Consider the following 144,179-nt stretch of genomic DNA (forward strand, 5'->3'; position numbering starts at 1 on the left):
AAGAGCCAGATAGTAAATATTTTGTTTTACTTTGTGTACAAAACATACAGTTTTGTCCCAACTACTCAACTCTACTGTTGTTCTAGAAAACAGCCATAGATGGGCTTCCCTGGTGGCGCAGTGGTTGAGAGTCCGCCTGCCGATGCAGGGAACACGGGTTCGTGCCCCGGTCTGGGAAGATCCCACATGCCGTGGAGTGGCTGGGCCCGTGAGCCATGGCCGTTGAGCCTGTGTGTCCGGAGCCTGTGCTCCGCAACGGGAGAGGCCAAAGCAGTGAGAGGCCTGCGTACCGCAAAAAAAAAAAAAAAAAAGAAAAGAAAACAGCCATAGACATGTAAATTATAGTGTGGCTGGCTTCCAATAAATATTTATTTACAAAAATAAGCTGGGGGTTGGATTTGATCCAAAGGCCATAGTTTGCCCACTCATGACATAAGGCCACATTGCTAGAGGGTGGTAGGTGAGAGTTATGGCTCTGAGGTAAGAGTCTATGACTTTTAACCACTATACTTCCTCTCTGTAACTTTGTAAGTGGAAATACTTCCAATTTAATTTATTTGGGAAACTTTATTATGTAATTATAAAAGTTTTCAAAGAGAAAAATGACTGCTTAACTGTGCTTAAAATTTTTTCTTTATATTTTCATAGTTTTCTCCCTAATGCTTTTTATATGAAGCATCTATGAATTCTTCTGAATAATAACTTAAATATGAAATTTATTATTGAAAATAAAAGGAGTCTTTTCCTATGGGTAAAAAATAAACTTTCAAATTTATCTGACCTATATTTTCTTTTCTTTATGTAAAAATGTTATGGAATAAATTGTTTTTACAGCTTCCCTGGTGGTTCAGTGGTTGAGAGTCCGCCTGCCGATGCAGGGGACACGGTTTCGTGCCCTGGTCGGGGAGGATCCCACATGCCATGCAGTGGCTAGGCCCGTGAGCCATGGCCGCTGAGCCTGCACGTCCGGAGCCTGTGCTCCGCAATGGGAGAGGCCACAACAGTGAGAAGCCCGTGTACAGCAAAAAAAAAAAAAAAAAAAAAAAAAAAATTGTTTTTAAAAATCCATCACTTTGTCACCCTCAGATTGCTGCATTATTAACTTTACCAAATAGGGTGATTGACGGATGTGTATAAGTTGGTTGAAATGATTAAAAACTCTTGCGACTTGTAACCTGTCAGTGTTTCCTGGGAAACAAAGCCCTATCCACCTGTTAGGGGACTCTCTAAATGACTGTAATGAGTCACCTTTAAAATGGCAGCTGTCACCCTAGGATTTGAACCTTGAAGCCCCCAAAGAAAATGCATGTATATAATGATTCATGTGCTTCAATGAAAAAGGAAAGTATATTGCCAAGTTTCATGCTCTTGATCACAGAAGGAGGTCAGAAAGCAGTGCTTAGTTACATTAGGTTGTGATCTACAATTAGCACCCCCATCTGTCTGAAGCCAATATCAGTCAGATAAGCAGGAGTGATGTTGAAGGTTGATAAGGCATTCTATGTCTCACTTGTCTTTTACATTTCCCAAAATGAATATACCCTCACGATGAACTTTGTAGGACTCAGTATCACCTGTGGAAATTACCTTTATTGAACTGCAAGCACTGTAAGGACAAAGGAAGAGAGAAGATTGAAACAGAAAGTCAGTGCACTAGTCACGAGGGTCGAAAGCGCCGGGGTCTTTCATGCTCTCCAGACTGCTGCGTTCGGTATTGCTAAGTGAGGATGGGTGGGTGAGAAGTTTCTTATATACATTCTTTTCTTTAACTGTTTCTATTTCTCTCTTGTTTTGGTGTTTCATCTAAAATAGGGCAGGTGGAGTCATAACATTTGCTGTGAAATAAAATGCAAATTCCACTATGCAAATAAACCATTAGAAAGTAAACTAACTTGAACAGTAGTAGTATTTCAGTGATTATATTGTTTTTTTTTTTTAATATAGAAAGATCCCAGCATAAATAAAACCCAGCAAGTTTCTGTATGTGCTGGGGTGGGGGTGACTGAGTCTCACTAGAAATAACACCTCAGAGGCTGAGGTTATGGTTTTCTCTCACCCGTCGAGTGCTTTCCAACATGTTCCTGGCCTGTTAGTAACACCAGCATTCACTACAGTGTATACTAACTTTCGTTTTAACACACTTAGTGCATATTTAGCCAAGTTGTACCAAATAAAATCTCAGGTATGGATTGGCTATGGTAAGTACTGTTTACATTAATTATCCTGTCAATGTGCAGACTTTCAACTTTGCCACTGGAGTTCCTGTCACCCTTTTAACACATTACCATTATTATTTTTAAACCAGAGTCATTTCAAGTTCAAATTCATAAAATGTGCATTGGAACCGCCCACCCTGCCTTACAGATGGTAAAACAGAATATGTGTCAAGAGAAATAAAACTTTTAAGAAACCATTTGCACTCACCTTCCCCTCACCTCATTTCAAAAGTCAATCTGAAATTTTTGGCATTCCACATATTACTTTGAAAGATTCAGGTAGGAAGATGCCTAAGAAATCAATAGAGGCATTCATTCTACAGCATCCAGACATATTTATGGTCACCTAGCTTCTGTTTAAACATTGCCATTCCTTGATCTGACACCTCCTACCACCATCACATTTTTTAATACCTCGCCCCACAAAGTCCCAATGTCACGGGAGAGACAGATTTCACATACACGTTAAGGACAGGTGACTTGAGGTTGAAAGATAAATTGATCACATCATTTGATCTCTAAGGCAACAGTAGACCAGACCTTTGAGATAGTCCCAGAGGCAGACTCTTCCCTCCCTTTACAGCTGAGGAATTTTGTTTTACCTTTCCTGCTTAGGAAATCAGCTTTCAACTACTTCAGGAGGAGTAAACAGCCATCCCAAGCAACACCTTTCCATTCCATGGAGATTCTTCCAATATATGTGTTACTGGTACTGATTACAGTATGAGATAATACTCCCAGCTGCAAGACATACTGGCCTGCCAATCTCCAGAGCAGAATATATGCACAAGAAATTGGAAATAAGTCCTTATGCTAAGTAAGTTAGGAGAATTTCCAGAACTCTTCTCAAAACTCAGGAAGAAAACATGTCAATCCATTTAATAGTCAATGTCCATTACCCAAAACCTAAGGTTGTTCACTGTTCTTTTCCTAAACACCTCCTTTCTAAGGCAGAATTTCTCAACCTGGACATTAGTGATATTTTTGACAGAATAAATCTTTGTTAGTTGAGGGGAGCACTGTATTGTGTACTGCAGGATGTTTAGTTGCTACAGATGCCAGTAGCAACCCAACTCCCCCACCTCTTAGCAACCCAAATTACCTCTATATACTGCCAAATATCCCTGCGGGGCACAACAGCCCCCAGTTGGGAACCACTAATCTAAGGCAATTACTCCTTATTTCAGTGCCTAAATAATCAATAATTTAAAGCTCCTCTCTGATAGGAATGGAACATTATAGAAGCATTAAGATAGTACACCTATATCAGCCTGGAGGGCCCTGGATGAGTGGACTCAGACAAAAATATTTAGAAATAGAATTATTCTGCCTAACAGAATTCACACAGATACCAGACTGGAAAATCTGGGAATGTTAAAAAGCCACTCTTCTATAGGATGAAAATCACCCATGCACTTGGTCTTCCCCTTTCTCTTTTGTCTCTCTTTGCTTCCGAAAGCTTCAAACATGATTACAGATTTCAAAGGAAGAATTATTTCTGGGAAGTTGGAGACATACACATAAATACTCTGCTGAGGGCCTGAAGCTGAGAATTGCAAGATTCAGCAAAGTTGGCATTGCCCCTAGATGGTTGGACCCGACCCAAGAACAAGGTGCTATTAGGCAGCATCTTATAAAGAATGGATCACCAGGCAGCAGCAAGCTGTCCTAGTGTTATTTTCCTGAATTCATATTCAGCTTGGCAAGTCTTTCACAGAGCTCTCCTAGCTGGTGAGACTAATTCAGGTATCCTCAAGTTTCTTTTTCCTTGGAATAGAAATTCACATGACACGTCATAAACTCAGCATTCAGTGCAATCCCCATCTTGACCTAACCCACCTTCCCAATCCTTTCTAGCTTTCTAATCAGAACATACTTTGACTTTATTTAAATGTTTTTGCACACACTTCCTCTCTCTCCTTCCAGAATGCATTTCCTGTACATCTCCGCTGCCAAAATCCTGTCCCACCTTAAATGCTCAATTCAAATGCTGCCTTCTCCAAGAAGCTGTTACTGATTCCCTCCCCACCTCTCATTTCCTCTGCTGAGAGTACTTGCTCTCTCTCTCTGTCACTCTCAATTTTTACCCACTGCAACTTGTACTTCTTTCACAGTACCAACTACAAACTGTGTTTGTGTAAATAACTTCATTTTCCAGTATACTTTAAATTCTATAGAGACAGAGACTGCATTTTGTGAATATCTGTATGCTCCATTGTATTCAAAAACACTATACATGCTCCATAAATTAATGTTGAATTGAAATGAAATGTAACATTCTCAGGAAGGAACATCACCAGAGAGGCCACTTTTGACCCATTCATTTATTTCCTTTTCTCCTTTGCATTATGAACACAGATTAAATTTTAGTAGTTATCCAAAATGAAAGAAATGATGAAATACATACAATATTTGAATTTTTGAGGTGTTTGGGGAAAAAAGGCAGATTGAAAAACCATAAGCACATCTCAGAAGTAATGGTCTTTTCTTATCTTCAGTCAAAGCCAAACATTTCACATGATGAGCTTTTAAAATGAGAATTTCTTAACATATAGGAATTACTAATAATAGAGTAAGATAATTCACTTTCTCTCACTTTTTTAACTTTTCAATGAAGTAGCTAGGCACTCTTGCATAAAGATTTTAACTAAGACCCTGCATCCTAACTTATTTACCATTGTTTATACTGTTATATTCTATTATGCATTTTGTCAATTTTAACACTCCATGTAGGTTACATCAAAAAATAGCTAATTTTTCTATAGGTTAATAAAAGCAGTTTGAACATTTTGATGAGACTATTGGGTGAAATATCACTACCTCCATAACTGATCCATAAATATGAAGACATATGGAAAATACTTATATCTATATGAACATATCTAATGGAAAAACAAATAGATGAGAAAGACTATATAATAGTTAATGTTGAGATAAAATTATGAAATTAAGATGAGAATAAGAGACTAGTCACATGCAAGTCAGTAGATAATATTATAAAAATCAATGCTATAAAGAAATATATATATATATAAATCTGATTTATAATGGAAATAATAAAATAAAAATTCAAAAATCTTACATCAAAGCAAATTATTATATTGAAGACATTGTCTTTCAACTGCAAAAGTAAGGAGGAATAATATCAAAATATGATTTAATATTGCTAAAGAGATAGTGTTGAGATATTCAGCCGATCAATAAAATGAATGAATGAATATCTCATATCATCTATTTGAATTAAAATTTTCAAAACATAAAATAGTGCTAAAGGTACATTAAAATTTATTTCTGGACCTCTTGAAAGTCAAGTTGGTTTTCTGTATATTGGAAAGAGAGATATTTAAAAATGTATGAGTAAGCAAAATTCAGGAAGAATCAGAACATTTCACTTTTGATTAACCAGCCTGAAAATGATAGCAATTTCTATCTCTCTTTTTCATCAGATCATTGAAGATGGCAGTGGTATAATATTTCATCAAATGAGGATGAGGTAAGTCATAAATAAAACAACATGTTTTTTATCCCTTAGCCACATTGTTTTTTTTTTTTTTTTTTTTGCGGTACGCGGACCTCTCACTGTTGTGGCCACTCCCGTTGCAGAGCACAGGCTCCAGACGCGCAGGCCCAGCGGCCATGGCTCACGGGCCTAGCCGCTCCGCGGCATGTGGGATCTTCCCAGACCGGGGCACGAACCCGTGGTTCCTGCATCGGCAGGCAGACTCTCAACCACTGCGCCACCAGGGAAGCCCAGCCACAATGTTACTACTCAAATTCTGTCTTTTATTTTGTGATACTGGCTTTTGAAATGATTTGACTCTCACACCTCTATATGTGCATATGAATCCATATATATATATGAATGTAATATTTAAATGTCCTTTCAATATTATTAGAGTTTATGTAATTATTTGTAAGAAGCCAATGAATAATCTTATTAATTTAATATATGCAAAATTTCATAATATAAAGGAATTAAATAAAGTCTATGGATTTCTTCCAGGTGAGAATATACCAAGTTCATGGAAAAACAAATCTTCCATAATATCGTTTCAGAATATTTTGGAGATCATACCATCAATGCTGTGAAACATTTTTATAAATGACAGTAAAAAATTGAGGACTATCTTAGAGGCTCTATTCTTGTGATGTCTTTTCATTTTCTTGGAGACTACAATCCCTATTCTCTATTTTCAAATTATTTAATGTTGTTATGAACTATTAACATAGAGGGGATCTAAATTATACAATGTGAGAGTCAGTTTTTAAACTTCCCCTTTAGGGGAAGGCACATTGCTGGCATAATTTAATGTTTTAGGGTTGAAAAATTTAAGATATTAGAAAGATAAGATATTAGATAGGGCAAGATTGCAGAATTCATAAAATCTGGAACAAATAGAAGAACTGGTCATTAAGTTCAAGTGTGGGCTTAAGGCTTCCAAGCTCATTGCCCTTGGATAAAAGTCCATTGACCTCCTTGAGCTTTAGAATCCTTAATTCTGTAATGCCTTGTAAATTTGTGAAAGTTCTCTGGGAATTGGAAAATTCTCTATAAACAGAATTTATCAGTATTAATTTAGGCTTGTGTAATTATTCTTGTATTTGGCCTGCCTGATGCTATAAACCCTTAGGGAAATAAGAACAATTTTTATATAAGCAGTGTTGAACACCAATATTTTATACAAAATATCATGATAATCTGTGTAACTTGAACAAAAAGAGGGTTCCAGACTTGATTCTGTTTCTTCACAATTGACAATCTTTGAAAAGTATTATGAAGTAACTTGACTGAGTATTGTAACTTCAGGAAACTAGATTTTGAAATATATATCACAATCCAAATATAGTTCATTAGAATGCTATAGATCACTTATAAGTTGTTCCTCTCAAAGTGAAATGTTTCATTTGTAAGATCAAAAATAGAACACTTATTCCATCTAATGGTGGAGGTAAGCCTGCGTGATACAGAATTTGTAAAATCTCACTAAATTTTCCCTCCTTTAATCAATCTTTGTACATAAGATACTCATTAACATCTAAAATAGTTTGAAAAAAACTGTTACTTTTTGATAACTTTCTGGAATATTAAAAAGGGGGAACAATGAAAGAAGTTGCACCCTCTTTTATAAATATTGAGAATTTAATCCCTAGTGTATAGTGGATTATCCAGCATTATTAATGTCTAACATGAACAGAAAATGATATATTTCCTTGGTGAACCATGTGCAACCATCTCCAAAAGGATCTAATAAAGAGTTTGAAGATGGTCCATCAACTTAATGATCTATTTCTCTGTGTGTATTGATGCTATAGTGATGTTCAAGAATTTGTTCTCTTCATATTCTACAAATGATTGTTCTCTGTGATTGTCAAATAATTGTATTTTTGAGCATATCTATTTTTAAAAATACCATAATTTGAGGGGATTTAATAGTTCACTGACATGGAGTAAGCCTGTGATACATGTTCCACTCATGACTTCGTCCTCATTGCAGCCTGGCCAGGTAGGGTTGTTCATTTGCATGACTCCCTAGTCTCTCAGCCCTGGTCAGATGGTTCAGGTGAGTCAATTAACAGCTTGTTTGACTCTCACACTTGAAAGCAATGAATGTCATGGTAGGCATATGGTTTTTCTCTTCTTAAAAGTTAAATTATTTTTGTTATAAAAAGATAACAGTATCCAGGCAATATAAAGTCAATTTCTATGTTAGCATATATCACTTAGGCAGAAGCTATAAATTCTCTGAGGATAAAATGTAATTGGCTTAGTTCTTTTTCCCTGGAGATCCTTGAACACAACCTGATTCCTCAGTGGTGCTCAATGAAAAAGAAAGACATGGTAACAAATAAATGAGCAAAATAAAGAATAGATAAGCCATTTAGTATATCCCAATAAGTGTAAACCATAAAGATCTTCTTAAATATGGAAAAACAATGCGCTCTTCTTGATTTAATTTATATTGTCAGAAGAAAAGTAAAATTAAAAGAAAAATGATCAGATTGACAGGGGCAGAATATTATGTTGGTTTGTAATTTAGGAGGTGCTGCTCACTGAGTGTGAGATGGCAGACATATGGGATGTGTGGAGTAGCTGAAGGAAAATGCAAACAAGCAAGAGTAATGTGTATTAGAACTTACCTCTTTGTTTCTCCCTCCAGACTGTGACCCAGGCACCATTCCTTGTTTACTGTTTACTCCTGAGCGTAATAGCCCAGGGAAAATAAACAGAAGGAATTCAATAAACGTTTGTTGAATGGGGAGAAAGAGAGGCTTATTATTTTAAGATGCCACAATAAACACGTACTTACTTTAAAATGCCATTTATAAATATGCCGTTTCATTAGTCATGTAAGCTTATGAGAGGTAAAAATTATTTTTCTGAAATCCTTTAGGGTCTTGTACAAAATTATCTTCAAACCAATCATAAATATCAAAAGCCACTACTATCATTAGGCTATGACTCCATGGTAATTATCTGACTAACCAACTTATCTAAGCTATCTGAAAGCCAGGTAACCCATTCCCACTGAGGACCTAGTGACAGTATTGTTAAATAAATTTTTCCAAAAGTTTATTTTACTGGCAAATAAAGAACTAGAGCACAAACAGTTGTGATGCCACAGTTGCTTTCCAAAATAATTATGATCAGGTATGCAGTGTATTAATGAATTCAAGGGAAGGCAACACCACTATTAGTAATAGCTTTTTATTCAGAGTCCTCATTTTCCAGATGGGTCACATTAAACACAGCCATTAAACAATAGCATTGAGATAAATCCATACAATGTATGCTGCTTTGTTGTTGTTATTCTTGTTCACCAATCACTTGGTGCAGCTAAGAACCTTATGGAGTGATGGGACTGATAAATGGGAATAGCCAACCTGCAAAACACTGGGGCCAGGAAAGTCAGACTTTATTCAGGTCTCATTCAATTATGTTTCGAATCAACACATCTTGATAGCCAAAACTCTCATTTGAATTAGTGCTCCGATAAATGCTGCGTGTTGTCAAAAGAATATAATTAGGCAGTAATGAGTGGGCATATATTATGCCAAACCTCAGTCTACTTGTTGACCTCAGCAACTTCTAGTCCATTAGGCAACAAACAGCTTTTAACCTGGTGGTAATAAAGCATACTGCTCTATTACTACATGACTTTTTTTATGGTGTCATTTTTTAAATTGAGCAGTACCTAGATCCGTTAAAGCGAAGTCATGTTTTACAAGATCTCAACTAATTTAGAAAAACAAAACAAGTCAATTTTCCAAACCGGAATTCAATTAATTTACAGAGTAGTGAGCCAATATTTGCATATTGCCTGCAGTAAGGATAAGTATGTCAGGTTAAGAAATAATATGAAAGCATTCTTTGAAATTGCATGATATGTTTCTTTAATGTTTATTTTCCTATAGGTATAACTAACTTATTCTCACTACTTTTAATTTTGATGAAAAGATCTTTCATCATTAACATTTAATGAAAAAACTGTTGTTACTGATATATTTTTTAGTTCATCAGTAAACAATTTTTAGAACTTTAACTTTCTTATGAAAATTTCTATAAATTCTTTTTCTGTGCTTGACTTCAGTTATTTAGGGACCTAAAAGACAAATCATTCAATATTATTATTCAATTTGAATGTGTGGGATTTTTTTGAGGGGTTAGTAATTGGCGGATGTGAATTAAGATAATTTTTTCACATTCTGAATTGTGATAAAAACACCTTGAAATATCACTGTTTGATCATGCATCACCTCTTAGAGAAAGTTGCTCCCCAAAGGAGTAATTTTGGTATCTCGTAGACTTCCATGGAAGCTGAGCACCAGAGGTCTGTGGTAAAGGCAGTTGACAGCCAAATTAATAAAAGCAAGATTCCCTCAACTCAACTATAAAAGCTTAGAGTCCTGACTGCTGAATTACCACCAACTTGTAAATAAATAATCACTACTAAATACAGATAATGTGTTAAACAGCTAACACTAGTAAATCACTGGTGACAGAGAGCCTAAAGGTAATCCCTCACACATTGGCACAAACAATTCTTAAAATCTGAGAGTGTTTTAATGTCTTCAGACACATATAATAAATTGAACAACTGGTTACTAAGCATTAAGAATGTTTTAAAAATAAATCCTACTCTCTTTGTTGATTTCATTTACATACTGCCTTAGATTTTATTACTTGGCTATCTGTCTAGTAAGAGAGAGGCAACACTTGGTAAGACTAAATGGAAATCAGTTTTCCATCAAATTTCAGCTATCAAGCTAAATCAACCTGTAGTCTCCTGGCAAAAAAATAACATCATATAATAGAGACAACACATTTAATATACATAAATTGTCCAAAATATAGAGAGTCAATTAGGTTTCACATGTACAAGATCCCTTCTTTTCTGACTTAAACATTTACAGATAATAAAAACCAAGAGTAGAGCTTTGGAAAGGCTGTTACTGGGAACCAAATACAGTTCTCAAGAGAATAAGGCTGATGGGAGTTGTCCATTCTTCCCTTTCAAAACAGTTTTGCAAACGAGGTGCAGTCTAAAATCTTGACAACATTTGATGGAAATATTTTCATTTGGATTTTTTGAGGTTTAAAATTACAAACTGAACTCACTTCAGTGTTTGTTTTTGCTTTTGTTTTTATTTTTAATATAAGGATTTTATGACATTTATGTTGTTTCTACACTGGCTTGGTGGCCAGGAAAGAAGGCACAGAATTCTCCACCAGTTTGCAAATAATGCATTTTTCTGCTCCCGTGCACAAACAGCCTTTATTTAACTCAGCACCACATTTTCTAAGGTATGGGCTGGAAACTGTTTGTCATGAAGCTGTAAAATGCAAAAAAATTTAAACGCTGAAGGAAAATGTCAATCAAGGCATTTTCCCATCTACTGCTACTTCTGCAAGCGCTAATTTTATTTTTCCCAATTCCTGAAATTCGAGGTTTCCTAGCCTCATATGGAAGTAAGTTTGAAACATGTTAAATGTCACAAGGAAAGGTGCAACAAAATGAAGGAATAGACGGTGTACTGTTTTCAAGGGACACCAATAAAAAGAGACAGAAGAGTGTGGGAAAAAAAGGCAAACTTTTTGTTAAGACCCAGACCTCTTGTAAAACACTATACAATGCAAGTAACCAGTGGTGGTACCACACATGCATTAAAGCATTTTGCATGGTTTTGAAATATAATGGGAACACACATCTTGAACCACTTAAGATACTTTTGAGAACCAATCAACAATATGATATCTACATAGGCAGCAGCTCTATGCTATTGAAAAAACATGAAGAAGTTTCAGGTATTGGTACAAATGTAATTCTTGTAATTTAGCATGACTTTAATAAAAGCTCCCACGAAGGACTTGCACATAGTCATGACTGACAGATGTATTTTTTGACCTTTCATTTATCTCCATCAGCTCACTCAAACACATTTTGAACAGATTATGTACTGTAGTACTTGGTAGACTCTACATTAAACAAGAGACTTTGCTCTGAGGCACTGCTTCCAACACTCCATGGGGAAATGGAAGCAGGAAAAAACAAAACTCATAGAGTTCGACAGCTACCAAGGCAACACTTGCCATTTACAATATAAGCCCAAATATTTTTGCAACACAACTATATATTAATTTAATAAAATACACAATATAGCTCTTATACACTCAACAATTTGGCTCATATGCACTGAATCTGCAATAAATCAATAAAAATATGTCATTTGATGTAAACACATTGAATCTTCTTACATTTGCACATTTAAATGGTCATGTGATTTGTGTATGTCTAAGACGTTTTTGCTTTCCTGAGCTATTTTAGTGTCCACAAATGAATAAAACATATCATTCATGTTAATTGTCTCTGAATATCATTACTCAATGGTAACTATTTTTCAGAACTTTTATAGGTCAAATTTAAAACATATCCATCATTATTTATACGTTTGTTGGACACTAAAATGCTAAAGAGGCATTTTAAACCTTTAAATTTTCTTCTCCTTTCATGAAGTGAATTAGTCTACGTGTGTGCAGGACAAAATGGACTATACCTTTTTACATTGAACTTTTATACGATATGAGTGGTTTTACAAATGAGTCAGTTTTTAATTTTTTTTTTGACTAATGATATGGAATGTTTTCTGTGTTTCTATGTGTGGCAGGTAACTTTATACAGAAATGTTTACCACAAATATGTGTTAATGTTTGGTGTAGCTTGGACTACTGCAAGGTCTTTTCAGGACTTTCAGTAGAAGCCTGTGGTGACTGCTAGAAATTCTACCACAGATCACAAATTATGACCCTGCTTTGTATGGGGTTTATAGGTAAACAGTTACGTCAGAATAAATCACGGAGGACAGTCTTAGGGCAATGAGAAAAAAACTTCCATTCTCACACTGCATACCTTCCTAACAGATTGTCACAAGGTAACTCGCCTCCTCGTCCTCCTTTTTCTTCTCTCCTTTTTCTTCTCTGTTTTTCTTTTCTCTTTGAACATCGTTAATTCTGTCCTAATATAAGTTTGGTCAAAACAAAGCCATTGTTATTTCTGAAAAAGAAACAGCAGTGAAAAGAACATACTTGTGGGCACTTCAGATGTTCACTAAAAGCCTTAAAGCAGCATCGGTCTTTCTTTATCCCTGTAAAATGGGGTTTTCACCAGGAGGGGTCATTTTTAAATCAACAGAAGAGACAAGAAAATGCCAATGCTTTTTTTTTTTTTTCACTTTCTCACAGCCACAGGGTCATTTCCCCGGCAGTCCTGCAGAAGCTTGTCGATTTCTCTCACGACTTCCTCTGCATCCACCGGCTCTCTGGCCAGATCCCTGTTGGAGTGGTCAAGCTGCTCCAGGACAGCACCCATCTCACTGGAATCCCGGCTGGCTCTTGAATGCACATCGGCAAAGACCCTTGCCATCTGGTCAGAAGCCAGGAAGGGAGGGTCTCTCGGTTGCTTGCTAGGGGACAGATACTGACTGTCCGTGGGCAAGTACTGGCTACTCGCCTCGGCCAGAGCTCCTGGCTTTGCTTCACAACCATCCAGGGAGCCTTTCGTTGAGGTGCAAGGCTCGATGCATGCCTTGGTTGGGCTGCTTGATGCTGAGGGGACCTCTTGGAGGAGAGGACTCAGGGCACGTTTGGCTTTTAAATAAGGTTTCACATTGGCAATGAGAATCGTGTGCTCTCGCTTGTCTTTTCCAAATGTACAAAAAGTCTTTTTCCCAGTGGGATTCACAGTTTCGTAAGTCTCAGTCTCAACATTAGCTTCAACTGTGGGTACAAAGAGATTTGTGCGGTAATCTGCGTTTTCAGCCTGATTGGTTGCAGGGAACTGTGGCATCCAACACCTGTCAGAATGACCAAGCACTCGGCATTCATCTGTGCAATTAACACACTCTTCTGGTTCTGCAAAACAAAAGAGAGGACAGCAAATCCAATCATTAGGGTTGCCTTTACAGTTCTACAAAGGCTGCGATCAGCTCTCCCTGGGTTTGCTTGACCACTGGTCTCTAAATTAAAAAGGAAAAGAAAACAATAATTAAAACATTTCAGGATGGTTGCATAAACCTGCTGGTTGAGACAACGGTTTTATTTAAGTCTATTCTCTAGGTATTAACGAATTCCCATAGCCTGGGAAGAAGTAAAAAGTGGCCACTGGAGAATCATTCTAAGTAGAGTAGAATATCACTGTGAACTAATCTGGGGATATCAGTTAGTCTTTGTTCTGTATAACCCATCCTGGAAACAGGGAACTTCAAAAAGGATTACCAGGTTTAATTTTTGAAATCAAATAACCGTGCAAAAACTGAATCACAAACTTCCATAACTAGTCCTAAGCTGCTATTTTTTTAAACTGTTTTATCCCTATTTTGCTTGTAATTGTTATTTTGGCGACAGTCATGAAATAAAGTTTTCCTTTAAAAGCCTGCTTTTCCTACTGAAGAGTAGCAAATGGAATTTTCTATCTGAACGTGTTATGAATAAGCTTGTCAAAAAGTGCACATTGTTATTGTAGTAGATTTGCTTGTGGATCATGTAATCAGTTTTCTTCACTTCAGCTTTTTGTTTTTGGTGTAAGTAGGTGAAAATGTATTTTTTCAACAGATATAGTTCAGAATGAATGGCAAATCATGATTTCAATTCTAAATGATAATGATTTCTGTGAGAATGTTTGCTTCTCTCTTTTGTGATAAGCATGTAGATAATCTAAATAAAGTACTGTTTAACGATCACTATTTCAAAGATGCTGAACAAGAAAATATGAAAGAAAATTCCTTCATTATGACAAAACTGCATATGTCCATGAACTCAGTATTTTAAAAGATAACTTTGAACTACATCTTCCTAGTTGACCCTTTCATCTACAAATCATTGTCTTCCTTATGTTTAATGATCCTTTATAAATCAGGGACATTTTTTTCAGGAGAGGATATTTACAGTTTAACTCTATGTGATGGGAATAGAATTCCCTACTCATTTGGGAACCCTTGGGATTGGCATTTAATTGGTGCGAGAGGATCTCCATAATGTATAGTGTCCTGTGTGCAAGGGAAAAAGCAGCAAATTTAATAGTGCTGATAAATTAATACAGTTACTTTTCAAGGTCATATACAAAATCTGATTTTGTACTTGAAGCACACAAAAAATTCCTTATCCAAAAAGAAAAAAAAATAAACCACACCTTAATTATCTCAAAAGGTTTTAGGATAAAATAATTTCCTATGAAACTAAACTCTTTTAGAAAAGAATCAAAATGGTGTTTTGACAGAACAAAAATTCTGTGGTATTTCATAGCATGTATCATTATTCACACTTGAAATGTTAAAAAGAAGTATCTAGGTGGCTTGTCTCTATTTTAATTTTGTCTTGCTTTTAAACATATATTTACCTAGGAGTGAATAAAATATGTTAGGTTTATTATGTAATGCAGGCAAGAATGCTGAAATGTAGTCTCAAACTGAACTATCTACTCACAGACTCAAATACTGTCTATGATTTGAAAGGTTGTCAGACAGATGGAAACAAACAGAAGCAGAAGAATCTAGGCATTTAAAATTTTCTTGAAGCCTCCCTGTGCAGATTTAAAGTAGAGCAGAATTTAACCAATAGGATATCAGGAAAGTTTAATATCAGGTATCTGTTTTCATTACCTATTCTGAAAGTTAATCTTCAATATTATGCCTGTGTCAGTAAGTGTTAGAAAAAAATAATACATATCATTTCATTCAACTAATCTTATCCTTCAAAAATACAGTAGAAAACTTTACTATCCATTTCACTTGGTAATATTTTTGTATCTTTTAGATTTGTGATTTTTAAAAACTTCATTTACAACTCATACACTCTCTTTGAAAGACACTAACATAATTTTATTTTTCAATATTGACTGGCCTCAATTTCAGCAATTTTGATAGCCCAGCTTTGAATGAATTCAATATGAATTTAAGAATAGAGTGAACAGGACAGAATAATGCAGATTTATGAAAGTGTAAATTGACCTTGAATTTGAAACCATCAACATAAAATTATTGTTTGCACTTCACTACTGAAACTCTGCAGCTTTTTTTACTTGACTTCATGTCACATCCTAGGGAGCAAATTTTGAGTATTGATTATGACACAGTATATGCTGTTCACCTTGTGATTACACTGTAATTTTGACAGCAGCAGTTCACAGACAGTGAAGAAAATCAAATGGACCCTTCAGTACAAGCTGCAGAAACTCAGAACATAAAATGAACTATAACTGCCAAGGGTCAAATAAGAATTTTTGAGAGAGTAGAATTATTTCTGAAGTGACATAAATAAATAGATGACTAGGTAGACACATAAAAGAGACATAGGTAGTACATAATGAATTACTAGCTAGACCAAAAACGTAGACAAAATTGAAAACATGAAAGAAAAAGAGAGGGAAGAAGAAAAGCAAAGTGAGGGGAGAGAGGGAAGGAGGGAAGGAGGAGGGGCTTAAAGGAAGGGAAGTCGTATTGGGAGGATTTCTGCTATGTGCACCTTCTATTATATTTTTAATAATCCACTCCATAAACTAAGTGTGTATAATAAAGGATAATAGTGTGGAGGATTTTCTCAATCCCTAGGACTATAAAGGTAAATACTAGCTTCTTTCTGTACCTTAGGGAAAACGAATCCCAGAACAGATATGTTGAATTATGAACTATAAAAATGAAAAAGAAGAAAATTACCCAGACAGCCACTATTTGCATAGATTAGATATTTGTATCTAAAAACAAATTTAGGGATCCTGGACAGAAAACAAATTTAGAGATGCTTGACCCAAGATTCATTTTTTCTTCTGGACCAATCTGGGATTACAAAGAAATTATTTACCTTATTTTTGCCCTTTCCTTAGTATAACATGGTAACCTTTTCACAGACTGCACCCCTTGCCAAGAAAGATGGGCTAATCCAAATGGTATATAGATGAGAGAAACTGAGAGATAAGCATATTTATATTGCAAAGTGAAAACAACTCTGAAGTCTTACAGCTAGAAATCTGAGCAATTCTGTCTATAGAGAAAGTTTACAGTGTCTAATATTTTAAGTGTAAAATTCCCTGAAGGATCATGTGACAATCAGAAATTTAAATACTTGTTTAACATTAAGAATCATTTTCTATACTACTATAGTCACATCTGCTATTATAAAAGCTCCCAAGGGGAGGGATCTAAACACAGTCATCTTAATTAGTTCAATTTTACTTCTTAATTTATATGATACTTTTCAAAAGATATAGCCACTCAAATTACTGTAAGTACTTGCAGTTCAGCTGCCACCATAAATTATACATGCACACACACACACACACACACACACATAGATCTTTATTTGCATGTGTGTAATAAAATTGAGCTTTCTCCAGGAAATAGTCCAAACAAAATTTAAAAACTCAAATGCATGTCCAATTCATTCCTGAAAATTAAAAATCAGTAACTACCATAAGAGAAATACAGATGAATGAATAAAACACACAGGAAAGTTATATATTTGTAATATAAAGGATAGCAGATATATATAAAGCATATATATATAAATATATTTATAAATATAAAACCTTGTATATAATTTACATGTATGTATAAATCTTTTTATTTAAAATCACCAATAAACAACATTTTAATATTTCCCTATGCCCTTCAACTATGAGTGTGAAACCTCTGACTGGATAAACAACTTGACTACTGATTTTAGAATTTTATATAATTCAAGTTGATTTAGTCATAAAGATGTATGAAATCTGCAAATTCATATTAGCCAAGAAATCTGAAAGCTCTCTCTCTTTTTTGTAACCTAGATTATACTGTTTAATAACTTAAAGATATTAAGCAAGCAAACATTTTTTTGCCAAAATATGCCTTCAAAGGAACAGGCATTGTGAAAGTTACATATATATGAGGAAAAACAATATTTAGGTAAAACATCAAATTATCTGTTCCCAAATTATTGGATTTTAGTGATCTTCCACAAAGGTTACCAGAACTTAATGTCCACAATGTGATTTTAACCTTGTAATGTCACTACATCACGAAGAGTACACAGCCTTTTCAAGATGGGTAAGAGGTGCCAATAATTACAATGTAAAAGATTAAAATTTGAAGTCAAAACACTATTTAAACCATCAAAACACTATTTAAGCCATCAAACCACTATTTAAACCCTTAACAAAGATTAAGGGGCCTCTATTGAACATAGCTATTTTGGGAAAAGTCAGGGGAAAACATTTGCGTGTTGTGACTCGGAACTGTTCACTGCAGAGGAAACACAGTTCGAGGAGCCAGGTCATGAAATTTCTTTAGAGTAAATCTATGTCTTTACTACAGTCTGTCTCACTCTCAGGAAGTAATTTATCACAAATCAAAAGATAAGCTTATTTTCCCTGTCTTCAAAGCACTATACTACATAACCCAAAGAGAGATACTTAGCAACTAATTTGTTAACACTTAGGGAAATATTAGAAAACATAAAAGGATTTCCTCCCCTTAGTTTCATTGCCTGTTTCCTCCAGAGCCCACATATCTGTAAATCTGAAAACATGCATATTATTTCTAGAATAAGAGTTTCAAATATGCATCTGATTTAATTTTTATAATGAAGAAATAGATGTCTATGTCGTAGAAATCTGAAAACAAAACTCCATTAATCAGAACATCAGTGAGGAAGTTCTAAATTGCTGTGGCTGAGGGGAAGGCTATTTGAGAGAGTTTTCTGTGCTTTACGACTGTCAACAAAATGGTTTTATTTCAGCTCTGTAAATAGCTTTAAATAGGAATAGTGCTCTTCTGTTAGTGTCGTGGTTGCTCCTGTTTCTAACAGCACCTTAAAATTGGAGTTGTTTCCAAGTAGACAGCTCTATAAATGAAGTTCATTTTTTATTTGTTCTCACTTTTCTTTCGTATTTCTACTTTACCTTCTTTCACCAATGTAAGCTTTCATAACACCTAATTAACTGTCTGGGAAAGCAGAGAGCTGGCACCCATCTATATTTATGGCTGGCCCAAATGTTCTGGAGATTAATTCTACAGAACTTAAAGTTGACGCCCATCACAGATTATCTACCAGTAAACAATGACAAGCCAGGACCTTAGACTGACAGTTTGTGTATGCCAGTTTTCTACTGAAAGGTTTTAATGATGTAACCACAGCCTGCTTCACTGCCTTTTTCTTTCTTCAGTGCACACAAAAACACACACACAATTTTACACATGTACACACACTTCTCTATAAGCACAGCAAATTACAATTAATCCAAATATATTCTAACATATCAGAGAAAAAAACACCAATACTAAAATAGAAATCTCATCAGAATACAGTCCAACAAACCTCTAATAAAATGTTTCTTCAGTAAATTGACATAATTCATAACATCCTGCAAACTGACAGTTTTCTACCACATACAGTTCTCTCCTTTTTTGGCAATGTTGATGATTATTCACTTACTTCCCTTTACCATCCTATAAACCCCTTACACTTGTTATGATGATAGGGTGAGTCATTCCATATAAATGGCACTTTGACAATCTATATTCATTCAAATTATTTCCATTTTTGATTTCTATGTCTCATTTACTAGCATATTAGTTAAAAATAAACCTTCTGATTTCACTCTGACTATGAGGGGGTAAAAATTTCACTTTCAATATTACTTCTAGAGACAGCATTGGAAAGTTGTCTCAAATGTCTTTCTCTGTGTCAGGGAAAAAAAAAGAAACAAGTATCCTAATGTTATAATTTTATCACATGCTTTTTCTTCTACTAGTATTCACATGACTGTCAGGCTTAATTTTAGCACAATTTTTAATAACTTTGGTGTATCCCTTATTCAGGAAAGAAAAGAGAAGGGTAAGGGAAAATGTGGCATCAGAGTACAATCACTTTATTTAGCCAAGTGATCTTTCATCTATTGCCTTGTATTTCCCATGTTTCTCACTTGTGCACAGTGATCTAGGCTGTTCTACTAATCAAATAACTGATATACAAATACACAGATGTGGGATATGTTTTTGCTTCTTTTATTTTTTAATGTAAGATCACATATCTTGTTACAATATGCTCATTTCATGAGTATGCTTGTTCACGTGTTGGCAGTGATATAATGATAAAACACTTGGTACTGGACTCCAGGAACTTAAAATATTTCCTAATAATTGGTCATAAGAAATCATAATTTAGAAACATAGTTCATGGAATAAAAATACTATTAGAGAAATGTATATATTTTTAGGTGTATGTACTTCTGATCTGGCTTCCAGAATTTACCTCAGTTGTGAAATGCCATTCTATCTGCTTTTGATAGGCAGAGAGCACATTTTGAAGAGGAGGTTATTATAATGCTATCAAATAGTCAAATCGTGGAAGCTTTGAAGTACCAATCCTCTGGCGTGCAATTACATCACACAACGCTTCTGAATGTATCGCCACAACTTCATTCAGATACCAGAAACAACTGGCTTATATCACATTCAACTGAATCTAATTGCAGCTGGGTATTTGGAATGCTGGGAGCATTTACACTTACTATTCAATGCACCTGCACACCTTCGGGGATGGTTTCAAGTGTTTGTGACCCTTTGGACATAATAATAGGTCTACCAGAATGAATTTTCTGGCATAAATACTGACAACCACAGATAATGCTCTGAGATGAAGAAAAATGAAATTAAATGGAAACATATATTAAGGAATGAAAGCAAAAGGATATAAGGAAATCTGAATCGGAAGCACCAGAAAAAAAATAAAAAATGAGAATCTAAACCATGCATTGAGAACCTATGGCACAAATATAATTGTGTCCTGTGGTACAATTTTCTGAAATTAACATTCAAAATTTAGCTGCCACCCTTCTCCAATCCCATACTGTAGGTGCAGCCATCACCTGGGGCAGTAGCAGATGCTTAGAAGTGAAGGCACAGATAAATAGGGCCATCTCTTTCTTAACAGGTACCCTCAGAAGAACTGGTTCTGCAACTCAATTCTATAGTAAATGGAACAAGTTTTTGTTTTTGTTTTTTTGAGAAAAGAACTCTGACATAACCTCTCATGGGAAAACAATATAACTCGAATGCCCCACCAGAGTAAAGACAGTTCAAATTCATTGGGAGTAGTAAATGTGTGTAATTCAGCAGTTAAAGGAATTATACTCAATCATTCATAAGGTAAGAATGAACTAAACATCAACTTTATGAATTGGAAGTTTTCAAGCAAAGGCATCTTTGAAAGAATGTGTCAAGTAAATGTTTGTGGTAAATGAACCCACGTTTAACCAGCTCTAAAATTCTCCAGTCTAGAAGGCTGTATCTCTTTACCAAGGAGTTTACAGTTTCATTAGAAACTAGAAACTTGATTTGAAACCACCATAAGAGAAATAATTCATGATTAGTTACATTTTGAACTATGTTATATGAATGTCAAACAACAGAAATACAGAGAAAAGTGTAGATTGTAATATTGTGAAAGGCTTTTTAGAAGAAGTGGTGCTCGATTTGCAATTCAAGAGATGATAAGGGTTTCAACAGACAGTGGATAGCAGGGGTAGGGTGATCTAGGTAAAGAGATTAGAAAGTGAAATGATTACCACAGAGAAATGTGTGTTTCACAGGGTGATAAGAGAGCAGATTTGTAGGTCAAAGACGTATATTGCAATGCCTAAAAATAAAGTAACATGGGAAAAACTGGCTAAAATGTAAAAGAAAATGGAAAAGCTCTGAATAAAAGACTGAATTTAGTTTAACGGGTAATGGAACACAATATAGGTATTTGATCAATGTATTGTACATCTCAGAAGATTCTTGAAATACTTAGGAGCTTGACTGAGCGGTACTGAATAACATTTATGAGCTTAAAAAAATGCTTGGCCACAGAGCAAATAGTATTCAAATCAGCATTACTTCTGGTACAGGTATCTAGCATTTTGGCTCCAACCAGGATTATCTCCAACAGAGCACAAAAGACCTGTCATACCTCTGGCACCATTGTTCCAACTCCAGTCCTACCCCATTCTGCTTGTGTCTCACCCCACTTCTCCTAAACTAAAGAAAGACTTAATGTATGTTGATTCAACTGATATTGAATATTAACAATATAAATTCTGAATTTTATAGTTCTGCATTAGAAAACTATTTTTTTCTTCCTACATCTACTTTATCTCCCATCCTGCTTTCTCAAATTTGCTATTATTATTAACCAACCATAATATTGCATATGATCACGTATCAGAAATATTAAAGGATTCTAGAAGGCCAGAAGAGGGAAGGTCTTGAAGAAAGAAGATCATTATATGTATCTAGAAGAGAAGTAATAAGCACTCCTACAGGCAAGGAACATGGCCACAAGTAAGATAGGTAGATGTTGGATCTCAGAAACCTTTCAAAATTTATTCTGGATCTCAAGAAGAATAAATAATTAATGAAAATATTCTCGAAAATACTCATTTCTATTTTGGACAAAGATTATGCCACAATTTTCCAATTGCATTATATACTCTAGCGTTGTTCCCTGACTCTTATTTTTTTAATCTGTTTGCCTCATCAATTTCCTTATGCCCCTGGAGGATCAAGACTTTGAGGTCCTGGTATATTCTTACATGCTCTATTCCTTAAGAATACACTCAATAGCCACACTTATGAATTTGAACAGAATGCTGCCATTGATATAAAGGAAGATGAAATTTAAAAGGTATCAAATACTATTGGTAAGCTATAATAAGAATGACCACCCCTACAAATTACTCAATTCATTTATGAGAGTGTAGCGTCAGTTTTCAGAATGATCCCACGACCTAAACAAATTTATACATAATAGCTCTCTTTTGCTATGAGATACACAGTATTTAAAGTAACATCAGATCTGTCTGTTAAATACCATATTTATATAAAATTCTGAAGTTCTCTATTTATTATTGGCGGTACCATTTTCAATAAAATAAATAAATCCTACTTGACATATATCCACAGAAACATGGAGGTCAGAATATTTTCTGCTTAAGGGGATTTTTTAAACCAGGGACAGTGTTATTGAAATTAAAATCTATGTTTAAATAATCATCTCTTTATAATTTTAAATTATGAAAACAGTGAGTATTCTAAAAAACCTACACCTCAGCATCTATTAAATTTCTTTCATCTCTCCTAGGTTTCTCCTTTTGGCATTTTTTTTTTTTTTGATTCTACTGCATTGTTGGGTCAAATGTGCCAGTTTCTCTCTTTTGTTTTAAGGTACTTGCCTCTGTATTTTATGCTTTATCTGACAACTACCATCAACATATGAATTAATTAATAAGTCCTTGTAATTTTAGATTCTTGAAAGGGTTAATGCAGCTTCCAAAAAAGCCTGATTTATATGCAGTGAGAAACCTATGCTCTGGCATGCAGTAGTTAGTAAAAACTGTTTGGTTTACAAGGACAAATTTAAAATTCTAGCAATTTAAATAATACTGTGAGTTTCAGACCCAAAACTATTTAAATATACTACTATGGAGGAGATGTTTTCCTTATGTTTTTATCACCTGTGTAAGCTAACCCCATCTCTGATAATGACACCAGTTTTGATGACATGGATGAATACATCTAAAATTCAAGTCATTCTCCTAGCAAAGTGGTAATTATTAAGGAAGGTCAATGAAAATATGCCTATTAAGCTGAACTATTTGTAAGAAGGAAGGAAGATCGTCTTATTAATTTTCTCTCCTGCCAGTTATCTGATTTCTGTCGGGATGTATTTCTATTTACTAGTTTAAATCTTATTGTTCACCTTGTTTCTAGCACTTGTTTGTTTTCAATTGCTAGAGACAAGTAAACGGAATCAGTATCATTTTTAGCATTCTCAGAAAACAGAGTTAATTCAGATGCAACTAATCTTCTCTTACTTATTATTTAGTAATCAATGTTTACCAGTAGGATTTGGGAGTCCCAGAAGATGGATTTTTTTAAAAGATTTTAATATTATAATATTTTAATGATATTCTGGTCTCCAAAGTCTATTCATTAAATTCATAGAACTCTACTCTAGAGATAGATCTAAAGTTTCAATTAAGTTACCTTAAATTAGATGGACATGGTTCCAAAAGAACAGATGGGTGCCTTGCTCAGATGAGTATTTTTAAAAATGTAATTTTTTTAAAGAAATAAGTAAAACAAAAGATGCTTTCTTCAAGATTTAAAGCTGTGGGAAAAATATATGAAACTATACTTTTCCATAAATAATTCTAACAAAAATTACTTATATTACAATAATTTAAAAATAAACTGAGGAGAGACCTTCAAGATGGTGGAGGAGTAAGACATGGGGATCAACCTCCTCCCCACAAATACATCAGAAATACATCTACATGTGCAACAACTCCTGGAGAATATACCATTATGAGAGAAAAAAATAAGATACTTTTATTTAGAACAATAATAGGCAAATTACCACCTATTTTATTAAATGAAATTTTATTAGAATACGGGGCCACAGTCAGTCATTTTTTAACATATTGTCTATGTCTATGTTTATGATACAAGGGCAGAAGTGAATAGCTGTAAAAGAGATTGTATGGCCTACAAAGCCTAAAATGTTTACCATCTGGACCTTTAAGAAAAAGTTTGTAGACCTCTGACTTGGAATAGATATTTTGAGTCTCAAGCTGGATCTTAATACTTTTACATTCCCTCTTTTAGCAAGATAATATCTGTGAAAGCCAGGTGTTGAGGATTTTTTAAGAATTATCTTTAAGAATTTCCTTAAACTTCATATACAAACCAAGATCTAAATCTGCTGGTCTATTATATAGTAGAGTTTGTTCTAATTAGAGCTAAACTATGAACCTTCTTGCTCTATGGTAGTAAGATGGTGTGATTTTCTAAACCATGGTAGAGACTCATCAATAGATCTTGAAATCAATTTTCTGGTTGTAACTAAAATTTTTTAAGTGAAATAGACAAAGACAGAAAAAGAGAGAGTAAAGGAAAGATCGCTTATAAAAGCTTTGTTTCAATTTGATAACACACATGCACACACACACACACGTTCTGGTTTACCAAATATCGACATCAATTAGAAAATGTTTGAAAGTCATTGCTTAATGAAATATGAAGCTTGTAGCCCAAGTGTTGTGGAGCATTAAGGGTTATGGAGTTAAGTGTGACTATACTGTTCCCATCTCATCCTTAGGGACCAAAGATTGGGAGGAGAAGAGTAGAGGATATTTAATGGAGGACTTTGGCACCCCTTCTGATCTAGTATTCTAGAAGGAGATCTCTTTGAAGATTTCTCTGGGCAAAAAAAACAAGAGCATGCCAAGGAGAGTTAGAAAGGCTGTGGGTATATTCTGCAATTATTCACTTCTAAAATGACCTGGATTATTGTACTAGAGTATAGATGAGTTTGGGAGCTGAGTCTGAAGCAGTATTCCTGTTTCCCCAAGGTCTGCTTTGTGTTTTACAAATTTATCCACATGATTCATGGAGGGGAGGTAGAAGTATAGAAGGGCCAATATACTGTTAAGCAAATAGTCCACCATGTTCAGTTACTTTGAGACTGAAAATAAATGGTAGATATATAGTTCTGACACTCCCTTTCCCCCCTCCCAAAGACAGATGAAAACAGTGATCCCCAAAATGACCAGTGTAGGGGGGAGATCTTCAAGATGGTGGAGGAGTAAGACGTGGAGATCACCTTCCTCCCCACAAATACATCAGAAATACATCTACATGTGGAACAACTCCTATAGAACAACTACTGAATGCTGACAGAAGACCTAAGACTTCCCAAAAGGCACCTCCCCATGTACCTGGGTAAGGCAAAAGAAAAAAGGAAAAACAGAGACAAAACAATAGGGATGCACCTTTGGGAGGGAGCTGTGAAGGAGGAAATGTTTCCACACACTAGGAAGCCCCTTCGCCGGCGGAGACTGCGGGCGGCAGAGGGGAAGCTTCGGAGCCATGGAGGAGAGCACAGCAACCGGGGTGCAAAGGGCAAAGTGGAGAGACTCCTGCACAGAGGATCAGTGCCGACCAGCACTCACCAGCCTGAGAGCCTTGTCTACCCACCCTCCAGGCCGGGTGGGGTCTGGGAGCTGAGGCTCAGGCTTCAGAGGTCAGATCCCAAGGAGAGGACTGAGGTTGGTTGCATGAACACAGCCTGAAGCGGGCTAGTGCACCACAGCTAGCCGGGAGGGAGTCCGAGAAAAAGTCTGGAACTGCCTAAGAGGCAAGAGACCATTGTTTCGGGGTGTCCAAGTAGAGGGGATTCAGAGCACCACACAAATGAGCTCCAGAGACTGTCACAAGCTGCGACTATCATCGTGGACACCAGAGACGGGCATGAAATGCTAAGGCTACTACTGCAGCCACCAAGAAGCCTGTGTGCAAGCATAGGACACTATCCACAACTCCCCTCCGGGGAGCATGTGCATCCCACCACTGCCAGGGTACCGTGATACAGGGACAACTTCCCCAGGAGAACACACGGAGTGCCTTAGGCGGTTGCAACATCATGCCTGCCTCTGCTTCGCAGGCTCGACCCGCATTACATACCCCTCCCTCCCTCCAGCCTCAGTGAGCCAGAGCCCCTTAATCAGCTGATCCTTTAACCCCATTGTGTCTGAGCGAAGAACAGATGCTCTCAAGTGACATGCCTGCAGAGGAGGGACTAAATACAAAGCTGAACACCAGGAGCTGTGTGACCAAAGAAAAGAAAGGGAAATTTCTCCTAGCAGCCTCAGGAGCAGTGGATTAAATCTGCACAATCAATTTGATGTACCCATCATCTCTGGAATACCTGAATAGACAACAAATCATCCCAAAATTGAGGTTGTGGACTGTGGGAGCAACTGTAGACTTGGGGTTTGCTTTCTATATCTAATTTGTTTCTGGTCTTATGTTTATCTTAGTTTAGTATTTAGAGTTTATTATGATTGGTAGATTTGTTTATTGATTTGGTTGCTCTCTTCCTTTTTTAATGTATATATATATATATATATTTCCTTTTTCTCTTTTTCTGAGTGTGCATGTGTTTGCTTCTTTGTCTGATTTTGTCTTTATAGCTTTGCTTTCACCATTTGTCTTAGGGTTCTGTCTGTCCATTTTATTTTATTTTATTTTATTTTTCTTACTATAGTTTTTAGTGGATGTTATCATTGGTGGATTTGTTTTTTTTTGTTTGTTTGTTTGTTTTTGGTTTGGCCGCTCACTTCATTCTTTTTTCCTTTATTAATTTTTAATATTTTTATATTTAATATATTTTTTAATTCTTATTTTAAAAAAATTATTTTATATTATATTATGATTTCTTTCTTTAGTTTTTCCTCCACTTTCTTCAGAGCTGTGTGACTGACAGGGTCTTGGTGTCAGGTCTGTGCCTCTGATGGGAGAGAGCTGAGTTCATGATGTTGATCCACCAGAGACCTCCTGGCTCCATGTAATATCAAATGATGAAAGCTCTCTCAGAGATCTCAATCTAAATGCTAAGACCCAGCTCCACTTAATGATCAGCAAGCTACAGTGCTGGACACCTTATGGGAAACAACTAGCAAGACAGGAGCACAACCCCATCCATTAGCAGAGAGGCCACCTGATATCATAATAAGGTCACAGATGCCCCAAAACACACCACCAGTTGCAGTCCTGGCCACCAGAAAGACAAGATCCAGCCTCATCCACAAGAAAACAGGCACAGTCCTCTCCACAAGGAAGCCTACACAAGCCACTGAACCAACCTCAGCCACTGGGTGCAAACACCAAAAACAACGGGAAATATGAACCTGCAGTCTGTGAAAAGGAGACCTCAAACACAGTAAGTTAAGCAAAATGAGAAGACAGAGAAACACAAAACAGACGAGGGAGAAAGGGAAAAACCCACCAGACCACACAAATGAAGAGGAAATAGGCAGTTTACCTGAAAAAGAATTCAAAGTAATGATAGTAAAGATGATTCAAAACCATGGAACTAGAATGCAGAAAATACATGAAACATTTCACAAGGACCTAGAAGAACTAAAGAGCAAACAATGATGCACAACACAATAAATGAAACTAAAAATACTCTAGAAGGAATCAAGAGCAGAATAACTGAGGCAGAAGAATGGATGAGTTCCTGGAAGCTAAAATAGTGGAAATAACTACCACAGATAAGAATAAAGAAAAAAGAATGAAAAGAATTGAGGACAGCCTTAGAGACCTCTGGGAAATATTAAACACACCAACAGATGGTAAACCATTAGCCAGACTCATCAAGAAAAAAAGGCAGAATACGCAAATCAATAGAATTAGAAATTAAAAAGAAGTAACAACTGACACTGCAGAAATAAAAAGGATTGTGAAAGACTACTACAAGCAACTATATGTCAACAAAATGGACAACCTGGAAGAAATGGACAAATTCTTAGAAAAGCACAAGTGTCAGACTCAACCAGGAAGAAACAGAAAATATAAGCAGACCAATTACCAGCACTTTAATTTAGATTGTGATAAAAATCTTCCAACGAATAAAAGGCACAGGACCAGATGGCTTCACAGGCGAATTCTATCAAGATTTAGAGAAGAGCTAACACCTATACTTCTCAAACTCTACTAAAATATAGCAGAGAGAGGAACATTCCCAAACTCATTCTACGAGGACAACACTGCCCTGATACGAAAACCAGACAAAGATGTTAAAAAGAAAGAAAACTACAGGCCAATATCACTGATCAACATAGATGCAAAAATCCTCAACAAAATACTAGCAAACAGAATCCAACAGCATTTTAAAAGGATCATACACCATGATCAAGTGGGATTTATCCCAGGAATGCAAAAATTCTTCAATATATGCAAATCAAACAATGTGATAAACCATACTAACAAATTGAAGGAGAAAAACCATATGATCATCTCAATAGATGAAGAAAAAGGTTTCAACAAAGTTCAACACCAATTTATGATAGAAAACCTCCAGAAAGAAGACATAGAGGGAACTTACCTCAACATAATAAAGATCATATGTGACAAAACCACAGCCAACATCATTCTCAATGGTGAAAAACTGAAACCATTTCTCTAAGATCAGGTACAAGACAAGGTTGTCCACTCTCACCACTATTTTTCAACATAGATTTGGAAGTTTTTGTCACAGCAATCAGAAAAGAACAAGAAATAAAAGGAATCCAAATTGGAAAAGAAGAAGTAAAACTGTCACTGTTTGTAGATGACATGATATTATACATAGAGAATCCTAAAGATGCTACCAGAAAACTACTAGAGCTAATAAATGAGCTAATCAATGAATTTGGTAAAGTAGCAGAATACAAAATTAATGCACATAAACCTCTTGCATTCCTATACACTAATGATGAAAAATCTGAAAGAGAAATTAAAGAAACACTCCCATTTACCATTGCATTAAAAAGAATAAAATACCTAGGAATAAACCTACCTAAGGAGACAAAAGACCAGTATGAAGAAAGCTACAAGACACTGATAAAATTAAAGATGATAAAAACAGATGGAAAGATATACCATGTTCTTAGATTGGAAGAATAAACTTTGTGAAAATGACAATACTACCCAAAGCAATCTACAGATTCAATGCAATCCCTATCAAACTACTAATGGCATTTTTCAAAAAACTAGAATAAAAAAGTTCACAATTTGTATGGAAACACAAAAGACTCCCAAAAGACAAAGCAATCTTGAGAAAGAATAACGGGACTGGAGAAATCGGGATCCTGGATTTCAGATTATACTACAAAGCTACAGTAATCAAGACAGTATGGTACTGGCCCAAAAACAGAAATATAGGTCACTGGAACAGGATGGAAAAACCCATGCACATATGGTCAACTTATCTTTGATAAAGGAAGCAAGAATATACAATGGTGAAAAGACAGCCTCTTCAATAAGCGGTTCTGGGAAAACTGGACAGCTACAGGTAGAATGAAATTAGAACACTCCCTAACACCATACACAAAACTAAACTCAAAATGGATTAAAGATCTAAATGTAAGGCCAGACAGTACAAAACTCTTAGAGGAAAACATAGGCAGAACACTCTATGACATACATCACAGCAAGATCCTTTTTGACCCACCTCCTAGAGAAATGGAAAGAAAAACAAAAATAAACAAATAAGACCTGATAAACTTAAAATCTTTTGCACAACAAAGGAAAACCTAAACAAGAGGAAAAGGCAACCCTCAGAATGGGAGAAAATATTTGCAAATGAAGCAACTGACAAAGGATTAAACTCCAAAATTTACAAGCAGCTCAATATTAAAAAAAAATCAAACAACCCAATCCAAAAATGGGCAGAAGACTTAAACAGACATTTCTCCGAAGAAGGTATACAGATTTTCAGTAGTAAACACGTGAAAGAATGCTCAACATCACTAATCATTAGGGAAATGCAAATTGAAACTACAATGAGGTATCATCTCACACCATTCAGAATGGCCATAATCAAAAAATCTACAAACAATAAGTGCTGGAGTGGGTGTGGAGAAAAGGGAACCCTCTTGCACTGTTGGTGGGAATGTAAATTGATACAGCCACTATGGAGAAGAGTATGGAGGTTCCTTAAAAAACTAAAAATAGAACTACCATATGACCCAACCATCCCACTACTGGTCATATTCCCTGAGAAAACCATAATTCAAAAATAGTCATGTACCACAATGTTTATTTCATCTCTATTTACAATAGCCAGGAAGCAACCTTAGTGTCCATCAACAGATAAATGGTTAAAGAAGATGTGGCACATGTATTCAATGGAATATTACTCAGCCATAAAAGGAAATGAAATTGAGTTATTTGTAGTGAGGTGGATGGACATAGAGCCTGTCATACGGAGTGAAGTAAGTCAGAAAGAGAAAAACAAATACCATATGCTAACACATATATATGGAATCTAAAAAATTGGTTCTGAAGAACCTAGCAGAAAGACAGGAATAAAGACTCAGATGTAGAGAATGGACTTGAGGACACGGGGAGGGGGAAGGGTAAGCTAGGGCAAAGTGAAAGAGTGGCAAGAGAGTTTACATTTGGTATACCAAATATAAAACAGACAGGTAGTGGGAAGCAGCTGCATAGCACAGGGACATCAGCTTGGTGCTTTGTGACCACCTAGAGGGATGGTAGAGGGAGGGTGGGAGAGAGACGCAAGGAGGGAGGAGATATGGGGATATATGTGTATGTATAGCTGATTCACTTTGCTATAAAGCAGAAACTAACACACCATTGTAAAGCAATTATACTCCAATAAAGATGTTAAAAAATTAAAAAAAATAAACTGAATCTAAATATCCTCAGTGTGCATCTACGCACATACATAAATGATAATAAATATGTATTTTCACCAATAATGCCTCCTGTGAAATGAAACCTTTCTGAGAAAATTATTAAAATTGATAGTGTCCCAAAGTTTACTTTAGAATAAAATATAGGCTGTTTGAAAACAAACAATTTGGTCTTCATCTTACTAAAACAAACCCTACCATAGCATATTGTTGCTACTATTATTACAGTTCAAAAGTATATAAATAGTAGGAAACGAGAGAGTGACATTTTAATTGACATTTTAAATAAACTTGTTTTCAAAATTACTTCTCGAAAACTCTTCAGCCCTTATTACTTTTACTGTGTTGTAAGTTTATCGGAAGCTGGTGTTTTTTCACCCTGTAAGAGTGGGTCATCTCAAGAATGAAAATTTAAGCAAAATCAATATACTCAATATCCATGCTCTAGAGTAAATACACAGAAATGTAAGTTGTAATGTGTTTTACTGGCAATGACAAGCCATTTTTCTACTAACAGCTTTAACATTTTGTAATCATTAAAACACACTGAAGTATAGAAGAAATTGGGGAAAAAAGGCCATGAAACTCATATATAGAAGGAGAGGATGTGAGGCCTTCTGGATCACCCTGCTATATAATGTAACTGAGGGTCAAAACACTATTGGAGAAGGCTATCCTTGAATCAGAGCAAAGATAAAAAGGTGTTTTAAAAAATTTTGAAGTTGGGCTTCCCTGGTGGCGCAGTGATTGAGAGTCCGCCTGATGATGCAGGGGACACGGGTTCATGCCACAGTCCGGGAGAATCCCACATGCTCCGGAGCGGCTAGGCCTGTGAGCCTGCGCGTCCGGAGCCTGTGCTCCACAATGGGAGAGGCCACAACAGTGAGAGGCTCGCGTACCGCAAAAAAAAAAAAAAAAAAAAAAAAAAAAAAAAAAAAAAAAAGAATGTGAAGTCTATCCATACATAATGCAGTATAAACATAAAAAAGTGTCTATAATGGTGTTTTAAATACTTTCTTATCTTGGAGAGCACTTTCTGAGCTCTGATAACCATACCCAAAGCAAAGAACAGGTGATAAAAGTAAAGTGCATCTCCCTTGAGTAATAACAACAGGGAAATAAACATAAGTGTATGAGAATTTATTTTATTTTCAGACTTGTAATCTAAACTAATCTAAAAGAAAATCCATATTGACATCACAGGGAGAATTCATTGAGATGGTCTTTTCTAATTCAGGCATGTTCTGTTTGAGTTTTTCCCTTTAAAAATATGTATGCTCAGTCGCAGAAAGAAGTGATCCTTTGTACTGTGAAAGTCATTTTTGAGTAGCTGCTTAACATTTCCGTGATCATAATGAAAATAGTCATAATCTGGACTACTTTGGGCCTTTTTAATCTGGCCCAAAGATATTTGCTAGACAATACTATCATTAATAATAATAATAATAATAACAAGTCAAATTTGTACACATTCTTTCACAGCAAATTTCTTTGTAATCTTTAGGAAAATGGCAGCAATCTTGTAATTGAAGTCTAAAATTTGTTTAGAGCACTGTAGGATTTAAGTTAGTTGGAGAATGCAGAACCTGTTACTGGACACATAGTTGGGATTATAACTTGTCTGCCTGAAGGACAAAAAATTTGAATTAGAGAAAGTATAACTCTAACCTTAAATTTTTAGGTGACTTTTTTTTGCTGTACACGGGCCTCCCACTGCTGTGGCCTCTCCTGTTGCAGAGCACAGGCTCTGGACACGCAGGCTCAGCGGCCATGGCTCAAGAGCACAGCCTCTCCGCTGCATGTGGGATCTTCCTGGACCGGGGCACGAACCCCTGTCCCCTGCATCAGCAGGCGGACTCTCAACCACTGCGCCACCAGGGAAGCTCAACGTGACTTAATTTTTGAGGTTCAGATGAGTGTGTTCCTGGATCTAAGACTATCTAGTATTAAAATCCAAGTTCCATGCTAAATTAAAATTAAATTTAACTACTTGATTGGGCAGATTTCTAATAAAATATTTATTTTAATGTTTATTCATTGAATTGGTAAAAATATACATGATCACAAAAGAAAATTACCTAGCTAATTATTGTAAATATGGTCACTGTGGTAAGTACTACTGCATACTGGAAAAACTACTAAGTTAGAAGTACTTGGAAAATAGAACCTTCCTATCTGTTGGGTGGTTCTTTTATTATTAAAAACATATATGTATGTACATAATTATACATAAAATTCCAAATATAAATGATGTGTTGTGAGATTAAGCACTTATTTTAAAAGTACACAGTCTAACATTAACTCACTGAACCATAAACGTAAGAACTGTAGCTATAGAAACCACATATTTTGGACATAGTGATTAAAACAGAAAGATATAGTTATTCTGATTATTTTATAACATACATATACAATGATTATGTTATATATAATAATTCTATTATAATAATAATCAAAGAAATATATATGTATATAAATAGAAAAATATTGCATTCAGTAAGGTCCAATAACTGAGTTCTAAATTGAAGAATTCTATGACAACATATATGTTAATGGAAAATATTCGCTAGGTTCACTAGCTTGATACTTTAAAAAACTATACAAGTTTGAAATAGTAAGGCAACTCCGATATGCCAGATAACTATCAACAAAGAAATACAGCTAAAAAGCAAGCATGCATACACTTAAGCATGCACCCTTTGTACACATGATGAAAAAACACATCATTCTTTTCTTTCTTTCTTTCTTTCTTTTTTTTTTCGGTATGTGGGCCTCTCACTGTTGTGGCCTCTCCCGTTGCGGAGCACAGGCTCTGGACGTGTAGGCTCAACGGCCATGGCTCACGGGTCCAGCCTCTCCGCGGCATGTGGGATCTTCCCTGACCGGGGCACGAACCCGTGTCTCCTGCATTGGCAGGCGGACTCTCAACCACTGCGCCACCAGCGAAGCCCAAAAAACACATAATTCTTGTCCCAGACAGAAATGAATAGAAGGAGCCTAGCCTAAGGGCAAAAATCTTCAGGAACTATTTAGTGGATATTAAACAAAAAAGGCTTAATCCACCTCACAGTACCTACTGGTTTTCCTGGTGTTCAGTCACAGCACCCAGATGACTTTGTGTTTCAAGTTGCAAGCTGGCCATAATAAAGCACACGTTTGTACGTATATATATACACACACAGGGAACACACACGTGCACATGAACAGAAAATGGATCTCAGATTGAGAGAAAGTTTTAAGACTACACAAAATAATGGATAGAAATTTACATTATAAAAGCTAAAATGCTCTATGGGGATAAATGTTGATTTGATTTTTATAGAATTGAAAAATAAAACTTTTCCCCAAATGATTATAATTTAATGAACGTGAAATCACAACTATTTAAGGGTAATAAGAAAGATTGTATACAGCTGTGTGTGTGTATGTATATGTGTGTGTGTGTATGTGTGTGTGTATGCCTACATTGTCAAACTTCCCAGCTTAGCCTCCAAAATCAGGAACAAATAAAACATTTTTGATTCTATGTATCTAAGGTCTTTGCTTTTATTTTCTCTCCAATCTCCATTCATTTCCATACAAACATAATGCTACCTCTTCTTTTTCTGGCATGAGTAAAGCTACATAAATAAATATAACAGTGAATGCTAGATTGCTATAACATACCTGTATATTTTTCAAGCACAGCAATATATATGTGTGTGTATATATATATATATATATATATATATATATATATATATATGTATGTATATATGTGAATCTATATTAGGGTGATGTGCAAAGATTTTACAAAGTAATGTGTAAAGCAGCCTTTAAAATATTTCTGCAAAATAACACTTATCTAATACAAAGTATAATTGCCTGTCCAAAAGGAAAAAATAATTTGGGGACCCAGTTTCTCAGGTGAAACACAGTTCTTTAGGCTGTTGAACAGTGAAGCAGTTTGCTCTATACCCACAACATCCAAGAAAAAAAATCAATTCTGCTTTCCTGTCCCAGCCCACTTTTCATTCCATCTATTTCTTCCTTAGCATTTCCTACACAATCTCCTAAGTGAAATTAATACAAGTGGTAGATATTTTATATTAAATCATTAAGAATTGAGCAACTTAAACTCAATAATAAATATGAAAAAAAACAATATAAACAAATATTTAGATTCTCTTTTGAACCCTTAATATTTCACAGCTTTTTCTGATATACTAACAGTACCAAAGCAGATATAATAGAATAAATTATCAATACTTATTTACTATGCTACTTTCCTTTAAAAGTAAAATTTACAAGTTCTACATGGATATATATGTGCACATATATATATATGTTTATATATGTATATGTATATACATATATATATACATATATATATATGTATATATATATATATATATATATAATGTATGTGTGTATAGTCCTCTGAGTGCCATCATCTAACAAGTAAGCTACAGATCAAAGAGAAGAAAGCTAGCAGTTGAAGAAATTGCTCACCTGGAGGAAGCAGATCAGCAGACTGAAGTCTACTTGTGATGGTGTGTAGGGTGAGGATAGCAAAGGAAAGCAAAGTCAGGAATGCTTGAAAAATAAAATATTTTTAGTTAACAAATAGAAAAACCAAGTGAATGATGAATCCTTCTCTATTGATTTCAAATTTTATATTAAAATTCTTTAGATTGATCAGTCCCTAAACATATGGTTTTTGGCATTTCTCCAGATAAAAAGACATAGTCTTATTAGAAGAAGATTACTTGTTTAGAGTATTTCAGTTTAGATGAGATAGAAACAATGCAAATTAACTATATGAATGCCTAGGTCAATGAGGAAAATAATCTCATGATGATGATGGATTCATTTTTCCTAAATAAAGTACTTTTCTTCAATAGTGAGTAGACGATGTAAACAAGCAGGACCAAAATTAAACTTGCAAGAGAGCAAGGCTTTAATAATTTTTTTACTGCATTTTTTTCTTCATGTTAGTTACACAATGTATATTGTCTGAAAACAACATACTATTTGTAATTTATTTAACGCTTTACTCAGTTGCCTATAATCATTCAATTTTTAAAACTGCACTGACAGTATTAATGATAATTATATATATTTCTGTAACAATTTCTGCTCCTTTTCCACACAGCATAAAAGAAGTTATTTAATATGACATTAAGGACATGCGACATTTTTTTGGTTTTGTTTTCTCTGAAACTTTAGCTAACTTAGGTATATTATGGAAGTGTATAGTTGATCAATTTCTTACACTAAAAAAAGAACATTTTGCTGGCATTAATGTTATTGAAATATGCAGTGAATATTGGAAACCGATTGCTTTCTAAAAGTTCTGCCAAAAAAAAGTCTGTTGGTGAGCAAACGTTGCTTTACTTTCAAAGTAGTCTCATTTTCTTAGTTTTAGCCTTTATTCAACCTCTGTCATTTGCCCCTCCCTGGAATGTAATTATGCAGAATTCCAATGTAAAACAGGTTGAGTTCTTAATAACAGGCAGCTCAAACATTTTTGTCACACTGTTGCCCTGCCGATGTTTCATTTTTTTTTTTTTTTAATTTTTTCCCCTGGCTTCGTGTTTAATTTGTGTATGTTTCTCTCCTTTTTTTTTTTTTTTTTTTTTGAAGTACGCGGGCCTCTCACTCTTGTGGCCTCTCCAGTTGCAGAGCACAGGCTCCGGACGCGCAGGCTCAGCGGCCATGGCTCAGAGACGTGGGATCTTCCTGAACCAGGGCACGAACCCGTTTCCTCTGCATCTGCAGGCAGACTCTCAACCACTGCATCACCAGGGAAGCCCTCTCTCCTATTTATAAAGTATATTCCCACAACAGATGGAAACACCTGAAAATAAGTCTGCCTCTTGCACATGTTTAAATAATGCCTATTGTGACATTTAACACAGTAAAGAAAACACAGAACGCACAGAATATTTGTTTAGGGGAAAGAAAATAATTAATCTGTAAGTCATCTTGTTACTATATTCAATTTAAAATTCTGAAGAGACAATCTGGTTCTTGCCAAAGACATATGAGAAAAAGTTAGTCTACAGCCTTCATTTATTCTTATTTTGTTACCAGATTCATTTGTCTTTTATGCATTTGACATGATTCTCTTAAATTTTCAGTCCTACAAGAAACTGAACTTTTTTCTATCCACTGACCAATTTACTATGTAAAAGGCACTTTACATTCACTTGATAATAATCTAAACTCAGAAATCAATATCTAACATTTTTGTGGTATATTCAAAATATATCTTATATTATTGAAATAGTATAACCAAAGTCATATAACCTACATATAAGGTGTAGGATTTTTTATTCATAAAAATACATTTCATCCAAATTGGAGAAAAAAACAGCTATAGGTTGTGCACTAGGTTGGAAATTGTCCCTCAAATATTCATGTTTACCCAGAACATATGACCTTGGAAATATGGTCCTTGCAGATGTAATTACATAAGATGAGGCCATACTGGATTAGAGTGGGCCCTACTCCAAAATCTGGTGTCCATGTAAGAGAAAAAAGAGATACAGAGACAGTCACACAAAGGGAACAGCATGGGAAAGTAGAAATTAAGGTTAAAGTACTGTGTCTAAGATAGCTGGCGACCACAAAAACTAGTTAAAGACAAGGAAAAGTCCTCCCCTAGAGCCATCAGAGGGCATGGCCCTGTTGACACCTTGATTTTAGAATTCTGGCCTCCAGAAATGGGAGATAATAAATTTCTATTATTTTAAGCCACTTTGTTTATTAGTTTTGTTATGGCAGCTTTAGGAAGCCACTTCTGATTATGGTACCAGAAGTAAGGTGTTACTGTAACAAATACTTAAAAATGTGAAAGTGACTTTGAAATTGGGTGATGGATAGAAGATAGAAGAGTTTTGAGATGTGTGTATTTTAAAAAGCCTAGATTACCTTAAGGAAACTACTGGAAGAAATATGGACATTAAAGGTGATTTTGCTGAGAGCTCAGAAAGAAGCCAGGAGATCTCTAGAGAAAGTATCTATCATCTTCGAGGATACCTATATGGTTATCACGAACAGAATGTAGATAGGAATATAAATAGTACAGTTGCTTCTTGTAAGAGCTCAGACGGAAATGTTATTGGACTCTGAAAGGCAATCCTTGTTATAAGTGGCAGAAAACCTGGCCAAATTATTGTGTGCAAAGTAGAATCAATGAACTTGTATATTTAGCTGAAGAGATATCCAAGCAAAGTATAGCAGGTGTGGCCTGGTTTCTCCTTGCTGGTTATAGTAAAATGTGAAAGGAAAAAGATTAACTGAGGAATGATATTTTAAGCAAAAAGGAATTACCACATGATTTAGAAAATTCTCTGCCTATCCAATAGCATGCTCTGGAAATAAGGACAAATGTGGACAGTCATTTGCTACAGAGATTTGGTATATGGTTTATGGATCCAATCAACCATCTCAAGAGAAGTCAGGATTAAAGATGGGATGGGATTATCAAGGAAGAACCTGTAGATGCTTATCAAATGACATGGATCTCCTCAACATCCACAGGAGATGAACAAAATTTTTGAGAATTTCATTCTAATAGAAACATTGCCAAATTGAACTGAAAAGGACAGATATGGGATGAAATGAAAGGGCAATGACTCCAAGAACACAGTCACAGATGCAGGGACCAGGAAGGGTGAGCTACTGTGAGGAGGGTCAGAAAGGCTTAAAGAACAGAGCATCGAGACACAATTCAGGCCTTGAAACCTAATGGAAATTGCTCTGCTGTGCCCCCAACTTCCTTTAGACTAGTAACTCCTTATACCTTCTATTTTCTCCTTCAGAAGGAGAATGTCTAGGTTGTGCCTCTTCCACCACTGTATTTTAGAAGCAGATAACTTGTTTTCTAGTTTGATAGGTCTATGGAAAGAGAGGAATACTGCTCCGGGATGGACCATGCCATGCCTGATTTAGATGCTGATATTTGGGACTACTTGAGTTGATATCTATAAGAGATTTGGGAATTAGAGTTCATGCTGGAAAGGGTTAAGACATTGGGATGATGTTGAAAGGGGTTGAATGGATTTTGTAAATGTGATGGACGTGAACTGGGAGCCAGAGGGTAGACTGGGTTAAATTATCATCCCCTCAAAATTCATGTCCACCTAGAAACTCAGAATGTAATTTTATTTAAAAATAGAATCTTTGTAGATATAATTACTCAAGATGACCCTTATCCAATGATAGTGTCCTTATAGGAAGAAAAAAAGAGACACAGAGACAGTCATACAAGGAGAACACCATGTCACCATGGAGGCAGACATGGGAGTGATGTGTCTTGGATTGCCAGCAACCACCAAAAGCTAGGAAGAGTCAAGAAAGGTCCCTGCTCTAGAGCTGTAAGAGTGCACGGCCCTGCTGACAGCTTGATTTTGGACTCTGCTCTCCAGAACTGTAAAAGAATTAATTTCTGCTGTTGTAAGTCACCCAGTTAGTATATTTTGTTACAAGAACCCTAGGGAACTAATACATACCATCAAAAAAATAAACAAAAATATAAAGTATCCAGATAGCTGTCGAGAATGACAATGGGGCAAATTAAAATGTAGATTCCAGAAAAGTAAAGCAAGATTGATATTAATAAATTAAAATGTCTTCAATATTATGGCTCATAAATAAACTAAATTTAGCATAAGAGATAAGTACATAAGTCAATAAAATTGATGCCAGGAGTAAAAGACTAAATTGAAATCACCCAGGAAAAATGTGTGTGTGTGTGTGTGTGTGTGTGTATGTGTGTGTGTGGGTGTGTATGTAAGATTGTTCCAAATCTTACCAAAACTTTGAAACAGAATATTTTTTAAATGCTTGCAAAATAGTAGCTTTTTGTGCTTATTTCCTAAGATTGCTAAAATTTCTCATCTCAATTTGCATTACTTTTAATTTGTATGTATAATAATCACATTTTAATACCATCTGCATGGCAACTTTGCTTAAAATTTCTATGTATACTAGAGGACTATTAAACAAAATGTGTGACTGTATGTAGGTGCACATATGTGCATGAGTATTTGGATTAACAATGAAAAAAGAAATAGTCTCTTACAAGAAAATATATCTCCATATTTGTAAATGAAGCTTCAAAGCCATGCATATTTTTAGTGAGAAACTTACTATGGATAGCATGAATAGGTGATTCAAATCCACAGATACTCAGCATTCTCTCAAGTCATATATTAATATATTTTTCTACTTCTTTGGGAAATGAATATGTAAACATTAAAATATTCAATTTTTATACATTTGTCAAAAGGCATTTGACTGCACTTTTCATCTAGATAGAAAAAAGAAGGAAGAAATATATTTCCTTTAAGAAATATGATATTGAATTTCACTAAACTATACTGTACATTAGCAATAGGCATATGGATTATTAGCAAAGGCATTTCATTTTAATTCAGTACACACATGCATACTGTGTTTCTTTAGGGCTTTATGTTCCAATATATTAATATTAAATCATTTTTTTAGGGAATTCCCAGGTGGTCCAGTGGTTAGGACTTGGCGCTTTCACTGTCATGGGCCCAGGTTCCATCCCTGGTCAGGAAACTAAGGTCCCACAAGCTGCATGGAGCAGCCAAAAAAAATTTTTTTTAAAGAAGGAGAATTTTAAAATTTAAATAAATATATCATTTTTATAAGGCGTTTGTCTTAGGCTGTTTGGCTGCTACAACAAACTGCTATAAACTGGGAGCTTATATAAAACAGAAATTTATTTATGACAGTTCTGGAAGCTTAGAAAAGGTCCAATATTAAGGTACCTGCAGATTCAGAGTCTGGAGAGGACCCACATTCTGGTTCATGGAAGGCTGTTTTCCCCTGTGTCTTCACATGGAGGAAGGGGGCCTCCATTATAAGAGCACTAATCTCATTCACGAGGGCTCTATTCTCAAGACTTAACACCTCCTAAATGTCCCACCTCCAAATACCATCACATTGGGGATTTCAACACAGGAAGTTTTTTGGGGGGATACAAACATTCAGTCCATAGCAGCATTCTACTTCATGAAATAAAATAAATGTTTTGGAAGGGGTGAAGTCTAAAAGTCATACCTCTAAAAAGAAACTGAGTAAATTTTTCAACTGGTCTGTTGTGGAACTAACAAAGAATTAAAAAAAAATGACACATTATATATATATATATTATATATATACACATATAAATATGTATATACATATACACAAGCATGTATATGTTAGTTATTGGGTATTTATCTGCCCTTTGCAAGTGCAAAGACTAAGTATCAATCCATCCAAGTTATGTAATATCTCTCAAAGTGACTGAATCTAAGGATGTGTATAAAGTGACATCAGTATCTTACACACAATGCAAGAAAATATCTCATCAGTTTGTGATATTTTTCACAGTAGAATCTTTCTGCCATGTTATTTCAGTTCCTTTCAATGAAAAATCAATGCCGGTTTTTTTGTAGCATAGCAAATTACCCACTGTCACTTTGTTTCAAATAATGTCTTCCAAATACCATGACTACATCTTAGGTTTCAGTGGGCTGTTAGTAGGAATTTGAGTCACCGAACCAGGCTTTACAATAGGAAACAGCTATTAAATTATTTTTTTTCCTGATATTTGGCTCCCAATCTTTATACTGACATGGAAATATAATACAAAATTAGTTTTTAAAAACAGACTTATATTATCAGAACTATAATGAAAGGGGAAAAATGCTCAGTATACTTTGGGTTTCCTACAAAATTTCTGCTGACTACTGGACTGCTTTAGTGAGTAGATTTTGTAATCTGTAATGCCTACCAAAAAGTCAGGAAGGCATAATGGCCAGATAACCATCATTATCCTTGACGATGGCTAAAGGGAAAAGGGAAATCATTTAATTCATATTACTTTGATGATAAAACAAAATGGCACACTGACAAGTACAGGTTTGGTTGTGATTAAATCTCAGAGATCACAAACTTACATGGCTGAATTCTCATTAATTTAGCCTTGAAATCAGAGGACAGGTATCTAAGAGTATTAAAATATCTAAATAAAGCAGAATAAATCTTATCTGAAAATTTCTCTGTGAATTTCCCTAACTCAAAAACAATAACAATGACATTAAAAAGAAAAAGATAAGTCAGCATTCTTATGACAGAAAGCAAACATCACTACTGAATATCCATGTAATAGAAAATACTGAGCTTATATATATATTCCACGATTGCAAATGAGTTATGTTCTGAAAGCTTATTCATTATTCTCACTTTGGGAATTCAAAATGTATTTTACTATGTTAAAAAGTCATAATAAAATAGATTTTAGTTTAGTTTACAAAAACCTACTAAAGTCACAGGGTGGCTGAACTATAGTACTATGAATGTTAACTCTGGCTTTAATTTGAAGTTCTAGCAATAGGGAACAATAAAATATAATAGGAAGTGGAGGAAGAACAGCTATTTCCCTCCTTCCTATACACAGAAGTGATTCCATGAAGATGTATGAAACGATTTGGTTTTATTCCAATCTCCTTTACTCTCCCTGCTTATCTTTCCTCTACTGAACACTCTTTCTCTCATCCCTAAATTTATTAAACTTCCTTTATTTCCCCAATTGGGAAATATCACCTTGGCCAATTTACTCTCCCCATAATTCACTATGCCCGCAAATTACCTATAGACTTTTCCTTCCTCAAGAGAATTCCTTTCATGTCAAGCAGTTTATACCTCATGTATGTTATACCTAAAAGCAATACAATTAAATTATATCCAAATTCATGTGACTTAATAAACTTCTAATTCTCTCAAAATTTAGGAAAAAATAAGACACTTTTATTTAACTGTTTAACAGCTTCCTGGCCAAAGAGATTACATCTTACAAAAATGAGAACACTTATAAAACTAGTTTAAATGTCTCAATTGTGAAATTTTAATAAAAGTAAACTGGTGATATAAAAACAAAATCAATACAGAACACACAAATACATATGTGCACCTGCACACACATGCATACATAGTTCTGCAGAGACACAGAAAAGCAATGTCACATGAGAGTCGTCCAGCAGCCCTAGTTGTGTCTGTTTCCTTTCCCCACTTTCTGAATGCAGTCAGCAGCAGAGGTTCAGAGTGTGGCAGAGACAGTGAGGAAGAGAGAGTGTTCTTACGTGTGTTTGGGTCATTTTTTTTAAAACATCTTTATTGGAGTATAATTGCTTTACAATAGTGTGTTAGTTTCTGTTTTATAACAAAGTGAATCAGATATATCTATACATATGTCCCCATATCTCTTCCCTCTTGCATCTCCCTCCCTCCCACCCTCCCTACCCCACTCCTCTAGGTGGTCACAAAGCACCAAGCTGATCTCCCTGTACTATGCGGCTGCTTCCCACTAGCCATCTATTTTACGTTTTGTAGTGTATACATGCCCATGCCAATCTCTCACTTTGTCCCAGGTCATTTATAAGTCAGAGACAGCCTGTCTTGCTACACGCAGCTGCATATATACCGCTGAGCACGTTCAGTACTCAGAGAGCATAACGGAGGCTAAGAGAGAACAGTCATACAATCCCTAGGGGACTTGAAGATTTCAATCTCTAAAGCTGGATTCTTACAAGTATAAGTCGTGTTTGGCAGCTGTACCATTAAGGAAGGGCAGAACTTGAATTTGGCAAAGACTAGAGCTGGATCTGAGGACTTACTACATGTGTTCCAGGTCAGATCTCTTAACTTCTATATTCTTTCACTCCCTCATCTGTAAAATGGAAATATCTGCATAGGGTTATTGTGGGGATTAAATGAGCAGATGCATGCAAAGCACTTAGTTCACGAAAACCACTCAATGAATGCTACGAGTAGGTTATAACGCTACGGCAGGATTGGCAAGTCAAAGAAAGTACAGTACAATTTGTACACCTCAGTTTGAATGCAGAACCTCTTTCAAGTAAAAGCTACTCATTTTGGGACTCTGTTTTAGCATCACAAAGCAAAACATATAGTTGTTGTTGCTTTTGTCTTTAATACGCTCAATATAACCCTTACCCCAAATTTAAGCATACAATAAGTAAAACACATAATTTTGTGAGGGTGATATTAATTTACAATTGAGGTGAAAAGGTCATAAAGGCACACTATGCTTTCCTTCTAGATGATTTTTGTAATGATGGAATCAGAATTCCAGAGCTGTTGATCACCTATCTCTATGCTTCTCTATCAGAAAAGTGTGTTCAAGATACGGAAAACAAAAATAGGCAAGATACATGTTCCTGAAGATAAATATTAATAGATGCAAAATAATTTAAATCATTACTTCTCTGTAAAGCAAATATTATCATAAAACAGAGGGCAAAATTACAGGTATTTTAAAATTAGAACATGAGAATTAAACACCCCTAGCAGTCATTCGATGACTCATAATTATACATTTACTGTCCTCTGCCTTTACTGTCTTCTGCCTTTAGAGATCCTTTAATGGAAACATCTGAGAAATACCAGAAAGGTGAAGGATTTGACATGAGCCACAAGCAAATTAGAAGCAGACCTTCTGGAAGTTAGAATGAATGTCCCATGTCTACAATACAGGGTATTTTCCCCCCACCCTCCACTTTTACAATTTACATGAAAAAAATCAGGGAGTCAAAATAGATAAAGCAATCCTGTGGCAAGGTAATTTAATAAACTAAAGAAAAAGTGATGCTAGCTTTTACTTTCTTTGATTTTTTTTAGTAAACTGAATTCCATTTTAACAATTCTTTTCCACTAGATCTTTAATACTGGAATTAAATAATGAGGGAGGTTTATTTTTAGTTTGGCCTCTATTCATTGTTTACTTATGGTTTATTGACATTCAAAGAAATGGTGACACAAGAAAATTACATCTCATTAACTCTTTTTTTTTTTTTTTTTTTTTTTTGCTTGGCCTCAACTTTTCCTTGGATCTAGTTCAGGTTTCCATGTGTATGACTGACTGCTCACATACAGAATGATAGTTACATTAATAAATTTATTTTATATTTTCCAAAGGTACTTGGACAATATCAACATAACTCTAAGCAAAAGAAAGCAAATATTCACTCCTACAATTAGGCCATCTCTTAAATCAAATATATTCATCTTAGCTTCTTTCATTGCACCTATTTTTTATATGTATACACAATCTTTGCACAGTTTAAATCTCAAAGGGGATGTAATTATGTGTGTTAATTTATATTTTAGGAATGAGATGAATTCTAGACATCATTCAAAAAAAGTCTTCATTTTCCAGGCAAGAAAACTGAGGTCCAGAATAGGTAGTGGCAAAACAAAAATTATTCTCCTGATCCCAAGTACAGTTCTTTTCCCACATTAGGGTATCTCTGAAAGTGACAGAGTCCACTATTAATAATTATGCCTGAACAACAAGTATAGACAGAGATTTTTTTGAGTAAACCATGACATATGATAACCTACCCAGAAAGTAAAGAAAGGACAAGTTTAGAATCCTTTGATTTGTTCCAAGAAGGTTATTTAAAAATATGACAAAAATGTTATTTGAGATCTGTAATCAACATTTCGTCTAGATAATTATATGAATCTTTATCCTTTAAAATTGGAAGATATTTGTACATTTCTGACTGCATTAAAATATGTTTCATACATGTACACAGAAAAACGCAGTAGAAAAATCTTTATTGCTTTTGTGAGGAACAATAGGCACCAACATGAACAAAAACAGGGGAATGTTTGAAAAAATCCGTATAAAATATTAAACTAATCATAAATATTTAAATCAAATTAAAAGTTATAAAAAGTAGTAATAAAAACATGTCTTGTAAAAAATCTAATGGAGAAGGCAGCTAGTAAAGAACAACATATAAAAATAAAAGAAGGATATAAAGGCATCAGATCCAGAATAAAAATGCAAGTATGCAAAGAGACGGTGTCAATTAATCATACAAAACAAAGGGAGAAATATAATGTGCAAATTTGATGAAGGAATTCTGATGGTGCTCACTTGAGTAATCAAAGAATAACAGATCAATAATTAAAATTAGAAAGATAGCTAAGAGAATAATTTCTTAAAAATTTAGAAAATTAATAGGAAGAAACTTTCACCATTTTTTATTAATTTGAGGAAGAAACAAACCAGAGATATGAATTATTACACACACACACACACACACACACACACATACACGCATGCAGACACAAACCTTAAAAATACAAATCAATGAAACATAACTAAATATAGACCTCTAATATCTCTTTTGACATAGCATCAATGCCTGCAAGGGAATGCACACATTACAATTATACAAGCTGAAACCATTCAGCTGTACCATGGTCAGTAATCATCTAGGACACTAAAAGATTTGGCAAAAGTTAATCTAATAAATCTGCCATTATGTCTAATACTTCAAATCTGTGCCTTGAGCTAAACAATTGTCAAAATGGAACTCTGTTTACATAGAAATGAATCAGAGTGGGGGAAAAAAGATGTCAAGGCTTTTCTAATTATTCTTTTTGCCTTTCGATTGTTGGCATAAAATGGTCAGCTGGCATATTTCATTCTGATTTTCTACAAGGTGTCAAAGATCACTGTTTTTCCTCAGAAATATATGCTCTACAACAAGAAGGTGACCACTCATTTGAGTTCTTTAGATCTGAAAGCCGGCTTTGGCAGTATTCAAGGCATTTCTGCAAGGCAACAACTCTGATAATTTTATCTCTACGACCTAAAAGAATCAGCTTCAGAATGAAAGAGAATATGTAGTATTTTTCAAGAGGGTCACGTTATTCAATGATTTCTGTAAAGCAGATAAATTCAATTCACTACATAGTGATCAAAATTACTAATTGAAATTGTGGAAAACATAATATGCTGTTGGTATTTTCAATAACATGGGCAGGAATAATTACCAGAACCCTGTAATCAGCATCAATTTATCAGGAAGATTAAAGCAGTATGATATTTATAATCCACTAAAGACCAATATTTGAACCTTGATTTTACTTCAAAAATGTGACTCTATACATCTATATGCTCTGTAGCCTCAATTTGTCTAATGGGTCAATAAGAAAACTTTGTTCCCACAAGTATCTATCTCCCAGTAATGGTACTGAAAATAAGCATATGAACAAAGGATCTTCTGTTATTTAAAAATAAATAAAATAACAAAAAAAAAAAAAACCGCTCCTCTTTTTATATGTATCCCTCTATAAAGTCTCTCCAATTTTTATATAAGAAATGCAATAATTCGTGGGAGCCGGAGGAAGATGGCGGAAGAGTAAGATGCGGAGATGACCTTCCTCCCCACAGATACATCAGAAATTCATCTACACGTGGAACAACTCCAACAGAACACCTACTGAACGCTGACAGAAGACCTCAGACCCCCCAAAAGGCAAGAAACTCCCCACATACCTGGGTAGGTCAAAAGAAAAAAAGAATAAACAGAGACAATAGGATATGGACGGGACCTGCACCAGTGGGAGGGAGCCGTGAAGGAGGGAAGGTTTCTACACACTACAAGCCCCTTCGAGGGCGGAGACTGCAGGTGGCGGAGGGGGAAAGCTTCGGAGTAGCGGAGGAGAGCACAGCAACAGGGGTGTGGAGGGCAAAGCAGAAAGATTTTGGCACAGAGGATCGGTGCCCTCAGGCACACACCAGCCCGAGAGACTTGTCTGCTCGGCCGCCAGGGCGGGCGGGGCTGGGAGCTGAGGCTCGGGTATCGGCTTTCAGTCGGAGCGCAGGGAGAGGACTGGGGCTGGCGGCAGGAAGATACACTGAAGGGGTTAGTGCTAGCCCGGAGGGAGTCCGGGGAAAGGGTCTGGAGCTACCGGAGAGGCAAGAGACTTTTTTCCCTTTTGTTGCCTGGTGCGCGAGGAGAGGGCATTCCCCTCCCTCCCCTCTGCCTGAGTGAGCCAGAGCCCCCGAATCAGCGGCTCCTTTAAACCCGTCCTGTCTGAGCGAGGAACGGACGCCCTCCGGCGACCTACGCGCAGAGGCGGGGCCAGGTCCAAGGCTGAGACCCGGGAGCTGTGAGAGCAGAGACAGGGAAATCTCTCTGTGCAGCCTCCGAGGCAGCGGATTAAAGCTCCACGGTCCATTTGATGTGCCCTGCGTCTGTGGAGTGCATGAATGGACAGCGAATCATCCCAAATTGAAGAAGTGGACCTTGAGGACAAGATTTAAGACTTTCCCCCCCTTTTTTTTCCTCTTTTTACAACGAATTATCCCAAATTAAGGAGGTGGACTTAGCAAGATTTCAGACTTTTCGCCCTTTTCCTCTTTTTACAACGAATTATCCCAAATCGAGGAGGTGGACTTGGAGAGCAAGATTTTTGATTTTTCCCCCTGCTCTCTTTTTGTGAATGTGTATGTGTAATCTTCTGTGTAAGATTCTCTCTGTATAGCTTTGCTTCCACCATATGTCCCAGGGTTCTTTCGGTCCGTGTTTTTTTTCAATAATTACTTTTTAATTTTAATAACGCTACTATATTTCATACTTTACTCTATTTTACTTTACCTGCTCTTTCTTTTTTTCCTCCCTTCCCTTCCTCCCTCCCTCCCTCCACTCCTCCTTTCCTTCTTTCTTTTTCTTTCCTCCATCCCTCCCTCCCTCCCACCCTTCTTCTTTCCACTTTCTTTTTCTTTCTTTCCTCCCTCCCTCCCTCCCTCCTGTCTTTCTTTCTTTCTTTCCTTCCTCCCTCCCTCCCTCTCTTCTTCCATTCACTCTTCCTTTTGCTTTCATTCCTCCCTCCCTCCCTCCTTTCTTTCCTTTCTTTCCATCCTTCCTCCCTCCCTCCTTTCTTTCTTTCTTCCTTCCTTCCTTCCTTACTTCCCTTCTTCCTTTCTTTCAATCTCTCTTTCTTTCTTCTACTAATTATTTCTTTCTACTTTTTCTCACTGTTATTCTGAGCCGGGTGGATGAAAGGCTCTTGGTGCTGCAGCCAGGAGTTAGTGCTGTGCCTCTGAAGTGGGAGAGCCAACTTCAGGACACGGGTCCACAAGAGACCTCCCAGCTCCACATAATATCAAGCAGCGAAAATCTCCCAGGGATCTCCATCTCAACACCAGCACTCAGCTTCAGTCAACGACCAGCAAGCTACAGTGCTGGTCACCCTATGCCAAGCAACTAGCAAGGCAGGAACACAACCCCACCCATTAGCAGAGAGGATACCTAAAAACATAATAAGGCCACAGGCACCCCAAAACACACCACCAGATGTGGACCTGTCCACCAGAAAGACAAGATCGAGCTTCAACCACCAGAACACAGGCATTAGTCCCCCCCACCAGGAAGCCTACACAACCTACTGAAACAACCTTAGCCACGGGGGACAGACACCAAAAACAACGGGAACTACGAATCTGCAGCCTGCAAAAAGGAGACCCCAAACACAGTAACATAAGCAAAATGAGAAAGCAGAAAAACACACAGCAGGTGAAGGAGCAAGATAAAAACCTACCAGACCTAACAAATGAAGAGGTAATAGGCAGTCTACCTGAAAAAGAATTCAGAATAATGATAGTAAAGCTGATCCAAGATTCTATTTCCCAGATCCAAAATCTTGGAAATAGAATAGACAATATGCAAGAAACAGTTAACAAGGACCTAGAAGAACTAAAGATGAATCAAGCATCGATTAAAAACACAATAAATGAAATGAAAAATACTCTAGATGGGATCAATAGCAGAATAACTGAGGCAGAAGAACGGATAAGTGAGGTGGAAGATAAAATAGTGGAAATAAGTGATGCAGAGAAAAATAAAGAAAAAAAGAATGAAAAGAACAGAGGACAGTCTCAGAGACCTCTGGGACAACATTAAACGCACCAACATTCGAATTATAGGGGTTCCAGAAGAAGAAGAGAAAAAGAAAGGGACTGAGAAAATATTTGAAGAGATTATAGTTGAAAACTTCCCTAATATGGGAAAGGAAATAGTTAATCAAGTCCAGGAGGCACAGAGAGTCCCATACAGAATAAATCCAAGAAGAAATACGCCAAGACACATATTAATCAAACTGTCAAAAATTAAACACAAAGAAATCATATTAAAAGCAGCAAGGGAAAAACAACAAATAACACACAAGGGAATCCCCATCAGGTTAACAGCTGATCTCTCAGCAGAAACTCTACAAGCCAGAAGGGAGTGGCAGGACATAATGAAAGTGATGAAGGAGAGAAACCTGCAACCAAGATTACTCTACCCAGCAAGGATCTCATTCAGATTTGATGGAGAAATTAAAACGTTTACAGACAAGCAAAAGCTGAGAGAGTTCAGCACCACCAAACCAGCTTTACAACAAATGCTAAAGGAACTTCTCTAGGCAAGAAACACAACAGAAGGACTATACCTACAATAACGAACCCAAAGCCATTAAGGAAATGGGAATAGGAACATACATATCAATAATTACCTTAAATGTAAATGGACTAAATGCTCCCACCAAAAGACACAGAGTGGCTGAATGGATACAAAAACAAGACCCATATATATGCTGTCTACAAGAGACCCACTTCAGACCTAGAGACACATACAGATTGAAAGTAAGGGGATGGAAAAAGATATTCCATGCAAATGGAAATCAAAAGAAAGCTGGAGTAGCAATTCTTATATCAGACAAAATAGACTTTAAAATAAAGACTATTAGAAGAGACAAAGAAGGACACTACATAACGATAAAGGGATCGATCCAAGAAGAAGATATAACAATTGTAAATATTTATGCACCCAACATAGGAGCACCTCAATACATAAGGCAAATACTAACAGCCATAAAAGGGGAAATTGACAGTAACACAATCATAGTAGGGGACTTTAACACCCCACTTTCACCAATGGACAGATCATCCAAAATGAAAATAAATAAGGAAACACAAGCTTTAAATGATACATTAAACAAGATGGACTTAATTGATATTTATAGGACATTCCACCCAAAAACAACAGAATACACATTTTTCTCAAGTGCTCATGGAACATTCTCCAGGATAGATCATATCTTGGGTCACAAATCAAGCCTTGGTAAATTTAAGAAAATTGAAATTGTATCAAGTATCTTTTCCGACCACAATGCTATGAGACTAGACATCAATTACAGGAAAAGATCTGTAAAAAATACAAACACATGGAGGCTAAACAATACACTACTCAATAATGAAGTGATCACTGAAGAAATCAAAGAGGAAATTAAGAAATACTTAGAAACAAATGACAATGGAGACACGACGACCCAAAACCTATGGGACGCAGCAAAAGCAGTTCTAAGGGGGAAGTTTATAGCAATATAATCCCACCTTAAGAAACAGGAAACATTTCGAGTAAACAACCTGACCCTGCACCTAAAGCAATTAGAGAAAGAAGAACAAAAAACCCCCAAAGTTAGCAGAAGGAAAGAAATCATAAAGATCAGATCAGAAAAAAATGAAAAAGAAATGAAGGAAACGATAGCAAAGATCAATAAATCTAAAAGCTGGTTCTTTGAGAAGATAAACAAAATTGACAAACCATTAGCCAGACTCATCAAGAAAAGAAGGGAGAAGACTCAAATCAGTAGAATTAGAAATGAAAAAGGAGAAGTAACAACTGACACTGCAGAAATACAAAAGATCATGAGAGATTACTATAAGCAACTCTATGCCAATAAAATGGACAACCTGGAAGAAATGGACAAATTCTTAGAAATGCACAACCTACCAAGACTGACTCAGGAAGAAATAGAAAATATGAATAGACCAATCACAAGCACTGAAATTGAAACTGTGATTAAAAATCTTCCATCAAACAAAAGCCCAGGACCAGATGGCTTCACAGGCGAATTCTATCAAACATTTAGAGAAGAGCTAACACCCATCCTTCTCAAACTCTTCCAAACAATATCAGAGGAAGGAACACTCCCAAACTCATTCTACGAGGCCACCATCACCTTGATACCAAAACCAGGCAAGGATGTCACAAAGAAAGAAAACTACAGGCCAATATCACTGATGAACATAGATGCAAAAATCCTCAACAAAATACTAGCAAACAGAATCCAACAGCACATTAAAAGGATCATACACCATGATCAAGTGGGGTTTATTCCAGGAATGCAAGGATTCTTCAATATACACAAATCAATCAATGTGATACACCATATTAACAAGTTGAAGGAGAAAAACCATATGATCATCTCAATAGATGCAGAGAAAGCTTTCGACAAAATTCAACACCCATTTATGATAAAAACCCTGCAGAAAGTAGGCATAGAGGGAACTTTCCTCAACATAATAAAGGCCATATATGACAAACCCACAGCCAACATTGTCTTCAATGGTGAAAAACTGAAACCATTTCCACTAAGATCAGGAACAAGACAAGGCTGCCCACTCTCACCACTCTTATTCAACCTAGTTTTGGAAGTTTTAGCCACAGCAATCAGAGAAGAAAAGGAAATAAAAGGAATCCAAATTGGAAAAGAAGAAGTAAAGCTGTCACTGTTTGCAGATGACATGATACTATACATAGAGAATCCTAAAGATGCTACCGAAAAACTACTAGAGCTAATCAATGAATTTGGTAAAGTAGCAGGATACAAAATTAATGCACAGAAATCTCTGGCATTCCTGTACACTAATGATGAAAAATCTGAAAATGAAATCAAGAAAACACTCCCATTTACCATTGCAACAAAAAGAATAAAATATCTAGGAATAAACCTACCTAAGGAGACAAAAGACCTGTATGCAGAAAATTATAAGACACTGATGAAAGAAATTAAAGATGATTTAAATAGATGGAGAGATATACCATGCTCCTGGATTGGAAGAATCAATATTGTGAAAATGACTCTACTACCCAAAGCAATCTACAGATTCAATGCAATCCCTATCAAACTACCACTGGCATTTTTCACAGAAGTAGAACAAAAAATTTCAAAATTTGTTTGGAAAAACAAAAGACCCCGAATAGCCAAAGCTATCTTGAGAACGAAAAACGGAGCTGGAGGAATCAGGCTGCCTGACTTCAGACTATACTACAAAGCTACAGTAATTAAGACAGTGTGGTACTGGCATAAAAACAGAAAGATAGATCAGTGGATCAGGATAGAAAGCCCAGAGATAAACCCACGCACATATGGCCAACTTATCTTTGATAAAGGAGGCAGGAATGTACAGTGGAGAAAGGACAGCCTCTTCAATAAGTGGTGCTGGGAAAACTGGACAGGGACATGTAAAAGTATGAGATTAGATCATTCCCTAACACCATACACAAAAATAAGCTCAAAATGGATTAAAGACCTAAATGTAAGGCCAGAAACTATCAAACTCTTAGAGGAAAACATAGGTAGAACACTCTATGACATAAATCACAGCAAGATCCTTTTGGACCCACCTCCTAGAGAAATGGAAATAAAAACAAAGATAAACAAATGGGACCTAATGAAACTTCAAAGCTTTTGCACAGCAAAGGAAACCATAAACAAGACCAAAAGAGAACCCTCAGAATGGGAGAAAATATTTGCAAATGAAGCAACTGACAAAGGATTAATCTCCAAAATTTATAAACAGCTCATGCAGCTCAATAGCAAAAAAACAAACAACCCAATCCAAAAATGGGCAGAAGACTTAAATAGGCATTTCTCCAAAGAAGATATACAGACTGCCAACAAACACATGAAAGAATGCTCAACATCATTAATCATTAGAGAAATGCAAATCAAAACTACAATGAGATATCATCTCACACCAGTCAGAATGGCCATCATCAAGAAATCTAGAAACAATAAATGCTGGAGAGGGTGTGGAGAAAAGGGAACACTCTTGCACTGCTGGTGGGAATGTGAATTGGTACAGCCACTATGGAGAACAGTATGGAGGTTCCTTAAAAAACTAAAAATAGAACTACCATATGACCCAGCAATCCCACTACTAGGCATATACCCTGAGAAAACCATAATTCAAAAAGAGACATGTACCAAAATGTTCATTGCAGCTCTATTCACAATAGCCCGGAGCTGGAAACAACCTAAGTGTCCATCATCGGATGAATGGATAAAGAAGATGTGGCACATATATACAATGGAATATTACTCAGCCATAAAAAGGAACGAAACTGAGCTATTTGTAATGAGGTGGATAGACCTAGAGTCTGTCATACAGAGTGAAGTAGGTCAGAAAGAGAAAGACAAATACCGTATGCTAACACATATATATGGAATTTAAAAAAAAAAAAAATGTCATGAAGAACGTAGGGGTAAAACGGGAATAAAGACACAGACCTACTTGAGAATGGACTTGAGGATATGGGGAAGGGGAAGGGTAAGCTGTGACAAAGGGAAAGAGAGGCATGGACATATATACACTACCAAACGTAAGGTAGATAGATAGTGGGAAGCAGCCGCAGAGCACAGGGAGATCAGCTCGGTGCTTTGTGACCGCCTGGAGGGGTGGGATGGGGAGGGTGGGAGGGAGGGAGATGCATGAGGGAGGGGATGTGGGAACAGATGTATATGTATGACTGATTCACTTTGTTATAAAGCAGAAACTAATTAAAAAAAATGCAATAATTCAATCAATTCAGAACATTTTATTGGTCTAAGATGTCACAAAATACATCAGGTCAAGGTAAAAATCCACTTGATGAAATCTTTGTGTACACTGTTACCCCGAAATATACATTTTATGGCTTTACCAAGATTACGCGTGTTTAGTGTAATTAAATTTAGATTCTCCATTGCTATGACTCATTTATCCATGGAAGAAACTGAAGAATATATGGAATACTAAACTGTATTTTAATATATTTAAAAGAATGATGAAAATCCAAAGTAGAATTATTATCTATTTGATTTCATATAACAAAAGATATTTTAAATTCATTTAATCTGAAGTACCCCAGACAACTCTCCTTGTAGACTTTAAAAAAAATCATTTTTGTTTTGAGCTATAGGATGAGGATGCTAAACATGTAGACTCTGTGTTTCATTTCATTATTAGTATTATATGACTTAAAAAAAAACATTCTAGAGTATTTGACTTTTGATTCTATGTAAGAGAATATAAAGGCAATCATTCTTATCACCTTGTAATTTGGTAACAACTTTTTCATAGTTCACTTTTGGTAGAAACATGTTCTAATAAACCTAAATATATAGCATAGAAGATAACAGAGCTATTCATGTTAGATATACGAGACAACTAGCTTTTTAACATGATTTTCCCTATTTTGCTTGTTTGGCAAGATCTTTGCATTTTTTTCTAAATAAGTTGTATATATTAGATGTTAAACATGTTAACTAACATAAATCTAAAAATATAGGTTAAAAAACTAGCATCTCTTCAGGAATAAAAAAGGTATCTTTGATTTCTAGCACAAAACACTCATGCAAAATTTTGCTAAATTGCAGTTTTGCAATATGGCTAATATGCATAAAAACCATTTCATTTCATGAATAAACAAGAACTACTCTGTATAGCCATTACATTCTAGAAAGAGTGGAAAACCAGCCTGTATTCATGGGGTTTTCACTTAATAAAAATAAGTACATACAGTTCAATGGGGAGAGAACCATCTGAAAATGTAAGCAGGTGCCTAAAAAAATGGAAGACTGTCTCCTTAAGAGATGGATTCTCCCACCCTAAAAAAAAAAAAAAGTCAAATTATTGCTCTAAAAAAGTAGAATTTTAATAATAAATAGATAAATAAATAAATGATAAAATATCACACACAAATGATTACACTTGATGCAAGTATTTCCTAATGATTTCTTCAAGTCTACTTTAAAATCCAAAAAAATTAAGAATTATTTAAACAAATAAAGTGGGCAATTATCAGTTTGTTGAGAGTGTCAATCAACTGTGAATGTGGGAGGAATTTAAGTAGGTAAAAGCACTGCCAGCCTTCATATCTGATTCCTCTCTCATACCAACAACATAGAAAAACCTTAGCAGTTTTACTGCCGTTTAGAAGGAAATATTTTTTTCCTCATCATGAGTTTCAATTTATAATTCCTATCTAATCTTCATTGTTAATACTCAAAATGTGTAACACCTTACACTTTGCTTGGAATAGAGAACTGCTAGCTTCCATTACCCAGTGTAAATGAGCAAAATAAATTTAAATGTCACTATTAATGTTTTGAAATATGTAGTGTATTTTGGTGGATACAGTTTAAGATAGAGTGCAAATAATTAATTCTAAGGCAATTAAAAACAGTCCAATTATTTTTGTGTTTTGTTTACAAAATTATATATGTGTATTTTCCTTTGTTAAAATAATCTATTTATAGTAACATTGACATTTTCTATTGATATTCTATTTTCATATGTTTCTCTATTCAGTTTTTATGGTTTATTTATTAAAATTTTAGGACTAAATACAATTAGTTTATATAAAATTGCAAACTTACTGTTTTGAAGACGTATAAAGTAAGGAGAACCTGGCCCTCTAAAACTGAAGATTTAAATAGTTTTTTACAATCTGTGGTCTTCTTTTTGTATTCTAGAATCAAGATAGTATTTTCATAAAATGCTAACAAGTCTGGAAAACCAAAATAATAATTAAAAATAAAATATAAAGATCAACCATCTATTCCTATTTCTTGCTAAGAAAAGTTGTTATAATAACATCATATATGTATAGAGTTTAAACTGTGTTTACATACATCAATACATTAAACTTCATCTTTAAAGAAGTTGGGGAATTTGTTATTAGTTCTAAATTTCAAAAGACAGTCCTGAAATCTAGAGTTAAAGGGACAAGTGGCAAAAATAAGCCAGAACCCAGGCTTTCTGCTTCATGTCTATTTCTTCATAAAACAAAACAGCTATCTTGAGCAGACTTAAGTACAAGAATAATTGTTGAGCCATAATCTCTTCTTTGGTAACCTGAGATTTACATTTAAACTACAGAGTTTTTTTTTTTTTTTTTTAATCTGTGAGGACAGTGTTGATATATGTAAAGGGTTGGATACAAAGTAGAGAAGGTGGTAAATGGCAGATATGTATTCCAATGCACTGAGGTTAAATTTAACGTCATTTTTCTATCCAAAATTAACCATAATGCAGAGAAGATTACTTTGATGGGAAAAATAATAATCAGCAGACTATAACTTAAAAATGGGTTATTTTCCTCAAAATAATTGTAGTAAATACAATTTCTCCTGAAGACATAATTTACTTTTAGAAACCAATATTTCCCCTTCCTTTCCCTCCCTCCATCCTTTCTTTCTTTCTTTCTTTCTTTCTTTCTTTCTTTCTTTCTTTCTTTCTTTCTTTCTTTCTTTCTTTCTTTCTTTCTTACTTTTCTTCTATTTGTAATCTCAACCGTATCTTGTATGTTTTTACATAAAAGCCCTGCTTCTGGCAGCGAGTCAGATTCTAGGAATTAGGCTAGAATTGCTAAATAAGAGGCAATGATTTACAAACAAACTAAACCCCATCGTGTTCCTCTTTGTTATGAGTTAGTTAATTTTTTAAGATGTAAATTATCAACATACTTGGAGCCATTGTTTTATACCAGATATTCTATAATAGATAAAAGGGAACTCAACTTTCCCTTCCTTTCCATACACTTGATTTTAATGTATTTGGAAAGGAAAAACATAGTTTATTTAACTTTTTTGCAGCCAGTGGGAAACTTTTCTAAAAATTATATTCAACTGTACAATAAGACTTTCACTTACTGGAAAAAAAAATGTGTGTCCTACTTAGCAGGTACACTTAGCAGTAATCAAGCAGTTAATAAAATAGAAAACACTAAAATCTATATAGCACAAAAGGCCAATATCTTTCTATTCCACATCAGGGAATTACAGAAACATGCTGACCCAGCTCTTTCAACACACAGGAGTTGCCATCCTGATTCAGATCCTTGATTAATATACTTTAGAATGATACATCTGGCAATGGCCTACATAGGAGCTCTCTGAGGACTGGGGAAAAAAATAGACTCTATTAAAATGGAGCAATTATACTACTATATATTGTTACTGTTTTTCAGTTTGACGCAAATTTTTTTTTAAAAAGGTTAAAAATTTTTAGATAATCAAATGCTGATCTCAAGAGGAGAGATTTCATTTCAGGACATGTAAAAATATAAATTTACCATTATAGATTTTATTTTAGGGACAGAAATTAGTATTGTGTGTTTATTCAACAATAAATGAATTTGCACATATTTCATTTTGGAAGGTTAAAAATTTGCTTCTAAATTCTGAGTTAGCTAATGCTTCATAACACTTTTTCTAATACTGGACATACACTTTTCATAGGATCAATCCCGGCATGTAAGAGCATGATTGAACAGGAAGAAAGTTCTTCATTGTCACTGAAACATTTTCATATTCATTATTTATTGGATTCTAACAATTGCTCTCTATGGTAAGGATGCAAGGTATTGCTGACATAATTCTACAGATAAGAAGGTAGCTATTATAATGTAGCAATTAGATTGTGCCCTAAAATCTACTGCAGAGATAAACGTTCTCCCTCAGGCATTTTTAACAAGAAACATCTTTTGCTGAGAAAACCTAGCATATGAATTATATACTTGAACTTGTTTACCTATTTCTAGCATCCCCATCTTAATAATTGAGTCAACTTTTGCCACATCAAGGTAGGATTGATTTCATTTTGCATCTACCTTGATCTGGAAAAAAAACCCTTAAAACTTGTCTATGAAATATCCAGGGCTTCCCTGGTGGCGCAGTGGTTGAGAATCTGCCTGCTAATGCAGTGGACACGGGTTCGAGCCCTGGTCTGGGAGGATCCCACATGCCGCGGAGCAACTAGGCCTGTGAGCCACAACTACTGAGCCTGCACGTCTGGAGCCTGTGCTCCGCAACAAGAGAGGCCGCGATAGTGAGAGGCCTGAGCACTGCGATGAAGAGTGGCCCCCGCTTGCCGCAACTAGAAAAAGCCCTCGCACAGAAACGAAGACCCAACACAGCAAAAATAAATTAATTAATTAATAAACTCCTAAAAAAAGAAAAAAAAGAAAAAAGAAATATCCAAGACCTGTTGCCATCAATTATCTGGACCTCCCTGATATGCCATTCTTTATGTAGATTGCCTAAAAAAAAAAAAAAAAAAAAATCACTGAATGTTGCAATATGATCTCTAAAATTTATGTATCTACAGTTTATAAATTGGAAGTATTCTTACAGACTATTTTGGCTTTAATTGGTCTCTGAAGACATGGCTTGAATTGATATAAAAGAATATTGGATATAAAACTGCAAAAACAATAGTTTTTTTAGGTTTTCTTCTTAAATCAGGGATATATAAAACTGCGTTAGTTTTTCTCTGACATGTACACTTTCCAAAGACAATAAGAGATCACAAAATGTGAGAAAAGCAGCATAAAATACCTTATATAATTAAGAAAAGTACTATTTGACTGGAATAAAGTGCCGTATAATAGTTTAACTCTTCTTAAAATATTTTTCTGTGTAGCTGCAAATTTTAAAATAAAGCAATTACCAATGTTGAATTATTGTGTTCCTCACTGTAATATTTAAAGTAATAAATCCAAGTGCTTTTGAGCAATTTGATTTCATTCACTATTGCTGAATATAATACACAGAATACACTCTGATCTATCTGCAATTCCTCTAGTAATATGCTGAAACTTTAGAAAATAAAATATGAAAAAGCAATGCAAAATTTTTAGTAGGTCTGAATCTTGAAATTTGAATATTATTTGAGAAAATATGAAAGTGAATGTATGTTTCCTTTTTTTAAAAAAATACTTTAAATATTATTTCAGTTAGCAACGAGTTATATTAAAATAGAAAAAAATGTTGATCTGTATTCCAGTGTTCACCTTTACTACTTTAAGAGCACTAGCTTTCTTGGTACCTGAAAATTGTGGAAATATCTTAAAGTGGAAGTGCTGACAACAGACACATCCCTTGAGATGAAGAGTCAGGAACTGTAACCTCAATCCAAGCTGCATCATGGATTTCTTTTTGGCTATGGGAAAGCTAATAAATTTGAATGACATCACTATTTCTTCAACTGAAGAAATCCTTAAAGTTCTTAAAAGTATATCTGTTTATTTATGAGAGAAATGAACATAAAATAATTTGACTGTAAAATAAGTTCATATAAATTCAGACTGCATCATATAGATCACCTTACTGCCAAATATATGTTTATATATATACATATATATGTATATATATTTTTTAATTTGAAATAGTCAGTTTGAAAGTGAGATTTAATTTTATAATCTGAGTTGGAAAAATTAAAGGTTTTTTTTTTCTCCTCTTTAAAAAGGGGTCTAAAAAGAAAACAAAATAGAAAAGTAATAATCTAGAATAAGTGAATGTTAAAATAAAATTTAACCTGTGTTCTTCCCCTCCATTCTAGATTATTTCATCTAATACTGCTATTTTTAGAGATGTTCCAAACAGATATGAAATACATACATCATTTTAGAATTGCCAGTAATTCTTTTATATTAAATAAAATATTATATTTAAGTTACTCTAGAAGTAGCTGAACCAGTTCATGGTTTATTTTAACTCATTTTAATAAAAGGCTTTGAACGTCTTCTTTCAATGTAAATAAGATTACCAAATATCAATCTAGTTAACCTCAAATGATATTACAATACTAAAATAGTAAAAAGTAAAAGTAAACTAATACAAATAAATTTAATTGCTGATAAACCAAGAGAGCAGCTAGTTAAAGAAACATTCAATTGATGTATGGAAATGAAAACTGCCAGCATGCTTCCTGGGCATGGCAGAGAAAGGGAGGATCTATCATTTATTTATCCATAAAATTTCAGACAATTTAGCAATAAGCATAAAACTGTTATTCAAAACATAAAAATGCTAAATATCAATGTCTGGATACAATAAAATAGAGGATGAAGCAAAACGATAAGATAAAATTTTATCAGTCTTCATCATGAAATATTATCAAGTTGAAATTATCTTCCTGAATTTTATAAGCCTTTTAACTTCCTGTTCTCACTGGCATTTATTAAACCATAAGTCACCTTAAATTGGTTTATTTTTATTAAAATTTAATAAGCTCTAGTATATATTCAAAGAAAGTCTCATGCATTCAAATAAAGGTTTGCCTTTAATTCAAAAATAAATTACCCTTATTAGTTGGCATAATATTAATATGTGTATTGATTTAGGCAAAGGCAAAATATGTAAGGACAATATACTTTCACTTTGATAGCAGCTAAAATTACACTAGACATGCCATTTTATCTATGAATTAAATTCGAAATATTTTTTTTCTCACAGGTTCCCTTTTAAACCACGCATTTTCACTTCTAAATACATAGGGAATGTGTAAAGCTTTTTGTAAAGCTATTAAACTTTTAATTGATGTGTACACATTCTACATCTATGAGTAACGAAAAAGCTAGTATTCTTATTAAAACTTAAAATGCAAATGTTGAAAACATCAACATTTTTAAAATAATCATAGAGGAGCCAAATACAACAATTTTTACTTCTCAATTTTTTATCTCTCTATTCTACTTATATTTTGATTTTCCTACACAATCACTTTTTATCCCATTATTTTTAAAAATCCCTGTATATTAGGCTGACCATAAATTCGTATTTGTCCTGAAAAATCTTGTCAGTAAAGTAATAAAAGTGTCCCTTTCATCCTAAAAATTATGAGCCATATTGGATAGTTAATAGTATGGTCATGCCATTAAATTCTGTCACTATGCTCTATTAAAATGGTTATGAATCAATGAGTGAATGAAGTTCATTTCAAAAGAAGAAAATATTTTTTTCATTTTCTATTTTATTCATTTAACAGAATTTTGCTGTAACATTTAAATATTTGCCCATAATTTCTCAGTATTCAATTTGAGAAACATTTTTGATTAATGATTTGGCAAATATCACCAAAGAATAATTAATTTATTATAACTCCAATAAGAAAGAGAAGATGAAAATTAAAAGTGTATTGCAGACATTTTTTCAGAAGATGTAATTTTTAACTCAAATGCATTGAACTTAACTGACTACAAAATGATTCTCCCAAAATACTGATACTGAATTTAAAAATCACAAGGAACACCATTTTCAAAGATTATATAGTTATACTATGCGTGTAATGAAGGACATACAATATAGCTAGTTAGAGTAATGAAATTAGTGAACATGCTCTGGTTAGATTATTTTGAAGACTGTATCTGGTAAGAGGTAAAGACTTCACAATTTACACATCACACATCATCACGCATAAATCATGCTATTTGGATATGTATTATAAGGATTTGTGTTATGGCTCATGCATTGAATCACTTTTTAGTCTACCAATGAGTATTTTCAGTTTTACTCGGAAGTCAAATTCTCTGATCGTAGATACATCATACTAAATATATTTCTCACCTACTAAAAATTAATGATTTTAGTCATCTTCACTTTTTTCATTCAGTTTCAGTTGCATAATTTGATAAAACAAGGTATATTCCTTCATGAACATTACGGTAACAATTTTACGTTTCCTAAACTGCCGTATCTAAAAACTAAAGTCTCTTTTTTCATTCAATGATCTCTTTACATTCTATTTGGATAAAGAACCTTTGAACACAATCCCCTAAACTCTATTACACTAAGCTGATATTATAATAATTCTTAAAACTAATTTATGAAAACATTTTTGCCCAAATAATACAAACAATATAATAAAAACCCAGCAGAAATATGGTTAAGATGCTGGTCTAAAAATTAAAATAATTATTTTTTCATACATGATTCCTAAAACCTAGTTAAACATGAAATATGAAAAACTAGTTATATTTCCTTCAGAATATTTCCTTCATGAATATCATGGAAAATGGGCAGGTTTTGCACATGAAAAATTTGAGAAATCTATAGCTTATTAATTTTATTTTAAATCCTATAAAGTTTTATTTTTTTATCAAGAACTTTAAGAAACATTTATATTCTCTGAAACAACAATTTACTCCTAGGATCACTTCTTAGGAAAATAATAAATGATATTATTGTAAAAGATATCTCCAATAGTATGTTGCCCGTGAGATCACTGGAATAGCCCATTATTTATCAGAATATTTATAAAATATGTGTGTATGTGTATTACATACAATTTTCCCAAAATAGAATTATGATTCAATAAAGAATTGTTCAACCAGAGTTTTGAATTTTGAGTTTAAATGCTGAGATGAATCAGACTACTTCTTTTGAAGAAATTAAGTGATCAGGGATTTGTTCAATATATATTGCTAGGTGTTAAGGGATATAGGTATAGATACAGATATAGACAGAAATAGAGATAGACAGATACATTCAAAGACACCTAATGAGAAACTATGCAAATATGTTTACAAAGTTTATCTCCAAGCAAGTTTGATTATAATCTATAATTCCCACAAAAGTTTTGTATTTTACTATAAGAGAACTCTATTTTGATGATTCTTTTAATAAACAGATCATAAGCATCATCAGTAAGATAAATAAGAAGGAATTGTGTCCTCTCCATTATGGTCCTAATATTGCCCATCTACCACGTTCTCTCCTCCTTATCCGACACCTCCTTTGCCTCAAACTCACCTCCTCTGCCCCAGCTGTGTTGGAATTTGTGCTTTTTATTCAATATGCCAGACTAGCAGGAACTGCACTGGTCATTCTCTCTGCTTGGAATTCTTCTCCAGAGAGCTACCTGGTTGTACATCCTCATTTCCTTCATGGCTATACTGTCCCATTTTTTTCGTATGGTAGCTAGAAAGCCATATTCTCCATGAGGACTCCTGTCTACTCTTTCTACAACGTATCTGGCTTATTATAGATACTCAGTAAAAACGTGTTACGTAAGTGAACCTTATTGCTCAGAAATATTTATTAATATGTCATCATCCTTATCATTTAGCAACAACAGGGTTGCTGAGAATTTGGGATGGTACAAATAAATTATCTCTCTAATGAATCCTTATTGCTATTACCTATGTAAAATTAATCATATTTCTATACTGAGAAAATAATCATCAGAATTCAAGTAGAGGCTGCAAAATCAGTCTTACAGTGGCAAAACATTTCAGTTTCTTTATGTCTGTGTATAATAGAATATTATAGGGTGGTAAGGTATATTAGAGATAATCTGGTTTGGTCCTTCCATTTATAGATAAGGCATTTAAGAACCAGCAAGTTAAGGTCAGAGTCAAAGACACAGATGTGCAACTGGTATTACTACTGAACCAAGACTAGAAGTGAGTATACTGATTCCTGACCTAACATCCATTATGAAGTTGTAGAAAGTTTCAAGTCTTCTGTGTGTTTGATGATATATTAAAGCAACTTTATATAATATACAGCATTTCTACAAATATTTAAGCAACTGTAACTGATAATTAAATGTCAGTAGTATTTGCAAAAAACAAAAACAAATTTTGAATTAAAGAGAAAGATCAGCCTCAGATATAATAGTCACTAACCTTGCTTTTTCCCTGACCAAAAAAATAGATTGGTTGTGTTATTATGTGTTGATTAGTACAAAAATGGAAAATTTTATTATACTTGCTGTATAAAAACACTTTTCCCAAAGAACTTTTAAATGCATTAGTTACTTAATATATATAAAATAGATAACTAATAAGAACCTGCTGTATAAAAAATAAAATTAAATTAAAAAAAGAATAGTTAACTAATATAAAATTCTGAACTGGGTAAGTGAAAAAGCAGTATCAACCATATTCAATATGAACCACATTGAAGCCTGACGCAAAAGGAAAGGAAAACTTGTGCACCCCAATATACACGATTTTATGTATTTTTAAATGGTGAATTTTCCCAGAACATTTAAAGTAGTTGAAAAAATAATGAAAAATTGAAAAGTTGGTATGTTAAAATTCACAGTATTCTTTTTAATTTAAATGTTTTATTTAAACCCAAACCTAATTTATTATAATTTTACATCAGCTTAAGCTAATTCAGAATTATTCAAAATTAACCCTTGGACAGGAGAAATGCTCAAATATGGTAATTCTCTCAATAAAAATTGAAATAAGCAAAAAGGTATATTTTGAATATACTACTGATGAGTTTGTGTCTATTAAAAGGAGCACATGTTTTTCCTTAGCCTCAGGCTCTAAGATGCCTCAGCATGGCATTGACCTCTAAAATTTTGATATTTTGTTCATCATGGTTTGTGCATTGAATTTTGATTTTTGAAAAGTATTCCATTCGAATATAGTTTACCTGGATTCCTGAGAATTTTGATGCCCCCTTGAATTCTATGCCTCAGGCAACTGACTCACTGACCTCACCCTGGGCCCTGTCCTATGAAAATGTAGAAGAGAACTCTAATCCCCATATGATCCTGCAATCCCACTCATGGGCATATATCCAGACAAAACTATAATTCAAAAAGATACATGCACCCCTATGTTCATAGCAGTACTATTTACAATAGCCAAGACATGGAAGCAACCTAAATGTCCACTGAGAGATAAATGGATAAAGATGATGTGGTACATATATACAATGGAATACTACTCAGCCATAAAAAAGAATGAAATAATGCCATTTGCAGCAACATGGATGGAACTAGAGATTATCATACTAAGTGAAATAAGTCAGACAAAGGCAAACACCATATGATATTACTTATATGTGGAATCTAAAATATGACACAAATGAACTTATTTATGAAAGAGAAACAGACTCACAGACATAGAGCAAAGACTTGGTTGTCAAGAAGGAGGGGGAGTTGGGGAGGGGTGGATTGGAAGTTTGGGAATAGCAGATTCAAACTAATATATATAGAACGGATAAACAACAGGTCCTACTGTATAACACAGGGAACTATATTTAATATTCTATAATAAAACATAATGGAAAAGAATATGAAATACATATATATGTATAACTGAATCACTTTGCTGTACAGCAGAAATTAAACACAACATTGTAAATCAACTACACTTCAATAAAAAATAAATTTTAAAAAAAGAGAATAAATAAATGCACTAATTACCTAATTGTGCAAAAAGAGAAGCCCATAACCTCTAAAGATTTCAGAGAAAATGGAAAGTGGTTCGGGGAGTGAATGGACTAAGCTTTTTCAGCAGAGGAAGAATTTCCAAAGCTGTCTGTACCCCACTGCACTATAAGTGATCTAAATGAACAATCTCTCCCTACACAGCTTATCCTGACCAAATACTCTCATGGGATTCTAAACATCCTGATTATATTTAACCTGATTAGGGAAAATAATGTATCATCCTCCAGGATTCCCTCCCCTGAGGGAGTTCCCTCCACAGATTCAGCCTTAGACATACTAATGGTGGTATATAAGGGAAAAGTGCACCACAAGAGAATCTGTAACCCATCCTTTTGTGTGGACAAAAATCCCATTATTCTTTTCAGGTATTCATGGTCAAATTAGCATTCAAATGTATACATCTTTTATCCATTTTTTTTTTTTTTTGCGGTACGTGGGCCTCTCACTGTTGTGGCCTCTCCCGTTGCGGAGCACAGGCTCCGGACGCACAGGCTCAGTGGCCATGGCTCACGGGCCTAGCCGCTCCGCGGCATGTGGGATCTTCCCAGACCGGGGCACGAACCCATGTCCCCTGCATCAGAAGGCGGATTCTCAACCACTGCGCCACCAGGGAAGCCCCTATCCATTTTAATCATAAAATTTTGTCATACTTTGCTGAATCCAAATGAAAAGCACAATACACGTCGACAATGAATGCGAGCCCCCTCCCCCACCCAGAGAACTACTGCATAGCTATTCTTTCGATGAAACAATTTTAGAATTTTTGTTAATTAAGAGTTGGTTTCTTTCAATAAGAATGACCCGAAAGAGTCAGTCAAGTCTATAAAATGCAAATTTAAATCCAATTGAGATTGTGTTTAATCAAACAGTTATTTCTAATTTGAAGACTTCAAAAGGCCTACAGAAACGTTCTAGGAACCTTCGTGGACATCAAGGGGACCGTTCCACACAATGGGAATATGTTTCAGTGCTCTCTGTCAAGTCATTACTGGTGTTTTGTGGATCACTTTCAAATTTGATAATTCCAACCATTTACCCTTCCTTAAAAGTTTCAGAAGTAATTTATTTTCCACTTATGAAATACAGAACATAAAATTACCTTTAATATTCAAGGGTAGAAATGTAAATGAGAATAAAATAAAAGTTTACCAGCGAAAATTTCATTCTGTCAAATGAATTCAGAATTGGAGCAATGTGCCATGCTTAGACTTCTATTATAACCATTAATTAATATTCTGAATACCTATTAGAGATTACTGATTAAGAGATATCTGGCAGCTGGAAATTTTCCTATTTTACTCTTAATTCTTAGTTTATCCATTAAGAGGTTACTGTTCACTATGTGCTTCTGAGAAAATGTTAACATTTCAAATAAAAGCACAATCATTATCATGACAAAAAGAGGTTGTGAGGGCTTCCCTGTGGCGCAGTGGTTGAGAGTCCACCTGCTGATGCAGGGGACACGGGTTCGTGCCCCAGTACAGGAAGATCCCACATGCTGTGGAGCAGCTAGGCCCGTGAGCCATGGCCACTGAGCCTGCTCATCCGGAGCCTGTGCTCCGCAACGGGAGAGGCCACAACAGTGAGAGGCCCATGTACCGCCAAAAAAAAAAAAAAAAAAAACCAAAAAAACAAACAAAAAAAGAGGTTGTGAAACAGACCACAGTGACATTCTGGGCTCAAAAACTCCAGACATTCCTTGTTCATTGCTCAAAAGATTTCAGATTATTTAAACATAAGACATTCCTGAAGGAAATGATTAAACTTTCTTTTAACCTTGGGAACTCAAACATATCTTCTTTTACCCTATCTAATACAACACCAGCAACTGTAGTTTCTAAGTCTAAACTACATATTAATTTCTTATTCTATATTCAGTTTATTATGTTATACATCACTCCTCTAAATCACCCAGACTTTGTTTCTCTGATAGGTTTCATATCCAATAAACTGCCAAATACTGTTAATTACTTATTTGTACTGTGTCAAGTGTTTATCTTTCCATTTACACTGACCACCACATGAATTCTGCCTTTATCACTTTATAGGGAAATTACTGAATCAGATTGGTCTCCTGGAAGCCACCGCTCCCTTCCTACAATTTGTGCAGTCCTAGAAAAAGGTGTCCCTAAATGGCTACATTAATTATGTTAGGCTCCTGCCGATATACATGGCTTCCTACTGATCATTAAAAATGCTCAAATACTTGAATTAACATCTAAAGTTCTGCACAATTTGGTATCCTCAATTTTTTTCTTCCAAAGTTATTAATTTTTAAAATAAACTTCAAAATTTTAGATGTTTTAGATTTACAGAAAAATTGAGAAGATACTACAGAGCGTTCCCTATATCTCATACCCAGCTGTCCTATTTTTAACATCTTACATTCATATAGTACATTTGTCACAATTAATGAACCAATATTGATACAATAAAGCCCATACTTTATTCGCATTTCCTTAGTTTTTAGCTCATGTCGTTTTTCTGTTCAAGGATTCCATGCATGATATCATTCCTCAATATTTTTATCTGTATGAAGGGAATAAAAAATCCACCCTACAACTTCCACAGCTGTAGATAAGGTACATTTTTATCTCACCTAATTTTTAAAGTTTACTTTCACATATTCATTGATTTTCATATGGTATATCTAAGGTGTGTTTTCAGACTAACAAAACACTTTTATTTGTATGCTTCATTAACAAAAAGTCGAATTAGATGTTCCAAGAGCTTTGAATGACACAAACATATACTGAGGTAAACAACAAAAGATCAGGACTAGGGTTTCCCTGGTGGCGCAGTGGTTGAGAGTCCGCCTGCTGATGCAGGGAACACGGGTTCCTTCCCCGGTCCAGGAAGATCCCACATGCCGCGGAGCGGCTGGGCCCGTGAGCCATGGCCGCTGGGCCTGTGCGTCCGGAGCCTGTGCTCCGCAACGGGAGAGGCCACAACAGTGAGAGGCCCGCGTAACGCAAAAAAAAAAAAAGAGATCAGGACTTAGGTCTGTTTCGTGAAATAATTTCTTTCCCGAGTGCCATGTACAATGTCTGGCACAAATAAATATTGAATCCTTTCATGTAAACTATATTTAAGAGGATAGAAAACATATACACCACTTTGAATCATCAGTAATGCTTTATATATCAGTATAATTATTACTAGGTAGATTTTTCTACCTTGTCAAATATTTTTTAATAGATATTGCACATTAAGAGCATAAACACAATTATAAAGGGGTACTTAACAGTTCTAAGGGAACAAACTACTTTTCCTCTCCCTTAAATAAATTAGAAGCAAATTATAGATAACATACTAATTACTATCTATCATATCTATTTATCCTTGAAGATGTTAATAAGGATTTATATGGCAACATACTATTGACTCATTTGCATTTCAGTATGTCTTTGAATCAAAATAGAAATCTGAATTCTTTGTAAAGTAATTTGTGAGGCACATAGGTTCTCCCCCAGACAGAGTTAATGACTGTGCTGTATTATTAAAGAAAAATTGAGTAGTTTAACATTATTGAATTGATATTGGAGAAAAATTGGTTACATCTGAAGAAAATGATAGCAAATCACTCAAACATTGATGGTATTAACAAATGTATCAAGTGTTCAAATGAACTGATGATATGTAAGTAATAAATATACTGAAATGAATGTACATATTTATATTCATAACACAATTCCAAAAACAAATTAGGCAAAATAGGTAACCTCTATTCATAAAAACATATTACCCATAACCTAAAAACAAATAACTTGGATTATGGCTTTTTAAAAAGTTGCTTCTTTTATTCTCTTCAACATTCAAAAGTTTTTAAATGATGGTTAATAAAATATTGTCATGTGAACACAGAAATAATTAGGTTGTTAATGGGTTTTGAATACTCTTGTGCTAATAAATCTATGTGAAAATGCATTATTATATATTGTTGATACATTTTGTAATTTCAAGGACAAGTCTCTAGTAACCTGGTACAATTTCCAGGCACAATTATAATACATTGGAGAAGTTAATGATATTCTAGTGGATATAGGCTAAGTGTAATGAGGGGGAAGGGTAAGCTGTGACAAAGTGAAAGAAAGGCATGGACATATATACACTACCAAACGTAAGGTAGATAGATAGTGGGAAGCAGCCGCATAGCACAGGGAGATCAGCTCGGTGCTTTGTGACCGCCTGGACGGGTGGGATAGGGAGGGTGGGAGGGAGGGAGACGCAAGAGGGAAGGGATGTGGGAACAGATGTATATGTATGACTGATTCACTTTGTTATAAAGCAGAAACTAATTTAAAAAAAATTCAAAAAATATTAAGCTTTTGTCATTCAAGTTTTGAAAATATATATACAAATATATAAACTCATGTATGTTTTCATATAAATATGTGTGGGTATAAAACAGAAAATAAATTTAATGATCAAAATATAGAAAGTCAGAGTTATGTCTCACAAAAACAAATCTTGTAGGAGATGTATTTCCTAACCTCTGGAGTTTTATGTAGCCTAGTTTTTTTTTTTTTTTTTTAATCTCAATATGTTATAGAAGAAAAGAGGGAGCAAAAACATAGCACTGGTGTTCTCAGTAAAATTCAAGGAAGAAATCTGGAAAGCTTTGGCTTCTGGAGTGTTCGTTCTTTAATCTTTATTATTTTAAATATATGTTCTTCTTAAAGTATAAACTCAAGGGGATCTCACATCATGCCCTGAAGTAGTACACTTATCCTTCTTTTTAGTAGCTATTCAATGTATGAGTACTTTCAGTTATTCCTTTACTTAGTATTGTCTATTATCACTTTTGACAAAGCTTTCATTTTCATTATTATTTTTATCACACCTCTATTACTTTAGATGGACTTATATAAATTGACAATTTAAAAAATCAGTACATGTATGTGGCCAACAGTATCAGTATTTCACAAATAAATGAACACTATTTGCTGGGATTCAAGTCTAATTATTTTATTGCAAATGTAGCTCTGGGCCCAGTAATATGAAGGACACTTCTGAGCCCTCTGGAATTTTTACCTGCCTCATCTAAGTTTCTGTTTTTGAATTTACTCACAAGATAAGCTTTCATTTTACTGATTTCTCTCCTGTGTTTCAAAGTAGCAATTTGCTTTACTATCTTCCTTAACATGTCAGTTTATCTACTTGCTCTAATTTTTCTATATATAGTACAGTATTAATAATGGATATTCAAAAGCTAACCCAAATTTACCCGTCTTTCCCTCAATATTACAATATGTTTTGAGTGCCTGCAGTCACATATTTCAAATACAGCAATCATATGTTTCAAATAGATTGTACTCACGTTTTTCATTTCTCTTTTCACCCATTCCCATTGCACCATGTACTTTGCCTGCTGCTTTAGCCAGCCAATACTACTAAATAGCCCAACCATATTGTTAAGACATGATGGAAGTTTTTAACATTGAAAAATTTGTTGACTGTCTCTTACTCCCTACCCAGATGTTAGGAACTTTATTCTCCAAATATTTTCATCCCAATGACTCCCTCTTATTTTCACTATCACTTAGACCGGTTACAAACTTGTTCCTTCTCATGTGGCCATTGCTACTGTGAAAAAATGAAAAGACCAATGAAATTAGAAGCAGATCTCTAGGCTAAAATTTTGGCTCAGCCACATAAAAGTTCGATGACCTTAGATTGGTCATTTCTTCTATTCAAAGTGGAAATGGCAATGCCTATCTTATAAAATTATTTAAAATTGTGCATGGTAAATGAGATGATTCAATTTAAATGTGCATAATTCAATTACTGGAAGTCATTAACTGTTTATTGGATTTGTTTCTAACTATAGAAGAACTGGCTTCTCTAAAGATTAATTCAATATCATATTATTTATCAGATCAAGATCCTTTAACATTTATCCAATGACTTCGAGTTCCCTAAAATCTTCTTCTTAATCTGTACTTTTAATCCTTGATAAACCTTTTTTTTAAAAACCAAACATTGGGAATACATTGGAGAATAAAAGTATCTCCATCGCACACGGAGCATGCAGATTCTTGAGGGAGACAAGTTAATGCAAAGAAAGCTTTCCACACTAGAAGCCTCTTTCTTGAGTAAGAAAAGAAGACTTCCATGGCTGGTGTATAGTGAGCAGTGAAACAAAGAAGTAGACTTGGCTCGTGGTAACAATAGGACTTAATGGCACATGTTGGGATGAGGAAGAGAAGGGAAATAAGAGGAGTTCCTTTGTTTCTGACTGGAGTGACTAGGTAGATGGTGGTACCAATAACTGGAATTAGAAGGGTTCGTTGGGAGGGCTTGAGAAAGTAGGAAAAAAAATGTGTTGGCAGTTTTGCGGTGGAAAAAAATGATGTAAATGGAATTTATTGAAGTTTTTTTTGCTCCATTTTAATTGAACAAAAACTTTGATCAAATACTTGGAGAACTGTGACATTTCTTAAGAATACATACGGACTACAGTGTATTACAAAATGTAGATTATGAATAAAGTGGAATTAAATCTGTGTATATAACATAACTCTAAGTAGTCTATCATAGGTTTAAAAGTAAACTAATGTTAGAGCTTAATACAGACAGCATTTAAAAAACAAAATGTCTTTTATTTATTGCTCAAAAATAGCAAAAGTACCTTTTTATCAAACTTAATGGAAATGAATGGTGAGATAGAACATATATCTAGAATTATTTTGTTATATTCTGTGTTTAACAGTGATTACACATTAATAAAATGACCCTCACATATGAAGGTGACTTTTATAAGTATATAGAAATTAAAGTATTTTCCAATTGGTATCAACATGTTAGCATGGCAAGTTTTGTGCCTAGGTTAACTGCACAATATGTAGCAATGAAATAAAGGTTACTTGGGGTAAAGGCAAATCATCTATATACGGATCAAAAAACAATAGTCTCAGTATTAGATACTGCTGCAGAGGAAGTCACAAAGATAATAATAATAAAATAATGGCAATGAGATGACTATATATGGTACTGAAGAACTGTTCATAACTCTATTCACTTAGGCATAAATAATCACATTCAACTCTAATTTCAACCCTATTTTCAATTTAGAAATATTAGTATAACTTCCCTGTGAACTCTCCTTTGCACATTGTTATTGAAGACTGTAAATAAGGAAATGGAACTAGAATGAAGAGAGCACAGTCATGGCATCAGGCAGACAACTGCTACACCACTGAGGGCCTAGACTATGGGCAAGTTACATCAGTTCTTTATGCTCAGGTTTTTCAATTATTAAAGATAACAGCCATCTCCTCAGCTTCCTATGAGGACAAACTTGCTTAAAGATGCTCGGTGTGGTACTTGACATAAAGTGGCTGTTCAATTTTTTTTTCTTTTTAATTGCCTGTAACTATTAGCTGTTCTTTTGTTATCTGATTGAATAAGTCCATACAGTTTGTTATATATTTATAATATTTTAAGGGTTTCATTAGGATTCATGTTTAAGGTAGGGTTTTCAGCTCTGTTGTAAATAAAAATGAAAGAGAAAAATCAACTTTGATCATACTTGACAAATACAAATAGATGGTACTTTGAACTAAGTAATCTTTCTTTTGGGTTACATTTATTGCTCAGAATGATTTCAATAAAAACTCTTGGGCTCAGCAATTAAATTACATTATAATATACAAAAAATAGAAAATATTAAACATGCCACTGTCCTTTTGAAATTTGATGAATGATCAGTCTTGGCCATTGGGCTCCTTTGATTTCCAGTGCTCCTATGGTATATTATTAATTGAATCTTCTAAAACAAAATTCTGATCAGTTAGCTGTACTCAAAATAAAGTTTTTAATGGCCTATATAATCAGATTCAAACTTCTTAGTATGGAATTTAAGGTATTTCATAATCTGACCCTAGTCCATTTATTTCGTCCAATTTCTCTCCATTATAACTCTACACGTCATACTCCAATAAAAATATCCATACTTATTTGTTACTCCTGGATCATGCTATGACTTGTCATATCTCTAGCATGATCTTGGATCATGCTATTATCCCAGCTTCAAATACTCAATTAATCTGTGTCCTGTAAGTCCTACTCTACTTTCAAGACCCTATTAAAGGCACATCTAATTCATGAAGTAATTCTTTATTCATTTCTCTAGCAGAATTTTATTTGTTACATATATTACAGTATTTAACAAATGGAACTATAGCTAGATGGATAGAGGAATGACAGTTTCAAAAACCAAACACCTTGAAGGCAGAGTCATATACGTGGGTACTGAAATAATATGCATTGAATTAATTTATTCATATTTTAATGGTAATGAGAGTCACTCCTGAGCAAGAGTCACAGTACACTCCATGAGTAAAAAAAAAAAAAAAGTCACATATATTTACTTAAGATTCAAACTATTTTCTATTGTTTTCCAACAGTGTGGAGTAATACCTATGTAAATCATGAAGTCATTCTGCATGCATTAAAATTTTCTGAAGTTTTCTTGCCATCCTTCTTTTAAATATCTTAAAAAATGTTAGCCTGGAGGGGAAAAAGTTCAGATGTCTATATAAAGGATATTATGTAATAAATGTAGTAATTAAAATTGGAAGGAAATGGCCCAGGACAAAAGCAAAACAAAATTTCATCCCTCAGTATGAATATTCAAAACCTCAAAGAAAATAAAATCCAGGGCAGATGAATCAATCTCCATGAAATATGTATATTGTTTCAAAAATATACCCTGTATCAGAGGTGGGAGTTCATTTGTTACCTGACTGCAAATCCCAAAAGTAGTACTCAAAATGTTCTTATGACATGATTTAAACATTTAAATGTTCCAGGATGAAACATTTGAGTGATCTTCCCAAAGTAAATATTTATCACATTAAAATGATTACAGGGGTGATAGAATATTTGTGTCTATATTTGATTTAAGATATCCCCCACTGCAGATTTCTATTATGACTTAATAGGAAACTGGATTAAATCATTTCTCTTGTTGGTAGATAATTTTATTTTTCATCATGTTACTACTGGGTTCATCATCAGTATAACTAACTGTCAAGATTTTAAGGAAGAAAAAGCTCCAATATGCAAATTAAGTAAAAATTTTATATTTCTTGTCCATTTTGAAATCCAAAAAATTTTCAGGTCTGGAAGTTATTTTGCTATTCATGTGGTGGTAAAATTGACTTGAACTGACATGGGCTATCTATATTATTCATTTAGTCCATTTAATGTGAATATTTAGACTTTTCACTACAAAACTGATCATGTGTTTCATTGTGAGTACTGGTACAGTTCCCAGTGGGGATGTTACATAATACATGGTATATGCAATACATCATCTTTCTAAAATCTGAAAAATGTTTAATTCTAGGAAACATCTATACTATAGTCCTACACATCAAAATATCAGCATTAAAGACTCCTTGGGAGCTATAAAATTGAAAAGTACAAGAGGAGTTAATTTAAATATGTTACTGTATTTGGTTTGATACATTATATGTTCCTATTTCTTATTTTTTAACAAATATAAATATGAAATAATAGCCGTATCTGTTTTTGACAGGTGTTCATCTTGCAATAGATTATCTTGATAATTGTATGAGCTCCTCTGGCTTTTCACAAATCTGAGTGTCATTTATATAATACATGTTTTTTGTGAAATAATGAGATTGATGAAATTTGCTTTCCATTTTATAGAGAAGATCAGAATCAACTACAACTATTTTTCCCTTTGCTTCCATATCATTGTTTATCTTTTCAAATTTATTTCTCCTTTCTTTCCTTTACAGAAAAAGTTTATTTTCACTTTAAAGCTAGCATCCCAATTATACTGGAATAATATCTATCTCATCCAATACTTCAATAGTTCCTCTAGGTGGATCATTTACCTCAGTATATTGAGACTCAGCTACCTTGAATAATTAAAGCATTTTCCATCTGTAATACCACCTTCTTTAGCTACTTTCCCCCTTCCTTTCTTTCTCTTATTCATAAAGAGAGTTTTAACATAAGAGGAAATAATTTGCAATTCACCAATGAAAATCACATTGCTGAACTATCCTGGTGGTTCACTTGTTAAGAATCCACCTGCCAGTGCAGGGGACACAGGTTCGAGCCTTGGTCCAGGAAGATCCCACATGCCACGGAGTAACTAAGCCTATGTGCCACAACTACTGAGCCTGTGCCTACAGCCCGTGAGCCACAACTACTGAGCCCACAAGCCACAACTCCTGAAGCCCACACGCTTAGAGCCTGTGCTCCACAACAAGAGAAGTCAATGCAATGAGAACCCTGCTCACCACAACAAAGAGTAGCCCCTAATCGCCACAACTAGAGAAAGCCCACATACAGCAAAGAAGACCCAATGCAACCAAAAATAAATAAATAGATTTATTTTAAAAAAAAATTGATTCCAAGTAAATGTTCCTTTTTTTGAAGTAGTGAGCTCTGGAAGTCATACATTTAATGCCAGTGATGCCAGATCACATATTTGGGACTGTCCTCAGAACTAGTTTGTGAACCATAAAAGAAAACCAAGCTCAGTATCATTTTGTTTTAAATAAAAACAGAGCTGTCCAGATTGATTTAATGAATTGATTTAATTTGGCTCTCAATTATGTTGTCTGGAAATGAAATCTAAAAACTCTTGGTTTCAGTCAAATACTTCATCTAGTTGGTCTCCATATTTTGGATTGTCACACAACATACTGATTATGTCTCATTCAGATTGAACAATTGTTGAACTTTTCTCCTTTCCAACTTCTTACTGTTGTGTTCTGAAGGATTCTGTCCTCTATTCTCTTTTCTCCCAATAATCCCTGTCATCAGTTTACTTTAAGTATAATCCCATATCAATGGCTTCTATGTTTATATCCCCTACCTCTCCTCACAGTACCAAACTGTAATTTTCAGTTGGCTCTTCTGTTACTCATCTAAACTCTTTTTACTTCCCAAATGTTTTCCCCATGATGACCTCACCCTGTTTTTACCATTTAGTAAATTGAACTCAGTTATCCAAATCACAATCCTAATGTTTATCACGGAAAGTTTTATACTCCCTTACTGCTTCCTGAAAGTTTTCTCAAAGATCTGGTTAACTGAAGTTTTTTGCTTGTTTGTTTGTTCTTTCCCCTGCATCTTTGAATGGTAAATTTCTTTATTAAATCGATTCCTATGTAGAAATAAGCATTGGTCATTTAGAGAAAATGCTAAAAGTTTCAAATATTTATGTGTTCATTTAATATATGTGGTCTATATTACATAAAATCTTACTTAAATGCATTAAAATGCATTAAATAATTCAAGTTCTATTACATTTACTTGGGCATCAAATTATTTTTTTCTAAGCAATTCATTAGAATCATAAAAGTAGTGGTGTGTATTAAAATAAGTTTTTAATTTTTCACTTTTTTCCATTCCTACTACCTCTTCACCACTCTAAGCCTCATTTTGCCTTCCATGTATTACTTGCCCAGCTTCCTAATTGTATTCCTATCTCCCAAGACATTGTCATAAAAATCATCCCTTTAAAATGAAAGTTTGAACTGCCACCTCCTGAACCTTCAAGGGCTGCCTCTCAGTGGTCCCATCATTGGGCTTCTACTTACCTCCCCAGTCTCTACCTTCCATTCCCACTCTCACATATCACTACTCACATGTGTCTAACAGTAGCTTGCCATGCACTGCTTCCTTTCACCTATGTTTCTGAGAGTGGCCATCATCTTCCCTCTCCCAACTTCACTCGGCCAAGTAAGCCAAACATTTTTTGAAGGGTCAGCTCAGATGTGTTCTTCTCCAAGAATGTTCTTTGAGCCTCCAAATCTGAGCCGGGTTTCCATTCCCCTGACTCCATTAATACTCAGGACATATCTCTCTCTCTCACTGAACCAAACTCATGGTTTTTATGTCAAATTCACTTAATACAGTGTGAGCTTCTTGAGGACCCAGCCTGTGCTTTAGTGCATCTTTGTATCCCGGGCACAGTCATTTATTAGAAGAAAAATTAAGTGATTGAATAAATGAATGAATGACTGAAAATCTCTCTTGGCACCACCATTCCTCAGCACACTAAGAAAGTATCAAGGACCCACAGGTAGTAGAGGTATAGATACTGTGTCCAGATTGAAGAAATATTTACATCCTAGTGCTTAGTGACAAACAATCCAGTAGTGTCAGTGTCTAACTTCTGGAATGATACAATTAATTGACCTTTTGGAGGTTTTATTCAATATATATTACATATATGAATATGTGAAATACTTATTCAATATATATGAAAGAATCAAGAATGAAGCTCTAGGGCCTCCCTGGTGGCGCAGTGGTTGAGAGTCCGCCTGCCGATGCAGGGGATACGGGTTCGTGCCCCGGTCTGGGAGGATCCCATATGCCGCGGAGCGGCTGGGCCCGTGAGCCATGGCTGCTGAGCCTGCGCATCCAGAGCCTGTGCTCCGCAACGGGAGAGGCCACAACAGTGAGAGGCCCGCATACCACAAAAAAAAAAAAAAAAAAAAAAAAAAAAAAAAAAGAATGAAGCTCTAAAGCTTGGCAGTTGACATCTTCAAATTAATAAGGAAAAGAATTGTGATGACAAATCTGAAGTACTTGTTCAGAGGCTTCGAGGTCTCTATTAATGTGTCACAGAAATTACACAGAAGGATGGAAAGGGCTCTAGACAGAAAATAATAAACCTGGAACTAGTGTTACCTCTGTCACTAACTTGAAGACCCCATGGAAATCACTTAATCTGTTTTCTTATCTATACAATAGGGGAATTATACTTCAAGGATTCTTACCCTAATGTTTTGTAATACGGTTTTCAAAAGAATAGAGAACCTGTAATATTAGGCATGCTATTAAAGTGAAATAACAGGAAATTGCTGGGAGAAGTTTTAGACCTAATAACATTATTTTTTTACAATTCTTAATTAACGGATGAGTTGATAAATATTTTATATTTTTTAGAATTTGTGGACACACTCCTGCTTTCATAAAAAAATGTATGTAATATTAGTATAGAATTTTATTTATAAAAGTGAAAAAAAAATATTGTCATTATCTATATTATAAAAAACACAAAAAGTAAAATCCTCTGGTTGTTTGGGAATATTTGAGAGAGTGTGTAATTCTAAGGCTGGGGAGGGTTCCCCTGTCCCAAGTATAAGGCAAAATGAGTGTCAAAAGTTTGGGAAATACTGTTCCAGCATTTCCTAATTGGAATGTTTCAAGAAAAGTCATTGCTGTGCTTACTAAAAGCAAGAGAATCTCAAAATCACAGTGAGTCTATAGTAAATCATGCAACACTTGTTAAAGAGGCTTTACGATGAGCAACAAATGGGAGGGTGATAAAATCTCTCTATTTTCATGATACCAGATGCTGGATTCTGGAAGCAGATGTTTGCACACGAGAAAAAGAGATGTCATTGAAACTTTTAAAGTTAGGTGAACTGTGGGGTGTTTGCAAAGCCTGGTAAGCAAAAACAAAGTGAAACTGCTCACAGTTTGAGAAATATTTTGTCTAGTAAAATGTAAGGTCAGATGAATTGGGAAGGCCCTAAAAGATAGCACAGGGAGGTGATAAAATTGATATTACCCTGCTCTTGGATAGATGCAACCTAATAAAAACATGGGACTTGAAAATAATATGAATTCTTGGCAAATAATACAATTTGTTAAATACCACATATGCAAATCATAAAGCAGCAGTGCTTCTAAAAATTTGTAAATGATTCCTCTCTGGCATTAAATATTCAAAGTTCCTTCCCACCCTCAATATATGGCAGTAATTTCCCATTTCCTTCCTAAGACAAATTTCCTATTAATAAGTTTATAGCAACATTTCTTTTAAAAATGATTTTCATAGATCGCCAGATGGCTGCTGGGAGGATAGACACAGTCACCACCTTCATGTTCTTGCTTCCGCAGAAGTGGATTTGCTTTTGCCTGTAACAGGTAGGCCTAGGAAAAGACACTGCTTGATTGGAAGGTTCAGACTGCAATAACCATAATGCAGAAGAGAAAACAGAACAAAATCTTGAGAATATAAAAGTACTATGCTAGTACTTTTCTTCTTTTTTTCTTTTTTTTTTTTTCGGTATGCGGGCCTCTCACTGTTGTGGCCTCTCCCACTGCGGAGCACAGGCTCCAGACGCGCAGGCTCAGCGGCCATGGCTCATGGGCCCAGCCACTCCACGGCACGTAGGGTCCTCCCAGTGTGTCCCCTGCATTGGCAGGTGGACTCTCAACCACTGAGCCAGCAGGGAAGCCCTATGCTAGTACTTTTCTATTCAGGGTCAGTTCTAGGGGAAGTTGAAAGGTAGGTCAAGTTTGTGTTCAGCATCCCAACTCTCTGTCTCAATAACCTCCTTCCAAATCCTAAATGTGTGGCTCCATCCTCATTTCAGTGGACAAGGACCTCAACTTATATTCTCCCATTTCCTTACTATTGCTTTCATAAATATCTCCTTCATGTAAAGTATAGGTTGTACAAACATTAAACTGTTTTCCTTTCCAGACATAATTAGAAATATGGTGAAATTGCATTCATTATGCAGTGAATTAGGGAGGAAAATTAGAATAAGTGGAGGTCAGAGCCTTGCCATACTCTGAATTCCTATAACAAATACTAAAATCCTTCCAACTAGCCTAATCCTGTTTTGAATATGGGGCCCACAAGCAAAATTCAAACACTGACTTAAAGAAAAAAAGGAACGACAGCAAAAAACAATTCTTTAGCTTTAGTTTTTGTAGTTTTCTAGAATGTCCTCTGGGAAGAGGGAAGGCAACCCTTAAAAACACAATTTAGTTTTAAAACTGAATTCACTGGAGAAAACCTAGCTTATTTGTTATTTCCATTATTCTCAACTTTCTATTGATTATATTTTATTAGATTTTAATCAGTGATTCCATTGTGAAATATTTTGAACCCAGAATGTAATTTAAGAAGTCAGATTTTTCTAGCAGTGGAGAGAATGGGGGAGGCACAGAATTGAATAGAATAAAATAAATTATAAGGCAATTAAATGAGATGAGAAATGAAAAATAATTTGACTGGAGCAACTCCTGAGTCTCAGAAATGTCATGGAATCCAGTCACTAGGGAAGGGACCAATATCTGGCCCCCACGGGGCATTACATCCTGTGTTGGTGAGCTTCCAGTGCAATCGCTAGCACAGGCCGTGAGTACTCACGATGTACAATGCTACTCCACTAGCTTCAGAGTTCAATTCAAAGACTTGGTTTCAGTTAATTATAAAGATATCAGAAGACTGATTATCCTTGGAAAATTGAGAACAGTCACTCAGTTATCAATAACAAGCTCAGAAAAATTGCCAGTCAGCATTTATAAAGAGTGCACATTTATTATTTGGCAATCAACAGAGACTACTGAATTTTGGGGAAAGCTTATTATGCCTTTTAAAAGAAAAAACAAAACACTTTTTGCTAACAATCAAAATACTCTACAAGGTTTCTGATGGATAGAAATAAAGAAGTCAAAGTATAAATAGTATTCTGAGGTATAAAGAATAAGTTACCCACAAAAATTTTTGAAAGAGTTTTGTTCTTTATAAAACTGTGTATAACTCTTCTTTACAGAAGTAACATTATGTATTTTATTAGCTCTTGATATAAATTAGTTTTTGTCATTCCAAAATATAAAATCAGCAGAATAAGATAAAATGTATTTTGCTCAATTTTCTGTGTCATTTTCTGATAAATAATGACTTATTAAATAGAAATATATATATATATATATATATATATATATATATATATGCCTTTCTAGGGAATTTGCTACTATGGCACCATACACATTCCAAAACATATGGATTGTTTTACCTATTATCTCCCTCTCTCCCTCTCTCTCTCTCTCTACCCACTAACCTACCTACCTACCTTTAATATTTGATGGGGAATGTATGGGGGAAAATCTAATTGACAAACAGAGAGGCAGAGCACAAAACTGAACTCAAATAGAAAAAAAAAAAACTAACTACATTCTTTGAGATTTTTTTTTTAATCACACCGAGAGAAGCTAAAATAACCTGTTTCTATTATAGGTTTTATTAACATAAAATCCTTAAAGCTATCTTCAGCTGTAGTGCAGTACATCACACTTTCATTTAACTACTGAATCCTTTCAAATATTTTTTTTTTCTAAAATAATGGGCAACACATACTAGTGCTATATATTTGGTATGATTAAACTGATAGTACCAAAAATACACAAATATCAGGAACAGAACAAATGGAAAAAGAATCTAACACCATAAAAGAGAAGAAAAACAGTAAAAATTGAGCTAATAAAATAAAATCTCAAATGGACTAAGTTATTTGCAAAGGAAAATATTATTAGCATAGAAACTTCCATTGAAAATATGAAGACTATTTTTTAAATTGATTTTCATTTCTAAGTTGAAGTATTTTAATTTAGAAATAGTACATTATTTTTCTTAATAGAGATAATTTAAACAGGGAAAGAAGTCAATTAAACTAATATAAATATAAAATATAGTTATGCTACTGATTTTTTAATTGAAAACTATTAAGGCACTACTATAAATTTTTAGGACAAGCAAAAGACTGATAAACAGGTATCTTTTTGTTTAGCTTTTGTTTTAAAGGAAATTTATTTATGTTTTTTAGGAGATTTTTAAAGGCATTAAAAATTAGGGTTTAACATATGAAACTTGGACATGAGATCATTGTTTGAATATGGCTGTCATCTTCTTCCATCTGTAAAGAAAATTATTATTTGTAGGTGTGCATTAAATTAATTTGGAATTGGTTCTCATGATGCTTTTCAAATAAATTAACAGAGGACATTGACCAAGACAATGGCTGATTGTTTCTTCAAACATTTTAATTTTTTTTTTCTGAGTAAACAATTCATTATGTGAATAGTATAAAGCATTGGTTAAGAGGGCAGACCCTGAAGGCATCCTATTTTATTTCTAATACTGACTTCACTACTTACAGCACAGAACATTGAGAAAAATTCTTAACAACTATTAAATGTGAGAGTAACAGTAGTCAGCTATCTATAAGTGCAATGAAAACTAAATAGGATATTATGTTTTAACCACAGAATAATTCAATGCATATAATCTATTTTGATGTTTTCCCTCAAGGTTCACATACATGAACTCAAGTTTTAACTTACCCTTCAATGTTTATTTGATATCTAGTCATAGCAATGAATCAGAAAGTATATGTGAGCTAATTCTCCCATTTGGGGATAAAGTTGTACAGAAAAGACACAAATTTTGAGCATATCTAGACCTAAGATAAAATTCCAACCACTTGGCAGGTTAATAAAATTCCCATACGCTCAGTTTTCTTACATGTAAGATAAAAATGATAACTATCTTAGAGTTTGCAGGTTAAATATGTTAATGCTGAAATGAAGTTGGCACAGTTTATGGTAAGTAGGAAAAACTCAATAAATACTAGTCTCCTCCTCTGAATCTAGATAGGTAGATAGATAGATGTATGCATAATATACATAGAAGAAAGAGAAAGAAGGAGAGAGCGAGAGAGAGAGAGAGAGAGAGCGAGAGAGAAAGATTATCTAGATATGGAGAGAGAACGACAGATTGGAGGTAGACAGAGAGATAGATAGGGAGATAGATGGCAGATAAAGGTAGATGAGAGAGGAGATATGAGAGAGACAGCCAAACAGAGAAAGGTCTCCCATCTCAACTAGTTACATACAGTTTCCTGAAGTCAGGTTTCAAGTCAAATTCATTTTTGATATTCCCAAAGAATCTAACTTTCCTTACATATTGAAAGCATTTAATAGATATTTATTAAATAAATGAATTAATGAATCAAATCTGTCGATCAATCAATGAAATACTCCTTCAAAATCATGTTTTAAAGTAGAAGTCGGTCTCTCTCCTATAAATTCAGAGATTACCTTCTAAGTATGGCTTTCAGATTCATAACTTTCTCATGTTTGTTAATAAGGATATGTGGAAACTACTTGTTTTACAGGAGATATATCTATTGGCATTCTCACTCATAGACTAGCAATTATTTTATGTATAATATTAATTAAAATATGTGTCAACCACATTTTCTTTTAAGAACAATAGCCACCTTTCTATGATATTACTTTTTGATATCAAAATAGGAAAAAACAGCTTTTCAGTATAAACTACATTTTCAGACATATATTTCACTTTTCTATAGGGGTCTTTTTCTCATTCCTATCAAATACATTGCTCAGTTAGTGGATGGAAAGGAATTAAAAAGTTAATAGTGAGCAGCAGGCTTTTTTAATTAACAAAGTTTCTCATGAAGATGGGACAAAATGCAAACTCTTTACTTACTCTATGCATCTTTACAAATAGTGGCCAGTGAATTACCTGTAAATCACTTTATCACACACATAGATTAGTCTGTTAGGCTATGCACTCACATATCACGATCCAACAACCCATTACTTAAAATGTGCCTAAAATATTCATATATTATAATATTGCATAGTCAAAACCATCAAGACCACTTAACTCACTTCACATAAACATTCAACTGTGCAGGAACTGTGAATATTAGATAAGTATTCAAACAGCTTTTGTTTAAAATAATTTTTAAAACAATATTGCATTATTACGCAAAAAGTTGCTAAGACATATCTGGCACTTATTATTTAGAAAAGAAGGCTTTTGCGAGGTTATCCTTAAAATAAAGCCAGCATAATTATATTCAGTGGAGAAACTTATATATATATATATGTATATATATGAATTTATTTCCGTATTGAATGTATGTATGTGAGTGTTTGAACTCAATTTTCAACATGAATAGAGAAATTAAAAAGCATTTTATCTGCTGATGTATATGTGATAGGACTGACTGCAGTAGAGGCAAACATTTACTATCTATGAATCACCAATCATTAAATGACTTTGAAGAATAAGTAAATATGTCCATACAGCTTAAATGTAGTCTCTCATAAAAACTTAAATAAATATTAAACATATTTAAATACTATTAATATTTTGAAAACTAATATATTATGCATTTGTAATTCTGAAATTCAATTTATACAACAGTTCTTTTCATTTCCTATAATTGGACATAAAAAAAGCTTATTCACATCTAAGTCTCACACTTAAGAGTAGCTTAATTCTCTTTGGGTGAATCATTAGTAAATATTCTATTGTGCTTGAAACAATAAAAATATCAAAATTAATTTTAAAAGGCATATCAAACTAATAAATTGAAGGTAGACTTTTAGAAAAAAAAACATATGTATTTATGAAGAAGTATTTCTTTTTTAACTCTATAAGGGTAAACAAGTTCATGTTTATTTGATATCCAGGAAGAATTAGACATATATCAAAAAGAGCTAGAACTCTGGCTTAGCTGTTATTTGACTCTTGAAAAACTATCTTGAAGCTAAAATCCACACTAAAAATACACCAACACTGATAAGATCCATACAATTCCAATCGAGTTTTCATTTCACCTAAAAGCATTGAATTTATTCATCTTAATCTGTATATTAGTATATTAAAATGTGCATATCTAGCTAACATATGCTATATTTTCCTTTAATAAAATGCAAAATAGCGAAGGCTGGAAAATGTTCATAAAGATAAGTACAATCTAGTGACTTTGGCCAAGTTCTCATCTGAAGAAGATTACAGACCAAAATCCATGGTCTTCCTTTTTCTGTGGTTACTGAGGTATTGAATAATTGCTTTTTGTCTGGGGCAACCTCAGAATTTGCTGCTTCTTTTGCTATATCGTCCATGGTCCATTCCAAGGTGATAAACTATAACTCTAGTACTATGAGGTTTATAATGATTGCTTAAGCTTTACACTTTGTAAGCATTGGAAGACTTCACTCACCTTGTTCAAGTGGTTGGCTTTTAGTTGAAGTAGTTTTCATCTTGAGTGCCTCCCTAACAGACATGTCACAGCAGGAGCCTTTGTTAGTGTCTTGGTCACTGTCAGCCTGATCACTGTCCCCGTGCCCACTGTCTCTCAGGCTGGCTCTTTCTGGGTCCTTAAACGTGGAGCTACTGAAATACATATAAAGAAAAAGAAGAGAAAGTGTTGTCTCTACGAGTTTGAATCGGAAGTGTAATCTCTAGCAAAGCAATTTTGACATGAATGCAAATGGGGAAGCTGAGAAAGTTATTTAATAGGCCTTACCTTTGAACAAACTGCTGCCTGCTGCCCATGTAATTGGGCTCTGCGGGAAAATTGTCTGTCTGTGAAAGAGAAGGAAAAAAATACGTATAGTTGTACACTGGACAAATCTCCTGCAGAGCAACAAGATTTCCTAGTGGAAAAATGATTAATAATTCAAAAATTCCCTTAATCTTCAAATTTGTACATTTTAATTAAATTGGAAATTGCTGACATGTAATTATGTACTCAGAACAATTAAATGATTCCGGTCCACAAATTACCTGTTAAAGTAAACAATGTGCCTGTCATAACTGGCATTCTCTGTTAGTACCAGGATGGATAACACTGTCTGTGTTGTTTCATTACTTAGATATTAAGATTGGATATTTGTGGGAGAAGTGGAAAAATGACCTAATTTCTCCATATTAAAAGCATGAATTATTTAATAATACTCATTTTTAAGCATAATTACATCATCTGCTGGGATTTTTTGCCCTTCTTGATATAACATCATTTAAAGTAATCCACTCCTCAATTAAGGGATATAAGACTTTCCTTCAAATTTTACCAATAACAAATACAGGCATGGCACCTACGGTCGTACTCATCTCTATAGTGAATCCTTATCTGCATCCCTACTATGGAAATTGTACTAAAACAAGGGAAAAGGCTGTTACTTCCTGGTTATTAAAAATAAAGTAAAATAAAAATAAGAATTAAAATGTTACTTAAAACATTGGGAGTAAAGACACTGAGAAATGAGGCTTGTTTTTGTGTTTGTTTTTGCTGCTTCCAAACTGACGTGGAGGTCTGCCAAATAGAACTGAATTCTCCTTGTACCATAGAACAGAGTCTTTTGCGAGAAAGAGAGTAGATCTTTCATAGGTTTCCCTATACTGTACATTCATACATGTTACTACTTCTTGCAGCTGACTCAGAGACAAAGGTTCTCCTGTTTTCTGCCTCACTTCATATCACACCATTGTGCTCTGAAGCAGCTATGGGTTCCTACAAGATCATCCAGCATGCAAGTATCAGTGACACAGGAGCATGAAATTCATGAATCAGAGGGACCAAGGTAAGGTTTAATGCAGAACAGTATGTATTTTCCTTATAAATAAGGCTAATTTAAACTAACAGGACTTTTTTTATCCCATGTAATAATTTAAATTATTTGGCTTTTTAAACTATTATTGGAAAAAAAAAACATGTTAAGAGTAATAGCTTAAACTACTATGCAAGTTTCACTGTCTTTTAGAAGTTGGGGGACAGGAAAAAGCCTCACAAATTTCTTAATCTATAATCTTTTCTTGCTGTTGTTCAAATGACCTTTGTCAAAATAAATGCAAAGATGAAGGTAAACAAGGTAGATTAATTTCTCACTTCTAATCCACTTGAACTAGTAGTTGATAGCAGATATTTTTTATTAACATGTTTTTACTAATTTCCAGATTCTGTGAAGCACCTTAATTGTTTCCATAACAAACTATCTATCTTTAAGAATAACTTTTTCTTCTAGTAAAAGTAATAATGGAAACCAACACCAAGAGAAAAAATGTTTGCAAAAGAGTTTTGCCAATTTAAAAAACTAAAATTACATAGAAACTCCACATTTAAACTTAAAATCATCCAGTTCATTTTTTGAATTGGTCAAAAACATGTATCAACTCATTACTGCTGTCAGTTAAAAGCTAAGACTGAGTATCTGAGAACACTTCAAAAAACAGAATCTGGGGTATTAAGGAACGAGTAAAATGTAAAGTGAAAGTGTAAACTCTAGTTAGAAAATATAAGGGCTATTATAAGTAATCTTGTGATTTTAATGGCTTTGATTAGGGGGGACCTCATAGGATGTGGATCCCTATTCAGTTAGACACAGGGAGACAGACTGGGAAAACTTTTCTTCCCTTGTTCTAATAGGGACAATATCTAAAATTTTTTTCATAATATCAAAGTTCTGAGCAGTTCTTATAAAATAAGATACTTTAAGTTCCTATTGAGTGAAGAGCTGTTTTAAATTATATGTGAGTGTGTGTGCACACGTGTCTATGTATGTTTCTATGTATGTATCAGCGTGTTTGATGAGCACTGGGTGATGGTAATGCTACCAAATATTGTTCTGATGAAAGCAGAAAGACAATAGGAAGTTAGAAAATAAGAATTTTGGAAAGGAAAGAAAGGCAGGGAGAAAGGCAAGGGAAAAATAGAAAGAGAGGAGGAAGAGAGAAAAAAAGCATATACAAAGGAGGAGAAATGACAGTGGAGAGTGGTAAAAACAGGCTAAAGAAAGTTGGTTTATTATTATAGAATTTCACAAAGTATAATTTTAGAAGTCTGCAACTTAATCAGTAGCAGAGTATCAAGAGTTTATTAATAATGTCTGCCAGCATTCATCCATTAAAATAGGTAGGGATGTGAGAGGCTATGTGGGTTTATAATTACCATAATGAAATAGCCACTTGGCCTTTAATAAACATATGACTAATTCACTATAAAACCACACTGGTTTTAATATAGAAAATAACATTTTCATTATCCAGGCTCCAAGCATGTCTGAAAACTCATTTCAAATAATCTGAAATAAAATAACAGTATTTACATAGAAAAAAAACAGAAAATAGATGAAAAAGCTGAATGTATTACAGCATCATTTAATTTAGAAATATAAGGGCTTTCATCTATTTTCCAACACTGTATTCTAAAAATCAAATTCTATCTTGTACATTTATAATTCTTAACCATTAAGTCTAGAAAGAAAGTAAAATTTGAGGTCAGACACTTGTAGGTTTTTAGGTCTCAGCAGAGTAATTAAAATATTCATATGAGTAATTAAAATATAACTCTTGAAAATTTTATACTTTTCCATACAAGGATAAAATTAGAATGTTTTCCCTTCAGACACAACTTGAACACAGGAACAATTAACTTTTATTTTTAAAACATATCATTTGTTTATTATTTTAAAAAATGGATCCCTGGAATTGATGGCTAGTTACAAAAAAGTTCTAAAGTGGACACTTTGAAATAAACTGTAGGATATGATTATCTTTTTAATCTATTTCACTCAGAAATATAAAAGACAAATGTTTTGCTGTTTTTTTTAATGATCATTTGCTCATAATGATCACTTAAATCTGAACTAACGATCTTATAAAACTGAATGGCCCTCCTAGTTTGATTTTTTTTGTTATTTTTTGAATGAAGATAAAAATTTAGATATTCTTTCCTTTGTTCAGAAAAGATAAACAAATAAACAAGTAATCAGGTAAACAAACACACAGTGGATAAAATCTGTATGATATGAATGGTTTCTTTGATTATTTATCTTTATGCACTTCTCTTCTAGTACTCAGCAAATTGTAGTAAATTTATAAATAATACTTGAAATCATAATTTTTATCAACAGTAGTCAATAATAAACTATTCCTAAGATGTGCCATCTTCTACTACTGGCTCATCTATTAGGACCCTAAAAAAATCATGATTATAAAAATGAGTGTCTCTGAAAAAGACCAAAAGAAAGCACCTACTGAAGCTGAACCACATTGCCTGAAATTGGGAAAGCTCTATTTGTGGAAGTAGATTAATTTGACATGACCACTTACATGTATCTAGAGAAGTTGATCTGAAAATGGATAGCAAAAAGACTCAAAATAGATTTTTTTTACTCTTAGAATAGTAAAAATAGAAAATTTTAAAATATATCCAGCATTTGACAAAACTCAACATCTATTAATGATAAAAATTCTCAGCAAATAGGAATAGAAGGAAACTTCTTCAACTGCATAAAGAGCATCTATCAAAAAAGAGTATAACTAGCATCACATTTGAAAATCTGAAAGCTTTCACCACTTCTATTCACCACTGCACTGAAAGTCCTAATATGTTCAATAAGGCAAGAAAAATAAGTGAAGGACATACAAATTGGAAAAGGAGGAAAACAAATTTTCACAATGTTATTGTATTCTCAGATAATAGTATTGTTCAAACAGAAAATAAGAAGGAATCAAGACAAACAAAAACAAACAAATAACACTTCTCAGAATGAGTAAATAAGTTAAGCAATGTTGCCATGTCCAAGGTCACCACACAAAAATCAATCATATTTCTATATACTAGCAATGAACTAGTTGGAAACTTAAATATCCAAAGCAATACATTTATAATATGTCCCTAAAAGTCAAATACATAAGCAAATAGATAATTATAAAAAATAACTACAGAATCTGTATACTGAACATTACAGAAACTGATGGAATAAATCAAAGAATGCTTAAATAAATGGAGAGGTATATCATGTTTATGGATTGAAAAATTCAACATGGTAAAGACATCAATGTTCCTCAAATAATCTATACATGTAATATAATTCCATTCATATTCACTGCATGATTTTCTATAGCTATAGACAAGAGGACTCTAGAACTTAAAACAGAAAGAACTGTAATAGCCAAAATAATTTTGAAAAAGAAGATTGAATTTGAAGGAATCACACTACCCTATTTAAAAAATTACTATGAAGCTACATAAATCAAGACAGTGTAGTATTGTCAATGGAAAAGACACATAGATCAATGGGACAGGAGAGACTGTTCAGAAGCCCACAGAAATACGGCCAACTAATTTTTGACAAAGTTGCAGAAGTCAATTCAACAAAAATGAACACTTTGTAAAAGCAAAACAAAAGCTTAAAAATTCAAAATTGACCATAGATCTAAATGAAAAACATAAAACTTTATAAGAGAACCCTGCAGAAAATCTATGTGACCTAATGTTAGGCAGGGTTCTTAGACATGATACCAAAAGTATCATTCATAGGAAAAAAAAAAGGAAAAGACCAAAATTAACCCAATAATTTGGTATTTACCTTAAATAAAGGAAGACTATGATCACACAGAGATTTGTATATGAATATTTCTAGAGCTCTCTTTGCCAAAACTGGAATCATCCCAGATATCTTTCAATAGGTGAACAGAGAGACTGTGGTACATACATACAGTGAAAAACTATTTAACCATAAAATAGTGAACTATTGAGGCTACAACTTGGATGAATCTCAGAAGCATTACATTGAGTGAAAGAAGCCAGTCTCAAAAAAAAATGCACAGTGTATGATTCCATTTATAAGATTTATCAGAAAAGCAAAAACTATTATAACAAAGAATAGATCAGAGGATGCCAGGGGTTAAGGTTGACTATAGAGATATAGCATGAGGAAGCTTTTTACAGTGATAGAACTGTCCTTGATTATGGTATTAGTTTCATGAAGCTACATATGAAAAAATAACAAAAAACACAGAGCTCTACATTCCAAAAAAGGTTCATTTTACTGGGTGCTAATAAAAAGTAATTCCAAACATACATATAAGGTGATCATCTGCATCTCATATACACTGAGGATTTTTCTATCCCACAGAGGATTATAAAACTACAAATACTTTCATTAGTCTCAATAAAGAGTATTTCTGAACTTTGTCTTTTAAAAGTATACAGAGCCAACTTTCAAAACACTATGTAGAAATCCCATATTCATTTGTACAGACTACAAATGGATTTGAGATATAAAGCTCTATTTAGCCACACTAACAAACCCAAACAGCACTCTATAAGACAGTTGTCTTAAATATGAATTATTTAGCTCAATTTTCATATTTTTTCAAAGATGTTTTTCTTGCATACAGTTCTCATTTACCCAGCCATAAAATAGATACTTTAAATAAAGATTTCAGACTGCATTTATTACAAAGAAGTAGCTTTTCCTTTCAATGCATGAAAAAATATGGCTATATCATGAAGAACTGGGAACCATCCTTAGAAATACTGAGTTTTTTTAATTTGGAGAATACCTCATGAAATTGATTCTACATTTGTAAGTAAGTGAATAGAATATCCTTATAAAGACTAAAGACATTGAATATGAAATTATTAGCATCTAAGATGCACCAAAGTGTATACAGAATAGTCAAAATAATTTTACAACATTGATGGTAAAATTTGGATAATACTATCTAAGTTGTGCAGTTTTATATTTTATATGAGATAATATATGAAAATGTCTTAGTTATAAGATACCACTCCTGTTATAACTTTTAAATTTTTTACTTTTTTATTTTTTATTTTTTGGCTGTACCACGCAGCTTGCAGGATCAAACCCCAGGCCCCCTGCATTAGAAGCACAGAGTCCTAACCACTGGACAACCAGGGAATTCCCACTTTAATTTTTTTTTATCTTATAAGCAGCACTGTAAAGATCATGAAATAAAAATAACTGGATGAAAGTCTGGTAAATTGTAAAACAATACTTGAATTTCTAAAAAAATGAGAAAACTATGGGATGACAAAAACAAAGACCTCATCTTTTTGAGTCTCATTTCTAAAGAATTTCTAAGAAACATATCAGAGTACTATTCTCCAAATGTATCCCTGCAAAAGGAACAGAGAAAAATATTGTGAGCATTAGGAAACTGGATTCTATAGTTATTTTTCACCATCATAGATACTGTTTAAATAAATATTTCTAGAATTCAATCTGTAGTTAGTGCAATAACTGTGAAAAATATATGCACAATATCTCGGCTCTATTTAACAGGATTATTTTATATTTCCCATTATAGAGTCATGAGACTGTCAGGAAATTTCTTATGGTCAGAAAAATGTTGACAAACCAAGCATCTCTGGCATTTCCAGAATCGTTGTTGTGTAAACACAGAAGACAGTAGTTTATAAACTCTGATATTCTTAATATTATTTTGCTTTTCTACATCTGTTTCTTTACCAAAGAGGAGAACTTTGGGACAGAGACTCAATAGGTAAATTCATTCCACAAACACACATTTAGTTCAAACCATGCACAATATAAAAATCTGGTATTCACCAACGTAAAATTCACAGTATCTGATATTCAATCAAGAATTACAAGGCATGAAGTAAACCAGGAAAACATAATCCATACCTAGGGTATAGCCCATCAATCAATAAAACCCATCAATCAATAAAAACAGACCCAGGCATGAAAAAGATGACAGAATTAACCAATAAGGGCCTTAAAATCTATTAGAATTTTGAAAATATGATCAGGAATGTAAAAGCATGACCCTGAGAGTAAGTTCCTCAGATTTTGAGCCCCAAGAACCTCCCTTGCAGTACCCTAATCTTGGGCCTAGAGGTGAGAAAGAGATGGCCCAAAAGACACAAAATGAAACTACCAAAAGTGAAAACTATAATATTTGAAATTGAAAATACAATGAATAATACTAACAGATCAGACAATGAGGGACAAAAGATGTAGTGTTTTGCACCAAGTTCTAGAAGCATCTGTCTCAACAATTATATATTTAATATTAAATTTCTACTTTATGTTTATCTGTATAAGCTTTATATATTTGAGTCAACATCCTGTTTATAATTTTGTAATATTTAAGAGAGCAGACAGATATGTCAAATACAAAAAGTCTCTCCCAGAGGTTGCAATACAAATACGAAGAAGGCTTTCATTCTAGAGGTATTGATCTAGAATTGGAATTATTGAAGAAAAATGAAAGTGTATATTTTACTCTTTGAAGTCATCATTAAGATAAAACTTCTCACAGACTAATTTTGAGTAGGATGTGTAGTCATGGTGTTGAATCACATCATTATAGCTTCAGTTATACTTAGATGATCAGTGTTTTCCTAATCCAGAGGAATAAGGGAGTGAAGTTTTTAAAATTCCTTTGAATTAGGGAGAGAAGATTGATTACATATATTGATGCCACTGGGTTGCAAACAAAACGAAACAAGTTGAACTTTTCCCTTGATTCAAAGGCACTGCTTTTCCCATTGATAACAGTATTCTCTTTGCAGCACTCTGAACACAAGAGAGTGTTAAGAGGTGAATAATTCACTTTAAGCTTTTTCATACCGACATTGCTTCTGATAGCTCTGCCTTCAACAGAATATATGGTGTGGTTCTTTCTACATTGCTGAAGCAGCCAACAGCATTTTAACCCACACTTATAAAATTATCTGACAGCACCTATAGCTCTGAAATTTCTAAAGTGCATGAGGTATGGCAATAACTGTATTTATCGGTGATTTTCAAAATAATACATTTTATACAAATATAGTGTGGTCCACACTTATGTACTAAAGGTATAAGAAAAAAAGTGAGAAATTCTTACCAAATTTAGCAAAAACTGACATTAAGTTAAAAATGGGAGGACGAGAACAGCCATATCCTCTTAAGTGAGAATTGCAAGTCTACTGCTCAATTCGGATGACTTAGATGCATTTTTACAGTGATGTGGCTGTATCTGAAAATCTCTTGCAAATGTTAACCCTTTTATAAATGGCACTGATAAGTTCAGTAATAACTGATGTGCCAGAATTTAATTATGTAATCTGTGAATCTTAAAGAAAATCATCTTTGACAAGAAAGAAGAGAATCTAAATACTCAAAAGGTAAGATGGGAGCTATTTGTTATCTATAAAAGCACACAAAATAAAGAGTGCTGCACATTCTTTTTATATATTTGCTGAAGGGTGGAGCCCAGAGGCCACCGAGACACCACTGAATGCTAGCTATACTTCCCCACTAGCAACAGCAGCACATTATGCCATGAGCGGATATCTTAGGAAAATAATCCAAACTTACTAGAAGATTGCTAATTTCAACATCCCTAATTAATCCATTCTCTTCCGTGTGGTAACCCTCTCCATCTCAACCCTATCCAATACCCAGTCCTCCCTTTTTCTTCCAAGTGGCGGGGGATGTTTGGAGTTCTTTTCTGTTTTCTTGCTAGCTCTTAGCCAGACATTTAGTCTTAGAAAACTCTCCTCTGCTTTCCTCCTATCATATTCTTTTCCAATCTCTATTAAGAATGCAGAAGGATTTTCCCCCTGGAGGGAATATCTGAAACTACATTCTCTGCAGTTGGGCCTCTAAGACTAACAACTCAAAGATTATACATTGCCAGTAAAAGTTCATTACAAGTCTGAACTTCTGGAATACTCCACATATGAAGAGAAAGAGCGAAAAAAGAGGAAGACAAAATAGTGGCACATTATTTGAATGATCCCTTCTGCAAAATATATTTCCTTAAATTCTTATTTTATTAATTTTAAGAAACTTGCTAATAAGCATATGGGAAATTTTTTAAAATTGGATTATTTAGATTTAAGCCAGTCTTTAGTCCAATTCACTTAGCTAATATGGACATGCCTTGACACTATACCTCACTGAATCTAAATACATGTAAATGGTATAACTGTGTCTATACTGTACTTGGAGATTTGGAGTATGCTGTCCTACATTAGGATCTACAAAGCAGTATTATTGATATTTATTATTCATTCTTCTCAATTGCCCTAGGAGACACAATACTATTACTGTCCACATTTTTTTTTAAACAGAGAAACTACAGCTGACTTTCATAGGGGTGTTTGTCATATACCCAATTCATTGTAGAACAATAACACTTGCCAGAGACTGCCAGGACAAGTCGGTTGATATACTGCCTCTCTGAGAAATAGAGAAAAATAATGATCCATACCAATATTTTCAGAAATAAGTTAATGAGAAATTAATGTGAATTGCCTTGAAATGATCTTAAAAATTATTGTTACATACTAAGGAAAATAGTACTACTATTACCCCTAATAACAAGATGGCTCTTTATGCACTCTACCTTTCTTTTTATACTTCCACATTAAATTATTTTAATATGCTTAATATTATATTTAACTCTAGATTTTTCCTTTGGTCAATAACATAAAAATGTAATAATGGCCATTTATTATCAAATATACTAATGCATACAGTAGGCTTAATTGTATAGTGACCATAATTATAGTCATATATTATCAATTGCCAAAATAGGCACTTCTGAACACTCACTTTTAAAGTGCAAATTTAAGGTATTACATTCAGTCGATCATCATGTGAAATTCCTAAAAGACAAATAACTAATTTAAAAAGTAAATCAAACTGTATGCTTGTTATCCATTTCATCAGTTTATTTTTTCACAATACACTAAAATTAAAAACTTTATGAATGTACTGATTTTGGTAAAAACAATTCACCAGTCTTGCTGCTCAAAATATTAAATTGGTGATCAGAAGATAGTCAATTATTATTTAAATAATGATTACATTTTGCAAATGCAACAAAAAGTGATCAACAAGATCTGTTTTTTATCTGAGTTTGCATCAGCCTTTCAAGTCATCAACTGTATAGGTGCATTCCAATTCTTTTTTTTTTTTTTTTTTTTTTTTTATGGTATGCGGGCCTCTCACTGTTGTGGCCTCTCCCGTTACGGAGCACAAGCTCCAGACGTGCAGGCCCAGCGGCCATGGCTCACGGGACCAGCCTCTCCGCGGCATGTGGGCCCTTCCCGGACTGGGGCACGAACCCGTGTCCCCTGCATCGGCAGGCGGACTCTCAACCACTGCGCCACCAGGGAAGCCCCCAATTCTTAATAGGAGAAAAAATAGGAGGAATTCAAGGTGAAATTGAATAAATCAGCAGCTTTCTAATGTTTTCCTTCCTCTAAATCTTGATAAACATAGAGAATTTTTAACTCTTTATATGTAATGATTCAGCCAACCAGATAAACAGCCAACATATTTTACAATAACTAGTATATGCTTTGGGTGAATTTTGAGTCCCCAACCTTTTGCATGAGTTTCAAAGATAATTTACTAACCCCTTCCAAAAAATAAAAATTATATAAAATTATAAATTAAACAAAATAACCCTTTAGATTTGAATTTCTCGTTTAAAAACAAGAGTAATTTGAAAGCACAGTTATGAAAATTTAGGAGATAACATACAAGGAATTTGGAAGACTTGTCCTCAGAAATGAATATTAAAAAGAAAAAGAAATTCCTAAATTTGGGGAAAACTTAATTATTAATCAAATTTGCAAGTATTAGATTACTAGAATATTTTTCATTTTCCCTCTGAAATATAAGTATCACATTTAAAATGCATGATTCAGTGGAAATAGCTATTTCAGGTTGGCGTTCATACCTGAAATTAAAATAAAGTGTCTTTACTAATGCTAACATATTTTTAAACATTAGCATAAAATGAAATGAAATATCTCTACTCTTTATCAGACTGTCACTTAATACCTAATTCAAGAATCCCCAGTTCTTTTTTTGCTTGAAGACTTTAATTCTAAGAATTTTTCTCCTCTAGTGAAAGAAGCAATGTTATCTAGAGAATCACTTCATGAGACAATAAGCCAGCATTCCTCCAATAACTGGTTTTGAAATAACAGATAATCATTTTGATTTTGTTAGAAACTATTTAAAGTCTACATAGTGCAGTTTTTTAGCAAACACTCAAATAGAAAAAAAATAAGAAATATTATTAACAGTTAGTAATGACTTACAAAATTGCTTGGTGAACCCTGGCTGGCTACGGGGCTCATTCTCTGTTTTTGAAAATAAAGTTTTATTGGAACTCAGCCACGCCCTTTCATTTATATGTTGTCTATGGCTGCTTTCATGCTTCAATAGCAAAGTTGAGTAGTTGTGACTGAGACCATACGAACCCCGAACTTTAAAATATATACAATCTGGCCCTTCATAAAAAAAAAAAAAAAAAAAAAGTTGCAGGCTCCTGACTTAGAAAGACGAAGTTTCAGTTCTTAACCATATAATTAATATTTTTTTTTACTCTACTCACTCCTGTAGATAAAATAGTAATGAGGCATTTTTACATATGCATTAGGCTTAATTAGGTCATGGTTTAGGGAAAAAACACGTCATTTTCATCCTTTGAAGGACACAGACTTCCTCACAGAGTATGCACTTGGAAGGTACCTGATTGAAAAATGATTTATATTTTTAAGTGATTTAGGTTTTAGGTGATTTATAATATGTTTATATTCAATTCCAAACAACTTAAAACTGCGGAAACAGTACCATCATGGGAACACCTAAAACAAAATGCACTCAGATGCATGAAGTTTCCTGAATTGTATTACAAGTTCCTCTAGAGTGCACTTAGAATAAGAGTAACTAATTCATTCCCAGAGAAAAGAACTCTTCAGTTCTGAGAACTCTGTCTCCTGTGCTTCCTTACATATTTTAGAGCTTGATGTCGTCACAGCATTTCAACTCTTCCAAATGTATTATTTCCTTTCAGCCTCACTGGATGGGGCCATTCTAATTATTTCTATTTTATGTATGGAGAAGCTGAGGCCTGTGGAATTCATGAAAGGCTAGCCGGAGGGTCCAATATGAGTAAGTAATATGAATGAGTTACTTTGACTCAACATTTTGCACTCTTTCAAATAAGAAACCTGCAAGTACTATATGATTCATCTTGCTTTTGTGTGTATTGTCCTTTGCTTTCTATTTTATTCTATTTATCATTGTTTGTCGTGTTTTACAGATTATTTTCATTCTAATCATGCTTATTAATCAACACTCCCTACAGAGCTCTAATACCAGGTCACAGCCCCTTGAATGGCTTTATTCCTATAACTGGGCAGCTCTGAATTAAACACAAATAAAAGCAATGATGTCTACTGGACAATTTTGATTAGAATAAAAGAATCAAAACCAGTTCTGTGATCAAATCTGAGAATCCAGGGCTGCTTCTGGAGTCTCCAAAATTTGGAAGTATTTTCACTACAAATGAAAATACTATAGGAACAACTACAAAACCTCTTAACATTACTGCTGGTTTCCCATTTGAAAGACCCTGTGACAACATGTTGTACACAGGCTCCAGCAGAGTTTTTGATGCTTCCTCTGTGGAAGCCTTAAAGAATTTTCTTCTAAATTGACCTGTAATCTAGGGACTAAGTTGTATTACGTTATTGCAGCAATTTTCATGCTGTAAAATGTTCCTATAATCTACAGATACCTCAATAGAAATGAATGTCAAATATGATATCCCAACTGGTGTAGGAGTAAAAACCCTAAACTCTGAGTCAGATGACATTAGTTCTCTATTCCTGGCAAGCTGCAGTAACATTTCTGTGCTTCAATTTTCTCACATGAAAAGAAGTGTAAATGAAATCAGACGCTGTCAAATGTCTCTAACTTTCTAGTATTCATTGCCCTAAAACAGTTCTTTTGTGGAAAATTATCTTCAGTTTCTACCTAGTGTGAGTTTTCTTCCTACAGGGTCTCCCTGCATAAAAAGCATAATTCTTAAGGAAGACTTAAAAACATCTTTCCACTTCAGAGTTAACTTTGGTAGTTTAAGAATGTTTAGGGGCCTCCCTAGTGGTGCAGTGTTTGAGAGTCCGCCTGCCAATGCAGGGGACACGGGTTCGTGCTCCAGTACGGGAGGATCCTGCATGCCGTGGAGCGGCTGGGCCCATGAGCCATGGCCGCTAAGCCTGCGTGTCCGGAGCCTGTGCTCCGCAACGGGAGAGGCCACAACAGTGAGAGACCCACGTAAATGTTTAGACATCTAGAAACCAATTTTCACAAGATAGTCTATCAAAAATCAGTCACATTTTAAAATGTCTATTTAACCTTAAAACAAAAGTGATCACTTCTGGTTCCGAGAAGTCAAAATAGAAATGTACAGTAAAATGCATTTGCATTCCAGGAAAATTACTTTTTTATAAGCATAAGTAATCTGGGATAAAACTATACTCTTCTACAAATGCTAACGTTGAGGCCAACTGAAATTTTGTTTTTCCAGGGATTGTGTCTACATATCAGCACCCTAAAGTTTAACTGCTCCAGAATATTTTGTCTTTTGCTGTTAATGAAAATAATAATATGTTAATATTTCTTCAGAATTTAGCATCATCAATATTATTTATAAGCACAATCATATTTCATTCTTGACACTTATGACAACTGTATGAGTAACAAATATTATTACACCTGATAAGAAAACAGAAAGAAAGAAGTTAAGCAACTTGCTCTGGACTGAAAAGCAAGATTTTTTTTTTTAACCAAGTCATTGGGAACAGAATCTCAGTGTAAAGAATCCGTCAGTCAGAGAGTAAATGATGAAATGAACTATAATATATCCATTAATTGGCCAAGAATTCCACTATTTATATGAAACTATATCATTGACATAGAAAGATATCTATGCTACATTTATATAATTTTGAGGAAAAAGCAGCTTTAATATATTATGTTTTGTATGTACCACATTTTAAAATTGAAATATAGTTGGCTACAATATTGTGTAGTATATACCACTTATTGTAAAAATCTAGTTATGTGTGTGTTTGCGTGTGTGTGTGTATGTCACGTATTACTCATCCCAGCGGGGACAGGTATAACACCTTAAAATTAAACATATTAATATTTCTCTAGTAAAAAATATTGATATTAACACTAATTGGAATAAATAAAAATTTAAAGTAGCCTTAAATCTGTTCAGGCCTGAGTCCTTTACATTTCATAATTAGAGAAGGGATTGTGTATCTGAACCAAAAAAGTTAGCAATAGCTACCTCTGAGTTCTAAATTATAAGCAATTATAACATTTTAAATTCAACTTTATCTTCAGTCCACAAGTATATAATGAGTACTAACTACATACCGGACTCTGTTTTAAGTATGGCTTTTTTAGTGGAATTTTTGCAATAAGTAAGAATTCCTCTTAATATTAGGGACAAAATATAGTCAGTATAAAAAAAAAAGAGAAACTCAAAGTCACATATACTGGAAAATAACTTGAAGTTATTTTAATGAATAAAACAATTTTTGCATATCAGGCTTTTGTATATAACTCTTTTTTCCCAAGAGTAAAGTATCTTCTTCTAAGAAAACTGTTGACTTGCTTAAAATCAAGCAGGAAGGGAGTAACTGGCCCTGTGGTCAAATGTAGCCAATTCATTCCTGGAGGCTGACTACAAATTCCCAGTTTGATGGTACAGTAGTTGAAATCCAAAAGACACTAGACCAACAATGACCACACAGGTCTAGAGGCACAGTCTCAGTGGAGCAACTTCATCTTTGGGATATGTCACACACAAAAAATAAGGGTCCAAAAATCTTATTATTCAATACATAGTTACATATCAGTTGTCCTTGAAGAGCTCTTCTTTAGAGGTTACCTAATTCTATGTGGGTTTTTTGGTAGGGATTTACATGCCTATTTTATTAAAATGTATAATTATTCTTACAACTTTATTTAATGTCATTATCTGAATAATTTCTGGGTATACCAGGTTTTCTGGACAAATATTCTCTGGTTTACCTTGACAATTACCAGTTCCTTAGCTTTTCAGAATACCTGTTTTCAGACTTGTGCCAATTAATATGGAAATTAATTTTCAGTATCTTTGGCCATGAAGAATGGTTAGGTGCCTTTCCGGGTAGAAACAGTGATTTTCTTTTTTTCCAAGTCCTTTTGATTATTTTTAGAGCTGTAAGTTTTTTTTTGAATACAATTTTTAAAGGTCACTTTCCATTTACAGTTTCTACAAAATATTGGCCATATTCCCCATGTTGTACAATACATTCTTGAGCCTATTTACACCCAATAGATTGTACTCCCACCTTTATCCTGCCCCCCACCCACCCACTGGTAACCACTAGTTTGCTCTGTATCTGTGAGTTGGCTTCTTTTTTGTTATATTCACTAGTTTGTTATATTTTTTAGATTCCACATATAATTGACATCATACAGTATTTATCTTTCTCTGACTTATTTCACTTAGCATAATGCCTTCCAAGTCCATCCATGTTGTTGCAAATGGCAAAATTTCATTTTTTTTATGGCTGAGTGGTTTTCCATTTTATATATATATATATATATATATATATATATATATATATATATATATATATATATATATATATATATATATATAAAACACATCTTTATCCACTCATCTGTTGATGAACACTTAGGTTGTTTCCATATCTTGGAAACTTTAAATAATGCTGCTATTAACACTGGGGTGCATATATCTTTTCAAATTAGTGTTTTAGTTGTTGTTTTTTTTTCAGATATATACCCAGGAGTGGAATTGCTGGGTCATATGGTAGTTATAGTCTTAGTTTTTGAGAAATCTCCATACTGTTTTTCACAGTGGCTACAACAATTTACACTCCCATTAACAGTGTACAAGGGTACCCTTTTCCCCACATTCTTGCCAACATGTGTTATTTGTGTTCTTTTTGATTATAACCATTCTGACGGGTGTGAGGTAATATCTCACTGTGGTTTTGATTTGCATTTCCCTGATGATTAGAGATGCTAAGAATATTGCGTCTCCTTATTTTGGGTCCGTTAGACATATTTTTGTGTAAATATAAAACACAAAGTAGATAATTCTCCCAGAAAAAGACAAAAAAAAAGCAAAATAATTGTTCTCGTCACTGATAGTCTGTTTTCCTTTTCCTTCTTTACAAAACAGAGGATCAGGTTGTAATATATAGTTTGAAAAATAGGTTTTCCCTTTCTCTGAAGGAGTATGAGTTTATTCAATCAGAGTCAGGTGGTTTATAAAACTATGAACTTAATATAAAAAAGACAAAGTATGAAACTCTTCCCAGTCTAATTTGATTTAAGGATCCTGATATCTTTTTTCCTGAGAAGACAGAACATCAAAAATATGAAATGGTGCACCTAGTAGCACGGTGCATAAATAGCTCAAACTGAAAGCATAAAAATAAGCTCTCCATCTATTACTGCAGAACCTATAAATAAGCATAATGAAAATCATGACACATTATTACATTATTCTGTATTGCCTCTATTCATTAAAAAAAAGGATGAGTGCATTTAAAATAAGTTCACATGTCAAATGACATGCAAGGCCTTGCAACTGAGATAATGATGAAAGGAATATTTGTAAAGGACAGATGCTTGGTCTTATATGGCTTATCAAGAGTATGATAGAATTATGAGAAATCCGAGTACTAATTGCTTCACACCAAAGTGGTGGTAGCATAGTATCTAAAACTTTTACATCATTCACCTGCACCATGTATGTTCTAATATTATTGTCAAAAAAAAATTAAAAAGCTTTAGAGAAAAGTTTCCCTGTCAATGAGCCCTTAAATGGATTCTTTTTTCAGTTTCCATGTCAATTTAACATACTAGATTATTTTAACAGCATTGTATTGTAAATAAGGAAGATCCAAATCCTATTAATGGAACTATGTTGCCAAAATAATCAGCTTCATACTTAAGAAGTTTCCAAGTATTTGGAAAAGCTGTGAAATGGGATTATAAGGTTAAGCTGTGTACATCTGGCTCATCACTATATAAACATTTCAGAAATCTGATCTCATAGGCTGAAGAAACACTCATCTAATCATGATTCTTTTCCAAGTCACATGGACTTCAATGAGCAGAGCAGTACACAAACGCTGACAAGAAATCATGATCAATTTACATAATGTATTTCTCCTGTTAAGCATATAATTTTGTCATATATCACCCTTCTGAGGGAAGCCATAAGAAATATTTTAGGAGGGTCCTCTGGTATCATACTTATGTTGGTGAAAGTGGTTGGGGAGTGCCCAAATTTTTGAAATTAAGGATAATCACCTGTAATACTAAATACTGCTTTTTTCTTATGTCATGGTAAGTAATTTTAGTGTAATTGGATGTTGTAACTATAAATGTAGTGCAATATAGATCCAGAGAATAATTAATGAGAAGCAGGAGTTTGTGAATAAAACAGCAGTAAAAAGTTTGCCAGTCCTTCTAGTTAATAGAAACCTTAAGTTGAACATTAGTTGCTTTAACCAGATTCAGGATTAAATAACTATGCTGATGCTTTGTCAAATACACACCAGCCCATTAAGCCTGATTTTATTTTTTGAAATTTTGTTCAAGAAGATAATTGGGTTAAAAATGTACTGAATATGGTTCTATCAAATTAACTTCAAATGTCCAACTTGAAAACATTAGGCTTTGGAACTATGATCCAAAATGGCAACTAAAGGTCAATGAATCAAATTTCCAATTACATTTCCTGGGAGCAGATAGGTGCAATAAAACCTAATGATTGAATTTTAAATGCTTTCATGCACCTTTTATCTGTTTCCCAACATGTTGTTTCTACCTTAATGATCTAACAAGATAGGTTTATTACAATTAACCAACTGAAATAATATCTCCTTTTTCCAATAATTTATATCATATTACCTGGGGATATTGAATTAGAGCTCCTTTCCTTTTCCGACCCCTAGTGCCTTTCCATCACCATTCCATGCTTTCACCAAACAAAACCCAAACTATAATATAATTAAATAACAGATGTGTCCTTGGAGATTTAATTTTTCTAGTTAAACGATGAGTATTTAAATAAAGCTGAAGTTCACTGAGGCTTAATGGAAAATTTCAAATGAAAATAATTTTAATGAATTTGTTGACAAAGTTTAACTATAAATTTCCCTTCTTTATGTTATGAACTGATATGTTAGTCTATTTCTCTGACCTGCATAGGCATAAATATATGAAGAAGGTTTATCCGGAGGTAAAAAACTAAGCATTCTATTTTCGGGAGTGGCAGATGGAGGATTCTTTCTTTACTCTATATCAATAGAGAACACTCTTGCCTGAAGAACAAAAATAGGAAGTCATGTGGAGAGGTTTATTTTATTGTTTTTACACAAAAAAGAACATCAATAATTTACTTCTTAAAATATATACTCAAGTCTAGATTAAGGGAAATCCAAGAAGCTTTTTAGTTTTAACTAAATAAATATGTTTCTTGTCTATTGCATGCATTTTAACAATGTTAAACATAATATTATCAATCCAACCCATCTGAAATCCAACCCACCCCATATAGCTCCACTATGTAAAATAACTATAAAATCTCAAGTCCAAATGTACATGTAGTCAAGCTCTCCGTATCCTCAGGTTACACATCCTCAGATTCAACCAATCTCAGACAGAAAGTATTTGGGGAAAAAAAAATCCAGAAAGTTCCAAAAAGCAAAACTTTAATTTGCTGCAAGCTGGCAACTATTTACCTAGCATTTACATTGTATTTAGAACTATTTACATAGCATTTACATTGCATTTGGTATTGTGAGTAATCTAGATATAATTTAAAGTATATGTGAGGATGTGTGTAGGTTATATGCAAATATTATGCCAGTTTACATAAGGGACTTGAGCATCTTTGGATTTTGGAATCCACTGAGGTCCTAGAACATATCCCTCACAGATACTGAGGGAAAACTCTATAGTTAAATTTTAATCTGGTGATAAATACCACCATGGTCTCATCAACCTATATATCTACATTCTTTTAAAATATTTAAGCTATATACTAATGTGTAAGGCTCTTAAAGTATCCCTGTAAAAATAATTTTTCTGAATGGATATCACAGAAAAGGGACCAGAGGGCAATGAGAGGAAGAAAAGAATTAGAACAGGTCAGTATAAGACATAAATAATAATTCCTTTCCATTTGCTTCACTCAAATTTTGTGTTTTGATGATACTTTTCAGATATATAAATAACTTCTGAAAAATTTAAGCAGATGATACATGTGCTTAGATTATACAGTTTTATGTGAAGACTAAACTCATGAAAACTAGGATATTTGCAAAACATTCACATTCTACCAACATTATCTGAAAGCCACCTTTCCAGAAGATTTTTCAGCTGTATTCTTTTTCTAAAAAAAAAATTAAAAAAATAAACATGTATGATAATTCAAGAACAAGCATATTCTGAGAAAGAATTAAAATGCAGACAGATTATGAAGTATTACAGGTCTAGTTTCTGATCCATTATGTCTAAAAGAATATCTTTCCCAGATACACAGGCCTCTTGTAGTGCCATGAAACCAAGACCCACCCTGGTTTTCCTCCTGGAGAGAGCAGCTCTGACTGCTGATGGGTCTTCTTTCCCCAAAATGCCAAATATTCCAGGGTGAATTTACAGATGGACTTGAACTATAATGTTTAGATAATTGTGGATATATATGTCTCCATTTAGAACTTGTTATTTGTAGGCTAATCTTACGTAATATTTGACACTATTAGTTTAATCTTTCCAAAAGTCCTTCTCTTCTTCATAAATGGTAATTGACGATGAATCTGAAACTTCTTAAATTTATATTTCTATGCTCCTTTCTATTGTTTTTTTTTTCCCCCATCATTTTGAATCTCAGCTATTCTGGCAAATGAGGAAAATTAAATTTTGAATATGGCTTGAAAGCTCATTTTGCTTGAAGCCTTTATTCTACCAAGCCTCCTTATTGTTTGACTTGAATTTTGCTATCAAAATTTAAAATTCAGATAAATAGTAATTAAGTCCTATAATAGCTTAAAAGTAGCAAAGTATTTCAATTAAGTTCTCTTTAAATTATTTCATTACTTATTCTTGAATTAATGATTATGGATTGAACAATTTTGCAGGTTGTGGATTTTTTTTTTTTTTTTTTTTTTTTTTTTTTTTTTTTTGCGGTACGCGGGCCTCTCACTGCTGTGGCCTCTCCTGCTGCGGAGCACAGGCTCCCGACGCACAGGCCCAGCGGCCATGGCTCACGGGCCCAGTCGTTCTGCGGCACGTGGGATCCTCGCAGACCTGGGCACGAATCTGCGCCCCCTGCATCGGCAGGTGGACTCTCAACCACTGCGCCACCAGGGAAGCCCGTGGATGTATTTTAAATAACAATACTGAAATGGGAAAATACTGTTTACATGAACATGTAGTTTATGTTTCCCCAAAATGTGCACTGAAATTTCATATTACCTATGCAAGATAGATTCTGAAATTTCAAGAAAAGTTTTGTAAGTTGAGTTTGTATTATTACATACATTTTCTAACTGCCCATGGTGATTTTCTTTTCCCGTCATCAAATGGCAAACTGCTGGTACCAAAGTGATTAAATCATAAGAAATACAAATAAACGTATTTGTCAACAAATAAAAATAAATGTAATCAAAATTACTATTTACAGTTTATCTATGATTTCATTAAAAATTCATATAGAAAATAAGTGTATATTTTATGGTCTATAAATATAATTATCTTAAAATTAATTAAAACATAGAAAAAAGGATCACATTAGTTCTTAATTTACTAGAGCTGTGTGATTTTCAAAGCCTTAATATAACACCTGAATTTCATAGTTTCAATATCTTATTAACCATACCAAGGAACAGAACAAAAGATGAAAGATACTCTCTTACCAACACTATTTCTCTTGATACAATGTAAATATATTTATGGATATATATATGGATTTACATATACATGCATAAATATAAACACATTCTGAAAAGATTGATGCTCATAATTGTGAACCTTGATCACCTGTTTTTTTTCCATGAATTGGTAATATTATCAATAGAACTATACAGGAATTTTCATTGTAGTTATTATAATGGTAACAACTATAAATAAAAATTATCAAATAGGCCAACTTCAAATAGATTATTTAGCAACAGATCCTTATTTCAGCATGTTTCTCTACGTAATATCTTAAGATTGACCTTAGTAATTTCTAATTCTGAATCCAAGCTCCTGCTCATATCTGATCAGTGATACAAGACATTACAAATAATTCATATTTTAAGTGCCCACTATGCAATAGAAACCATGCTAGTTTCCCTCAACTATAATGACAAGCAAGGTGGATGTGGTCACTGTCTTCAAGCATTCTCCTATCTAGACCACTTTGTGACAAATTATCTTTACTAATAAAGAGTTACAACACTGACCCAGAGGTTTAAAACTGTTCAGACTTAATAACATTATTTTGTGTGTAGATCAATTAGATCTTTATTAAGAATAGGGACGCAGACATAGAGAACAGACATGTGGACACAGGAGGGGGAAGGGAGGGTGGAATGAATTGGGAGATTGGGATTGATATATATACACTACCATGTGTAAAATAGACAGCTAGTGGGAATCTGTTGTATAGCACAGGGAGCTCAGGTTGGTGCTCTGTGGTGACCTAGATGAGTGGGATAGTGGGGGGAGGGAGATTCAAGAGGGAGGTGATATATATATATATATATATATATATATATATATATATATCTGATTCACTTTGTTGTACAGCAGAAACTAACACAGCATTATAAAGCAACTATACCCCAATTAAAAAAAATAGAGTTAACATATCACAATCAAAAGAAGGAATGAATGGAAATTGACAGAATGTTAAACCTTGTTAGCTATCCAGCCTCAATATTTTTATTGTGGCTCTTTAAAATTCTTATGCATTGAGTAGCTTTAGGATCAAGCACATAATTAAAATACTTCCATCCACTTCTTTTGACTAGATATTATTTTATAGTTCAAAAGAGTGCACTTTTCTTTTTGCTTGCTAGACTAAGTCCTGCTTTCTCAACACTGCCAAATGGTCCTACTACCATTTACTTCAAACTTAACCAGACAACAGAGGAGTGTGATGGAAAATATCATCTACTCCTTTGCTGAAACATTACATGTCAACTTTTCACCTAAGGCAAAATTTAATGGCTGACTTGTGGATCTTCATTTCTAGTGATTTACTATGGAAACACTGACATAACCTTTAACCAGAGCAAACAGAGCCACTCTAATAAGCAGACAACACCAAACCTAAAAATGCACAAGGAACAGAAAGATCCTGGCAGGAATTAATCTGCCATTTTCACACATCTGCCCAAGGGAAGCATTGTAATTGCAAAAATTTACTCTAAGACTGCTGAGACTCATAGTAATTATGTTTCTTTTTTTAAATAGAAATAGCCACAGGTGGTAACAAACAGCATTTTGAGATAGGGAACTGGGCATGCATTCTAACCCAAATAACTATGTAATTGCCTTAATTATATATATAAAAAAATCATGGAAAGTCTATTGCTCAAAATCAGAAAAAAAAAATGTCTCCTTAAATGTATTTCCTGTCATTTAGTTTCCCCCAACTTAGCCATTTTGCTTCATTTGTTGGTATTGGCACATCTGATATCAGGGCCACACTACAGAGTAGGCTTTTGTCAATAACTCTTATCTTGCCTGTGAGTGGGATTTGTTTAGTAGTATAGTTCTCTTATTTCTTGCCTTATTATTATCTAGGAATAAATAGTAGCTTTCCTAGAAGTTCAGGATCTGGAAATTTAGCTAATAATTACTATCCGTGCATCTGCCAACACTAAAAGTGCAAGGTTATAAACTATTTTTTCAATATATGTGTTGTATTAAAATATTTCCTATTTTGCATACAATATCTGCTCTCAGTCATCCTGTCTTTATCTACATTTAGGTTCATGCATTAACACCAAAATATTTTCATAGTTCCTAAAATTACAAATGCATTCCATGCATATACCATGCCAAGTAAGAGTCAACTGTATCTCCAAAATTTCTCATTAATCAGAAATTTCTGATTTAATCAATGAAGATTCAAATAAGAGAGTAAGGGTTGGCTTAAAATAAAAAGAAAAAACAATTCATTAATGTTACACAAGGTCATAAAAAGCTAAAATAATAATAAAAATTAAGAAATCAAGTGTCTTGCGGGCTTCCCTGGTGGCGCAGTGGTTGAGAGTCCGCCTGCCGATGCAGGGGACACGAGTTCGTGCCCTGGTCCGGGAAGATCCCACATGCTGCGGAGCAGCTGGGCCCGTGAGCCATGGCTGCTGAGCCTGCGCGTCCGGAGCCTGTGCTCCGCAACGGGAGAGGCCACAACAGTGAGAGGCCCGCGTACAGCAAAAAAAAAAAAAAAAGAAAGAAAGAAAAAGAAATCAAGTGTCTTGCCTTCAAACTACGTGAAGGCAAGTTTGCATGTAATCTTTAATTCTGTCTTAATGGGAATCTTAGTAATGATGTTTGATTTCTCTTTCATTCTGCATGACTTATAACTCCTCTTATTCACATTCTTAATGTAATAAGTTAATTTTGGATAAACTATTTTAAAATAGATGCAAAACTGCCAAAGCAAAATCGAGAGAATGTTGTGCTTCAAGAAGACACAGTAATAGAATTCACCAATATTTAGATAATCTTCTGGGTTTTTGCTGATAGAACTACTGAAATCAAAGCTAATTATTTTTCAAATTTCAAAATTTCAGAAAACTTTTATGCCTCATATTTATATAAAGATGTATCACTAAGAAATTATCAAGTTTGAAATGGAAAATATTCCCTTTTAAAGTTAAGTCCTGTTTTTCCAAATACTAAAGGATAACATTTTTTCTTAGTAAGTTTTCCTAAGATTTTAAACATATTATTTCTCAAGCATTCTAACTTCTTACTGTTACCTCATCTACTGAAAAAGGGACATCAGTAAAAGTGCATTTTGGTCACTTTACACTGTGGTTAGATAATCCTTCTCATGGTAATTATAGGTGAACTGCCTTTATAAATATTAGCTCTGCATATGCAATTGCTCTGATGTTGTGGAAAAATAACAAAAGTTTACCAAATATGCAGTCCTAAAATAATCTCAGTATATTCTGGTAAAATATTCTGTGGTAAATGAAATGAAGAGCTTTCAGCAAAGGTATTTATATTGGGGTCTGTGAAGAGAAAAGGAATTAATATATCTTAAGAATGAAAACTGTAATTTTAGGTTTCAAAACTGATACAAGTGTTCATACTGCAAATAAATAAAAATTAAAGAATTTTTCTAAGACATTGTCTAAAATTGGATTATAAAAATAAAAAAAGAAATTTTGACCCCGTGAACATGTCTGCCTACAATAAAATACTTGTTGTGTTTCTGCTTTATACAAGAAAGATATCAAAATTTAAGATATATGTGTATATTTCAATTTGAGTTTTATTGAGTTGGAGGACATAAAAATTCTGGGTATAAGTACAACCCAATCATTGCTTAGCAATGATTATTAAGGATTCAGGTACAAATATTGTAAAGAAGTATACCAATTGATGACCTATGCTTAAATTACATTTTTAAAAAGTTACCACGAAATGAAGCTGAAAAAAACATACCTAAGCACCACAGTTGTTGGAAATAAATTAGTTGAGTCATCTAAGTTAAATCTGTTATTTAAACATATATATGCCAGCAAAATAGCATTACAAAGTTTGAGAACATAAAGTCATTATCTACATTAAGTATTAATATAATTTACAAACATGTATCTAGTGTTTCTTAAAATCAGTATATATCTTCAAAACAATTATGAATATATAGCTTTGAAAACTTGAAATAGACTTTTAATGCTCACACTTTCATATTTTACAAAGGCTGCTTTTAGCTGATAAAGGAAGTAAACAAGAAACTTTCCTTTAAATGGTCCCTTTAATGTGTGCCACTAATTAAAAATCAATCAAAAACATTAAAAATCTAAAAAACAATAAATATTGTTCAGACAGGGTGTATTCTACCAAACAGAAGCTTACAAGATAATAGTCATCTTTACTTTGCCTATTTTTCATTCAACACAAATATGGTTCATGACCATTTCATCAAATAGAAACATAAAGAAAATAACTCAAGTCTTTAAATATATCATAATGTCTGAAATAAAATGCATTTCTAATACCATTAAATTATTTTAATATATTCCATTCCCCTAATCAGACCAAAGTCTATTTATGTAGATTAGTTACATCTAAAGTCTAATTTATCCTACCTGTATTTATCCTTTGATCACAAAGCTTGTTAACTTAAATGGTCTTTTATTGTTATGATTCGTTTTCTCATAATTATGCTGTTTAACTGCCTTATTTTTCGAATAAATATATGTAAACGTGCCAATCATATTTAGTACATTTATGCTAGATGCTCAATGAACTGTAAGTGTCATTTCACTACAATAAAGCTCCCTGGAATATATCCAGGGCAGAGCCTACAAATACCAGTAATCAGAATGTCACTAGGACCAGCACAAATAGAAGTGTGTCACATGTATATCAATAGATTTTCTCAAACACTGTCTGAAACCAATTTTACAGTCTATCACTGGAAGACCATGGGGCACACAAGTGAAAAATGCCACCTACACTGCCACAACTTTGCATTTGTATTTTGTTACATTTTTTTTTTTTTTGCTTTACCTTAAAAATATTGAATTTATACTTCTGCAGTAGCAAGCAGGTGAGAGCAGGCTTCTGCTTAGTCATGGTAGGGAATGTTGATGTCATTAAGGACTCCTTTATTATAGATTCTTTATTTCAGGAGACCAAAGGATAGCAATATATCACCATAAAAGCTACTGGTGAAAGCTATGACTAACTGTAAAATGCTGTGTGCCACTGAAGGGAATTCTTTTCAGCGGCTCCTCTTCTAAAATAGGTTGACAATAGATTAGTGTAGGCCTGATGAAGATTTCAAAGTGTTTTGTAGGTGGGCGCAGAAGTCACACTATCTTCAAATTGATAGGCAAAATGACCTTGACGCTATTCTCTAACAAATATACAGTCGTTGATTGAAGGAATTCAATAGAGAAAAAAAAAAAAAAACTTTCCCTAATGGCTTTACTAAAATATGGCTTTAAGATAATGCCCTGTGGGATTTATTAAACAGAAGCATCACTGAAGGGAACACATTCTGGAGCAATGACTAATATCATAATTAGCAGGTGCATTTGTAAGAATTGAGTGTATTGCAAGACTTCTCAGCATAGGGGTGTTAAGCTTCAGTTCCCGACTGGCATGAGCCCAGTTCTAGTGGCTTCACCTTCGTCCTGTTGTTTCATCATCAGACTCCCAACATATATTCTCCAGTGCCTCGAGCCATCCCACCATCCTCACCAAAGAATCAGAAACTTGCATGATTTTTTTTTTCTCTTAATCTACATAAACTCCAACCTATTGTTCACTGAAGACCAGGTGTTCCTTAATTTCTCTGGCATAACTAGCTCTACTTTAAAGAACTTCAAAATGTTTGAAGCTTTAAAACAGTGAGTTATCAAGTTTTAAAATATTTTCAAAGAAAAATAAAGGTTTGAATTCATCCTTAATAAGAGGAGAACTACCTTTGAACTAAAAAAGTATAAAAATAGGCTAATATTTGTGCTTGAGTATTTATGTACATTATACTGAAAATATAAAGGCATATATATGTATACACATATGTTAATTTTGCCAGGAAGTTTGATTCCTCACATTTTCATAAATATGGGCAGAGATGACCTTCACTGCAGTAAATGCATGTAAACCTTTATTAATCTTAAAAAAATAATAATATTTTCTTAACTTACATCATTTATAGATATATTTTTACTGCATTATATTGCACAAGCAGCAATAACAGTGTAAAACCTGAAAACCAACAATGGTAGTGTCAGTTTTTTTTACATGATAAAGTATAAACACTGTATTTTTCAACAATATTAAATATTTATCTGGAGAATTTTAAGGTGTTTTTCTTTTAAACTATGTATATTTTTTAGTCTTTTAGGGGATGATATTTGGGATTATTTTAAGAATATTTCATTTATTTTAACCTCATATATAAATGTGTATCTGTGTACCATAAAACAGTGAATAATATGCATTATAATATAAACTTTATAAAGAAAGTTTCTAGAAAATGTTTTTATTTTATTTTATTTTTTGGGTGTGGCTTGATCAATATAGTTATAGGCAATAGATAAGGTTTTAAAACATGTACATTTTTTTTTCATGACTAAAAAATATGTTCAAGAAGTTGAGATAGGAATTTTAGGGCATAGTTTTCTATGATCTGATATTTTTCATGATCGCACACAGCCTTAAATAACGTGATGAGGCCAAGAATAAAATTTCAAAGTCATCCGTGCAGATTTCTATATGACAATATTTATTGATATTATAAAATTCAGTCATAGAATTCAAGTAAAATTATACAACTCAATAAAAGACCTTAAGTAAAATTAAAAATCATCTTACTCTTACATTTTTAAAAGACTGATAAGAATGTAAGGATAAGACTGTAAGGATGATAAAGTACTACCTAGCTAATATTTTGAGAATTGTATTGAAAACTAAAAACTAATCGGTAAAGAAGTTAATACCTCATGAGTAGTTAGATCAACTAATATTAAAAATGAGATTCTCAGGTTTCTAATTCATATAGTAAAAAGTTATCCGTTTTGTGTTTTCATATTATTATAAAATAGAGAAATGTACAGAGATTTATGTTGAAGCTGAGATTTTCATGGGGGCACACAAAACTAAGAATAAAAATAATATATTAAGAATGATTATAATAATTTGGATTTTAAACTCTTCTCCAAAGAAACTCAAACCACTTTAATCATTATATTCTTAGTTATACTTGCTTCCACTTTATTTGTACTACTTTTAATACATGGTAAAACAGAAATATATGTTTTATGATTGTGTACTCATGTTAATTTGAAGTAGAAATTAATCCTATCTTTTAAAAAACTTAAAAAAAAAAACAAGAAAAGTGTGCAAGATAGTACTAGAGACATGCAGTAAGAAAGGGATATCCCCTTCCTTCTCAGCTCACCAAACCCCTAGAAATAGAGACGTATATCAAGTTTATGGAAATAAATGCATGTAATTAATCAAACTGTGCCGTATTGGAATAACACTGTAAAAACTCTTTAAAGTCATAAATGAAAAAATTGTTCACACACTTTGTGCTTGTTACTGAAATCACTAATATACTACAGTATGAATTTTTGAAGATCATGGCCTTGAAAACTTATCTGAGTCTCAAGCCAAGAATCTCTTGTATTAGAGAAGTAGTAATAAGGCAGACAATGGTTAATGTTGCTAGGAAAGACTTTTTCTTTCACCTTTTCATTCTAAAATACTGAGTTTATAGTCTACACTATGATACTTTAGCTCTCTATTCCTCAATCTCATATTTATATATTTGTATTGATTATAAGTGTTTGTCATGTGTTTAATTTGCTTTTATTGAAAAGGCCATCCAGGTATATCAAAAGGATTTCCTCTTCCAGCATAAAAAAATCTAATGTCAACCAAAATGTGAATCTTTTAAAACTGAACTGTAAAACACTGTGTAAGAATGTATTCCTTTAAAAAATTTATTTCAATAGATCTTATTCTACTGGCTCAATATATTTTCTTCTATGACAGCATATTAAAATGACTACATTTTGCGTGCTACCAAAAAAAAATCTGAAAATACAGATGTTCCAGCAAAACTGGAAATTCTTCCCACCAGTGAGAATTCCGCAGCCTCATCCCTCTTCGCAGCATGACCTTCATTGAAAACACCTGTTGAAAAGTTACCCTGGGACAAATACTTCTTGATAAACCACGATTAGCAGTTACTCGTGACAATTAGTAATGACCTCTACTTGATTTCAGATTCTGATATTAACCTATGAAATAATTCACATGGAAATTGCTCCTATGAAGAGTGCTTTTATAAATTTGCGTAATAATATATTTGCCTTACCTATCACAAAATCTGTGTTCCTATTTTTCACAAATCACTTTTTAGCCTTAAAATAAATAAAATATCTCATTATAACAATGCTATATTATGATTCACACTACTGAGGACATTTTAATCAATAATCAATTGTTTAAACACTTCATAGACTGACTTTACTTGGGCTGAGAAACTTGTAGAAAATCTGCCATAAAATACTTTCTCCTGAACCACTGTTTCTACTCCAGTTTACAAGACTGTTCTGTATCCATTTTCACTAAAAATACTCTTATTCCCCCAAACCTATATATCTTAATCTTAAAATTTTAGACCCTGCTATTCACACAAAGTCTTTTGAGAAATTTGAACTTGAGCTGTAACATGAGTCTTTTAAGTCCTAAAGTTTGTTTCATAACACCACTCTTTACCATTCTATCTCAAAACAATTATGATATTATTTTCATTACATCAATAGAAATACACTGGGAATATTCTAAACGGCACCTAAGATGCTGGAAAATAAAGATAAACCAGACCTTTTAGCTGCCAGCCCAGTTGCACTGTGAATTAAAATTATTCCTTCAGAAATATACAAGAGATTAATAGTGTGTTTCCTCAGCAGGCTGTGTTAAATAAACACAAGCTAATAAATGCACTTGAAACAAGAACATGGGATACCTGAACACTTTAATTTGGGCATGTCACGTCAGCACAAAGTGCATCACACTAGTTTAAAAAAAAAAAGAAAGACAGCAAGGTCACTGTAGTCAGCTTACTCTGTTCTCCATAATAGGCACTGAGAAAACCTTACACATTTAAAAGGAAATTAACATACTAGGAATTTAAAAGACATCCCTTATAGGACAACAAAAACTCAATAGAAAAAAAAAAAAAAAAGAGCCTGTTTTAACATTTTTTATTGAGGATATTTCCAGAGAAGAAGCAGTATGGGCAACTGAGCCATTGTGGAAACAATTTCAAGAACTTAAATATTTTCTGTGTCTTTATGGCATTAATTAAGATTCCAGAAGAAAGGGAATAGCAAGGAAGTTTGTCTCCTTTGTTTGCTGTTTAAACTCTGTCTCCCTTTGTGTGTGTGTGTGTGTGTGTGAGAGAGAGAGAGAGAGAGAGATTTGCTTTGGCTCAAGTTTTACTGCTAATGAGAGGAATCGTCATCATCCATCCCTTGGGCAATGACCAGCTTCAAGAACAGTATGGTGGGGCTTCCCTGGTGGCGCAGTGGTTGAGAGTCCGCCTGCCGATGCAGGGGACACGGGTTCGTGCCCCGATCCCGGAAGATCCCACATGCCGCGGAGCGGCTGGGCCCGCGAGCCATGGCCGCGGAGCCTGTGTGTGTCCGGAGCCTGTGCTCCGCAACGGGAGAGGCCACAGCAGTGAGAGGCCCACGTACAGAAAAAAAAAAAAAGAACAGTATGGTGTAAACACTGTATAGGGACCCCTGTCCCTCAAAACCTCCTGGATACTTCTATCCAACATTGTTCCTCACTAATCTGACCAGGAATCAGGCTTGCTGAGAATTCTACTGCACAATCTTCATTTTTACTGGACCCTAAATAAGAATTCAACTCATAGTACTTGAAGTGAAAGATTAAGCATTAACCCTCTGTGATATATTTTTAACTGTCAATGGTAAAAATATAAGAAAGGTATATAACAAATGTGTATTTATAAAATGACTACAAAAGATCTATCTATCTATCTATCTATCTATCTATCTATCTATCTATATAACATATATCCCTCTAAAGAAATTATCATAAATACCAGTTTTACACACTCATAGACTTTCATAGAAACTACAGTTTTTATGGGAGGAATATCTTGTTCAGTTTTATATAGACCTCCAAAAAATCATGATTACTGGTGTGTAGTAAACACTGTAAAAAGTGGGATTTAATACTACAGTGGATACTCTAGTATTTGGTAGCTTCAAGTATGAGTCTGTTTTACAAGGACATTACCCTATTACAGGAAAATGTTTTGCTGAGTTTTAGTATTTGTTACACTTATGTTAAAAAGTTTAAGATTATGAAATTGTACTACTCTGTTTTAATAATAAAAACAGTATTTGCTTTTTCAAAGCACAAAACTGTGAACAAATTATTTTCATTTGCCCGAGACTAATCTTCCTCCCAAAATGTCACTTTTAGTTAAACTCAATTTTGTATTTCAACTATTGTTCATCCAGAGTAATTTGTAGCAACATGAACTCATAATAAGCAAGAATTAAGTTTTTTTCATAACACAACTCAATATGTGGAGAAAAGAAACTAGTTAGTAACCTGACACAATATAGTCACCTGCTGTTGTTAGAGTCTAGTGTCCATGTGGGTCATTTTTTTTTCATATACCAATAACCTTAAATTATACTATCTAATATATATTAAATATCACTTAGATATACTGAAAATACTCAGTACGAAAACTAAATGCATCCTTGACTTCTTTTTGGCACAAGTGCCTTTAGTGCAACTTTGCCTCCTGTTTTCAACAGCACAGAGTGAGTACACCCCTCTATTGTACTCTGTTCATCCCTCAACGACTCCAAGGAAGAAGACCAGGAAAAAAAAATCACAGGACAAAATAAATATAAACTTTTCATAGATAGATACTAGTCATTATCCAGAGCCTATATTTTTTTCAAACTTTTGAAAGATCTTCAGAGCATAATTCACATTTCCAAACCTTAAACTACACTAATGCATTGTGCTACAGTTTCAGCTGAAGAATAAATGAGATTCATAGCACTTTTAAATATAAAACACTTTTTAAATATAAAAACTGATATTTTTCCGGGGGTGGGGAGTGAAACCCTAGCTCAAATTGATTCATGCTCTGGAATTCGGACCGGTTGCTATGTTGTGCTTCAAGTAATTTACTTCTTAATATTGGGGTATACATTTTTTTCTTTTGCCATCAGATTTTTTTAATGAAATAAAAAAATTTTTAAGTCAATTAACTGAAGCAATTTTTTTCTCTCTCTAGTAATCCTCTGTTGTGGAGAGAAATGTAGACCAACAAATAAAGTAAAATAAACTATGAGATACTGAACCCTGGTAACATTTTAAAACCTATAAAAATAAACTTTACAAATGCAAAAGTAAGACATTTACATCTTGTAGATTTTTGACTATTTATGTGGGAGGAGTTATGTATAGAATATGTTGTACACGGAGTGGCAAAAGTGTAAATCCTTTTCATTTAAAAAAAGTTTCCTGCTCACTGCTACTAGCAGTGTGGCTACTCCTGTTCCAAAGGTTTCAGGACAGCTCCCAAACCAGCAAAATGTGAAGTCCCAGTTATGTTAAGAGTCTCCTACCTGAATTATGGACATCCGAGTGGCCGGGGTCTCGCTCGCATTAGTCCCTTGTCCGGTGAAGCTAGTGTGGCAGCCCGCGTGCCCCTGAGGGACGGTCAGGTTGTTGGAGGACGGTTTGAGATACATCACCTCTGACCGGGGCGAGCTGAGGGGCAGGCGGGTCTGGTAGTCGAAGTACATGGGGGAGGTGGCCAGGGAGGGGCTGCTCACCACGTTCATGACGTTCATGGCGTTCCTCTCTTCCACCTCGCTCTGTACCAGCATGATATCATTTTTGTTGATCTTCTTTTTCTTGCCTTTGCCCCCGCCCAGCTGCGGGTGGCTGTACTCTGCGATGCGGCAGTTGTAAGTGCGGATCTCCTTGTTCTCGCGCTTGCACTTGACGGCGATGGTGATCATGGCCGCTAGGAGGATGATGGAGATAGTGCTCAGAGTCACTATGAGCGGCAGCGACATGTCCCAGTGGTGCTGCTCGCCGTTCACCCGGGGAACCCCCTCGGGCAAAGAGCCGCTCACCGAGCGGATGATGAGCTTGGCCACCGCCGACAGAGTGGGCTTGCCGTGGTCAGTCACTTTCACTACCAGCTCCACCACCGGCGTCACGTCCTCCCAGAAAGGGTGCAGCGTACGGATCTCGCCGCTGGATGGATCGATTTCAAACAGGTGGTCGTCGTTACCGTCAACGATCTCGTAGGTGAGGCGCCCGCTCTCGCCGAAGTCGCTGTCAAGGGCGCGTACGGTGCTCACCAGGTAGCCTAGCCCGGCGTTGCGCGGCACCTGCAGTTCAGCCGTGTCGTTCTGCAACGTTGGCAGCACGATCACCGGAGCGTTGTCATTCACGTCTAGCACTGTCACCCTCACAGTGGCGTTGCTCTCCAAGTGCGCGGGCGCCCCGGAGTCCTTAGCAAGCACCTTGAACTCAAAAGCCTTGGTCTGCTCGTAGTTAAAGGAGCGCAGGGCGTAGATGGCCCCGTTGGTGGGGTTCACAGACACATAGGTGTAGATGGACACGTCGCCGATGTGCGAGGGCAGGATGGAGTACGACACTGTGCCGTTTTGGCCCAGGTCAGGGTCCTGGGCAAGCACCGAGCCCAGGTACTCTCCTGGGATGTTGTTCTCGTGCACCTGCAGCACATAGAGTCCCTTGGTGAAGCGAGGCGGGTTGTCATTCTCGTCCAGAATCTTGACGGCGAACGACTTGGTGGAGTTGAGTGGAGGCGAGCCCCCGTCCCGTGCCACGATTGTCACGTTGTACTCGTCCTGTGTCTCGCGGTCCAACGGACGGTCAGTCACTACCGTGTAGAAGTTGTCGTAGTTCTCCTCAAGTTTGAAGGGCACGGAACCTCCCGGCCCGCCCAGGCCGCCGCCGCCGCCCGCCCCCCCTCCGCCCAGGACCCGGCACTGAAGCTGCCCGTTTTTGCCCGAGTCTCGGTCAGTGACCCGCACCAGAGCGATGACGGTGCCGGGCGGAGCGGCCTCGCTCAGCGCCCCCTGGCGCACGGAGACAAAACCAATGGACGGAGCGTTGTCATTGCGGTCGATGAGCTTGACAGTGACCTTGCAGTGGGCCGGGATGGGGTTGGGACCCAGGTCTCGGGCCTGCACGTCGATCTCCAGCATCCCATTCTCCTCATAGTCGAGGTTGCCCTTGACACGGATCAGGCCGGTCTTGGGGTCGATGGAGAAGAGCTCCCGCACGCGGTCGGGCACATAGCTGCTGAAAGAATAGAGCACTTCGCCGTTGGGACCCTCGTCAGCGTCGGTGGCATTCAGATCAATGACCACGGTGCCCAGAGGGGCGTTCTCGGGCAACTCCACCAGGTAGGACGGCGCCTCAAAGACGGGGCTGTTGTCGTTAGAGTCAATCACCTTCACGTTGATCTGCACGGTGGCCGAGCGCGGCGGCTCGCCGCCATCCAGAGCGGTCAGCACGAGCGTGTGGTGGTTCTGCTGCTCGCGGTCCAGGGCCTTCTGGATAACCAGCTCTGGGAACTTGGTGCCGTCGCCGCGGGACTTGACGTCCAGCGCGAAGAGGCCGTGGTCGTCGCGCGTAAGCAGATAGGTGCGGAGCCCGTTCTCGCCCGCGTCGGGGTCATGCGCACTGGTGAGGGGGAAGCGGGTGCCGGGGGCCGCGTTCTCTGAGATGTCCATCTCAATCTGGTCCGACGGGAAGGAGGGAGCATTGTCGTTGATGTCCTGGATCTCTACCTTGATCATGCAGATCTCCTTGTCGTTGGCAAACACCTCGAGCGACAGCTGGCACTTGGCGTTGTGGCGGCACAGGGACTCGCGGTCGATGCGCTGCTTCGTGTAGAGGAGTCCGCTGTCGGCTTCCACGTCCAGCAGGTGCGGCGCCGAGTTCTCCAGCACCCGGTAGCTACCCGACTTGCTTCGCCCGCCGCCACCGCCGCCTCGCTCTGCGGGCGGAAGCCCCGGCTGCAGCCGAGCATCCTTGCCGATGTTGCCGATCACCGTGCCGGCCCCTTGCTCCTCGGGCACGGAGTAGTTCAGGTTTTTGAGCGTCAGGGCAGGGGCCCATAGGAGGAAACAGCAACAGATGGAAAGGTACATCCCAGACCGGTGGGGTGCTGTCAGGAGCAGCCGGACTGGAGGGGCGGGTGGATGGGTGCGCGCCAGCTTGGGGCCCAGGCGCAGCGTGCGCCCCCGACCCAAGCCACAAGTCTATGGATCCTTCCTTCCTTCCGCTCCCGGGCTGCGGCACCCGGCGGTCTCTCCTTATTCCGCTCAAGTTCCCTGAACCTGTTGATCTACAGCATCCGCACTGGGCGAGAAGCAGCGGCGCAGCAGAGCTGCAGGGGCACTGAGCAAGGCGGCGGCTCCCTGCAGCTGGGGGCGAGCCCGGAGCTTAGTCTCTCCCGCCCGGACTTCGGGCGACTTAAACTTGAGCGATGAGACCAGCGATAAGAAGGAAATCGCGTTAGGGAAGGATGATAATGAGCTAAAGAATCCGTAGGTTTTCCTCGCTCCCGCTAGGGCGCTGCAAATCCACTCCAGCTTTTTGCCTCCGGAATACTCTTCACATTGGGTGGGGGAGGGAGCGGGGAGGTGTGTCTCTAGGCAGATCAGAAAGTGAAATCCTTACTTGTTTCTCCTCTCCTGTGATGAAATTGTTGGGGATGAGGAACAACGAAGAGACAGTCAGATATATTTTGAAGCTTCAAAATAGCCGGAGCCCTGTGAATTGTCTGCTTGCTTCGCGCGTTGGTCTGTTTTCAGGCGGTGTTTTGCTGCATTTAGAGATCTAATCTTGCATTGCTGGCTGAGGCAGCGGTGGCGGCAGACTGCATCTCCCAGCCAAGGATATATATTTTTTTTTCTCTCTCTCTCTCCTTTCCGAGCAGCCAAAGGGAGGGGAGGAAATGCAGCGCAAAGAACTAGTGTCCCGATTTGTAGTTTCCTCCTTCCACGAGGCTCCTCCCTCTCTTCCTCGGAAAAGGCTCTTCCCCAAGTCAAGAAAGCCACAGCCTGATCAACATTTGCGGTGTGAGTCTACTGGGAGGGGGAAAAAAATGTATAGATGTATCTCCGCCTCTGTTGGTAGAACACACTCTGTAATTTCTCTCCCCACGAGCAAGGACTTCTCTCGATGCAGTTTAATTCCAGTTTGCTTTTCTTTCCAGGCGAAAGGAAATCAACAGGCAACTCATGGTTGGATGTGCAGATTTGAAGGGGAAGGGAGAGGCGGAATAAAAAAGAAGGGGGAGCCACCCTCCCAGTCCTCACACACACACTCTCCCTGTCTCTCGCTAGAAGGGAAACAGTTTCTGCATTCACAGGGCTGGGCTGTCAAGTGCCTCTCTTTTCTTTCTATTCAGCATCTCCTTCCAATGGCCCTGCCTCCCAGTCCTCTTCATCTAGAAAGGAAAACCTTGGCGAGGAATAAAAGTGGTGAATATTTGAAGCGAATAAAGTGCGGGCTTTTTTTTTTTTCTTTCTTCAATTTTTTCTATAGTAGGAGGAGTGGGCTGGATGAAAGGAACGCATCAGGGTTTGGCGTGATGCATTCTGCAGTCTCGCTCTCGCAGTCTCTCTGGGCGACTCGCGAGGGCAGCGGACGAGGAGCTGCGGCCGCGGCGGTCCAGCCAGGGGAGCCCTCCCCGAGTAGCTACCGCCCAGGGGATGCTAGGCACGGGTCTGTCTACACACTATTTCGGGTTGTCGAGGCGCCTCGACAAACGGGAATGACACATCCAGAAATGCAGGTGTTCCGATCTGCCGGATGAGTCAGAAGTAGCGGAACGAATCGTATTCACTCTAGCCTCATGGTCCTCCCTTCACAGATATTAGTTGTGGCTTCTTCCTAACGCTTTCTCTGACTCACTCAACAGAAAGAAAAGCCAGATTCATGTTTTGGAGAAAAAGAAAAAGCGAGAGAAAGGGAGGGAGGGAAGGAAGGAGGTGAAGCTGAATCCAGCAGCACTTTTACTCTACCTCTTTCTGCCGGAGTCCGAGGCTCTGGATAGCAAGGCGTCTGTTTTGCAAGGTGTATTTATTTAAAAACAAAAACAAACAAACAAACAAAAAACAAAACAACGACAAAAACCTTCCCTTTTTGTTAGGAGTAAGGAACCCCCAAATCTTTCAGAGTCTTGGGGGAAAAAAGGAAAAAAAAAAACCTGGATTACAGTGACTGTTCACAGCTTAGCCCCGCATCATATTTCACGATTTTCCTCTCAATGTTCTCTATTCACAAAGTCCAGCACCGGTGTGCGTAGTTAATTGTGCAGTCCGTTGTGGAGGTTTTTGGGGGTTTTTTTTGTTTGTTTGTTTTGTTTTTTGGGGGGTCCTCCTTTTTTGTCACGGGTGGTCTCTTTCAATCTGGTGCCTGTCACGATCAGCTCACAGCCTGCGAAAGACGTGCGGATTTCAAAGCAGATATATCCATCTCCGCAAGCAAAGCATCGGTGGAAATGAAAGGTGAAAATTCAACAGTTGGAGTAGCGTCTCCCCAGCCGCCCTCCGCGCTGCCGCATCCGCGGGGCTCGCAATCCCTGCTTTCTCCCCAGCGTCTCTTGCTGACTGAGTCTATTCACCTCACGCCGCCGCTTAAACATTGATACTGATTTCCTGCCAGCCAATCCGCGCGAGGAGCAAGGCTGTGCCTCTTCGGCCCGCGCCCAATGGAAGGCGGAGGAGAGACTGGCGGGGGAGGAGCCCGGAGCCCCAGAGCTTCAGAGCCATTGATTAGATCAGTTACGTGGGAGACCGGCCGGGCTAGCCGAGTCCCGTGTGTGCTGTGGCGGCTTTGCCCAGGGCCTCGCCGCAGGGTCTCCCGAGTCTTTAACTACCGGGAGAAACGCCTCCACCGTCTTCCTCTGGAAAAGAGAAAATTAAAAAAAAAAAAAAAAGTCTGGCAGCGATTTATTTATTGTTTTATCCGTTGTACACGGAAACCGGAATCGCAGCGAGCTTGCAGAATAGGGTAGCTGCAGTCTTCCTGATGGGTTTCTGTATACACACACACACACACACACACACGCGCGCGCGCGCGCGTGCGTGCACCATACACTCACTCACACCGAGGGAAGCGCAGATCTGCCTGCGCATGGACCCATCTAAATGAGGTGCAGAGGGATGTGTGTGTATGTATGTGGGAAGGGGGTGTTTCTGAGGCGGGGTGTGTGTGTTGTGTATTTCAGTGAGTGTGTGTAAATGCGAGGGTGCTAGCGCGCCTGCTTCTGCCCCGCGCTGGTGCCAACACACCGTGAGCAACAGCAATCAATATGCAACTTTCTTTATCCTCGGAGAAAAATCAGCTGTCCCCAGGCACCGCGACAAGGAAAGTCACTTGATGATATAGTGTTTCAGAAGAAAGCAAAAGCCCAGTGAAAAAGAGACCGTGTCTCCCCAGAGGAAAAGCGCCTCTCCTCTGAGGAGAAAGGCTTACGATCAATTAAAGCTTTGTAGCTTGTTAAAACTCAAATCTGGCTAAATAATACTTAGAGCTTTACAGTTTTCAGTCGCCAGCATTCTCAGCCCAGATTCAAAGTAAAGCGGACATCCATACACGTACTCATCATAGTTTTCGAGGGGTTTTGTTTACCTCGATCTTATTATTAAATGTCCATATGGAAATTTGAATGTTATATCCTTAAGACCAAATAAGTGTTGATGACCACGTTTGCCAAAGCTTCTTTGCGTAGAAACTGAACCATAACCCTGAAGACCGATCAGTGGGAGGTCTGTTAAGATTCATGCTTTCTAACTTGGTAGTTACTGATAATGCACCTTAATAAAGAAAGAAAAAAAAAAGATTCATGCTTTCTAAGTAATACCACCACCACTACCACAACACACACACACACACACACACACACACAGAAAGAGAGAGAGAGGGAGAGAGAGAGAGAGGGAGAGGGAGAGAGAGAGAGAGAGAGAGAGAGAGAGAGAGAGAGAGACTCCTGATTCATCTACTTCTGCAGTTCTTAGTCTCAAAGATTCTTTCTCCCCAAACTATTATCACAAACATCCACAAGCGATGACTGCTTTGTTCGTGATCCAGCCATTCTGGGAAAGAACGCCAAAGAAAATTGAAGTATTGAAATAGAAAAGGTGAGTGTTTTGATTGCTAGAGTATTGATCGCAATTCATAAATACTGAAGTAAAGTTGCCATTTATAACTTGTGAATGACTAACGTATAAGTCTGTAACATAAATCATTCAAAATTCAAAGAAAATCAAATCCAGACCAATTACAAGAAAGTTCTGATGATTGTTGTTGGGATAATTGCTTAAAGATTCAGGTAAAGGAGCTATTTATTTCCCAGAGGATTCAATGAGATAACCTACAGTCTGAATTTGCAGTGTGATCTGGATCCAAAATTCACCACTCCCTTAAGAGACTATCTTTAACAGTTTAAAAATTCAAAGAGATGCTCTTTACAGCCAGACCTTCAAATCGTAAAATGTCTTTATATTTTTAAAATAGTTTGTCATGCGCATACTTTTGCTAAACAGGGGAGCTAGAGCTTTGTTGACATCTGGATTGTTTTGCTGAGTGGGTGCCTAACCGCACTGTCGCATGAAACCTCACCGTTATATTTCTCAGGAAGGGGTTAGTATTTCTGTCCTAATGCATGTACCTTGAAATCTGAAGTGTAGAGGCTTTAAAAGCAGCCGTTAACTTAAATCAAGAGTAGAGAATGCACACTCATTTTTAATCATTACTTTAAAATTTTTTTAATTTATTTTTGGCTGTGTTGTGTCTTCGTTGCTGTGCGTGGGCTTTATCTAGTTGCGGGAGCGGGGGATTCTCATTGCGGTAGCTTCTCCTGCAGAGCACGGGCTCTAGGCCCTCAGGCTTCAGTAGCTGTGGCACACGGGCTCAGTAGTTGTGGTGCACAGACTTAGTTGCTCCGCAGCATGTGGGATCTTCCTGGACGAGGGCTGGAACCCGTGTCCCCTGCATTGGCAGGCAGATTCTTAACCACTGCACCACCAGGGAGGCCCCTCATTATTTTTTAAATATGCAAAATGTATGATTTTTATTTTTGCAATACTTACTAATTCAAGGAAAGTCATAAAATATCCTTACTTGAGGTTTACAATAAAGCAAAAACAAAAGGATGAAAAACTTCCAAGGAAAGGGTAATATGGCTTATTGATTATCCTTAATTAGAAGTGCTGCTATGCAAACGAGGGGAAAACCACAGTGTCTAAGAAGAGACCAGTGAGAGATATGAAACACATACTCCTAGACACCAATTTGCCCACCACCCCTCCAGAGTAATTGTAACACCTCCCCCTAGTGTATATAGAGAGGACTACCATGATTATGGTGAATACCCCAGGGTTTCAGCCAAGGGGAGCAAAACAGAACTACTACTACATATTAGATATCTTACTCATATATTAATTTGAAGTATTGAGTTCTGTTGTTAAAGATCGACATGTACCCACAATAATTAATTTTAATCTTTATGTCTCATCCCTATTTCATTTTTAAAGGAAATGAAATCAGCTTCCAATTGTTTGACTTCCCTTTAGCCAGATACAATTTTTAAAACTGTAATCACTCCTAATTTGTAACCCTTTCTTAAATTCTATTTTTCCCCAAACAATTTTTTTTTGAGATACCGTTTTTGAGTAATTTCTTTTTAACTATTCTTAAAATATTGAGCTCAATTTTTTTTTTAAGTGATGATATAAATATTGTTAAACAGTTCAAAGATCCTATTGGTTTTTATACTATAGTAGGCTATGGACATAAGTGTTCTAGCTGAGGAATCCAGAGGACCACAGAGTTGAGTGTAGCTCACGATACCTACAATCTCATATTTCTAAGAAAAGACTGGTTGATTATCATGAGTTGTAATTACAAATGATAGTCTCAACCTTAAAACAAAATTATATTATTCCTTTATTATTATACATATATTGAACATCCAAAAATCTTGTGTGATTCCATCAAAATATAAATATATGCACACTCATTGAGAAAAAGTACTGAGAAATACTCATATAAATATAACATTATTTCATTAATAAGATATTATGCTCTTCTAAGTGAGTTTTAAAATAAATTGATTATGTTGGAGCAGCTTCAAACAAAGAAGTATTAAGGTCTATTTTTATAGACTGATAAAGGCTGATTAAGGCTATTACATTAAATCAATAATTGAATATCATTAATAACCTTAAAATGCGATTTTATGACTTTTTTTGTTATATAAGTATTTAATTTTGCCTCTAAGAGACTCTTTAAAATTCAGATTGACTAGCTGTAGTTGTAGTTCCAAGAGTTTATGCATGTAGCCTTGAGAGTTTATGTATGTAGCCAAAATGGTAGCAGTAATAACATTCTTCCAAAACTTGTCCTATTTGTTGTATTGTTGAATTCAATAAGATACAACGCCTAAGAGAAATTTATGTTGCTGATATTTTCAACACAGCCACTGTTTATATGACTGAAAAATTATCTCTCCACTATTTCCTTTTCCATCATTTTTACCATTATTTCACTATTTGATTTCATATATTTTTATTTAACAGATAATTTTCAAAAATAACTTTAACAGCTAAATGTTTTAGATGCAATAAGTATCAAAGGTTGCCATATCATATTTAAATCCACAGATGAAGGATAGTGTTTCATTCACAGCTAGTTCTAGTCCCCATTGTCTTTCAGAGATATTTGAAGCTCACTTCTAACACACAGCTATTAGCCAACTGCTGACTTTTAATCAAAGATTCCCCTTTTAACAAATGACAAATTCACACTACTAACAGGACAATCACTAAAACATATCTTTCCCCTTTATGATAAATATGAATTTTAATAAAGTAATATAAATTAACTATAATTTTTAAGTTTCAGGAGAAATGGTTTATAATTAAAAATATTTTTGAGAACTAAATCTCTCCTATATAACAACTAAGAAAAAGTGTAAACTATATCCATAAATAAACAGTATATTAAATTAAATGCTATTTTTTTCTCATTTTTATTAAAATTATTAAATCTTGCTATTAAAAATATTTCTCAGGAAATGATATATTTCAAGTCCCTTCTATATGATATGTAAGTTATGTTACAATATAACATGTTCATATACATGTTCCCTCCTCCCACACATAGGAAGTGAGTTCCCAATGAACAGTCAAAATTAAATACAGGATTAGCCCTACAAAAGCATGGAAGTTCTATTAATTTGAAATTCACACAGTAGATAAACTAAATTTCCAACTGGTGCTATGTATTATAAATATATGTAAATCAGAAGGAAACACTCATAAATTAGTCACCAATGATCAACTTTTGAACTGGGACACATATCAGGATGTTTATTTTAAAATATTGAAAGTTATTCTAGAAATAGTTCTGCTTGCAACATATATATATATTTTTTCCTGCCAGATAATACGTTCCAGACTTTTCTTATCACTAATTCTCATCTCATTTTTGTGTTTGTTTGTGTATGTGTTTCCAATGATGGAAAGTCAGTGAGGCAATCACTTAAAGATTGAAACAATTTAATTGATTGCATACACTATTTGTTTTGTTTTTGTTGTCTTTTAGCAAAAAAAATTAAATAAACTAATAAAATTACCAAGTACTAGAGTAAAAAAAAAATAAAAATTAAAAACAATAAAATAAAATATTGAGACAAATTTGAGGTAATTTAAAATTTTTATATTTAAGTTTTACAGTTGAAAATTACTTGGTGTGGTTTATAAAACTGTGTGCATGTAATTGTGTGTAGAGTACCTGAGAGTTAGGCCATGCAGAAACAGGAATTGTCAGACTAAAAAATGTTACATTATATCTAATGTGTTAGTATATATTAAAAGGGGGAGTTGGATAGCATTGTGCAAAATGTAATTCTGAGAAAAATTATCTTTAGCTTCATAAATTTCAAATGGCATATTTATATCTTCTCCTGCCTTAGCCAGGAATAAAAGGGTTCAATTAATTATGAAACCTCAACTCTCCTGCCCCATAAGAAGTTGCATGCTAGCTCCCCCTTGTGGCCACTTCGACAATAAAAAAGACAGGTGTTTGTTTTGGAAATTCCCTTCATTAAAGAACAAAGTTAGATTTGTTCAATCTTTGTATACTAGTTTTCAAAACAAATGGAAAGTTTCTGAATGAAATGGTTAATTTATAGATGTGATGGGTGTATTGTTAAAATAAATTGACTGAAGCTGGAAACAAAAATAATAAGTATTTCATGCATGGTGCAGCAATCCCATTACTTCTTATAGATGATCATTTTAGACAATTGTAAAACTGAGAGACCAGCCCTTGGAGGGAACCCGGGCAATTTGATTCAGTAGGTGGCACTCTTTCCTCAGAGTCAGTTTTTCTGTGATGACCTGAAGTGATGTTTCAAAAAGCTATGTCATTGGAGGTCCTGCCTTTCAGGTGAGGCAAAACCCAAAAGATTATAATCATTTATGGTTATAACAGGTCAGACGTTTCCTTCCATTATTCTGAGGTCTTTAAACATCCTGTTGTATAGCTATCGCACAGAGATCAATGAGAAGAATAGAATATATGAGAAGTACCCTGAGCTCTTCAGAAAGCAAATAAGTGCTCTACAAATCCTCTGCATTTTAATTATCATCCTAATCATTAACCCTCCCACGTCTCAGCAACAAGGTCTTACTTGGATAATTATGATCTACTTATGTAAATGCTTCTTTTCAGTGAGCTAGGCATATTATTTCCTCTTATCTTTTAAATATTCTGAGCTGTTCAACTGAAAATCAAGCACTGTTAAAAAGCTATTGTCTGTCACCCTGGAAATAGCAGACTTTTGCCTTAGGTAGAGCACCTTTGTTTAGGTTTTTTCCCTCCTAAATATACATAAACAAGTACACATCCAATAAAATTATTTCTGCTCTTACTCAAGTGGTGTTTCTGAAATCATGCTAACCGTTAAGTAAGAGGAATCACTGGGATGAATCATCTTTAAAATTACCATGGCTGGGTTGATTTTTGGAGCTGCTGAAACTTAATTTCTAACATCAGATCCTCAGAGAGTGTCCACGTCTTTATGAGCCAGTGTTAACTGTTTCTAGAAAAGATGAGAGAAAAAAAGGCCATGGTCACTTACAAACTGCCAATACTAAAATAGAAATATAATGATGTGCAATATTTTAATTAAACATTGAACAACTTAAATCCAACTTTGGCAGTAAATGAGTACTATATCTTTATTTCTCACTAAAGTTGGTTATCACAGTATAAGTTTGTTATGTGACAACCATAAATATAGTATTAAACAAAAGGAATTTAAATGCTTGAGTACTTATTTAAATATTGGCCAACTTGTCTTAGAAAATGTACAGATTAAATTCTTCAATGTATTGGCTATAATAATTATATGAGTTGAGACTATCTATTTTTTTTTCCTTCTAAATGATTTGACTGAGGCATAGGAACCAGAGAAAGGCATAAAAAATAAAGAATTTAAAATTATTGCACTGTTCAGCCATTTATACAAATATAAATTAACAATATTCTGAAAGTGTATCAATAAGGTACAGTGTTACTTAAATTCTTTTGTGACAAGGATACTTTCGAGAATCTGCTGAATGCTATAGAACCCCTTTCCAATAAGTTTGATAGTGATCTATAAATTTGGTTTGTACAAATATTTTCACAAACACTTGTAGGAATTTTATATACGTGATTAGCAAACTCACTGTGTACAAATACTGAAATAATTCTGTTTTGGAAAGACATCCAAAATCGGCTTTGCTCTGCTAAAATTAAAATTTTAAGAGAGGCGAGATGAATTTATGTGATGCACTGCACTATATGAGATATATTTTAATAATTGAAAAATCCATTTTTTAAAAGCAAAAGCTTCCTGTACTTTGATCAGAAGCCTCATTTGCAGTGGAAAGCTTAATTGATTATAACTATTGTGATACAAGTGAAACTCACAAGCAGCAGGGAAGTGAAAGTTTGCCTAGGGAGCAGCCTCTTCATTTTACCACTCAAGTTTAGCAACCAAAAGGCCATTGAGATACAGAGATCTTTCTCACTCTGACTGGTGAAAGATGGACATATAATTCTGTCTAGTTAGAGGTAAAAGGCACTGTTTCTGTGAACAGGCAAAAGCAGTCAGAGAAGGACATGTACATAGTGAGGATTTAAAAGTTTATTTTATGACAACCATTTCAACAAGTATAAATTACCAATATTGTTGGTAATATAAATTACCAAGACTGTTGAGTCATGGGCCCTTCCAAGAATTCGCTGAATGCTTTAGAACTGATTTCCAGTACATTTGTATATAAAAACATACACTGCAAATAGAACACAATTTTTAAGGGAGCATTTATGAATAAGCAACCCATGGAATTCCTTGTGCTCCATGGACTCCAGATTAGAAGACTCTTGAGCACTGCGGACAGCATAGTGTGTCACTCCAAGTAGTTTCGGTTAAGAATGAAAACACTCAAGAAAAGGTAATCAAAGTACTTTGTTTGAAATGCATACATACATTAAAAGAAAGAAATATTCTGATTAATCCAAGTCTAAAATCTTGTTTAATCAGAAATATTAGTTTCAAAGTGAAGTGGTGACATGTGCAGATGTCACTTATCCCTCCCTTGCTTCAAACCTTGCTAAATTGTCATTGAAAATTCATTAGAAAAATAAAGAAAATTGTGCATCATGTGGAAAGGGCAATGATGACATATTTGAATAATGAAGAGTGTTTTATGGATACAGTTGAGATGGAGCTAGATGGAAGGAAACTTCTCAAATCTTAGCTCCCCAGAGCCACTTCCCTGAGAATAAGAGGAAGAGATTTAGGAAAGAAAAAATACAAATATCTTATACACTGTAGAGAAGAAGCCAAAAGAGTAGGCTGTGGAGGGAGGGTGGCTGCATATTTTGTTTTATCAGTAGTTCTGGGACATGCAACAGATGACTGAGCCTTTACTTTTGTCTGGATCTGATCAAAATCTGAGGATCTGCTCATTCTCTTGGGGAAACTGTCTTTACCCTCAATCATCTCCCTCTTTGAAGGTGAACAGGGTAAGTGTATCATCCTGAAAGATAGGTATTGAGGAGCAGTTTCAGGACCACATTCAGGAAGCATATATTCTCTTGTGAAGTGGAATTAATGAAGAAAGTCTTTCCAAAATTTTAGTTCATATTCTCAAAAATATTTTTGGGGATAGTGAATCCAAGAAACTTGAAGAGGTAGCCATGAAAGGGAAATAGTATAAAATTTGAAAAGTCACAACTGCAAAATGTAAAACTACAGTAAGTGCAGTCAACAGCAGAAAGAATATTGCAGAAAAAATATAGAGAAATACATGAAAAAAAATCAGATATTTTTTCTGTAACTCAGAGGAAAGGGGCCCATGGAGAGAAATAAAATCAGAGAAAACTTAATACCATGACAGGTGCAGGGTATCCATTAACAGAACACAATAATAAATAACAGAACTTGTAAAAGAGAGAACAGAATAGAATGGGAAAACAAGGAAGATCTATAACCATAAAAATATGAGGGAAAAAGTTTGGGGGTAAACAAAGACCCAGTTTTGTTAATTAAAATAGCTTATTGACTACCAAGCAAAATGTAAAAGCCAACAGAGAAATAGTCCTTTAATTTTTGAATTTCAAGGATGATGAAAATATATTGTTAAGTGTTATCTCCAAGTGATGTTCCCCCGTTCTGCTCTGGGTGGGCTCCACCCTGTGGTCTAAGAGAGCAAATGAGCAGCAGCTGCTACATTTGTTCAAGTTCCAAACCCACTGGTCAACATAAGAGTGGGCTTCTGTTATTTCTAGGTTAAGTGACATTTTCGGAGAGCAAGTTGATGGGAAGAGGAGCAAGACAACAATGGAAAGCAGAATTCCTTGACTTGTAGGCAAATATTGTAGCTCAGCGGTAGTAGAAAACACAGCTCTACAGAAGCCCAGAAGCTATTCAGCATTTGGACGCAATTTAAGTTTTTACAAATGTTATACATTTTTCTCCTCATGACTTCCTTTATTACACAGACTCATTCTACAGTCCTCCCTGTAACCAGGAGAGACTCTTCAGTCTTGAATAAAACCTTGACTCCATATATTCATACTTGCCGTCCTGCATTCTTGCTTCTTCCCTCCTGTACCTGAGTAAATGGGCAATTTCCACAGTCTGCATGTTTCTTCTCCTTATTTTGTTTCTCTTTCTGTAAGTTTAGCTAAAGAGTACAGTGCTTTCCTGATTTTACTAAATGAATTCTTTTTATTTCTAGTAACTCACTTTGTTGCATTTCTTTCCTCCTACAAAATAGATTCCTCTTCTAAAGTTCTCATTCTAACAATACTACATATTTAATACAGAACTTCTGGCTCCTTCAAATCAAAAAAAAAAAAAATCATCACACAAGAGGCCAAAAAATCTGTAGAAGTGATATTAAAAAACAATCTACAAATGCAGAAATATAATTCATTCATTGATTTAGCAAACGAGATGTACATTTTAGGTTCTGGAATCATAATAGTGAAGAAGGCAGACAAGTAAAGTCCTTCTTCCATGATTTAGGGTTGTTGGTCAAATTCACTTCTGTGTGACTGTGAGAATGAGGTCTCCATTTCCTTGCTAGTGTCAGCCAAGAGTTTTTCTCAGTTCCCTGAGACTGTCTGCATTCCTTGTCAAATTGCCCTCTCCATCTTCAAAGTAGCAAAGCCAGATTCTTCTCAAGCTTTGAATCTCTCTGACTTCCTGTTTTGCAGCATCTCTTTTGCATCCAGCTGGAGAAAATCCTCTGCTTTTAAGGGCTCATGTTAGATTGAGTCCACTCAAATAACTCAGACAATCTCGCCCAATTAAAGTCTGCAACCTTATTTACACCTGTGAGGTCCCCTTTTTCACATACTATAACATATTTTCAGATTCCAGGGATTAGGATGTGAACATCTTTGGGAAGAGTATTTTGCCAAAGGGATTTATACAATGGAGTTAGATAAATAATTTACAGAACAGCTGTATGTTAGCATTCTACTCCAAAGTTAGTATAAGAAAAAGTAATAAAATAGAACAACATAAAAACTTACATTAAACAGCATTTAATAAGGCTATATATATATAATATTACAACTTTCTTAAAACGTGTATATACACATTTGTACATAAAATTAAGTGGGGAGGTAAGCATTTTTGTCTGGGTGGTAGGGTGGTGGGTGACTTCTTACTATCATCAATTTTATAAATTTTCTATTATGAAGACATACTAATTTATGTTAAAGAAAATACATTAATAACCTACTAGTACCATTTCCCCTCACCAGTGTCTTAATTTCAGTCACTTCATTCTCTCTCATATACAAAATATTGGTTTCTATGTTGCTTTTGTTCTTCTTCCCACCTGGCAAGTCTTGCTTACAGAGATCACTCAGTTTTCCAAAACACTGGAGTTCCACAAGAAACAATTGATTGCTTGTAATTACTTTCTTTTGTTTTCTATTGTTACATTCTTCATAATTTATCCTTCAAGTAGAAAAGCATCATCCTTGGGGTAGGTCCATGACAAATATTCCATTTTAATTTAGTGTGTTGTTGGGAAGCCAGTCAACATTAAAGAGAAGAATTAATTTATAGGTACATGAAATAAGAAGCCATTGACTTGGTATGCTGTAACATAATATTTCAAACGGAAAAGATTTATTGGTACGTTCCACTTTTATTTTTGTGACTTTAGTCTTCAGATAAGGCATCTTAATTGCTATGTCTCAATATTGTTGTATGTGTAAGGTCCAATATTTGATAGGTTTCTTTAATGAATCAATTAGACGAGTGCCACATTAATAAAATACTATTTTTCTTATAAATGTGTGGATTAAATTATTGAAACTCAAAGTTGTCTTCATTTCTGCCCTATTAAATACACCTATCATTCATCTTGATGGGTTTAAGGTATCTATGACAAAATAACTAAACAAAGCTAATTGCTTGATGTACTCTTAGTGAGCATTTTCAACAAAAGCATTAATAAATAAATTTATTGGGCTTCCCTGGTGGCGCAGTGGTTGAGAGTCCGCCTGCCGATGCAGGAGACGCGGGTTCGTGCCCTGGTCCGGGAAGATCCCACATGCCGTGGAGCGGCTGGGCCCGTGAGCCATGGCCGCTGAGCCTGCGCGTCTGGAGCCTGTGCTCTGCAATGGGAGAGATCACAACAGTGAGAGACACACATACCTCAAAAAAATAAAATAAAAATAAATAAATTTATTCAACAAAACACTCATTCATAAATATAACCAAAGTGAATAATAAAATACATGGGATCATTGGCAGTCTTAAATGTGCCTAAAAGTTTCTGAGAGCCTTGGTGTGGTGTAAGGGTGGGCTGTTCAGCCTAGGCTGCATCATTAATGATGTTGAAAGTGTTACTGGGAGATTTTGATTTCATCTGGTCCAGTAGGTAAATCAGTTAACTTCCCAGAGATTAAATTTTATCGTCTCAGAAATAGTAGTAAAATACCTGATGTTCCTGCTTCCCAAATTTTTGAGGACCAGATGATATTTGGGAAGGATTTTACTAACTCTAAAAAACAATTGTCACAACTATTATAGTATTAGTCCATTTTGTAGTTAAATTATAACAAAAACGGGTATAGTGAGCATTTAAGAATTATATTTGCTTTAAAATAGTGTATGCTAACACATATATATGGAATCTAAACAAAAAAAAGTGCTCATGAAGAACCTAGGGGCAAGACGGGAATAAAGATGCAGACCTACTAGAGAGTGGACTTGAGGATAATAGGAGGGGGAAGGGTAAGCTGCGACAAAGTGAGAGAGTGGCATGGACATATATACACTAGCAAACTTAAAATAGATAGCTAGCGGGAAGCATCCATATAGCACAGGGAGATCAGATCGGTGTTTTGTGTCCACCTAGAGAGGTGGGATAGAGAGGGTGGGAGGGAGATGCAAGAGGGAGGAGATAGGGAATATATGTATATGTATAGCTAATTCACTTCGTTATAAAGCAGAAAGTAACACACTATTTTAAGGCAATTATACCCCAATAAACATGTAAAAAATAAATAATTATATTTGTTTTAAAAATCCAGAATTTTGTTTATTTATGATTACTAATCTCTTGACCATCCTATATGCCATTTGTTCGCAAATGCTCCAAATGTTTAGAAATGTGTTTTCTAGGTCGCTATTTTATTTGATTAATCTACTAAATATTTTACATATTTGAAATTAACTGGCTTTTGATCTATATGCTTATTGGTAAATAGCTAACTAGATCATATTTTTACTTTTGTTTACTTTTTCATTTATTTGCTCCTGGATGTGTAGAAGTATAAACACAACTGTAAAGAGCACAGATAAGCTCTCAAAATGTTACAGGCATTTTACCCAAACATCTGTCAAGTAAAAGGTTAGAATTTTCACTTTTAGAAGAAAAACATATACCAATTAGCAGCAATATTCTGTTGCCTATTGCATGATTTTGGTGTGTGTGGGGGGGAAATTATCATGCTTCTTGATTATGTGAGGGTATTTCTACATGGGGCTTTCTCTGCTGAATGTCTACAAGTTGATTCAAAAGATATCTTCAACACATTATTTGGATATTTAACACATAGACATTTATCTTCAGCATGTAATTTGGACTATATTCTGGACATGTTGCCAAATTTTTTTCAGTTAAATTAATTAATAATGACCTTACATGTTCCAAAACACCAGTGGATACAGTTTTTCTGAATTTGTAAAGAGAATTGCTATTAGAAATCCCATGATGCATAAAATATTTGAGGTTTTGATAGTATTTTTAGATTTCACTAAAATTCTTATAGATATCTAATGTCAGAAAACTGTTGAATAGTAAGATTTCTAAATTTTTTTTAGTAAGAGAGGTTTTAATTTAGATTAGAGGTAAAATATAATTTGAAAAATATTCTACATTTGTGTATTTGATATGAAACAGTATTTAGTACAAAATAATAGTAATATAAAATTTTTCAAAATGTGTTTCAGTCATAGTATTTATAAAAGCAGCAGCACCTTACCACATAGGTAAGATATACCACATAGGTAGGGTATGTATGTAATTACAGTATTAATCACTCTTTTATATAATTTATTTTTCTCCCAGTAATGATAAATCAAGCACATCTTTCCATACTAAAACATTAAACCTTTGAATAAATATGTAGGGTTTCATTGTGTAGACACATAATCATGTGTATAACTAATTCTTTCTTAATAAATATATAGATTTCTTTTTATGTTTTATTTTAAAATGTTGAAATTTACACAATTATTAACATATTTTTCTATACATGTGGAAATATTTTCACATAAAATTAATTTATGAGAAGTTAATTAGCTATGTCCAAAGAAATGCATATTTTAATAATGAATAGATATAATGTACTAGAAAGTTAAGGGAAATATAGTCTTCACAAATGTCAATGTCATAAAAGACAAAGAAAGGCTTTGGAAATAATTCAGATTAAAGCAGACTAAAGAAACATGACAATTAATTGTAATACCTGATTCTAGACAGAATCCTGTTATTTTTAAAAATGCTATAAAGGGCATTACTGGATAAAGTGACAAAATTGGAATACACATAGTCAATCAGATAAAAGAAGTATCAATGTTACATGTTTTCATGCCAATAACTGTACTTGGGGTTATGTAAGGCAATATTCTTATTTTGAGAAAATATACATTAAAATATTTAGAAGTAAATGGCTATGGTATATAAAACTTACTTTCAGGGCTACCCTTGTGGTGCAGTGGTTGAGAGTCTGCCTGCCGATGCAGGCGACACGGGTTCGTGCCCCGGTCCGGGAAGATCCCACATGCCACGGAGCGGCTGGGCCCGTGAGCCATGGCCGCTGAGGCTGCGTGTCCGGAGCCTGTGCTCGGCAATGGGAGAGGCTGCAACAGTGAGAGGCCCACGTACCGAAGAAAAACAAAAACAAAAACAAAAAACTTACTTTCAAATGATTCAGAAAGAAGAAGTATGTGTGTATACACAGAGTCTTATGTATATACAGATATGCTTATATAGATGCATATGTTTATATACGTGTGCCATATAGAGAAGAAGATGAGAGAGACAGAAAGAGAAAGCAAATGTGGCAAAACATTTACAAACGGTAAATCTAGTAAAGGATTTATAGGTGTTCTTTTTACTACTCTTATTGTTGCAACATTTCTGTAAGTTTGAAATTATTTCCAAGTAAAAATTTATAAAAATCAATAGACATTTACAAATAGCTCTCACAAAAGCAGGGCTAACTGTTCCTGTTCCTCTTTTGTCTGCATTCCCTCTTTAAACAGCATTTACCACTTTCCTCACTCTGTCTTCCACTCTGTTTCCTTGTTTCCTTCCTTCTTTCCATTGACAAAAATCCATGAAGCAAACTCAAACTCAAAAATAGTTATTATTGTTAATATATAACTTTACAATGGCAAAACCTGGTTGATCTATTATCATCAAATGATCAGTGTCAACATCACTAATAAAGGGACAAATAGATATTCTGTGCTATGCATTGGTATGCAATAAAATGAAACAGCAGCTGTGATATTCTTGCTGAAAATACTTGAGGAAACATTGGAAAAAAACAAAATAGGAGGCTGTGGTAATCAGAATAATGGCCTCCACAAAGATGCCCATAGCCCCATAATATCAGTATGTTTGGGTACATGACAAAGGAGAATTAAGTTTACAAATGGAATAAAGGTTGCTAATCAGATGACCTTGAGATGGAGGGATTATCCTGGATTATTTCAGTGGTACCAATGTAATTATAAGCGTCCTTATAAGTGAAGAAAGGAGCCAACAGAGAGAGAATGATAGAGGCAGCAGTATGTGGGAAGACTTAGCCCAATGTTGCTGACTTCAAAGATGAGGGAATGGGACCACAAGCCAAGAAATGAGAGTGGCTTCTAACTCAAAAAAAATAAAAAAATAAAAAAATAAAAAAAATAAAAGGAAAGAAGCACTCTCTCCTAGAACTTCTAGGAAGAAACACAGTCAGGTTGGCACCTTGATTTTAGCCTAGTGAGACCCATTTGATTCTGACCTCTAGTACTGTAAAGTACTATTTTAAATTTGTGTTTCTTTAAGCCATTAAGCTTGTGGCAAATTGTTACAGTGACAATAAGAAAGTAATACAAATAAATCTAAGAAGTGACTGACTTGTAATATTCAAACATGCCAAATTTGGGAAAGTGAAGGAGAAATTGAGGGACTGTTCCCAGTTCAAAGATAGTGACACATAACTGGGGTCTATTATGATTCCAGATTGGATCTTTTACTACAAAGGACTTTACTGGGAAACCTGGGCTTGCTGGATGAAGGATACATGAAAATTCTTTGCATTATTTTTGCAGTTATTCTTTACATTTGAAACTGTCAACATTTATAGACATAAAGAGGACCAAATTAGAATCTCACCACAGTATATGCACTGTCTATTTCTGTGTATCTTCCCATTCGTGGATATTATCAAATATTTTTCTCAGTTGACAAACTGACAAATTAAAAATAATTTGATAATTAATATAATTTATATTTTTATTTATAAAGGCATGCACTTCTAAAGATTAATTGTATGCTTGATTTTTAGGAAGCTTTTCTTTTATTAGTAAACACTTTTGTCTATGTAAGACTGAGTACTTCGGTATAGCAGCAAACCACAGCTTAAATCAAATGCTCTCCTTATACAACAATAAATATATTACATTAAATAAATAAATCTATTGAGCTTAAAAACATGAAATAAATGTAGGAAAAGTTTAAAGGGCTCAAAAATAAGTTTTTTAACTTAAATATGTTTAAGTGCACTTATTCACTTTTTAAGGCTAAAATGAAGCATTTCTTCCTCAATTGAAAATTGGGGGTTAAATTGTAACTTTCTGGGTCTACCAGACTCAGTTTTATTTTTATTTATATATTTACATTTGGAGGAGAAGGTAATGACAAATATGATATTAACTATAACTTGTATTCTATCTTTCAGTTCATAAAACACTTTTATGCTTATTTTAATTATGCAATTCTCTTCTAAAATAGGTATGTCACAAATTATCATTCTCATTTTTTCAAAGAGGAAACTGAGGATCAGAGACATCAAATAACATTCTCAGGGTCACAAAGCTATCAGATATATAATGAAAAGTTTCATGACATTTTGAATCTATTTTATTTTTACTCACTGTGTATTAATAACATAAAACTGGGAATATTAGATGAGGCAGCTGAGCTTTGCATTTGAGGGTGAAGGTTACAAAGCAACCTCAGTTTCCTCAGTTTGAATCCTGTTTTCACCATTTATTTGCTGTGTTACTGCAGGCCATTTTCTTATTCTTTCTGTGCCTGTGTGTTAAATAGTAAATGAGCTATTAGATGTAAAAGTTTGATACAAGTTTTGACAAGTAATAAGTGACAAATAAATGTTTTTATTATTACTATTATTGTAATATAAAATAAAAGTAAGTGGTATTGATCTAATGAAATAAATCAAATCAACACTATTGGGAAAAAAAAAAAACAGCTCATGATGATATTTCAATGTTAAATCAGCTACTGAATGCAAATTACCTAGCCCAGGAGTTGTAATAATAAATTCAGTTTTTATCATCATCATAATCATAATCATAATCATCCTATAAGGAAAGGTACATGACATGGCCTAATGTAATATGTCAAATCAATATAAAGGAAAAATTTACATACACAGAGTGCTATTTAGATTTTTCTACTTTCTGTTTTCCAAGGCTAAAAGACAAAAAGCCCCAATTCTTCTTTTTAAATTGAAGTATAGCTGATTTACAATATCATATTATTTTTGGGTGTACAACATAATGATTCAATATTTTTTAGATTATACTCCATTTAAAGCTTTTACAAAATAATGGCTATATTTCCATGTGCTGTAAAATATATACTCATTTCTTATTTATTTCGTACATGGTAGTTTGTGTCTCTTTAATCCCAAACTCCTATCTCACCTCTCCCCACTAGTAACCCCAAATTTGTTCTCTATATCTGTGAGTCCATTACTGTTTTGTTGTATACATTCATTTTTGTTTTTAGATTCCATATATAAATGGTAAGATAAAGTGTTTGTCTTTCTCTTTCTGCCTTATTTCACTAAGCATAATACTTTCTAGGTCCAGCCATGTTGTTGCAAATAGTAGAATTTCATTATTTTTATGGCTGAGTAATATTTCATTTTGTATATATGACATCTTCTTTATTCACTCATCTGTTGATGGACACTAAAGTTGCTTCCATATCTTAGCTATTGTAAATAATGCTGGTATGAACTTTGGAGTGAATGTATCTTTTTGAGGTTTTTTTTTTTTTTTTTTTTTTTTTTCTTTTCATTTTCTTCAGATATATACCCAGCAGTGGAAATGCTGTACCATATAGTAGTTCTATTTTCAGATTTTTGAGGAACCTCCATACTGTTTTTCATAGTGGCTGTCCCAATTTACAATCCCACCAACAGTGTACTAGTATTCCCCTTTCTCCACATTCTCACAACATTTGTTATTTGTAGGCTTTTTGATGATAGCCATTTTGACAGGTATGAGGAGATATCTCATTGTAGTTTTGATTTGCATTTCTCTGATGATTAGCAATGTAGTCATTCATGTGCCTGTTGGCCATCTGCATATCTTCTTTGGGAGAATGTCAATTAAGATCTTCTGACCATGTTTTAATTGGGTTCTTTGTTCTATGATATTGAGTTGTATGAGCTGTTCATATATTTTGGTTATTAAACTCTTGTCAGTCATATCATTTCAAAATATTTTCTCCAAGTTACTAGGTTGTCTTTTCATTTTGTCAATGGTTTATTCTGCAGTGCAAAATCTTTTACGTTTAACTAGGTCCCAATTCTTTTCACAGGTGATGTTAATTTCATCATTTGAAAGATGCTTTTGAAATTAAATCCAGAAATATATTTGTTTTCTTGTACAGTCATCCCTTGGTATCCAGTGGGGATAGGTTCCAGGACCTCCACAGACACCAGAATCAGTGGATTCTCAAGTCCCTTACATAAAGTGGAGTAGTATTTGCATATAACCTATGCACATCCTTCAGTATTCCTTATATAATTTCTAGATTAATTATAATAACTAATACAATGTAAATTTTATGCATGTAGTTGTAAACACAATATAAATGTCATGTAAATATTTCCTGGCATGCAGTAAATTCAAGTTTTGCTGTTTGGAATTTTCTAGTAATTTTTGTAATAATTTCCATTCTTGGTTGGTTGAATCCATGGATGTGAAACCCAGGACTAAAGCTAAAGCTTGGACTCTGTCGACATTTGCCCCAATTCTATGCTGAATTATCCTCTGCTCAAGCCCCTTCATTAATATGCATGTGCCCTTAGCTTAAAACTTCCCTAATTTTGCTGTTCAGGGAGACACTGCTTCGGGAAAGATTCCCTGTGTTCTCCTTTCTTGCTGCAAGCATTCTACTCTTTGCCTTGGTTGTGTCTCTTGACTCAACACCCACCAAGAGGTGAACCAGTTTTTCAGATAACACTGCTCCTGTTTGTATCTCAGCTCAAGCAAGTGCTAGATGTTTGATCTTGGGCAAGTTACTTTAATATTTCTGTACTTCCATTTCCTCAACTATAAAATGGAGATAATAGAAATTTCTACTTTAAGGTGCTGTAATGACATTAAATGAGTCTATGACAGATGATATAACACATAATCCAGTTCAGTGCTGGTGTCATAGGAATCACATTTGGAAGAAGCCTAATATATATTTTTTTAATCCTGGTATTTAAGATATAATAATTAACAAGGACTCATTGGAGTCCAAAGTGAGCAATAGAAAAAATTGACAAACTATTATTAGTGTCATCTCCACCTCTTCACAAAATGTTCATTTTAAGTAAAATGTGAAACAAATCATCTGACCAAGAAGACGGTAACATTCACCTTAACTTGACTAAACTGCAGACAGACTTGTTCCTGACTCCAGGCCTCTGACTTTTCATAGGGTATTTACTTAACAAACTTGCAACTGTAAATTATTTCTCTGCCTCTTTGAGATGTAAATATTCGACAACCAAGGAATGTATTTCTGGAGGACTTGGGAGTCATCTCTTTTAAAGGTAATTATCCCCCTACCTTCCAGCTAATTTCCATAATAACAATGAACAAATACAGATAACCTTGGTGACCAAACCTCCCCACTAATGTCCTCTAGTCCTTTTGTACCAGCTCATCCCAGCATTTAAAAACTCTCCTGCATTTGTTTTCAGTGGAGTTGAGTTCAGTCTTTCTCCCTTATTGCAAGGTCTTTAATAAAGTCTCATTGCCGGTTTAACTGATCTAGTAGAATTTTTCTTATCACAGGAACTGTCTCCAGAATTAGATAATTTATTACATTATTATGTATAAAAGAATTATAATTGGCTGTTAAGTTTTCAAAGAAGAAAGCCATCAAAATTCAATAAGAATTTATATTTATATTTTCATTTTCCATAGATAGTTATCAATTTTGACACCGTATGTTAAATACTTGACAGCATTAATTTTTGAATCATTTTATGATATGTCTTTCAGCTTGCTTTACTGTTTCAATTATCTTTATGAAGTTAATTTCATTTTTTACTGAAGTGTCAGCTCCACAAATTTTAGCAAACTGCTTCACTCATATGTATCATGCATATAAATGACTTGATGCTATAGTTTAAGATATGTTATGATAATAATCAAGAGCTTAATTCTACTTTAAGATGAAGACTCAAGACAGCATTTCTATTTCTTTGGTCATTAGCTTGATCTTAGAATTAAAAATAATTTATGAGATAACAAATTATCATAAGTACAACAGCTTGCTGTTAAAGTTTCAGTTACAATTTATATGGTTTTAATCAATATAATAAAAAGTATTTACATATTCTATTTTTATATTCATGTGGTAACTATACAAAATAAGTTTTTTATTTAAAGTATAGATGTTGTCACTAATTATTAGAGAAATGCAAATTAAAACTAAAATGATGTATTACCTCGCACCTGTCAGAATGGCCATCATTAAACAATCTACAAATAAATGCTGGAGA

General features: G+C 34.8%; 1 protein-coding gene across 1 annotated transcript; it reads right to left on the reverse strand.

Moving 5' to 3' along the window:
- Positions 1 to 12,940: 12,940 nt before the first annotated feature.
- On the reverse strand, positions 12,941 to 121,189 carry PCDH17 (protocadherin 17; the record flags this gene model as incomplete). Its single annotated transcript, XM_079721708.1, has 4 exons — positions 12,941 to 13,623; positions 85,778 to 85,950; positions 86,084 to 86,142; positions 118,619 to 121,189. 4 exons carry the CDS (start codon positions 121,187 to 121,189, stop codon positions 12,941 to 12,943), a joined length of 3,486 nt encoding a protein of 1,161 aa, XP_079577834.1.
- Positions 121,190 to 144,179: the final 22,990 nt, after the last annotated feature.

This window comes from Hyperoodon ampullatus, assembly GCF_949752795.1.
Source record: "Hyperoodon ampullatus genome assembly, chromosome: 16".
NCBI lineage: Eukaryota > Metazoa > Chordata > Mammalia > Artiodactyla > Ziphiidae > Hyperoodon > Hyperoodon ampullatus.